Here is a 137,739-nt window from a genome sequence, read left to right as displayed (position 1 = left end):
AAGTCACGCACTCCCGCCACACATCGTATTTCTCACGCTGAAAAAAACTCGGCTATTTAATGTTTTAATGTGCCGCAGCGCGCAAACATGAGCTGGCCGCGCTGCCCTCACCGTGGAGGAATCAAGCGCTCCCCTGGAGTTCTGCTGTGAGGAGCCACTTATAAGCCAATCAAAAAAAAGAAATGGGCTACACAATAGCCAATCAGAAAAAAAACCCGTATCTGGGTAAGATTTAATCCAGCAACCAATGAAGATAAAGCATCCTGGAATTGCGCGCGACTGACGAAAATATCCGAAAATTTCGTTCTGGGGGGGGCTGATGGAAATGTCACTCTTGCCTGTCTTCAAAACGTGAGAGCCCTGCGAGTTGCAGCATTCTGAAACAACTGGAGGGACTTAGGAGACTTATTAAAGCAGCCTGATAATAAGGAGTTGCAGTAATCTAGTCTAGAAGTAACAAGTCAAGTCAAGTCAAGTCAAGTCTTTTATTGTCAGATACACAGAATGACACAGGGTCAGACTGGGCACTGAAATTCTTAGGACAAGGCACCACACAACAACTACCATAGCCTAACATAATATAACATAACATAACATGACATACACACTGTACAAGAACTCTGAACATAGTACTAACATATATACATATAATACACATAATAACTAGACTACAGACAAATGGGAGTAGCAGGAAGTGAAAGCAGGTAGTGCAATAGAAAGTGTAAGTGTAAGTACAAGGCTGAAAGTGACAGTGTATGTAAAGAGCCGAGTGTAAAGTGTCGAGTGCAAAAGTGTCGATCGTGTGTCAGTGTCCATTGAGCAGCCTGATGGCTCTCGGGAAGAAACTGTTCTCCAGTCTCTGTGTGCGAGACCGGATACTACGGTACCGCCTTCCAGAAGGCAGCGGGGTGAACAGGCTGAAGGCTGGATGATGGCAGTCCTTTAGGATCCTGCCAGTCTTCCTGAGGCATCGTGTGCGGTATGTGTCCTGCAGGGCTGGGAGCTCCCTACCGATGATGAACTCCGCAGTCCTGACCACACTACGTAGGGCCTTGCGGTCCTTGGCTGTGCAGCTCCCATACCACACTGTGATGCACCCAGTCAGGATGCTTTCTATTGTGCATCTGTAGAAATTGGTGAGGATGACTGAATCCATGCCAAACTTCTTCAGTCTCCTCAGGAAGAAGAGGCGCTTCCGGGCGCTTTGACCACCTTGTCTGTGTGAGCAGACCAGGTGAGGTCGTTGCTGATGTTGACCCCGAGGAACCTGAAGCAGCTGACCATTTCCACTGCAGAACCGTTGATATGCAGTTGTGCGTGCTCCTCCACCTGCCGTCTCCTAAAGTCCACAATCATCTCCTTTGTCTTGCTGATGTTGAGAGAGGCTATTATCCTGACACCATGTAGTCAGGGTAGCAACCTCCTCTCTGTAGGCTGACTCATCATTGCCAGTGATGAGGCCCACAATGGTTGTGTCATCAGCAAACTTGACAATGAGGTTGGAGCTGTGCGTAGCTACACAGTCATGTGTGAACAAGGAGAACAGGAGGGGGCTGAGCACACAGTCCTGGGGGGTGCCTGTGTTGGTGATGACTGTAGATGAGGTGCGGTCACCGATTCTCACCACCTGTGGCCTCCCCGTCAGGAAGTCGAAGACCCATTTGCATAGGGAGGTGCTGAGTCCCAGGTCCACGAGCCGAGACGAGTCTGGAGGATGATGGTATTGAATGCTGAACTGTAGTCAATGAACAGCATTCTCACATATGTATTCCCTTTGTCCAGGTGGGTGAGGGCGGTGTGCGTGGTCAGGGCTATGGCATCGTCTGTAGACCGGTTGGACCGGTATGCAAACTGCATCGGGTCCAGGGTGGGAGGCAGCAAGGAGCAGATGAATGATTTGACCAGCCGCTCAAAGCACTTCATGATCACAGAGGTCAGTGCTACCGGGCGGTAGTCATTCAAGCAGGTGACCTTGGTGATCTTGGGCACAGGGACGATGGTGGTCCGTTTGAAGCATGTGGGGAGTACAGACAGGCTGAGGGAGAGGTTGAAGATGTCGCTGAAGACCCCCGCTAGCTGGTCAGCGCAACCCCTGAGGGCCCTACCTGATATGCCATCCGGGCCAGGTGCCTTGCGAGGGTTGATCTTATTGAAGCAGCGCCTCACCTCTGCTACAGTTATAGTAGGCACACCACTGGTTGGGCCTTCAGGTAGCTCCGCTGCAGGGGGGTCACTGTCACAAACGTGTGAATCAGTTTTTCTGCACATTTTTGAGATGTGCATGATTTTTTTAATGTTACGTAGATGAAAAAATGCAGTCCTTGAGATTTGCTTCAAGTGGGAATTAAAGGACATCATGGAGTATAAAGGCAATAAGATCATAATTACAGAAAAATAAACATAATAAACCAGAAAAATGATAGTCCTGCACATTAAATATCCAACATATAAAAAAGAACTGGTGATTCACCTAAATAAAATGCAGAAGTCATATGAAAAAATCAAATGAAAGTTTCCACATATGTGTCTGAAAGTGATGCTGTTTGTATGTGACAAAACATAAATGCATGTGGATTTGCTTTAATTTCACTCTTGACTTTATTTATATATTTTACTTCATTTTTTCTGAATTTAGATGTTTATTTGAATTTAGATTTAAACATGTATTATACAGCAAATGTCCATCACATAAGAGAATATGGCCTAAATGCTAATGTGTGAAGAGATGAGCAGAGCTGTCAACTGATCACCACCTGGTGGTGAGTTGGATCAGATGGCGGGGGAGTCGGCTGGAAAGACCTAAGCAAGCCCAAACGTGTAGTGCGGGTGAACTGGGAACGCCTGGTGGAGGACCCTGTCCGGGAGGTCTTCAACTCCCACCTCCGGATGAACTTTTCACACATCCTGAGGGAGGTTGGGGACATGGAATCCGAGTGGACCATGTAAAAAGCCTCTATTGTGGAAGTGGCCGATAGGAGCTGTGGTCGGAGGGATATCGGTGGCTGGCGTGGCGGCAACCCGAGAACCCAGTGGTGGACACCGGGGGTGAGGGAAGCTGTCAAGCTGAAGAATGATATGTAATGTAATGAAGAAGGAGGACTTTCGAGCCTGGTTGGCCCAGAGGTCTCTTGAAGCAGCTGACAGGTACCGGCAGGCCAGAAGGGCTGCAGCTGCGGTGGTTGCGGATGCGAAAACTCGGGCATGGGAGGAGTTCGGGGAGGTCATGGAGAAGGACTTTCAGTTGGCCTCAAGGAGGTCCTGGCAAACCATCCGACGACTTGGAAAGGGAAAGCAGGGCCAATAGCCCTGGCAGAGGCCGCTAAGGTTGTCAAAAAGCTCCTTGGTGGCAAGGCGCCGGGGGTGGATGAGATCCGCCCTGAGATGCTGAAGGCACTGGACATTGTTGGGCTGTCTTGGCTGACACGCTTCTTCAATGTCGCCTGGGGGTCAGGAACAGTGCCCATGGACTGGCAGATCGGGGTAGTGGTTCCCATTTTTTTTAAAGGGGACCGGAGAGTGTGCTCGAACTATCGTGGTATCAGCTTATGCCAGGGTGCTAGAAAAGAGGCTCCGACCGTTGATCAAACCTCAGATTCAAGACAAGCAGTGCGGATTCTGTCCCGGTCGTGGAACTGTGGACCAGCTTTTTTACCCTCGCAAGACTACTGTAGAGGTCCTGGGAGTTTGCCCAACCAATTTAAATGTGCTTTGTGGACTTGCAAAAGGCCTTCCATTTGGGAATGTTGTGGAGGGTGCTGTGGGAGTATGGGGTTCCGGAGTGCAGCTGCAGCAGTAAAACAGACGCTGCGTCGGACCGTCTTGGTTAAGAGAGAGCTGAGCAGGAAGGCAAAGCTCTCAATTTACTAGTCGGTCTACATTCCAACCCTCACCTATACGACCCAGAGTTCGTGACCGAAAGAACGAGGTCGCGGATACAAGCGGCCGAAAATGAGTTTCCTCCGTAGGGTCAGCCTTAGAGATAGGTTAAGGAGCTCGGACATCAGGAGGGAACTTGGAGTCGAGCAGCTACTCCTTCGTGTCGAAAGGGGTCAGCTGAGGTCAGGCGGGTGGGTAATCGGGAGAGTTCCCGGTAGGCAGTTTCACTTCTGAGCCGGTCAAGAATTATTTATTTTTACATTCGTCACGTTATTCCATCTTCTTATAAAGTAGACTACACATGTTCCTCATTCTGACACTGCAGCCTCTGCATGGTCTGTACCATGCAAGGAAGTTCTCCCCTCCCAAAAAGAGTTGATTGGGTCCGTAGGCTGTCTTTTCTGATAAGTTTTCTCAGATAGGCTACCGATAGCTGGGCCGGCCCTACCGCAATGATACGCGCCAGGGAGGATGGATGGGAGGAAGAGGCAAGGAGGGGCTGAAAAAGCCAGGTTGAAAAAAAGAAAGGCATTGGAGGAGGATGCTGCCAAATGTTTCCTACGCCTGCGTGCTATTGTTCACTTAACAGCTGCAGTGGTGATCTGTCTCGGTCACCAGAGTCCGCACACATTCACAAACATATTGCTGGAGCTCTTCAAGCAACAGGTCATATCCATTGCGGCGATAACGATTTTTATCAGTGAGCACTGCATCACAGCCACGTATGAAGCTCAGGAACCGGGAGCAGAGTTGTAGTTTAACACCCTTCTCTGCTCTTCCATTCGAGCAGTTACCCACCCACAACTCTAGAGTAGAGACTGTGTCTGTCCCACGGCCACTTAAATTAAATAAATAAAAAATAAGCAGAAGAGGAGTCGTACAAAATAACCTTATACAAGTTAACACCATTATTTCAGCAGTGCAACAAAACAGGACTATTAAATGTGGTCTCCTAAATAGTAGATCTCTATCATCTAAAGCTGTTCTTAGTCTTTCACATCCAACCTGGAAAACACTAGACAATTCTATTTGTGATTCTGTACCGGCCACCAGGTCCATATTCAGAGTTTATATCTGAATTTTCTGAATTTATATCAAGTTTGGTTCTTAAAACTGATAAAGTTATTATTGTAGGAGATTTTAATATTCATGTGGATGTTGATAATGATTGCCTAGGTGCTGCATTCATCTCATTGTTGGACTCGATTGGCTTCTGTCAGAGAGTACAGAAACCCACTCACAGCTTTGGCCACACGCTTGATCTTGTTCTTACATATGACATTGAGCATTTGAAGGTCTTCCCACAGAATCCTCTTTTGTCAGACCACAACCTTATAACTTTTGAATTGATACTACCGGAGTGTACACCTAAATTTAAAGAAGCGATTTCTTCTGCTTTTGATTCAATACCACGTCTCAATATAACAGAGGACTCCTGGTCTAACTTTAGTCCGTCCCAGATTTATCATCTTGTTGATAGTGCCACAGGCTCACTGAGAATGACACTGGACTCGATAGCCCCTCTGAAGAAGAAGACAGTGAGGCAGAGGAGGTTTGCTCCCTGATATAACCCTCAGACCCGCAAACTGAAGCAAACGTCACGAAAGCTTGAAAGCATATGGCGTTCAACTAATTTGGAAGAATCCCGCTTAGTTTGCCGAGATAGTCTTAAAACTTATAAGAAGGCCCTCCGTAATGCCAGAGCAGCCTATTACTCATCAGTAATAGAGAAAAATAAGAACAACCCCAGGTTTCTCTTTAGCACTGTAGACAGGCTGACAGAGAGTCACAGCTCTGTGGAGCCGAGTATTCCTATAGACCTCAGTAGTAATGACTTTATGAACTTCTTTAATGAAAAGATTTTAACTATTAGGGACAAGATTAATAATCTCTTGCCCTTAACCAGTGCCAATCTGTCCTCAAGTGGAATGGCCTTGGAAAATGCTGTATGCCCTGGTGTATATTTGGATGGCTTTTCTCCCATCAACCGTGACCAATTATCTTCAACGGTTTCTACTTCTAACATGTCTACCTGTCTCTTGGACCCCATCCCAACGAGGCTGCTTAAAGACGTTTTGCCTTTAATTGGCAGCTCTCTATTAGATATTATCAATGTGTCTTTGTTAACAGGCCACGTACCACATTCCTTCAAAGTAGCTGTAATTAAACCTCTCCTGAAGAAGCCCACTCTGGATCCAGAGGTGTTGGCTAACTACAGACCGATCTCTAACCTCCCCTTCCTCTCTAAGATCCTTGAGAAAGTGGTCGCAAATCAGTTGTGTGAATTTCTACATCATAATATTTTATTTGAGGAGTTTCAGTCAGGATTTAGAAAACACCACAGCACCGAGACAGCACTGGTGAAAATTACAAATGATCTCTTAATGGCAGCAGATAAAGGACTCATCTCTGTACTGGTCTTGTTAGACCTTAGTGCTGCATTCGACACCATTGACCATGACATCCTATTACAGAGACTGGAGCAGTTGATTGGCATTTCAGGCACCGCACTAAGTTGGTTTAAATCCTATTTATCAGATCGATCTCAGTTTGTATTTGTAAACGATGAAGCCTCGATAACCACCAACGTTAGTCACGGAGTTCCACAAGGTTCTGTGCTTGGACCAATTTTATTTACCTTATACATGCTTCCTTTGGGCAAAATTATCAGGAAACACTCCATAAACTTTCATTGTTATGCAGATGATACTCAACTATATCTATCGATAAAACCAGGAGACCAACCAACTCGGTAAAATTCAAGCATGTCTTAAAGACATAAAAACATGGATGACCTGTAACTTCTTGATGTTAAACTCAGACAAAACCGAAGTAATTTTACTCGGCCCTGAGCGCCTCAGAGATCAATTATCTGGTGATGTGGTTTCTGTAGATGGCATTGCTCTAGCATCCAACACCACTGTAAAGAATCTCGGCGTTATCTTTGATCGGGACTTGTCCTTTAACTCCCACGTAAAGCAAATCTCAAGGACTGCATTCTTTCATCTGCGTAATATTTCACAAATCAGGCACATCTTGTCTCAAAAAGATGCAGAAAAATTGGTTCACGCGTTCGTTACTTCGAGACTGGATTACTTCAACTCCTTATTATCAGGCTGCTCTAATAAGTCTCTTAGGTCCCTCCAGTTGATCCAGAATGCTGCAGCTCGTATTCTCACTAAAACTAAGAAAAGAGATCACATCACTCCTGCACTAGCTGCTCTGCACTGGCTCCCCGTAAAATCAAGAATCACTTTTAAAATTCTTCTCTTTACGTACAAAGCCTTGATTGGTGATGCACCATCATATCTTAAGAAGCTTGTAGTACCATATTGCCCCACTAGAGAGCTGCACTCACTAAATGCGGGACTACTTGTAGTTCCTAGAGTCTTAAAAAGTAGAATGGGAGCCAGAGCCTTTTGTTATCAAGCTCCTCTTTTATGGAACCAGCTTCCAATTTCAGTCCAGGAGGCAGACACAGTCACCTCATTTAAGAGTAGACTGAAGACATTCCTCTTTGACAGAGCTTATAGTTAGGGCTGAATCAGGTTTGCCCTGGTCCAGCCCCTGGATATGCTGCTATAGGCTTATAGCTGCTGGGGGAAGTTGTAGGATGCACTGAGCACCAATCTCCTCTTTTTTTCTCTCCTTAGGGATGAATTTTCATCTCTCCATCACACATTACTAACTCTGCTTTCTCCCCGGAGTCCTTTTGACTTCACGTCTCATAGGGTCATCGGACTCTATGAGACGGCATATATCCTATCTGCCTGATGGATCATCGAGGTCTGGGTCATGGAATTCCTGTTACCAACTACGCCACTGCCCTGTTGAGACTCCGCCCACTGTTGAGACTCCGCCCACTCCTCCTCTCTAACTCCATCTGCTTGATGGATCGTGGAGGTCTCCATCGTGGAATATGCCTACTACCAGTGGCGGGCCGTCAGGGCCAGCAAGGCCTTCTCTGCTGGCCTAAACATCATCAGAATATATATTTTTTTCTAAATATATTTCCCCACAAATATGTATTCAATTATTTCCCAGAGTAAGAGTTATTCTCTTAATTTCATAGCGTTCCTCTTGGTTGCGCTGCTGCCAGCGCCAGGTTGAGATTTGGAGGGCTGGTCTTTATGTTAGATCTTTTATCCAATCATATTCAGCCATCGTGTGTTGCCAGGGGGCTAACATCTGCCCTTAGGCCTTCAGAATCAACATTGAAGGCGCTGGTAGCTTCAAGTGAATGGGAATGACAATGTTGTGTCAACCAATCAGCTTTAGAGTTGGCTCCTCTAGGCCTTCTCGAAGGCCCCGGAAGCGGCACAGGAGCCAGCTAGCAGGCGGAGTGCTGCAGGTCTTTTGATTGGGCAGCACGGTGGCGCAGTGGTTAGCACTGTCGCCTCACAGCAAGAAGGTCCTGGGTTCGAATCCCGGTCGTCCCGTTCCAGGTCCTTTCTGTGTGGAGTTTGCATGTTCTCCTCGTGTCTGAGTGGGTTTCCTCCGGGTACTCCGGTTTCCCCCACCATCATAAAGACATGCACCGCAGCCTCACCCCGGTTCGTATGGATGTGAATGAGTGTTGGTGGTGGTCGTAGGCGCTGATTGGCTGCCACGCTTCCGTCAGTCTGCCCCAGGGCAGCTGTGGCTACTGATGCAGCTTACCACCACCGGGATGACTGTGTGTGTGTGACTACTGGACTCTGTAAAGCGACTTCGGGATGTCGGCATGCCTTGAGAAGCGCTATATAAAATAAATGATTATTATTATTATTATTATTACCAATATTGAGAGGCGGGTCCTATGGGCAGGTAGATGCAAAACCTCAGAACTAAGAAACTGAATTTGATAAAGGAATTAATTCGCGGACTACAAAGCTGTTTTTTCAACCCACAATGGCGGAAGGAGGAGAAGATGTCGATTTGGTCGAGCATATACTTGAAATCTGCTTTGGGTGCGACAATGCCCTGTTTAGTGAACAAACGAGTGCAAGTGACTTTTTTTCTTCTTTTTCTCCGTCCCGATGCGCGCATTCTGCAGCGGGCGAGACGGAGAGCCGAGAGAAATGACATGCTGTTGTGAAGATACGATCAACATCAGACGGCTGTTTAGTTTAATAAATGAACAAAGACGTGCTATAGAGAAAATGACGGGGGCGGGCCAATTTTGTTTTATGTCATGCGATCTACCAATACTACGCCGCGATCGACGTATTGAGCCCTGGTCAAGAGCCATGGCATCATAATGATAGTAATAAGAGGTGGATTAATTCGGGTGGGACTGTGTAGGACCTCACTGAAGGCCCAGGCCCCAGGCCCACGGCCCGCCACTGCCTACTACCAACTATTCATACACTCTGTCATATTCATTGAATATATTTTAACTCTAAATCTGTCCTTCTGTACACATTACATCTATTGCACCTGTCCATCCTGGAGAGGGATCCTCCTCTGTTGCTCTCCTGAAGGTTTCTTCCCTTTTTTCCCCCTGAAGGGTTATTTGGGAGTTTTTCCTGATCCGATGTGAGGTTTTGGGGCAGGGATGTCTATGTGTACAGATTGTAAAGCACTCTGAGACAAATTTGTAATTTGTGAAATTGGGCTATACAAATAAACTGAATTGAATTGAATTGAATGAAGAAATGCATTTTAGAAAAAATATATGTAAAATGATTGCACCGACCTGGTTTCGATCTCTTTCGCGCAAAATGAAACTTCACTCATAGACAAACAGTTTGGTCGAGGGGATCTGAAACAACTGGTTACCTTGAGCGGATATTAACACTTCCAAACATATTCAGTGATGCTTTTATAAATAATATTCAGACTCTCATAATACAAAAATAGTATTGATAAACTTTATTTACATATTACACGAGTTTAGCAAATGCTTCACAGATGAAAAATTACAAAATAAGTATTTATTTATTTCTGCTTTTGTTAATTTATCAACCTATCCTTGTGGAATAGTGGAATATTTTGTATTAACTTCTCATCTTTAGTGGATTTTTATTAAACCGTTACATTATTTGTTGAACCATGGCATTAATATTTTTTTAAAGGATAGTAAGAATAGCTGTACTGTTGCTTCATTTATCCAATTTCCACTACCATGGAAAAAGTGGTCCGGTCTTGGGCCTGAAATTCCCGGGCTGAAAAGTGACCCCACTCCGGCCCTGGATGAGGTAGTTCGGGCATCTAATTCGGATGCCTCCTGGACACCTCTCTTTAGAGGTTTTCCAGGCACGTCCACCTGGGAGGAGACACAGGGGAAGACCCAGGACACGCTGGAGGGAAAATATTTCCCAGCTGGCCTGGAAATGCCTCGGGATCCCCCAGAATGAGTTGGAAAATGTTGCAGGTGAGAGGGAAGTATGGGTCAGCCTGCTGGGTCTGCTGCCCCCGCGACCCGACCCCGGATTAAGCGGATGAGAATGGATGGATGGATGGAATCTGTCAGATAAACATCATCTGTGAATTAGGATAGTAATAATGTAATAACATTATGTCTGTATAAATGACTAAAAGAACAGTAGGTGAGAGAGAACTGTAGTGTTAATATGTTTTACACTTTCCGATGTGAGGTTTTGGGACAGGGATGTCTATATGTATAGATTGTAAAGCACTCTGAGACAAATTTGTAATTTGTGAAAATGGGCTATACAAATAAACAGAATTGAATTGAATTGAATTAATTAAAACACTTTTTAGCATTCATGATCAGATGTTTTGGGATGATTTTAGCCTTTTCTGTATTTTCAGATTGTAATGTCGATCATTCATTGCAACATTTATCCTGAATATCATGTAGGAATGCTGGAAAGATCATTTCTAATAATACCCACTGACATGTTTTTATAACATTTCTGCTATTTTTTTTTTCTTTCAGCCAGATTTGAATGAAATTAGTCTATAACAGCTTTAGTCAACCGATAACACTTACATAAGACACCAGCTGAGGTTGAGAACAGTGTAAACACACAGCTAATCTCTCCTCAGGTCCAGTAAGGAGGGTTCGGTTTCCATCCAGAGGCCCCTTCATCAGCACAGTCCCACCTCTTCTGTTACCTCTGTGGGCTCCTTGTCCCGCACCCAATCCTCCACCCTAAATAGCATGCTCAGTGCCACCCACTCCTCCCATTCCTCCTTCCCTCACTAGCACCCCCAGAGCCAGGGAGAGCCCTTCCCTGGCATGGGACTTCATAGTTCGCAGAGTCCAAGCTCCCACCAAGGAGGCGAGCCCTTCACCCTGGGGCCCATTCACTCGACACATCCAAGAACTATCGGTTTACCTCATGACACTTATGGCTCCACCCCGAGGATGCACCATCAGTATCAACAACATCAACAACAACAGCAGCAGCAGCAGCAGTTCCAAGGACCTCCCCAGTCCCAGATACCAGTCCAGGCCGGACATTTCTCTCACCCTTACTCCTTCTACCACCTGCAAAGGGAGCCTGTCAGCATGATGGTGCGCGCCCACCAGATGATAGATGTGCTAAAGGAAGAGAACAGGATGCTGAGGCAGGAGATGGAGGCCTGCCGCGAGAAAGTCACTAAGTTGCACAAGGTAAGCTTTAAATGATTGCTTAATATAGGTTTAAGTCTATCATAAAACAATACTGACATGCTCAAATGTACACTGTACGAATATTGAATTGCTGTAATTGTTACACCTGTCCATCCTGACCACAAAGAGTAAAAAGCTCAAAACAATTTCAATATACAGGACTGTCTCAGAAAATTAGAATATTGTGATAAAGTTCTTTATTTTCTGTAATGCAATTAAAAAAACAAAAATGTCATGCATTCTGGATTCATTACAAATCAACTGAAATATTGCAAGCCTTTTATTCTTTTAATATTGCTGATTATGGCTTACAGCTTAAGAAAACTCTAAAATCCTATCTCATAAAATTTTAATATTTCCTCAGACCAAGTAAAAAAAAAGATTTATAACAGCTGAGTGTTTGTCAAGGCTCAGGAAACCCTTGCAGGTGTTTCGAGTTAATTAGACAATTCAAGTGATTTGTTTAATACCCTACTAGTATACTTTTTCATGATATTCTAATATTTAGAGATAGGATATTTGAGTTTTCTTAAACTGTAAGCCATAATCAGCAATATTAAAAGAATAAAAGGCTTGCAATATTTCAGTTGATTTGTAATGAATCCAGAATGCATGACATTTTTGTTTTTTGAATTGCATTACAGAAAATAAAGAACTTCATCACAATATTCTAATTTTCTGAGACAGTCCTGTATATGATGGGGAGCTAAATTCTTTTTTATTCAGCCACTTTGCAAGAGTTCTTGATGGTTACTGAGTAGCTCTCCTCAAGATGTCTCTTTAACCTTTTCACATAGTCTGAATGCGAGTGAGGCTCATAAGGAAATATCTATGGGCAGTCTGGGATGCCTTCCAAACATTAAGTCATATGATGAGAAGACTAACATAATATATTGTAGTTATACGCATTTGCGAGGGGCTTCACATAACCATGCCAAAGGGCTTTCTCTTTTCCTTTTAACGTAGGCTACCCAAAATGCTGAGTAGGGTTGTAGCTTTCTACCGGATTCCCTCTCGAGTGACATGGACTGGTTCTAACTTTACCTATACGCAGTTCTCAGATGGTATGTTGCTCAAAATCTCTACCCTGGTGACTGTGAAGTCGCTCCGTAAAGACATAATGGATGAGGAAGTGTTCTCACAGACTTACCCACAGTAGCCTACGAGACTTTTGGTCTCTTGTGGAAATGGCTACGGCATACTTTGTGAAGTGATCAGTTATTACGAGAATATCTTTTGTGTTTTTGCTATCAGGTGAGAAAGAATCCATGCAAACTAGTTCCATGGGCCTGGTGGTCTGAATGCAGAAGAGCTGATGTGATCCTGATGTTATGATTCAGAGAATCAATGAGCACGGTTACCATCATTGTAATTACACTATTGCTTAAAATACAGCATAAATATTAAAGCAAGCAAATTCTTTACAACAGGTTGTCATGACATTGTTTTGTGCAAAAAGTGTCAGCAGGATCTCAGTATACAAAACGTATGAATTCCACATAGTGTGTGTTTATGATGGCTGTGAACACACCCAGCTCCTTGTCACAGGAGGCCTCTGGAACTGTTCGTCAGCCAACCGAAAGGCCGATTTCATCTCTGGCTTTGCCATCGAGCAGTCGCTTGACTTCCTGGTTCGAGACCTGGATCACACCAGACAACACGTCTACCCTGGCTGCTCTCTCCTCTGCCTTCTCCTTCAGCCAAACATCCAGACCCTCTGGTCGGGGTGGAGGTACAGGTTGACTCATCCCACCCAAATGGTGTTTCTCTCTCTACCCGCTTCCACTTTTTAACCCATTGACTTTTGAGTTTCATGCTGTGACAGTTACTCATCTGGTTCAACTAAACATTGTTGTTCTTTACCGCCCCCCTGGTTCTTTGGAAGATTTCTTGGAAGAGCTAGACGTCCTCCTGTTGAACTTCTCGGAAAACGGCCCCCCGCTCATCCTTCTGGGTGACTTGAACATCCAGACAGAGAAGTCATGTGATCAATTACTCTTACTGTCTTCCTTTGACCTCTCACTCAGTCCCTCCCCTCCTACTCACAAAGCCGGCAACCACCTTGACTACATTTTCACTAGAAACTGCTCTACCTCTAACCTCACTGTAACTCCTCTTCATGTCTCTGACCACTTCTTCATCTTTTACTCTCTCTCACTCTCTGGAACTGACAACCCGCCCATATCTACAGACTCTGCACCTGTATGCCGCAACATTCGCACCCTCTGTCCCTCCTCTCTGGCCTCCTCTGTTCTATCTGCTCTCCCCTCAACTGACTCCTTCGCACTCATGCATCCTAACTCTGCCACAGACGCTCTCCTCTCTACCCTGTCTTCATCTCTTGATTCTCTTTGTCCTTTTAAGACACCACCGGTTCGCAAATCCTCTCCGGCTCCGTGGTTGTCTGACTCGGTGTGCGCCGAGAGAGCCACCTTGTTAGCGATGGAAAGGAAATGGCGAAAATCGAATCAAGCGGATGAGCTGCTCTTCTATCAATCTCTTCTCTCCTCATTCTCTGCATCTATCTCTGCAGCCAAAAGCTCTTTCTACCCAACCAAAATTCAATCTTTCTTCTCTAACCTCCAACAACTCTTCTCTATCTTTTCCAACCTCCTTGATCCCCCCTGTCCACCCTTCTGCCGAGCCACTTTGTCGACTACTTTACAAACAAGATAGACGACATACGCTTCTCCTTTACCAATCCATCTTCTATCACTCCACCACCACCAACTACTTCTTCATCCCCCTCTCTTTCCTCTTTCACCCTCTTGTCTCCTAATCAAGTTCTTAGCTTGGTGACCTCCGCTCGACCGACCACCTGCCCCTTTGACCCCGTCCCGTCTCACATTCTCCAGGCTATTGCTCCTGACCTTCTTACCTTTCTCACCCATCTTATTAACAGCTCCCTCTCAACTGGCTGTTTCCCTAACTCTCTGAAGGAGGCGAGAGTCAACCCTCTCCTGAAGAAACCCACCCTCGACCCGTCTGAAGTCAACAACTACAGACCGGTCTCTCCTTCCTTTTCTTTCCAAAACTCTGGAGCGAGCTATCTTTAACCAAGTGTCCTCCTATCTCCACAGCAACAACCTTCTTGACCCTCACCAGTCTGGATTCAAGGCCGGCCACTCAACAGAGACTGTCCTCCTTGCTGTCTCTGAGCAGCTTCACACTGATAGAGCAGCCTCTCTCTCCTTTGTCCTTATCCTTCTAGAGCTTTCTGCAGCATTTGACAAAGTGAACCACCAGATCTTATTTCTTCCCTTTAGGACCTGGGTATCTCAGGTACTGCACTCTCCCTTTTCTCGTACTACCTCAACGACCGCACTTACCGGGTAACTTGGAGAGGATCTGTGTCTGATCCTTGTCCTCTCACTACTGGGGTTCCTCAAGGCTCCATCCTGGGTCCCCTCCTCTTCTCTCTGTATACGAATTATCTCAGCTCTGTCATTCGTTGGCATGGCTTCTACCATAGCTATGCTGATGACACCCAACTGATCGTCTCGTTTCCATCGTCCGAAACACAGGTAGCGGCGCGAATCTCTGCTTGTCTGACTGACATCTCTCAGTGGATGTCTGCGCACCACCTGAAAATCAACCCTGACAAGACCTAGGTACTATTCCTTCCAGGTAAAGGCTCTCCCACCCATGACCTTACTACCACCTTCAACAACTCTGTGTTGGCCCCAACCCTGACTGCCAGGAACCTCGGGGTGACACTCGACAGTCAACTCTCCCTGACGGCCAACATCACTGGAACAACGCGTTCCTGTAGGTACATGCTGCACAACATCAGGAGAATACGTCCTCTTCTTACTCAGAAGGCAGCACAGGTTCTGGTCCAGGCTCTGGTCCAGGCTCTGGTTATTTCACGCCTAGACTACTGCAACTCCCTCCTGGCAGGTCTACCTGCTAAAGCCATCCGACCTCTGCAGCTCATCCAGAATGCAGCTGCTCGACTGGTCTTCAGCCTCCCGAAAATTCACCCACACCACTCCGCTCCTCCGCTCTCTTCACTGGTTACCGGTGGCTGCCCGCATCCGCTTCAAAACATTGGTCCTTGCGTACCGTGCTACTAATGGATCGGGCCCCGTCTACATCCGGGATATGGTCAAATCGTACACCCCAGCACGTTCGCTCCGCTCGGCAACAGCCAATCGACTTGTACTTCGAGCTAATCACTCGAAATCCATACTGTTTGCTGTCCTTGCTCCTCAGTGGTGGAATGAGCTCCCCACTGACATCAGGACAGCAGAAAATCTCTTCATCTTTCGCCGAAAAATAAAAACACATCTTTTCCGACTACAGAGATTAACACTTCAGTGGCTCTTACTTATGGTACTTTTGTAGTTCAACTTGCTTGAAGAAATGTTACTTTCTGGATTCTTGTTGTTCTGAGTTTGTACTCTTGGTTGAATGCACTTATTGTAAGTCGCTTTGGATAAAAGTGTCTGCTAAATGACATGTAATGTAATGTAACATTGGTCGGATACCTTTCCAATGGTCCAGGACACCAAAACAGTCAAATTTATGTCACACAGACCGTTGCCATCCATCGAGTCATGTAGATGCTGAAAGAATATTTTTTCCTTACGCCCTGCTTATAAGGTTGGATTTATATACATTTAGTGTAGTCTTCATATCAAACTCATAGTTTCTTAAAAACTAAATGTATAGAAATATGGTAGGCAATATATTTACAGGATAATTCTCCTTTTTATATTTCAAAAGCCTGATTGAAATGCACTATAAAAAGCCCAATTTAAATTGTTATCCTGACACTATTTTCAAAGTTGAGTCAACAAATATCTTGGAAAAAAGTTGGACAAACCAAGTAGCGCAATCCCCTGAGAATTTTAAGTCAGGAAAAATGTGGATAGTGGTTTGGGCATCTACTGAGGTAACGGAAAACTGTAGAACTGACTGATTGCTGTGATGCAACTATTTTCCATGTTCTCCATACACCCTTGTTAGTTTCCATAAGACATTTAAGGCCGAGAATAGTCGAAAAGTATTTTGTGAAAGAAAACAGTTTACATGATTTTCTTCTAGAGAATTCCTCATAACAGTAGATTTACTACGAAAGTGGATTTAATTTACCAAAAGACGGCATAAAATACCTTGGCATATACATCCCCTCATCCCTACAGAATTTATATGAGGCCAATTATAGTCGAATAATTCAGTGTATTGACAGTGACCTGAAACGATGGTTTGTCCCTGCTCGGTCATGTTGAAAGTATTCGCATGAATGTCCTGCCCAGACTGCTCTACTTATTTCAGATGCTACCTATAGTAATTCCAAAATATAGCTTTGATTACCTGGATAAAATAATTTACAAATTTATCTGGCAAAAAAAGCATCCTAGAATTAGACTTAAAACATTACAACTATCTAAAGTAAATGGAGGCCTTAAACTCCCAAATTTAAAATATTGCTTCTGGGCTGCACAAATGAAACCTCTAATAGTGTGGATACGGAATGGCACATACACTCGATGGCTTACTGTTGAGAAAAACCTATGCCCAGAGCCCTTACAAATCTTGCCTTTTATAGATGCGCCCATAACAGAAGTGGCAGAGTGGGATCAGATTACACTCAAAATCTAGAACAAAATACAGACAGCTTTTGGGCTTCCAAAGTGAATCTAATTATGAACAAGCATTGGATCTATGAAGACCTTCACACCTAACAGTCTAGATACAGGCTTTAGAAAGTGGTCTGACATGGGGCTGGTTCACCTGCACCAGGTATTTAATGAGGATAACCTCAAGACATTCGAACACCTGAAAAAAGATTTTGATCTTCCCAAAACAGATTTCTACAGATACCTACAATTGAGAACTTTTCTAACAACACACAAAGACTGTGGAAAGCGTGTGAAACGTACACCTCTAGAAAGGTTTTTAACACTCAAAAGTGGACAATTAATATTTTAATTAATTACTTTATTTGTATTTAATTATCTTTTATACAATCTATTCATTAGAGATGCACCGATCAGGTTTTTGGTGCCGATCACTGATCACTGATATCAGTATCTGCCGATCACCGATAATACCGATCACCGATCACTGAAATCAGTACCTGCCGATCCGATACCGATCACCGATCACGGTGTCGATTGAAGCATTCTATTTATTGTGTAGCATTATTGCCTAGGACTATGAGGAAATACATATATAAAGCACCTCAAACATTAAAGAAATTACCGATTTCTTGAAACATTTAGGACTTTTACTTTGAAAAATGTCCTAATTGATACATTAAAATTGTTTGATTGATATTGTAGGGGATTTCAGATATGTATGGAACACATCTGCATTATTCATTTCCTGGAACTCTTGGGGAAATCTATATACAGGACTTTTCTTAACATACAAAAGTCTGACTTATTTTTATAAACTCTTCCTTGGTACAGTAAAAATGTTTTAATGTTAGCATAATTTAAGCTAAATCTCAGAAACGATCTATAAAGATACAAAATCAGTTCATTGTTTACTTTTATCTGTTCGTGTATGATTTGTCGACATCTTATTTTGATAAACGGATGTTGTTTCACGTGGCTCTTTCCGCTAACGTTGCAAAACCGGATGTTGTCACTTAGAGGACAGTCCATCAATGGAGTGACGAGGGTGTGGCGACTCTCCAGGACTGTTTTGACAACACTGACTGGCTGATGTTTCGGGAAGCAGCAGATGGGGACATTAATGAGTATACAGACACTGTTTCCAGTTACATCCAATATTGCATTGAGGACATCGTCCCGAAGAAGACTGTCCGGTCTTTCCCTAATCAGAAGCCCTGGGTTGACGCCGCGGTCCGGACCCACCTTAGAGCCCGGTCTGCTGCCTTTAACTCCGGGGATCCTGATCAGTACAGGAAGTCCAGATACGACCTTTTGAGGGCCATCAAAGCTGCAAAGAGGACATACAGGAGCAAGGTGGAGTCTAGCTACCATGGCTCTGACCCCAGGCGCATGTGGAGTGGATTAAGAGCCATTACAGACTACAAGGGGAGGGGCTGCAGTGAGACCCAGTCCTCTGTCCTTCTTCCAGACGAGCTGAATGCTTTTTTCGCTCGTTTTGAGAGGGACAGTGACCCCCCTGCAGCGGAGCTAGCTGAGGGCCCAACCAGCGGTGTGCCTACTATAACTGTAGCAGAGGTGAGGCGCTGCTTCAATAAGATCAACCCTCGCAAGGCACCTGGCCCGGATGGCATATCAGGTAGGGCCCTCAGGGGTTGCGCTGACCAGCTAGCGGGGGTCTTCAGCGACATCTTCAACCTCTCCCTCAGCCTGTCTGTACTCCCACATGCTTCAAACGGACCACCATCGTCCCTGTGCCCAAGATCACCAAGGTCACCTGCTTGAATGACTACCGCCCGGTAGCACTGACCTCTGTGATCATGAAGTGCTTTGAGCGGCTGGTCAAATCATTCATCTGCTCCTTGCTGCCTCCCACCCTGGACCCGATGCAGTTTGCATACCGGTCCAACCGGTCTGAGCGATGCCATAGCCCTGACCACGCACACCGCCCTCACCCACCTGGACAAAGGGAATACATATGTGAGAATGCTGTTCATTGACTACAGTTCAGCATTCAATACCATCATCTCCTGCACTCCAGACTCGAAGCTCGTGGACCTGGGACTAAGCACCTCCCTATGCAAATGGGTCTTCGACTTCCTGACGGGGAGGCCACAGGTGGTGAGAATCGGTGACCGCACCTCATCTACAGTCATCACCAACACAGGCACCCCCCAGGGCTGTGTGCTCAGCCCCCTCCTGTTCTCCTTGTTCACACATGACTGTGTAGCTACGCACAGCTCCAACCTCATTGTCAAGTTTGCTGATGACACAACCATTGTGGGCCTCATCACTGGCAATGATGAGTCAGCCTACAGAGAGGAGGTTGCTACCCTGACTACATGGTGTCAGGATAATAGCCTCTCTCAACATCAGCAAGACAAAGGAGATGATTGTGGACTTTAGGAGACGGCAGGTGGAGGAGCACGCACCCCTGCATATCAACGGTTCTGCAGTGGAAATGGTCAGCTGCTTCAGGTTCCTCGAGGTCAACATCAGCAACGACCTCACCTGGTCTGCTCACACAGACAAGGTGGTCAAAGCGCCCGGAAGCGCCTCTTCTTCCTGAGGAGACTGAAGAAGTTTGGCATGGATTCAGTCATCCTCACCAATTTCTACAGATGCACAATAGAAAGCATCCTGACTGGGTGCATCACAGTGTGGTATGGGAGCTGCACAGCCAAGGACCGCAAGGCCCTACGTCGTGTGGTCAGGACTGCGGAGTTCATCATCGGTAGGGAGCTCCCAGCCCTGCAGGACACATACCGTACACGATGCCTCAGGAAGACTGGCAGGATCCTAAAGGACTGCCATCATCCAGCCTTCAGACTGTTCACCCCGCTGCCTTCTGGAAGGCGGTACCGTAGCATCCGGTCTCGCACACAGAGACTGGAGAACAGTTTCTTCCCGAGAGCCATCAGGCTGCTCAATGGACACTGACACACGATCGACACTTTTGCACTCGACACTTTACACTCGTCACTTTACATACACTGTCACTTTCAGCCTTGTACTTACACTTACACTTTCTATTGCACTACCTGCTTTCACTACCTGCTACTCCCATTTGTCTGTAGTTTAGTTATTATCTGTATTATATGTTAGTATTATGTTCAGAGTTCTTGTACAGTGTGTATGTCATGTTATATTATGTTCGGCTATGATAGTTGTTGTGTGGTGCCTTGTCCTAAGAATTTCAGTGCCCAGTCTGACCCTGTGTCATTCTGTGTATCTGACAATAAAAGACTTGACTTGACTTGAAATCCTTCCGCTAACTTTATCAAAACCCTCGCTCGCTCCCGATCGAATGCGTTTACCGTGAACATCAGTCTATAGGGGCACAGACATGTGAGTGTCGGCTGAGTTGACCCAGTGATTCAACTCGGGGACGGACGCCGCTCGGTGCGTGACGATCCCCTCGTGGTCCTCTCACTCTGCGGCCCTCGCCGGGCGCATCGTCTCCGTTGCGGTGCGCGGAGATTGAAACGTCTGATAGTTCTCGCAGATGTTACGTCATCTGATCGGCCGTTTTGATCGGCCGTTTTGAGAACGCCGATCAAAACCGATAATGGGAATATCGGCCGATATGGATCGGCGCCGATCAGATCGGTGCATCCCTACCAGGGCACTGCGGTCAACTCAGCCGACACTCGGATCTCCGTGGTCAACTCAGCCGACACTTACATTTCTGTGCACCTATAGACTGATTTTGACGGTAAACGCATTCGATCGGGAGCGCGAGGGTTTTGATAAAGTTAGCGGAAGGATTCACGTGACACAACATCCGGTTTTGCAAAGTTAGCGGAAAGAACTACGTGAAACAACATCCGTTTTTCAAAATAAGATGTCAACAAATCATACACTAGCATATACAAGTAAACAATTAACTGATTTTGAATCTTTATAGATCGTTTCTGAGATTTAGCTTAAATTATGCTAACATTAAAACGTTTTACTGTACCAAGGAAGAGTTTATAAAAATAAAACTCAGACTGTATGATAACAAATTCCTGTTTAAAAAAATCGGTCATTTCTTTCATGTTTGAAGTGCTTTATATATGTTTTTCCTCATAATGCCCGGCATTGACTGATGCAGCTGTGTTTAGGACAATCCAGATTTCCATTATCCTGGGAATCAGACATATTTACTGTCCCAATTTGGGGATATTTCAAATTAAATGTCCTAAATGTTTAAAGAAATCGGTCATTTCTTTCATGTTTGAAGTGCTTTATATATGTTTTTCCCCATAATGCCCGGCATTGACTGATGCAGCTGTATTCAGGGCAATCCAGACATCCATTATCCTGGGAATCAGATATATTTACTGTCCCAATTTGGAGATATTTCAAATTAAATGTCCAAAATGTTTAGAGGAATCGGTCATTTCTTTTATGTTTAAAGAAATCGGTCATTTCCTTCATGTTTGAAGTGCTTTATCTATGTTTTTCCCCATAATGCCCGGCATTGACTGATGCAGCTGTGTTCAGGACAATCCAGACATCCATTATCCTGGGAATCAGACATATTTACTGTCCCAATTTGGAGATATTTCAAATTAAAAGTCCAAAATGTTTAGAGAAATCGGTCATTTCTTTCATGTTTGAAGTGCTTTATCTATGTTTTTCCCCATAATGCCCGGCATTGACTGATGCAGCTGTGTTCAGGACAATCCAGACTTCCATTATCCTGGGAATCAGACATATTTACGATCCCAATTTGGGGATATTTCAAATTAAAAGTCCTAAATGTTTAAAGAAATCGGTAATTTATTTCATGTTTGAAGTGCTTTATATATGTTTTTCCCCATAATGCCCGGCATTGACTGATGCAGCTGTATTCAGGACAATCCAGACATCCATTATCCTGGGAATCAGACATATTTACTGTCCCAATTTGGAGATATTTCAAATTAAAAGTCCAAAATGTTTAGAGGAATCGGTCATTTCTTTTATGTTTAAAGAAATCGGTCATTTCTTTCATGTTTGAAGTGCTTTATCTATGTTTTTCCCCATAATGCCCGGCATTGACTAATGCAGCTGTGTTTATGACAATCCAGACTTCCATTATCCTGGGAATCAGACATATTTACTGTTCCAATTTGGAGATATTTCAAATTAAAAGTCCAAAATGTTTAGAGAAATCGGTCATTTCTTTCATGTTTGAAGTGCTTTATCTATGTTTTTCCTCATAACCCCAGGAAATGACTGAGGCAGATGTGTTCAGGACGTTGTTTTTTATTCCACTAATCGTGCAAAAATTAGGGACACAGACAGCAGTTCCAGTTGGAATTTGTTGCTTCCTGAAGTGTTTGTGTGTTCATTCCGACGCACTGGCTGTGGAACCAGCGGGACATTTAATTTGAAATGTCTCCAAATTGGGACAGTAAATATGTCTGATTCCCAGGATAATGGATGTCTGGATTGTCCTGAACACAGCTGCATCAGTCAATGCCTGGCATTATGGGGAAAAACATAAATAAAGCACTTCAAACATGAAAGAAATGACTGATTTCTCTAAACATTTTGGACTTTTAATTTGAAATATCTCCAAATTGGGACAGTAAATGTCTGATTCCCAGGATAATGGAAGTCCGGATTATCCTGAACACAGCTGCATCAGTCAATGCCGGGCATTATGGGGAAAAACATAGATAAAGCACTTCAAACATGAAAGAAATGACCGATTTCTTTAAACATAAAAGAAATGACCGATTTCTCTAAACATTTTGGACATTTAATTTGAGATATCTCCCAATTGCGACAGTAAATATATCTGATTCCCAGGATAATGGAAGTCTGGATTGTCCTGAATACAGCTGCATCAGTCAATGCCGGGCATTATGGGCAGGGCTCCAGACTAACTTTTTTTACTAGGAGCACAGTGGCCCCTAACTTAAAATTTTAGGGGCGCAAGCAGAAAATTTAGGGGCGCACACAGGGTTTTTCCTGGGTCAAAATGGGTCTTCGGTGCTACCCAAAAAAAATGTTTGCGCGCTATGCGCGCACCGTCTATTCGTGCAGGTCGAGCTGTTGAGTGAGTGATCAGCAGCTGGCCGCTCGGTCCATTCACGCACCTCACAGTTGTGTATTGATCAGACAAGAAGACACGCTTATCAACTCCAGTGTTTCCCCTACCATTAGAACAGGGTGAAATCTCCACCCGCCACTCTGTAATTTTCATCCTTTTTTTGCCTTAGGCGCTCGGAAAGCGGCTTAGGCGCGCGCCCAAATTTTCTCTGCAGGAAAAACCCTGACACACTATAAATCGACTTGCAAAGTTTTCCCATCATTTTTACTGTATTACTGATAAATAATTTGACAATATACAATCTTATGCCTGTTTGCCTTCACGAACTGCAAAACATTCACAACAGAGAACTCTTCAGAAGTTACTGTATTGAGTTCAAACATATTTTAAGGGAAAACATACCGTGAGCATGTGCATGTTGCACTTCGATGTGGCCAATCAAAACATTTGTTGGTTTCTAGAGATGCACCGATCAGGTTTTTGGTGCCGATCACCGATCACTGAAATCAGTATCTGCCGATCACCGATAATACCGATCACCGATCACTGAAATCAGTATCTGCCGATCCGATAATACCGATCACCGATCACGGTGTTGATTGAAGCATTCTATTTATTGTGTAGCATTATTGCTATGAGGACTATGAGGAAATACATATATAAAGCAACTCAAACATTAAAGAAATTACCGATTTCTTTAAACATTTCGGACTTTTACTTTGAAAAATATCCTAATTGATACATTAAAATTGTTTGATTGCTATTGTAGGGGATTTCAGATATGTATGGAACACATCTGCATCATTCATTTCCTGGAACTCTTGGGGAAATCTATATACAGGACTTTTCTTAACATACAAAAGACTGACTAATTTTTATAAACTCTTCCTTGGTCCAGTAAAAATGTTTGAATGTTAGCATAATTTAAGCTAAATCTCAGAAACGATTTATAAAGATACATCAGTTCATTGTTTACTTTTATATGTTCGTATATGATTTGTCGACATCTTATTTTGATAAACGGATGTTGTTTCACGTGGTTCTTTCCGCTAACTTTGCAAAACCGGATGTTGTCACTTAAATCCTTCCGCTAACTTTATCAAAATCCTCGCGCGCTCCCGATGGAATGTGTTTAGCGTGAGCATCAGTCTCTAGGGGCTCAGACATGTGAGAGTCGGCTGAGTTGACCCAGTGATTCAACTCGGGGGACGGGGACGCCGCTCGGTGGTGAGGATCCCCTCGTGGACCTCTCACTCTGCGGCCCTCGCCCTCGTTGCGTCTCCGCTGCGGTGCGCCTCTTTTCACACATTAGCCCCCCCCCCCCCCCGCTCTCACACACAGGCCAGCCTTCTGCTTCGGTTTTCGTCTCCTTTCTTCTTCTTCTGGAGTTAATGTCGGTTAGCAAACCAGTCATTCAGGCATTACCGCTAACTATAGTGGGCTGAAGTGTAGAACAAGTTTGTCAGCAACAAAAATATTTAATCACAAAAAAAAGAAATCTGCTAATTTACTGGTCGCGCATGCGCGAGTTGATGAAAAATGTACTCGCACTGTGTCTAATTTTAGGCGCAAAATGCGATGTTGTTTCTTTCCGCTAACTTTGTAAAACCGGATGTTGTGTCACGTGAATCCTGCCGCTAACTTTATCAAAACCCTTGCGCGCTCCCGATCGAAGAGAGAGGGCGAGTGCAATCACTGGCACCGACAACTCAATGGCAACTCACTGGCAACTCACTGGCACCTCACTGGCACCTCAGTGGCAAGTCTGTGGCAAGTGCCGCTCGGTGCCAGTACTCAGCGACAACTCACTGGCACCTCACTGGCACCTCAGTGGCACCTCAGTGGCAAGTCTGTGGCAAGTGCCACAGACTTGCATAGATAATGTATTTTTTTAGACTTACTTACAATATGCAATACGATATTGCTGTACAATACTGCTGTACTATATTGAATATTGTTTTGCTACTACTACGTTTCACTTCGTAATATATAACACTTATATACCATGATATGTATAATGTACCTGCCTTTCTTTAATAATAAAAAATATATAATTAATTTTTTTACCATGTCATACTGTTATACCTCCATGAAATTCTCCTTTGAGGAGATGCCACTGTTAGTCTAAAGTTTAAGCACTGGCACTCAGTGACACTTGCCGGCACTTGCCAGCACTTGCCAGCAGTTGCCAGCAGATGCCACTACTAGTCAAAAAGTGCCACTACTAGTTAAAAAGTGCCACTACTAGTCAAAAAGTGCCAGCGGACGGAGGGTCGGCCAGGCGCGTCTGAGGCATGTCTGCGCATTGACGAGTCTGCGACGACTCAGTGACAAGCTTCACTGAAGTGCCCAGACAGCGGAATAAATCACTTTCATGATCACAGAATGGAGGAGCTGCGGTTTAGCTAGATAGATAGATAGCTAAAATAGCTAGATACACAGATGGATATATATATATATATTGTCTTTTTGTAGACACTTACTTACAATATGCAATAAGATAGTGCTATACATTACTGCTGTACTGTATTTAATATTGTTTTGCTACTACTACGTTTCACTTCGTAACCTATTACACTTATATACCATGATATTGTAACGTCTCGGACGTTATGGCACTGATGACACGGAGACGGGACGACGTTATTAATCCTCCCTTTATTAGGCATCCACCAACATAGACAGCGTGCTCCTCTCAGTTTAGCAGCTCGAATGTCAACAACAACGGTTCCCGTCAACCACCCTTAACTTCCGTTTTCCGACAGGTTAACCCCGCCTCCCCTCTACTCCGCCAATCACAGGCACGCCCCCTCGACCAGCACGCACGGTGCCACACTGTGATTGACAGCCACTTCACAGGGTCGCTACAAAATGTATAATGTACCCGCCTTTCTTTAATAATAATTGTAAAAAAAGAGATATATATATATAATTTATTGTTTTACCATGTCATACTGTTATACCGCCATGAAATTCTACTTTGAGGAGATGCCACTGTTAGTCTAAAGTGTAAGCACTGGCACTCAGTGACACTTGCCGGCACTTGCCAGCAGTTGCCAGCAGTTGCCAGCAGATGCCACTACTAGTCAAAAAGTGCCACTACTAGTTAAAAAGTGCCACTACTAGTTAAAAAGTGCCACTACTAGTCAAAAAGTGCCAGCAGACGGAGGGTCGGCCGCAGTGACGAGTCTGCGACGATTTAGTGACAAGCTTCACTGAAGTGCCCGGACAGCGGAAGAAATCACTTTCATGATCACAGAATGGAGGAGCTGCGGTTTAGCTAGATTGATAGATAGATAGATAGCTAAAATAGCTAGATACACAGATGGATATATATATATATATATATATATATAATTAGTGTCTTTTTGTAGACACTTACTTACAATATGCGATAGTGCTGTACATTACTGCTGTACTATATTTAATATTGTTTTGCTTCTACTACGTTTCACTTCGTAATATATTGTAGCGACCCTGTGAAGTGGCTGTCAATCAGTGTGGTACCGTGCGTGCTGGTCGAGGGGGCGTGCCTGTGATTGGCGGAGTAGAGGGGAGGCGGGGTTAACCTGTCGGAAAACGGGAGTTAAGGGTGGTTGACGGGAACCGTTGTTGTTGACGTTCGACCTGCAAAGGTAAGAGGAACACGCTGTATGTGTTGGTGGATGCCCAATAAAGGGAGGATTAATAACGTCGTCCCATCTCCGTGTCATCAGTGCCATAACGTCCGAGACGTTACAATATCATGGTAGCCTATATAAGTGTAATAGATTACGAAGTGAAACGTAGTAGTAGCAAAACAATATTAAATATAGTACAGCAGTAATGTACAGCACTATCTTATTGCATATTGTAAGTAAGTGTCTACAAAAAGACACTAATTAATATATATATATATATATTAATTAGTGTCTTTTTTATATATATATATACAGGACTGTCTCAGAAAATTAGAATATTGTGATGAAGTTCTTTATTTTCTGTAATGCAATTAAAAAACAAAAATGTCATGCATTCTGGATTCATTACAAATCAACTGAAATATTGCAAGCCTTTTATTCTGATTTATTGCTGATTATGGCTTACAGCTTAAGAAAACTCAAATATCCTATCTCTAAATATTAGAATATCATGAAAAAGTATACTAGTAGGGTATTAAACAAATCACTTGAATTGTCTAATTAACTCAAACACCTGCAAGGGTTTCCTGAGCCTTGACAAACACTCAGCTGTTATAAATCTTTTTTTTACTTGGTCTGAGGAAATATTAAAATGTTATGAGATAGGATTTTAGAGTTTTCTTAAGCTGTAAGCCATAATCAGCAATATTAAAAGAATAAAAGGCTTGCAATATTTCAGTTGATTTGTAATGAATCCAGAATGCATGACATTTTTGTTTTTTTAATTGCATTACAGAAAATAAAGAACTTTATCACAATATTCAAATTTTCTGAGACAGTCCTGTATATACACACACATCCATCTGTGTATCTAGCTATTTTAGCTATCTATCTATCGAGCTAGCTAAACCGCAGCTCCTCCATTTTGTGATCATGAAAGTGATTTATTCCGCTGTCCGGGCACTTCAGTGAAGCTTGTCACTGAGTCGTCGCAGACTCGTCAATGCGCAGACATGCCTCAGACGCGCCTGGCCGACCCTCCGTCCGCTGGCACTTTTTGACTAGTAGTGGCACTTTTTAACTAGTAGTGGCACTTTTTAACTAGTAGTGGCATCTGCTGGCAACTGCTGGCAAGTGCCGGCAAGTGCCACTGAGTAGCTGTGGCAACTACTGGCAAGTGCCACTGAGTGCCAGCGTCGCTAGGGGGATCTCGCCCCTACTGCGATCGAATGCGTTTACCGTGAACATCAGTCTATAGGTGCACAGAAATTTAAGTGTCGGCTGAGTTGACCAAGGAGATCCGAGTGTCGGCTGAGTTGACCGCAGTACCAGGGCCGGAGTGGGGCCACTTTTCAGCCCGGGAATCTCAGGCTCAAGACCAGCCCACTTTTTTCATGGTAGGCTATAGTGGAAATTGGATAAATGAAGCAACAGTTCAGCTCTTACTATCCTGTAGTTCTTTTATTAATACCATGGTCCAACAAATAATGTAACGGTTAAATACAACAATAATAATCCACTTAAGATGAGAAGTTAACAAAAAATATGCACAACATTAAAAAAGGCAGAAGGGCGTAGCAGGGGTGTCAGACTCAGATTAGGCAGTAGGCCAGATTTGTTGGAGTGAGACCTCATGGGGGCCGTCATTGTCATGGTCATTATCATTTTTCTGCATGAGTATTATATAGTGGTGATTTACTCCTTTACTACACCCACTTCTGAGCAAACAATGCATATTGGTTCATCAAGTACTGTCCTGCTCTTTCTTAGAATATATAACTTTTGTCTTATCTGCTGCTCCGAAGCTACAAAGAAAAATTAAGAGTGATATTACTGCATACTTCAATATCAATATCAATAGTATATATCAATATTTGCATAATATTTGCAAAGTCTATGGATCGCCATATTTTGGGTGATATAAAAAGGCTAATATTTTAATTCAATTTAATATTTTGCTTGGGAATAGGTTGACAACGCTCCAATGATATTAATCAAGGCTACGTTAGCCGAATAGTTATGTTGCTAATCATTAGGCCTTTGTCTCTCTTTACCAGTTGCCACTTGTGTTTGTCCTCTTGAAAATAAATCTGTAAGCTTGGCACATTTGGCAGCATCCTCCCCCAATGCCTTTCTTTTTTTCAACCTGGCTTCTTCAGCCCCTCCTGACCTCTTCCTCCCGTCCATCCTCCCTGACGCGTATCGTTGCGGTCGGGCCGGCCCAGCTATCCGTAGCTAAGAAAACTTTTTGGAAAAGACGGCTAAGGACCGAACCAACTCTATTTTGGAGGGGTGAAGTTCTCCTCTCCCAAATTGAGTTGGTTGGGTTCCATAATGGACTGAACCAACTCTATTATTTGGGAGGGGTGAACTTCCTCGCATGGTACAACCCATGCAGAGGCTGCGGTGTCAGAATGCTGAACGTGTGTAGCCCACTTTAAGAGAAGATGGACTAACGTGACAAATGTCAACAGATAAAATTCTCGACCGGCCCAGAAGTGAAGCGGCCCACCGGGAACTCTCCCGATTCTCCCGATTACCCACCCCGGGCCTGATCCCTACTATTCATTATTACCCTCTTTTCATTTCATGGAGTGAGCACCATTTGATGTTTGTTGTTCTCACTGTGTTGTACACTGTACCTGAATACCATGTGTACCAAGACATACAACTGAAAATGACTGTATGAAAAGATATATTGTTATGTTGTTGAAAACTAAATAAAAAATGAGTAAATAAAAAAAAAAGAAGAGTAGATTTCAGTTTTATGTTTTCATTCAAACTGAACGCTTAGGGCTGCATTTTCACCGTTTAGGCTCCCAACAGACATCTCCAGCCAAGAATAACTAAAACGTGGATTTTCTGAAAGAATACATTGCTTCCATGATTTGATTAACCCATTTTTCAGTTTCATGTAATTTTAATGAAAACCTGACACATTCACAACTTCTATATATGAATCTTACTTCCCTTGATGAAACTTCTACATTTAACTCATGGCTAATACTTTAACAAAGGATCATTGGGAGGCTAGATATAAATTAAAATCAATGAAAACAGGCATATAAATTGAATTGAATGGGAACATTTCTTTCTTAACATAAGGGGGAAAAAACACTGAATGTTCCATAGCCTCTTTCAAAAGTCGCGGTTTTCCACAATCTTGGGCTTCTTCTCCTCTGAGGCTTTAAAGACGTTGGCTCTGTAGTACTGCAGCTCTTTAATGCTCTCCTGGATGTCATTCAAGGCTCTGAGGAAGAAACCACAGTTTGACATTTATTATTGAATTATTTATATTCCTTTGAATCTTAGAAGTAAGCTGAAAGGATAATTCTGATACATTGGAACTTAATTTTACAAGTTTTGATACCAGATATGTTCTTTATCCTTACCAGCTTAATTGCTGAAATCTTATCGCATGACAATATCACTAAAAACAAGTCAGCTGTGGCGAAAAACATAACAAGACACGTTTTAAACGAAGCCACAGTATATTACAACTGATATTAAAGAGGTAAAATAAGTTCAACGAGAAAATTGTATCACATTTTTACCGGCCTACTTCCTGCTTCAGCTTTTAACTGTACTTTCTCAAATTGACTTTCATTATGACCTTCAAAGAAAATGGTTGAGATTATCTGGATAAAATGATAGTTTGCTTCCAACCTCTCCAGTTGTCCTGACTGATTGTGTTTGCCCTGTCTGACTTGGTTGTAGTGAAGTGCTCAAAGATCTCAGCAGTCACTTTGGTGAGTAGTTTATCATAATTGACAGCAACAAAGGCCAAAGCTGTAAAAGTAAAACAGCAGTAGAAAAAACCCCACAATGGTCCTTGATATGATGATATTGTGTTATTTTATTGTTTACCTGTGGGCTGCTTTCTTGTGAGGCACCATTTTGTATTCCTCAGGAAACCACCGTCTGAAAACATTATTAGAACAAAAAATAGTCACATTTACCTTGAATGAGAGTACTATCATTAATTTCTTCTAATGTACTGAGAGACACAAACACTGAGTTACAAAAGCTACTCAGCATTGAAATATTAAAACTGGGCCTTTGACTTGCAAACTAATGAATGGAAGATTATTAGGGGGGGTTGCGTCAATAACAAGGATTTAATGAGAGGTGCTGTCCCCTGTACTTGAGAAAATGGTGAAAGACTAATGTGAAAAATATACAAACTTTTGGAAATAGCCACACAAATACTGACCTGCAAAGCTCCTTAATGGTGCTAACATCAACGATTCTGTAGTGAAGGTGATGCATAAACTGTGGCATGTGCTTGTCCAGGAACCTCTTGTCCGCATGCACAGAGTTACCTGTAGGAAGGGGCATAATAGGACATCACTGTAGGACCCAACATAGTTGAGTAAAATCACAATTCTGCAGCTAATGTTAAAAAGTAACTCACCGGCGAGGGGACACGGTCCAGGTGGGGTGTGCTGTCTGACAAAGGACAGGAACTCATACTCAGCTTGTTCCAGGGTGATTTTACTGTCCTTTACAGCCTGCGTAAGTCCTGACTGAGACAAGAGTAACACACATTACACGCATACATCACTGAATACTTTAACAGATACAATCTGTAAAACACTTGCTAGCACTTTCTTGTCTGCCTTTGCTGGCACACTGAAGGAAGGAAAAAGAAATGTACACTATTATTGATCCCAAAGTGGGGAAATTCCTCTTCATTTGACCCATCTTTAGTTATTAAGGAGCTGCAGTGAAACATTCAGTATCTTGCTCTAGGACACTTCAACATACAACTATGGGGAGAGCGGGGAATTGAACCGGGTACGTTGAGCTACAATCGACCCCTATGGTAGCAGGGCTCCAGACTAACTTTTTTTACTAGGAGCACAGTGGCCCCTAACTTAAAATGTTAGGGGCGCAAGCAGAAAATTTAGGGGCGCACACAGGGTTTTTCCTGGGTCAAAATGGGTCTTCGGTACTCCCCAAAAAAATTGTTTAAGGCTGTGCGCACCGTCTATTCGTGCAGGTCGAGCTATTGAGTGAGTGATCAGCAGCTGGCCGCTCTGTCCATTCACGCACCTCACTGTTGTGTATTGATCAGACAAGAAGACACGCTTATCAACTCCAGTGTTTCTACCATTATAACAGGGTGAAATCTCCACCCGCCACTCTGTAATTTTCGTCTACCCCCGTCAACAATTCTCGGCTCGCGTGACAGAGCGTTGCGCGCACCGACATCGAAGTTCTGCCGTGATGCGCGCACACAGGTGAGCACACACTCACCACCCCCACCCATTGATTGAATGCATTCATAGAAAGCAGTTTCTTTTAGGAAACGGAATCAAAATAAATATTACTATGCAGCACGTTCTCTTTTCAATACCATCTAGGGTTTGATGATGTTATGATTAGAGATGCACCGATCAGGTTTTGGTGCCGATCACCGATCACTGAAATCAGTATCTGCCGATCACCGATAATACCGATCACCGAGTCGATTGAAGCATTCTATTTATTGTGTAGCATTATTGCCTAGGACTATGAGGAAATACATATATAAAGCAACTCAAACATTAAAGAAATTACAGATTTCTTTAAACATTTAGGACTTTACTTTGAAAATGTCCTAATTGATACATTAAAATTGTTTGATTGCTATTGTAGGATTTCAGATATGTATGGAACACATCTGCATTATTCATTTCCTGGAACTCTTGGGTAATCTATATACAGGACTTTTCTTAACATACAAAAGTCTGACTAATTTTATAAACTCTTCCTTGGTCCAGTAAAAATGTTTTAATGTTAGCATAATTTAAGCTAAATCTCAGAAATGATCTATAAAGATACATCAGTTCATTGTTTACTTTTATATGTTCGTGTATGATTTGTCGACATCTTATTTTGATAAACGGATGTTGTTTCACGTGGTTCTTTCCGCTAACTTTGCAAAACCGGATGTTGTCACTTAGATCCTTCCGCTAACTTTATCAAAATCCTCGCGCGCTCCCGATCGAATGCGTTTACCGTGAGCGACAGTGTATAGGGGCTCAGACATGTGAGAGTCGGCTGAGTTGACCCAAAGATTCAACTCGGGGGACGGGGACGCCGCTCGGTGGTGAGGATCCCCTCGTGGACCTCTCACTCTGCGGCCCTCGCCCTCGTTGTGTCTCTGCGGCCCCCCCCCCCCCGCTCTCACACACAGGCCAGCCTTCTGCTTCGGTTTTCGTCTCCTTTCTTCTTCTTCTGGAGTTAATGTCGGTTAGCAAACCAGTCATTCAGGCATTACCGCTAACTATAGTGGGCTGAAGTGTAGAACAAGTTTGTCAGCAACAAAAATATTTCATAACAAAAAAAAGAAATCTGCTAATTTACTGGTCGCGCATGCGCGAGTTGATGAACAATTTACTCGCACTGTGTCTAATTTTAGGCGCAAAATGCGACCATTTGGTCGCAGTCTGGAGCCCTGGGTAGCATAGCTTGTTGCATTACTGTCACTTGTGAATCATTAGAATAGTTTGAACACATTTCCACGAGGGGAGATTGATGTGTACAAATATTGACAGTACATTATGAAACAGACGGTCTAGATCAGGAGTGTCAAACTCATTTTCTCTATGGGCCACATCAGCATCATGGCTGCCCTCAAAGGGCCGGTTGTAACTAACACGGTATAATTCTAACTACTCCAAAATATATTGTTAAATAACTGTCATTGCATTTTTTTATTGTGTATTTAAGTGTACTGATATAAATGTATATGCAAATGTATTTAATTATTTGTTTTAACCCACATTACTTTATCAAAGATCAAACAACATTATTACATTAACTTTGTTCAAATCTTTTTTGTCACAGTTGAGACAGGTCTGGGGTAGTGGTTCTCTATTGGTCTGGGGCAGTGGTTCTCCACTGGTCTGGGGTAGTGGTTCTCCACTGGTCTGGGACAGTGGTTCTTCACTGGTCTGCAGCAGTGGTTTTCGGTCTGACTCGTGGTTCTCCACTGGTCTGGCTGTGGGACACATCTATCACCCCTGAATAACAAGCTGAGACCAAAATCGAGAAACATTTTCAACTTCTCAAATATATTTAAAGAAAAGATGGTGCAGTTTGAACCTGAGAGTTCAGAGTATCACAGTATGCACAACAAAACTAGTTAGTAAAATTCCCTTTTAAGTGAATCTTAACGACACAAGGTAATACAACATACATTACTATTCAGTAACGTCAAACCTTAAAAAAATACTAAACGTTATCTGCCACGAGAAGCCACGCCCTCTCTTTTCTTAAAAAAGGCATCATAATTATTTCATGCTGTCGCGGGCCACATAAAATGGCGTGGCGGGCCGGATGTGGCCCGCGGGCTGCGAGTTTGACACATGTGGTCTAGATAGTTAATAGGAAACACTGAAGGCTATAAGGTGGCAATGACAAATTATTAGATTCAAGCGAGATGAACTATAGGAGTTGCGTGGAATGAGTGAGTTCGAGACAGGATCTAAAAAAAATACACCTTCCAACACAGCGTACCTTGTTTTAAAAAATCCACACAAACAAAATGAACTGCGTCTTGAATTTAGTTACTTGCTGCATTAAACTGCCAACCTGAATATGGTGTTTCTTCGCCATCTACTCATTGCATCAGTGACGTGCTGTGAGGTTCATGGTTGGTGAGGCACTGACTCCTTTAGTGTCAGATTTACAAATATATAAACCCAAAAGGGTAGCTTATTCAATTGGCTACTGGTTATTTCTATCTCATCAGCATTCTTCACACAACACACACGCGCATGGTACATATTACAGAAACGTAAATTCGGGTGTACCACTCCGTTTGAAAAGAGCGAGTTAGCTTCTGTCCCGTAGTTTGAAGCAAACATTTTAGCTCCGGCGTTGGTCTAGCTGTGTTAATCACGTCCACTTTTGACTGAAAGTCCAGTTTTGAGAAATTTGTAAGCTTAGATATATAATTATAATAATAATAATAACTTTATTTTTATAAAATCCTCTTTCATTTTGGCAGTCTGACGTAGCAAAATACAAAAACATACGGCTCGCAGCAGTGCACTTGACTCGCCTGGCACCTCTGCGTAGAAGAACAGCAGCAACAAGCATACCTGCAAACTCATGAGGGGTGAAAAAGGTGACAACGGGGGGGGGGGGGGGGTGCAGGTGACTTTCTTTTTTTTGGTCACCACACCACATCCACATTGTTTGAAGTCTCAAAGCTTTTAGAACCACAACTACAGTCATTTTATTGTTCTGACCACAAATCTAAATAATGATAATAAACAGTTTAAGAACAAAAGTTCCTCCGCTCTGACTCAGCCCTATTATATAGTGATAGTAATAACAAATATACATTGTCATTATATATAATATGGTTAAAGTCACTCATGAACCAACTTCCTTTTTTTTTTGCCTGAACAGTCCTCATGGACTTTTCCCTGAATCTGTTCTGTCTCTACCTGTTTGTCACGATACTCATATTATAACTTATATACATATTACATACCTGCCATAAATATCATGATACCCGATACCAGAATTCAATACAATACCATAAAAACAATATGGTAGCATAAATACGAGACTGGTATATTTATCTATAATAGTAATAAATAAAACATCTGTATGGTTCACTTTTTACCAACTTTTTCAACACTTAACAAATGACTAATATTAGTATTAATACAGCCAGATATGAATGAAACTACATGGTTCCATCATAGCATTGATTATACACTATGAGGCCGTTAGTCTCTGACCAGATGATACAGAGTTCATCAGGATGAGCAGCTGTAGAGTTACACAACTTTACAGACTGAAACATTTCACTTCTGGCATCTTTTTATCTTCAGTGCGGCAGAGTATTATCTGCCTCACACTGTGCCTTTTCACTGCTGTTTTATTTTCCATCAGCAAAACTAAATATGTCACTTATGGTGTGTTCACACCGGACACGTCGAAATTTCGACGCGCGTCGAGATTACATGCAAAGTCAATGCACAGCTGCGTAGAAGCTGCATATTTTCCAGCGAGCAGCGCGTCAGACGCGTTTGAAGCAGCACGAACAGAGCGTTTGCCGCGGGGCGAACAGACGCAGCTCGTCGACGCGCGAGTTGGAATTTCCCAACTCCAGCAGCAAAAACGCGTGAGTCATAGTTGCAGCTCAGTCCCCTAAAAAGTGGAAGTACTCTGCGGTCGCGACGCGTCTGGTCTGAACACACTTTTTTTCGATGCGCGTTGAGACTGCCTCACCTGCCTCCCCTGACCGCACGTCCCTGCATTGCATGGTCAAATGATTTCCAGACATATGTTACACTGTCAAGCAACTGCGAAATGGGTACAATTCTGTGCAAAAATAATGATTTTTCATTGTTATTCTTCCAAGCCTATGACCAAAAATAAAGCTTACCTTTCCATGATGCTCTTTACACCACTCAGACATTCCTTCAAGAAGCTTATTTGGCTGGTTGATGATCAAGTTGGGACCCTGCCGACAGATAACAGATGAGTTTCATTAACATGAGAGGCAGAAGAGAAGCCGCAGTCTAATTGTGTTTATGTTTATATTACCTCAGCTAAAATGTTAAGGTCAGAGTCTGTGATAATGCAGGCCATCTCAATGATCTGGTCCTTCTCAATGTCCAGCCCTGTCATCTAAAATACACACACAAAGACTTAGTTCTCAAAGACAGATCTGTAACATGCATCCGATCCTCAACAGCAGCATTGCTTTATGTCACATCCACATCAACTACCAGAGACCTTTAAAACATTGTAACATGAATAGTATTTTGCAGCAGTATGCCTGCATCTACCATTTGTTACATGCAAGTAACATACTCATGTAATCATAAACTTAACTATTCAGAGATTTTCAGGAGTAAGCATGAAAAACAATTAAACAATCAAAAGCGTTATCATATTCCTTGTGGATGCATTTTCTAACCACCACGACTTGAACTCTGAGCCTGCTATCACATAACAGACACCTAATGTGACATGTTGATGAGGATTGACGTCTGCAAGTAAAAAGGTCAACTAGACTTGCTGTCGTTATCTTAAAAGGGGTTTCAATCATCCACGAGGGGGTACATTCTGAGTGGTTATTCACATAACTATAGCCGTACAATTCTACAAACAAGTGTACGCGTCAGTATTTATAAGCAGATGTTTTGATTTTAAAGAGACCTGTTGCAGCAACCACTGTTTCCAGCAGGTATTTTGTGTTCGCCATGCATCATTAACGGCGTGTTGCGACAAACTGCAGTGAACAAAAGCATTTACGTTTTGGAAAAGCATTCTGTAGCCGTACTGAAATCAGGCAGCAAGCTTTGGCCCGCTCGTGAACGTGTAGAAGTGCTTCCAATATAGGGGTTACATTGCCATTTAAGTAACGTTAGCATGAGCGGGAAAGACAGGACGCTAATTCAAAACTAATTTGCGTAAACGCGTCTTACCGGCGGTAGTAGTGAAGTTCCATAATTAAGAGTTTACACGTGAGGGCTATCCCTCACGGTATCCATTAGCTAGTCCCCAGATGACGTGACTTAGCACATTGCAACGTTACACTGATACTCACCAGAAGCATCGGTCTGCGGCTGGTTAGCTTACGTTAGCAAACTTACCAACACAACTTTTAACGTTAAGTTATCTACACAGATACTATCCGTTTAGCCCTAGAACTTGCCTCGAGGTCCACCCAAACCATCCTCTGAGACATGGCGATGGACGACATGTGTATTTGTCTAGACATCTGAATGTCAGCTCTTGAACCGAGTCTGGAAGTGAATGGGTTTATTTCACGGCTAAACGGTACACATTTGGAAAAAACTCCACTGCAGTATGAATGAAAGGCCGCCTTGCTGTGCGGAAGGGAACGCAGTCTCCGTCTCCAGAGAACATCCAAAATAATAAGACCACATGCCGAAGTTTGCGAGCACGATGGCATCCTAGGCCGGCTTCCGATCTCAACTGTCGTAAATAACGCCCATTAGAAAGTGTATGGACAGAGCCAGGCTGCGGTCGAACAGTAAAATAAATTATGTCTAATTCGAACCAATTTTTATTGACTACAATGGAAAACTTCATGAGGTTAAGGGAAGATGTGAATATAATTAAAAAGTAAAAATTTTAACTTAAATAGAAAAAGTAAAATGTTATAACATAAGATAAAAAACTTAAATAAATATTAAGTGTACAATAAGTAATAATAACCTCATATTAATGAAGTAATATTGTGCTCGATATTGTGCGTAATATTGGCAACGATATTAAAAGTAATATATTTAAACGATGATACAAAAATAAGAAGCTAGACCATGCTTTCAATTACCCACAGCCTTAAAATAGTGACCACACCACCAGTGTTTCATGCTCTGAAGTTTGTATTATTAGGGTCCTCGTCGACTTCGTCGTAGAGGAACCTATTGTTTTTCAAAGGATTATTATCCTTTGTCGTGTTCAAACGTGGTCTGGCCGCACACCGTATGCCCCAGCAGACTGAAATTCCACATGCACAAGCAGACTGGCGAACATTTTTAGATTATTGAGTTTTCTTATTAGTGTATAAAAAATTTCTCTCTAGCGCCCCCTAGAGCGTTTGTACCCACGGTTTTTTTCGCCAATGACGGATTGACTTGAAATTTTGCATACAGGTCCGCTTGGACCTGCTCTACAAAAAATACTGTTATGACCTATAAGCTCCGCCTACTTAGATTTTCCGCCATTTTTAATTTAGTAAAAAACTGTTTTTGTGCACTTTTTTTCAAAACGCTTTTTCCGATTCATACCAAAATTTCTGAGGTCCATTATTGGTTCAATTTAAAGGAATGATATTCAGGAATTGTTGATATCTTATTGCGTTCAGAGGATATGGACCAATGAACATGCAAGGGGTGTGGCCTAATATATAAAGACACCTAACTTCCAAATCACTTTGACTATCTTCACCAAATTGGTGGCCTATGTCCACAAGGACGCCCTTAACCTACCTTAATTTTTTCATAACATTTGAACATTAGGGGGCGCTACAATCAATCCCTCAAAATATGCCTTTTTGGCCTTTTTTCATGTTTTTAGGGATTGTAAAACAGTTAACTCCTCCTAGAGCTTAAACCCGATTGATTCCAAACTTGGGCAGTATGGTCTTGAGACCTTTATCTTGAAAAATCTTTGAAGGATTTCAAAAATATTATACTATGTGCGTTTGCCGGACCGGCAAATAAACGCCATTCGCCATGAAAATGTACGTTGTTATAACTCGGCCATACATTGTCTAATCTGCTCCATATATCTCATACGTCATGACATAATGACCCTGAACAGATCCATATGCTAATTTTGTATTATGGTATTAGCACCAACTAGTGGCAACAGGAAGTTACAGTTTTTCTACTTTTATACCCTTCTCCTCAAACATTATTCAGATCCCTCTCAAAATATAGCAGAATAGACGTAAGACCTTGATAATGCTTCCCTGTGAAGGTCGTAATGACACGTTGAAGTTTGGCGAGTCGTAGCATCAGCAAACTTTGATCCTTCGCCGTGAAGAAATAAACAATGTAACATACTTGAAACGTGACTAAACTTGGCACACACATTTAAAGTAAAATATGTAGTTACCTGATAATTTGAATGCTTCGGAATGACAATATGGCTCAATAGCGCCCCCTAGACTGTATTTTATGTTTAAAAGGCTACGTTATTTGCCCCCGATGACCGATTACCTTGAAATTCATCATACATGTCCGCTTAGATCTGTTCTAAAGAAAATTACATTATAACCATTAGCTCCGCCCACTTAGATTTTCCACCATTTTGAATTAAAAAAACTAGGGCTGTCAATCGATTTAAAAAAATTAACTAATTAATCGCACATTTTGAAATTCATTAATTGCGATTAATCACGATTAAAAGTTTTTTTCTTCTTCTAAAGACTAAATCTTCTAAATGAACGAGTAGTCACTTCAGACAGCGTGTATTTTAGACACTTGTTTAATTGTATTCTTTTTTAAAGACAAAACTTCACACAGAGCTGTGTTTTCAAAGAGGCTCCTACATATAAAGTTTCAGCGAGGTATTTAATATCGTGGATGATAAATTGTTTCTTCAGTGAAACATACAGATTAGTAAAAAAAGGATATTAGAGACCGCATTGGTCCTGTCATCTTTAACATTGAACAGCAGCAGAACCAGTGGCCTTGGTAAACTGACAAATATGTCATGTTAACCCTCTGGAGGCTGGGCTCATTTTCTCGATTTTACAAAACAATGTAAATTCACCTTTTAAAGTCTTTTGCATGTGACACATCCCAGTGTTTCCCCACCATTCTATCAGGGTGAGGCCCCGCCCCCCTGTCATGTTCTCTATCGCGCCAGATTACAGCAGAAGTAATCTACGGTTCTTTCCTTAAAGACGTCTTTGTTCTTTTATTAAACTAAACGTCTGTTGTTGGTCGTCTCTACAGCAGCATGTCATTCTGTCTCGACGTGTCGGTCACTCTTCTCGGCTCTCCGTCTCGCGCGCCGCAGAGCGCCATGCCGGCGTGTCTGCGCGCGCATCGAGCGGAGCAACAACAAAAAGTCCCCTGCACCTTCCGCCCCGCGTCACCGACACGTCGCCCTCTGCTTCTCTGTGAATATCGAGGAGCAGACGGGAGGAAGGAGGCGGACTGCCGCGGCTTGACACTCAGAGGAGTGCAACAACTTCAACGACACCGGAAGTAAACAAAGTTGCGTTAATTGCGTTAAAATATTTTAGTGCGTTAATCGCGGCCAAATTAATCGCATAGATTAACGGGTTAACGCTGACAGCCCTATAAAAAACACATTATTTTCAACTCCTCCAAAACGATAGTGGCGATTCATACATGACTTGTTGTGGTTCATTATTGTTTCAATCCAATCAAAAATCTTTAAAAGATTGTTGATATCTCAAAGTGTCTCAGAGAATATGAACCAATGAACATCTAAGGGGTGTGGCCTGATATTTAAAGACACCTAACTTCCAAATCCCTTGGCCAATCCTCACCAAATTAATCGACTATGTTCAAATGACATCTCTTAACCCTTGTGTTGCCTTAGGGTCATTTTGACCCGAATCAATATTACACCCTCCCCCCGCCTTTGGGTCATTTTGACCCGATTCAATGTTTCACCCTCCTGTTACCTTTATATTTACTAACATATTTTACCCTTTGGGTTCAATTTGACACCAGCAATTAAAACCTCCAGAAAATTATTAGAATTAATATTGTTTTCCAAGTTTAAGTGTGAGGCACTTTATGTTTGTTTGTTGACTACCGAAAGAACACCGACATTAAACATTGAATGGGGTCAAATTAATCCTAAAGCGGGGGGAGGGTGTAATATTGATTCGGGTCAAAATGACCCTAAGGCAACACAAGGGTTAAAGTACTCTAATTTGTTCATAATATTTGAACATTAGGGGCGCTACAATTAATCCCTCAATATATGCCTTTTTTTGCATTATTTTCTCACGTTTTGGGGGGTTGTTAAACAGTTAACTCCTCCTAGAGCTTAAACCCGATTCATTCCAAACTAGGCCAGTTTAGTCTTGAGACCTTTGTCTTGAGAAATCTTTGAAAGATTTAAAAAATATTAAAGTTTGTGCGTTCTCCAGACCGGCAAAGAAACACCATTCGGCCATACAATCTGCTTCATATTCCTTGTATGTCATAACATACTGACCCTGAAGACATCCATATGCTAATTTTAAATTCTAGTCATCATGCCACTGAGCGGCCAAAGCAAATCAGCCTGAAAAGCATCACATTCACATGTAATTTACATGACAAGGTCTAGACTTCACGTAGATACACATGACACATGTTCAAATTGTCACAGCGCCCCCTACTGGCTACACTGGACTCATTCGAATCTACTCCAAACTTCTCATGCTTCATAGAATTCACGGCCTGAGGATATCAACAAGCCTTTTTTCACTGGGACAAACGGTAAAACGCCCGAACGTCGGGCCTGCGTTCTCGGCCAAGGGGGTCGGCGTCCGGCCAGCCCCCCCGACGTGCGAAGCAGGAACGAGGACCCGTTCATCGCTGCTTGCAGCTTTAATTAATTATGTATTTTTTAAATAACAAATGGTTATTTCCCAACAAGTGGCACACATGGAGTTTAGTTGAATTTAATCGTGTTTGTTTATATTTAATCAATTTGATGTGTTTGCAAATTGGTTTTAACAAGTTACTAATTAATGTGTGCTTTTGGAGTTTTAATGAAGGCTTTTACATCTTCCAAAACATTTTTTATGTACAACAAATCAACATCAAAAGATTCAGGTCCTAATAAACAATGTTTAAAGAGGAACTTCACTTTCGGATGTTATCTCCTAGATGGAACCATCTTTCAATGTAATTGTTGTATTATTAATGGCTTGTGGTCCAAGGCTGTTTGAATAGTCAAAAAATTACCTCCTAATAATGTCTATTCCTAACCACTTTTCCTTGACCTTTGTGGAAAACGTCACAGGGTTAAGTAAATATGGAGAATTCATGAGGAGTTAGGAAAAGACAGCGACGGTGTTAAGAAAATCCGGGCGTTTATCAAGCATGCGTTCTTGTCAGTGCTTAGCCGTTTATCCATATGCGTTCTTGGTACTTATCTGTACTTAATAGCCGTTTCTCAATTCCAAGTACACTGAATACAGACTTGTCTTCTTTTGGAGTCTGGACTTGGGAGTTTGGTCTTGGGAGTCCAGACTCCGAAGGACGGGAGGACGGGAGGACAGTCTTTCTGCGATTGGAACAGCAGCTTTCTTGATGACGTCACCACATCAGCTGTTCTTGCTCATGAGTTTACTCCAATTATTCACTGTACATTATTTTTTACAGTCAAACAAAATATGACATCCCTGCTTTTTTGATTATCCTTTAAATATAATTGTATATATATATATATATTTATATACACACAATTCAAAATAAAATAATCATACACATATAATAGTCTACAGTATATATTGTGTAAAAAATAAAAACATATATATTGTTTGTAATATTTAGATTATATATAAATATGTATATATTTAATAAATAGGTTATATACATATATATTAGTGCTGTGAAAAATAACGCGTTAACTCAGTTAATCCAATTACAGGTTTAACTAGTTTTTTTTTAAAAACGCATTTAACGCATGCGCAGAATGAGCTTCCAATCCGTCTGTTGTTGGTCGTCGGGACGAAAAAAAAGTCACTTGCAAAATGAGCTTCCAATACACCACTTCAATCTGAACTCTGTCCGCTCTTATGCAGACGGTCTGTTCATCGGTAATGATCCTTCCGCAGGTTCACCTACGGAAACCTTGTTACGACTTTTACTTCCTGTAGATCAGGGGTCTCAACACGTCGATCGCGACCTGCCAGTCGATCACGGCGTAGTGTTGGTAGATCGCATGACATTAAAGAGATTGGCCCGCCCCCTGACATGTTCTCTAGAGCAGGGGTCCCCAAACCCCGGGCCGCGGCCCGGTACCGGTCCGCGGCTTGGTTGGAACCGGGCCGCGGAAAAAAAGTGAATAAATAAAGTTGTAATTTTTTTTTTTTTTAATCAGTCGGAAAAATATTTTATTTTGAAAAAGGACCGGATCCACCCATGTGTAGGTCTGAGCCGCGTTCAGGAGTCTTAAAGTTCGGGTTTATCGGTGCAGGCGAGTCTCACGCGCCGAACCCTCTGCTGGCGGCACAGTGCCAAAGAATCTTCAAACAGATTCAACCTGCTCAATGAATTCTGTCACTTCAGGGAAATGACAACTGTTTTCAAGTTGGCCGATAAAGTCGCTGCTGCAGGGCGAGTGAACAGCGGAACATTCTACATGTTTCAGACGTTGACCGGGTGGAAGAGGCTTTTAAAAGAGTTTGAGCGGTACTCCAACCACAAAAGACCCGACTGCAAAAGAATAGACCTGCAACCCATTTGTAAACAAACCCACCCGGTGAATCGAGCCCGTCCGAGCAAGAACAAAATGTGCTGGAGATGCAAATGACGGTGGCCTGAAGGGACATTTCACACAACAACTCTGCCGGTGTTCTAATGACAGCGACCAGAACTCGGTGAGGAGCAGCGGACCAAACACAGGTCTGTGTCGCCGTCTCCATTAGCGGCTCGTTGCAGGTAAACAAGCGCACGGCTCACACTAATTCGGCGTAATGATGAGTTGTAGTTTTGGCACTTTATGCCCTTCGTATAATTGTATGACGTCATATGTATTACGTCATTTATATTGCCGGTCCGTGGAAATTATTTCTGACACGGAACCGGTCCGTGGCTCAAAAAAGGTTGGGGACCACTGCTCTAGAGCACGTCTTTGTTCTTTTATTAAACTGAACGTCTGTTGTTGATCGTATCTCCACAGCAGCATGTCATTTCTGTCTCTTCGCGTTGCGTTAACACTTATCGATCTCCGTCTCGCGCGCCACAGAGCTCCGTGCGCGCGCATCGGGACCGAGCAAAAAAAAAGTCACTTGTCAATCTGTCCCCGTGTCCGGGCCGGTGAGGTTTCAGCTTTGCAGCGGTGTCCCCGCCGTCCCTTTCATCACGCCCAGTTCATGAAGAAAACCCACACAGTCAGTTTGCCTCAGCAACTGCTAGAGGAAGACTAGAGGCCTTTAGATTGTATCATGGTGGAGTTAATGGTTGACAAACAAGAGAAACATGTTCTGTTTAACCCTCCTGTTACCTTTACATTTACTAACATATTTTACCCTCGGGGTCAATTTGACCCCAGCAATTAAAACCTCCAGAAAATTATTAGAATTAATATTGCTTCCCAAGTTTAAGTGTGAGGTACTTTATGTTTGTTTGTTGACGACCTAAATAGCCCTTTAAATAAATAAAAAAGTTGATATTTCTTATATGTTTGACACAGTGAAAAACAGCCTGGGGTCAAATTGACCCCAAAGAACACCGACATTAAACATTGAATGGGGTCAAATTGACCCGAAAGGTAACAGGAGGGTTAAACATTCTGTTTAGGATGAAGATGTATTAATGTTCCATATGGAAGAAAACTGCTAAATAACTGCTGAGTTGCAGCACCATTGTATAGAAGAATGTATAAATGTATATATCCGTCTTTTGTCATAAATCTCTATGTTCTCACAAAATATACCGAGAATATCGGTAATATGTGATTAATCATGATTAATCCACAAAAACCTGTGATTAACCCGATTAAAATTTTTAATCGTTTCACAGCCCTAATATATATATATATTTGTATATATATATTAAATGTATATATAGTTATATTACACATGTAATTGCAAACAATTCGGTCAAAAGGAAAAAGTCACCACTATAGTTCAACGTGTAATTAAAATATTAAGTTATGAATCTTAACCCTCAGTCAAACTGATTTAATCTGTGAATAAATGATAAACTCTTTGTGCTCGTTAGATCCTCCAAACCGAATTATAACTCATGTTTAACTACTACGGAGACATCAGAGCCAGCGGAGCATTGAAAAAAATGTCCTGCCAAGATCAGGCGGCTCTACGGTGCAGATCTTTATTAGCCTGAATCATAACAAATACTGAGGTTTAAGATTTATAACTTAATATTGTATTTAATCTTTAACGTTGAACTATAGTGGTGTCTTTTTACTTTTGACCGAATTGTTTGCAAATACATGTGTAATATAACTATATATATTTATATATCTATACAAATGCTGCAGCTCGTATTCTCACTAAAACTAAGAAAAGAGATCACATCACTCCTGCACTAGCTGCTCTGCACTGGCTCCCAGTAAAATCAAGAATCACTTTTAAAATTCTTCTCTCATTGTTGGCAGACACTCAAACCAAACTAGAAATACAATCCGGTCTATCTGAGTACTTCTCCATAAATGATGATGGTAATGTTTCTCCCTCAATATTATGGGATGCAGGAAAGGCCACAATAAGAGGTAACATTATTGCTATAGGATCCAGGATCAAGAAACAAAGACTAGCGAAACAACAAGATCTGGAGCGTGAATTAAAAAGATTAGAGAGAGAACACAAGATGCATAGAAAAGAGGATACATTAAAAATGCTCAAGGAAGTTAGGTTACAATTGGACGAGGCACTATCATATAAGGCAGAAGGAGCTCTCAGGTATATCAACAGAAACTACTACGAAATGGGAAATAAAGCTAGCAGGTTGCTGGCTTTCCAACTCCAAAAAACACAATCTAACCGTGCAATACCTAAAGTTAAAAACCCTGAATCCAACTGTCTGGAAACTGACCCTAAGGAAATATCAGATGCCTTTGCAAAATATTACAAACAATTATATAAGAGTCAAGAACAAGAATCAAAGAAAGAAAAAATAGAAGAGTTTTTGAAACTCCTCAAAATGACCAAAATGTCAAATGAGGAAGCAACTAAATTAGTAGATCCTATCACACAAGATGAAATTAAAGAAACCATTGCTAAACTAAAAAACAACAAATCACCGGGAACAGATGGATTCACTGGAGAATATTACAAAGCCTTTGTGAACGACCTCACTCCTATATTATGCAAAATATATAATTATGTACTAAAAATGAGAGATCCACCGAAATCATGGTCTGAAGCCATCATTACGGTCCTACATAAAGAAGGAAAAGATCCCTTGCAGTGCACCAGTTACCGCCCAATAAGCCTCTTATGTGTAGACTATAAAATCCTGACGTCCATCCTGGCAGCCAGAACCCAAAAATATATAAAAAAATTAATAAAACCAGACCAAACTGGATTCATCCTAGGCCGTCAAGAAACAAACAACATAAGAAAAGCCCTAAATTTACAATCAATAGCGTCAAGAGACGGACAACATGCAATGCTTCTCGGCTTAGATGCAGAAAAGGCATTTGATAGAGTTGACTGGTTATTCCTGGAACAAACATTGATAGAGATGGGATTCGGCGAAGAATTTGTTAGCTGGATCAACTTGTTGTATAGAGACCCAAGATCAAGAGTCAGAGTGAATGGTCACTGCTCAGAATTTTTTAAGGTGGAGAGGGGTGTGAGACAGGGGGATTCACTGTCACCCATCCTCTTTGTACTTAGTATTGAACCTCTTGCAGAAGCTATACGCCAAAATTTACAAATTCAAGGAATAGTGGATGAAAGCGGAACAGACCATAAAATAGCTCTGTTTGCAGATGACATTTTGCTTTTTATAAAAAACCCTCTTCTCTCCATTCCTGCACTTATGCAGTGTCTGCACAAATACGGCTCAGTATCAGGGTATAAAATTAATGAAAACAAATCAGAGGCGATGATGATATCGGGAATCTGGCCCACACAGTTGAATGAGGACGTTTCCTTTCACTGGTCTAAACAAGGATTTAGATATTTGGGAATTAATATTACACCTAGCTTCACACAGCTGTTTGATGCCAATTACAATAAATTAATCAAACAAATAAAAAATGACCTGACACGTTGGCAAATTCTCCCTCTTTCATTGTTTGGTCGAGCGGAGACGGTGAAAATGAATGTGTTACCCAGACTCCTGTTTTTGTTTCAGTCTCTACCAGTGGCAGTACCAGTTTCCATCTTCAATATGTTAAATAAACCAATCTCAAAATTCATCTGGCAGAATAAGAAACCCAGAATAAGACTGAAAACACTGCTTCTACCCAAAGAAAAAGGAGGTCTCGGCCTACCAAACCTGAAACTATATTATTGGGCAGCACAACTAACGGCTATAGTGGCATGGATTGGAAATGACCAGGAGACCGGATGGACCCAGATAGAACAGAGCACAGCTAAGGGTATATCTATATCAACATTGCCTTTTATTGATATCAAATCATTTAACAAAATAAAAAATAAAAACGAATGGATAAAACACACACTGAAGATTTGGACAATAATTAAAAAGAAGCTTGAAGGACCCAGCTCACTCTCAAGGGCTATGCCACTTGTAGGCAACATAGAATTCCCTCCCTCGATGTGGGATGGTGGTTTTAGACAGTGGGCTGTAAAAGGTCTTAAAACCATCAACCAATTATTTGATGGAACAGAACTCAAATCATTTTCTCAGCTGCAAGAACAGTATACACTTCCATCAAAGGACCTGTATAGATACCTTCAAATGAGACACTACATTACAAACCATAAAGACAGACAGTTAGTACAAAAAAAACCTAATGTAATGGAAGATTATTTTATTAGCATAGCAGAAAATGGCTTTCCAACTAAAAACCACATCTCCCACATACAGGACTGTCTCAGAAAATTAGAATATTGTGATAAAGTTCTTTATTTTCTGTAATGCAATTAAAAAAACAAATGTCATGCATTCTGGATTCATTCCAAATCAACTGAAATATTGCAAGCCTTTTATTCTTTTAATATTGCTGATTATGGCTTACAGCTTAAGAAAACTCTAAAATCCTATCTCATAAAATTTTAATATTTCCTCAGACCAAGTTAAAAAAAAGATTTATAACAGCTGAGTGTTTGTCAAGGCTCAGGAAACCCTTGCAGGTGTTTCGAGTTAATTAGACAATTCAAGTGATTTGTTTAATACCCTACTAGTATACTTTTTCATGATATTCTAATATTTAGAGATAGGATATTTGAGTTTTCTTAAGCTGTAAGCCATAATCAGCAATATTAAAAGAATAAAAGGCTTGCAATATTTCAGTTGATTTGTAATGAATCCAGAATGCATGACATTCCTGTTATTTAAATTGCATTACAGAAAATAAAGAACTTTATCACAATATTCTAATTTTCTGAGACAGTCCTGTATATAGAAGGCTTACAGCTGACAAAACACAAAATACATTGAACATCAAGGAAAAGTGGGAATTGGAATTAAATGTTAGAATTGAAGATGCAACATGGGAAGATCTGTGCAACAAATGTCATAAAGGAATCAATAGCCAATTATGGAAAGAATTTGACTGGAAACTAAAAGTCAGATATTTTAATACACCTCTTGTAATCTCTAAATATGTGAAGGATCCTTCAGCTCCATTATGCTGGAGAAAATGTGGAAAAATAGGAGATCACACGCATATCTTTTGGGACTGCCCAGTAGTCAAAGGTTTTTGGAAAAATATTAAAAAAGAAATCAATAGAATTATTGAAGTGGAGGTACCCTCAGACCCATTAATATATGTGCTGGGGTCTATACCAAGAGATTTAGGGGACACCAATCTGAGGTATATTCTCCGTATACTTTTAATGATTGCCAGAAAAATAATAACTGAACTGGAAAGATGCTAAACCACCAACCATAACTCAGTGGAGACAGAGATTAAACCAGGTCCATACAATGGAAAAAATGACTGCAAAACTACAAATGACATTAGATATCTTCATAAGAAGATGGGAGTGCGTGACGTTATATCTAGAGTCGATATTTGATGGAGATGTTATAACTGAGAGGGGTTGAGGTTGTACACATACAGTGCAACTGCAAAACAAAGAGGTCTATGAAAAATCTGGGTATGAAATGAATGTCTGTTGATTTGTTATTTATTTACTTATTTTTTACTTTTCACATTAATGCCTTTTACCTTTCTTTAGTTATTTTACTTTGTACTCCATGCTTATCATTTGGTTATATGTAGTTTGATTGTTTGGTCCTTCCCTCCCTCCTCATTGGGTCCTACTCTTGGAGGGTATAAACATGTGGGAGGGGATGGGTGGGAATCTTTGGCGGGTGTTTATGTGGATATGGATGGATTTGGATGTGTGCTGATTTTATTTTGTTGTAGATATATATATTTTTTTCTTTTTTCTAGATATCAAGGAATAATCTGTTTGTGGAAAATGCCAAATAAAAAGTTATTAAAAAAAATAAAAATAAAAAATTATCTTAACATACAAAGCCTTGATTGGTGATGCACCATCATATCTTAAGGAGCTTGTAGTACCATATTGCCCCACTAGAGAGCTGCGCTCACTAAATGCGGGACTACTTGTAGTTCCTAGAGTCTTAAAAAGTAGAATGGGAGCCAGAGCCTTTAGTTATCAAGCTCCTCTTTTATGGAACCAGCTTCCAATTTCAGTCCGGGAGGCAGACACAGTCACCTCATTTAAGAGTAGACTTAAGACTTTCCTCTTTGACAGAGCTTATAGTTAGGGCTGAATCAGGTTCACCTGGTCCAGCCCCTTGATATGCTGCTATAGGCTTATAGCTGCGGGGGACGTTTTAGGATGCACTGAGCACCAATCTCCTCTTTTTTTTTCTCCTTAGGGATGAATTTTCATCTCTCCATCACACGTTACTAACTCTGCTTTCTCCCCGGAGTCCTTTTGACTTCACGTCTCATGGGGTCATCGGACCCTATGAGACGACATAGATCCTATCTGCTGATGGATCATCGAGGTCTGGGTCGTGGAATTCCTGCTCCTGACTACGCCACTGTCCTGTTGAGACTCCGCCCACTGTTGAGACTCCGCCCACTCCTCCTCCCCACCGCCATCTGCCTGATGGATCGTGGAGGTCTCCATCGTGGAATATGCCTACTATGAACTATTCATACACTCTGTCACATTCATTGAATGTATTTAAACTCTAAATCTGTCCTTCTGTACACATTACATCTATTGCATCTGTCCATCCTGGAGAGGGATCCTCCTCTGTTGCTCTCCTGAAGGTTTCTTCCCTATTTTTCCCCCTGAAGGGTTATTTGGGAGTTGTTCCTGGTCCGATGCGAGATTTTGGGGCAGGGATGTCTATGTGTACAGATTGTAAAGCACTCCGAGACAAATTTGTAATTTGTGAAATTGGGCTATACAAATAAACTGAATTGAATTGAATTGCACCTGTCCATCCTGGAGAGAGATCCTCCTCTGTTGCTCTCCTGAAGGTTTCTTCCCTTTTTTCCCCCTGAAGGGTTATTTGGGAGTTTTTCCTGATCCGATGCAAGGTTTTGGGGCAGGGATGTCTATGTGTACAGATTGTAAAGCACTCCGAGACAAATTTGTAATTTGTGAAATTGGGCTATACAAATAAACTGAATTGAATTGAAATATGTATATATACATGCACTAATATAACTATATATATTTATGTATATATATTACATATATATTTATAAACACAATATATATATATATTAGGGCTGTCAATCGATTAAAAAAAATTAACTAATTAATCGCACATTTTGAAATTCATTAATCGCGATTAAAAGTTGTTTTTCTTATTTTTAAAGACTAAACTTCACACAGAGCTGTGTTTTCAAAGAGGCTCCTACCTATAAAGTGCCAGTGAGGTATTTAATATTGTGGATGATAAATTGTTTCTTCAGTGAAACACCCAGATTAGTAAAAAAAAGAAGTATATTGAGACCCCATTGGTCCTGTCATCTTTAACATTGAACAGCAGCAGAACCAGTGGCCTTGGTAACTGACTGACATTCAAATATGTCACGTTAACCCTCTGGAGGCTGGGGGCATTTTCTCCATTTTACAAAAATGGCTTCTGACTGACAGGTTGCTAATGAGCCTCACCTGTGTGGTGGGAGGTCCTTGTGATTTACTGAGTGTTCATTGGTTGTTTTTTTCGCAAAATGTTGACAGACAAACGGATTGACAAATCACAGTGAAGGTTTCGTGTGACGAGTTCTTTCCGCGCCGCGTCACCCGACACGTCGCCCCTCCGTTCCTCTGTGTATCAGAGGGGGAGACGGGAGGAAAGCGGAGGAGGAAACCCGACTGATTCATCCTCCTTATTTTCGCGGATAAATAATTGTTTTAAAAACGGAAACAGTGTCAAACCGCACTGCCGCGGTTTGAAATTCAGGGGAGTGAAAAAACTTCAACGAACACCGGACGTAAACAAATTTGCGTTAATTGCGTTAAAATATTTTAGTGCGTTAACGCGGCCAAATTAATCGCATAGATTAACGCGTTAACGCTGACAGCCCTAATATATATATAATTATATCTGTTTATATAGATGTTTTTTAAATTTTGTACACAATATTATATATACACATCCACACAATTCAAAATAAAACAAAATTTTTTAAAGGATAATGACAAAATCGGGTTGTCATCTTTGTATATGTATATTTGAATAATTATTATTATTACTCATAACCAAGAACAGCTGATGTTGTGTCATCATCAAGTCAGCTGCTGTTACAATTGCAGAAAGACGTCCTGTGTCCTCCCGTCCTTTGGAGTCTGGACTTCCAAGTCCAAACTCCAAAAGTACACAAGTCTGTACTCGGTGTACTTGGTATTGATAAATGGCCTGTGACAAATAAGGGAAAGGACACATTGGATGATGGTAAATCAAAGGTGTTTATTATAATCAAGTAAAGAAAAGACGGCAATTGTGAAGCGTGTCAGTCAGTAACATCAGTAATGTAAATGTGAATACGTGAGCACAATGAAGTGTGGGGTGTTGTGAGCAAAAACAAAGGACGACCAAACCAAGATCTAACCAGGCATGAGCCAGAGAGAGGACCGAGAAATCCTTGAGTAGGGCTTTCATTCTGCAGGTGCTCCAGAATAAAGTGCTCTGCATCCAGTAATTAGCTACACCAACGTTCTTGTGACACATTTAGGGACACAGGGACGAATAGCTGGCAACACCACACTTACAGGACTGTCTCAGAAAATTAGAATATTGTGATAAAGTTCTTTATTTTCTGTAATGCAATTAAAAAAACAAAAATGTCATGCATTCTGGATTCATTACAAATCAGCTGAAATATTGCAAGCCTTTTATTCTTTTAATATTGCTGATTATGGCTTACAGCTTAAGAAAACTCAAATATCCTATCTCTAAATATTAGAATATCATGAAAAAGTATACTAGTAGGGTATTAAACAAATCACTTGAATCGTCTAATTAACTCGAAACACCTGCAAGGGTTTCCTGAGCCTTGCAAACACTCAGCTTGGTTCAGTAAACTAAATCACAAGTATGGGGAAGACTGCTGATCTGACTGCTGTCCAGAGGACCATCATTGACACCCTCCATCAGGAGGGTAAGACACAAAAAGAGAGGCGCAAAATCCAAGTTGCTTGAAATCCAGTGTGAAGTTCCCACAGTCAGTGATGGTTTGGGAGCCATGTCAGCTGCTGGTGTTGGTCCACTGTGTTTCATCAAGTCCAGAGTAAATGCAGCTGTGTACCAAGAGATTTTAGAGCACTACATGCTTCCGTCTGCTGAAAAGCTCTATGGAGATGAGGATTTCATTTTCCAGCATGATCTGGCACCTGCCCACAGTGCCAAAACCACCAGTAACTGGTGTACTGACCATGGCATTACTGTCCTCGATTGGCCTGCCAATTCCCCTGACCTGAACCCCATAGAGAATTTGTGGGGTATTATGAAGAAGAAGCTGAAAGACACCAGACCCAACAATGCAAATGAGCTAAAGGCCGCTATTGAAGCATCCTGGGCATCCATAAACCCTCAGCAATGCCACAGGCTGATTGCCTCCATGCCACGCCGCATTGATGCAGTAATTCGTGCAAAAGGATTCCCAACCAAGTACTGAGTGCATTAATGGACATTTTCAAATGTTTGATTTTGTTTTGCTGTTATAAATCTTTTTTTAAAACTTGGTCTGAGGAAATATTCTAATTTTATGAGATAGGATTTTAGAGTTTTCTTAAGCTGTAAGCCATAATCAGCAATATTAAAAGAATAAAAGGCTTGCAATATTTCAGTTGATTTGTAATGAATCCAGAATGCATGACATTTTTGTTTTTTAAATTGCATTACAGAAAATAAAGAACTTTATCACAATATTCTAATTTTCTGAGACAGTCCTGTATATGGTGTTATAGGCAGGGGCCGTCACAATTGCACTGCTTTCTTTTTTTGCCGCCACGGACACAGTTCGATAACCTTTTTATCTTTCGATAACTTTTCACTGCAAAGGTCTCAAGATCCTACTGACCGAATTGAAAGTCAATCGGTTTTAATCTCTCAAAGTAGTTTGTTCAAGTATGGTGCCTTGAAATGTTCAATAAACATCATAAAATGAAAAATTGCTGACTTCCTATTGGGTTTAGAGCATACCTCCTTCATACGTCTCACCGTGTTACAAATACCTATGACAAATTCATACAGCTAGGTTGTAGTCTACCATCAAAATCCTTCAGCAAGCCCATTTGACCCACTGCATTAACATCTAATAGCTGACCATTCTTGGTCCAATATTTTGGGTAAATGACTACTTCAATCTAGCTGTATTAAACCTTGCTGGAAATTATATATTTGACCACGTTAATAAAAATAAAAAAAACATTTGCACTGGCTCAGTTATTCTGGGCTTGTGAGTTTTGTTGAATTGTTGCTGTAGCCTGCAACAGGTTCAACCAGCACCATATGTCGTCACTTAAAATTATCTTCTCCAAACTTGAAATTATTGGTGAGACTTATTTGACATTTTTGGAACTGGGGGGGGGGGGGGAAGAACCACGACCATAACCCAAGAAAGGATTATTTCCAGGGGTGCACATAACAGGTACGCAGGTACGCATGCACGAGAATAATCAACAATGCGTAATGCCACTTGTGTTACTTCGCGCCTTTGCGTACTTGACCGATATGATATTGATCGTCTCTAACCAACAGCATGTCATTTCTGTCTCTACGTGTCGCGGTAACTCTTCTCGGCTCCCCGTCTCGCGCACCGCATAGCTCCGATGCCGGCGTGTGCGCGCACATCGGGACGGAAAAAAGTCACTTGCACCCCCCCCCCCCCCCACTGAAAAAGTTATGTGCACCCCTGATTATTTCACTTCCTTTAAAGCCTGAACATGTGATTCCTATTTTAAGATGGAGCTTTTCTTGAGTTCCCAGAAGGTTGTTTCCAGGGATGAGGACCGATTCATTATATTGCATTTTGTCGAAAGTAAGAGATCTGATGAAATGGTGCATGTAAAATGCATTTTAAGTTTTGTTTCGATCTATTTAAAAATCAGATGGATGTGCAGTTTGTTGGAAAACAAAAAACGAAAAGCTCATCAGTGGCCTGTACTCCGAAGCAGGATTTGGGGTTAGCAAGGTCATTTTGGGATTAACCCTGTGTTTTCAGTCCTATGACAGAGGTTCCCTTCTTACCATGGGTAGATTACCTTTGTAATCTTTATTTTGTAGATTACCTTTGTAATCTGTATTTTGTAGATTACCTTTGTAATCTACACAGCTACGGAGAATATTTCAGGTTTAAATGTCTTGCTCAAGGACACATCGATTAGGATTGAACCGCAAACCTCCAGATTGGAAGATGCAGATGCTCACCACTGACCCACAGTTGCCCCGAATATTCACTCATGTGTCTTAAGCCATGTGTTGCAGCCATTATGTAAGGATATCCTCTTATCGTTTTGAATGCATGAGTTACGCCAATTCTGTTTCACACCGCCGGGTTGCCACTGAAAGAATAAGGCTAAAATATTGTTATACATATAAGAATATATTTACGCAATACATTCTTTTAACAGAATACACATAGTCAACCTACTGATGCCCTAAATGGGGCAGCGATGAGATATTATAAAGTTGTTCATGTACAATATCTTACAGTAGGCAATTTATTGCAAGCTGTCCTTACTGCTTTTGGCAGTTGATACTGTTAGTTTCAGCTTGCATTATGTATTTAACTTCTTCGTAGGACCTGTGGGATAGTGGTTGTTAGAGTCAGTTAAGGCAGGTAACCAAAACATACTCTTGGTATGTTGAACCTGCTTTGTAGTACAGAGCCGAAGTATCACATTTGAACTCGGGGAGCTTTTTCAGCCTGAAGTCAACATGTCACATGGGTCGCAAACACGCGTTGTTGAAAATTCAGGTACTAGTAGCCATGTGATGATTGTGCCAGTGGAATGCAGAGATAATGAATCCAACCATTGAGCAAAACAAGTCCGCTATCAGAAAGGCAACTCATTAATTCAATCGCTCATGAAATGTTACAGCTCAAAGGCTCAGCTCTCAGATCCCTCCACGGCACACAGGCTATTACAGTCCATACCGAATGTGCAGTGAAGAATGTTTTACAGTTTACATAATTTCTCATTACACGAGTGCCATGTCTAAGAACAATTAAACAAAAAATTGCACATTAGCTTGTGTCAGACAACTTTAAGTAATATAGAAAAAAAATAAGTAGTGCAATATATGCAACAAAATGCTAGTCAATATCTTTGGTCCAACCAGCGTCCACCAACACTATTGGAGCGTTTACATATCTCTAGCATGTGTCCAAGCTACATGCAGCTTTCTCTTACAGCTGGACTCTTGTAGCAAGGCCAGTTTCTGTCCTATCATTAATCATTTGATTGCATATAGTATGCAAATTGCATATGCCCAAATGTGCTGAAACGCAATTGACGTTGCTGTGGCGAAAGCCCCCCTTCCCAGGTCAAACGGTAGATTAGATGCATTTGATTAAATGCACATAAGGGTATAAAAATATCTCCTCATGTGAATCAGTCAAACTGTGACTCTTTAACCCACCAAACCTTTCTGTTCCAGGTTTGGATAAGTCATTAGATTGAAATGTCTGTTTGTTGAATGAGCTGCCCTCCAGTCACAAAAATGTATGGTTTTTTTCAGAGGTCATGGGGTCAGATGAGGATCTCCAACATGTCTTTTTCTACTTCATGTTGGGTGGGCGGGGCTGGAGGAGGGGCCTGTTGATGTGGATGGGACAGGATGGGAAGCCTTCGTTCCAGGGTGCTGCTTTGAAACACTGGCACATCTGCAAAAAAGGGACGAAAGAACATGTAAACATGTCAGAAGTTCAAAGCATTATCAGTCCAGCATCTCGGATGATCCAGTTGATTCATTTAGGCTGACATATTCTTCATGACTCAGCAAGGTTTCAATAAGACAAAATAAATCAATGTGATTGATTGATATTAAATACTTTACTAATACAGCTTTAGATGACAGAGATATAATATTTAGGAGTCCACATTTAATTCTCCTGTTTTGTTGCACTGCTGAAATAGTGGCCTTAACCTTTGAAGTTATCCCACGGAATGCATTTTTTCAAAAAATAAATAAAGATTCGCACATCTTCTCTCAAAAAGATGCAGAAAAACTGATTCATGCGTTTGTTACTTCTAGACTAGATTACTGCAACTCCTTATTATCAGGCTGCTCTAATAAGTCTCTTAGGTCCCTCCAGTTGATCCAGAATGCTGCAGCTCGTGTACTAAGAAAAGAGATTACATTACTTTTGTATTAGCTGCTCTGCACTGGCTCCCTGTAAAATCAAGAATCACTTTTAAAACTATTATCTTAACCTACAAAGCCTTGATTGGTGATCCTCCATCATATCTTAAGGAGCTTGTAGTACCATATTGCCCCACAAGAGAGCTGCGCTCAATAAATGCGGGACTACTTGTAGTTCTAGTCTTAAAAAGTAGAATGGGAGCCAGAGCCTTCAGTTATCAAGCTCCTCTTTTATGGAACCAGCTTCCACCTTCAGTCCGGGAGGCAGACACAGTCACCTCATTTAAGAGTAGACTAAAGACCTTCCTCTTTCCTCTGGTCCAGCCCCTAGATATGCTGCTATAGGCTTATAGCTGCTGGGGGACGTTTTAGGATACACTGAGCACATATCTCCTCTTCTCTCTCTACTTATGGATGAATTGTCATCTCTCCATTGCACATTATTAACTCTGCTTCCTCCCTGGAGTTCTTTTGACTTCACGTCTCATTTTGACTTCACGTCTCATAGGGTCCATCGGACCTGGCTGGGTCTGATGCCAAGGCTCTGCTGATGCCCCACCCGCTCCTCCTCTCTGCCTCCACTGCCTGATGGATTGTGGAGGTCTGGATCGTGGAATATGCCTACTACCAACTATTCGTACACTCTGTCATATTCATTAAATGTGTTTTAACTCTGTAATGTTTCCTTCTGTACACATGGCATCTATTGTACCTGTCCATCCGGGGAGATGGATCCTCCTCTGTCGCTCTCCTTAAGGTTTCTTCCCTGTGAAAGGTTTTTTTCAATTTTTTGGGGAGTTTTTCCTGATCCGATGTGAGGTCCTGGGACAGGGATGTCATATGTGTACGGATTGTGAAACCCTCTAAGGCAAATTTGTAATTTGTGATAATGGGCTACACAAAATAAACTGAATTGAACGAGTAATCACCAAAAACCAGAGAGTGCCTGTACTCCACTTTCACCAGACATACTCAGTGCGTTTACATGATGGTATAATTCGAATCTTGCTTTAGTCGGACTATGCTATCTTTTGGGGGATCTGCTATTATCCCAATATACATGGCAGTGAGTAATTCAAATCATTGGCCGAAAGCATGTCATATCCGATACGATAGGTGGCGCTGTTTTCATTACAACTCGTGGTGATACAGCCATTTCCACTTGACCTCTTCACCACTACCAATTCCAGAAAGAACCATGAACTTTAGTATGTTCAACTCCTTCAATACATTAAGCATAAATTCTGTCTGCTCTTCGGTCCAGAAATGTGTGGTGGCTGTTGTGTTCTCCATAGCGTTGTTTGATTGTTTTCTGCCGGCCAGGCTCCCGGCAGTGACAACTTATCGTCTCTTTCGACTTCCGGGTCACGACCAGTGGCGGCTGGTGAATTTTTTGGGGGTGGGCGCAGTTTAAATATCACTCAACAATGAGAAGAAAAGAGGTTTTGAGTAGAATATTGTAAAAAACAAAGCTTTATTTCAAGAACACAGCGTGCTCATCAACACTGTCCAATAACAACTATCAACACACTGTAACTTTGGGCATGGGAGGTTCAGAGCGGCTTTAAGGAACATTGGGTTGGGTTTCAGAGGTTTGCAAAATAAAAGAGGTTCAGAGCAGAATAGAGTCAGAAAGAGATCACATGTTACATTGGGTGACAGAGCAGACCCACTACTGTAAAGAAAAGTAGCCTCCTCTCTTTAAAGTGGTCACTTTACTCTCTGGTTAAAGTCAATCATGTCTGTAACCAGCCTGTTTCCATTATTCTTGAGGGAATGTGTCTGTTTTTCAGAACTTCGTTGTGTTTCGATGCCAGTTCGGTCTCCTTCTTCTGACTGTAAACAGGGTTAGCTACCATGCTCTTAGCTAGATAACTGCGGCAAGATTCGTGCTTTACACTTGTCTGCAGCTCTTTAGATCCCTCACCCCGTTGTAGTCCAGAGAGTTTCAGTCCCTTTGGAACAACAGACAGGGGAAATTAAACAGCGCATTACTCACTGAGCACCAGCTGACAGCTCCGTTAGCAACCTGCTCGCGTAGCTCCGTGGAGCTCTCTGGGCTGAGGGAACGATAAGTCTCTGATCTGCCGAATAGTCCAGTCACGTGAAATAATAAAACGATGTCATTGGCCAACGAGCGCACATTTTTGCGACCCAAGGAATCACGTTTCATCCGCCAATGAGAAGCCGGTCCTTGCCGAAACGACTGAAATATTTTCTCGATGCCGTACACACACGTTAGATCGCCTCGGAAAAGGGGAGGGGCTTCTCTCCGTGATAATGGCGATATATTATATTTTTTCACATTAACTTAAGTGGTTGTTGACAGGCTGACGGTCTCCCACACACATTTAGCACGTCAACACGGTATATTTACTATTTAAATGATTTGGCATATAATGTTTTTTGACAGGATGTTTTTTTTTCTTCTTCTTTTTTTTTTCATCTACAAATTTTAAGAGGGGCGGCGCCCTAGCGCCCCCTATGGACGAACCGCCACTGGTCACGACATGGGAGGGAGGGAGGGGGGAGGGCGGCGGGATCTCAAGCATGCGCAAAGTCCAGTTCCTAATCCAATTCACCGTTACATGCCGCGATAGTCGAATTATCAACCGGATCGGATCGAGTTATCCAGGGGTGTTAATCGGATCGTAGTCGGACCGCACATAGTCGAACAAAGGTGTTTACATGAAACGGATAATTAGATTTCAGTCCGACTAAGCCAGTTATTCGAATGCATGTAAACACATTGACTTTTTCTGACCCGTTACAACAGTATCAGAGTGCTCCCACTCAAGCTTACTGGTAGGATACCAATAATGACCTCTCGGAGAGCCCTTGCATGAACTGTGGCATCATTAGGGCTGCACCTAACGATTATTTTGATAATCGATTAATCTGTTGATTATTTTTTAGATTAATCGGATAATTTTTTAAACATTTTCAACCCTTTATTCAAAACGGGGTTCGTACGGTCATGGAAAACCTGGAAAAGTCATGGAGTTTTTAAATGGCTATTTCTAGGCCTAGAAAAGTAATTAATTAGTAATTTTTGGAAAAGTAATGCAAATTTGTTATATTCAAATATTAATTTAAACGGAATATATACGGTATGCTTTGGAATCCTCATTGTTAGTTTAAATACTACATCTTCTCACTTGTTCATGTATACACCGAGTTTTCACAAAATGTTTAAGCATGGAAATTTGGTTTAAATTCCTGGAAAGGTCCTGGAGATCCACTGGTCAGCATGTGGATGAACCTTGTTCATTGGTCATGTGTATGAACCCTGTCATAAACAAACTGACAGCAGTTTACTCTCCTGACTTGGCTATTTATGGGTTAAACGCCTCATACGGTGAGGGGGCGGGGCTTATCTCTGTTGCCTTTCTCCGTGGAAAAATATTGTCAATAAAATCGATTTTTAGCGATTTTATTGATTAGTTGTTGCAGCCCTAGGCATCATGTCATCATGTCACATGGGTAACTGCACTCAGATGCAAAAACTTTAGGGATGGGTATAATTGTTTTCCTTTTTCGATAACGGTGCTAAACCGGTACTTTTAAAACAATACCGGTGCCATAACAAACAAAACAACAAAAAAGACAATTGACAATGACAATATTAAAAACCTCTTCGGCCAGATTACCTTTAAAAGTCAGTCTCATGGCCGCACTGACAAAAAACGGATATCAGACTGTCACTCTCGTAACTCAGGCTAGCATGTAGCTAGCGCGAGCTACGAGCTGGCTTAAACATGGTGATAATGCTTGATTTATTATTTGTTGGCCTACTTTTATGAATGCAATACTAGCAATCAACATTACAATACTAATCTGAGTTAAGGCTGCTCTTATCATGGGTCTCCACGTTTTCAGGGGGACCGGTCTCCCTTTCGCCTCCAGCCTGACCGCTGATGTGCTCGGTACGAGCTCACACAGACAAACACGGTGCATGCCTCCGCTTTCAAAGTTATTTAACTTATTAAATACTAGGTATAGGATAGGCTATCATAACCTGCTGAGAGGGCGGAGACACCAGAGAAGTTCAAAATAATTGTATTTTTTTATTTCAATTGGCTCAAGCACCGAAAGCAAGCACCGAAATGTGCGTTGCCATATTGGCACCGGTTTTCGGTACCCAACCCTATTTATGGTCTTGTATTTTACAGCATTGGTTCTCTGTCTTTTGTGAATGGCATCTTATGAAGGGGCACATAGCAGTTGCAAGTGATGTACAACGTGGTGCGATCAATTCTTTGTGCCCTTGAATCTTTTTCCTGATTACCACAAGATATAACTCTCCAACTGAAACATATTGTGAGTGTGATCAGAGCCTTAGACATCCAACAGCTCCTACTGATGTCTGACAGTGTGAGCTGACCTGCTATGCGGTCCGGGATGTAGACTGGGCTGGGGCTGAACAAGCGAGCAGGCAGCATCATGCTTTGCAGGCCTGGAGTGCTGGGCTTGCTGGTGTCCTGACTCTGTCCCTTCTCAGTCTGCGTGCAGCTGTCCCTGCTGCCTGTCTTTGAGTGACCTGCGGTCATGGGGGTGGAAGGAAGCACTGGTGAGGAGGATGATGAGATTGACCCCGTCCTGAGAGATTCAGTACGAAACTCGTAACCTAGCAGACCACCTGGAGGAATAGAAGAGCAATCTTTACTCACAAGCACCGTAGCTACAAGTAGCCATGTTGCCAACCTCCTGTCCATTCTACTCAGGTTCAAACACTGGACATGGGGTGACAGAGCTTTCTCCATAGCTGCCCCCTCCCTCTGGAACTCTCTCTCCAAAATCATCAGAGACAATGCTGACCTTCCCATATTCAAATCAAAACCCACCTTTTCAGAAATGATTTTAAAGTGTGACTAACGCATGTTCACTTTTATGATGATTTTAACATTTGTAAAGTGTCTTTGAAAAAGGCTATAAAAAATAACATTTATTATTAATAAGTCTTTTCCCAATCCTCACGCACAGTAACATTCAGCTGCTGTTCTTAAAGGTATTACATGGGGTAAATACTTTGTAATGTATGCTGATTCTGGTTCTTACCTAGGCTGCCCTTCCAGCTTGTGTCCTTGCGTTCTTCGGTGATGGGTGAGCTACTGAGGCCCAAGCTGTGAGAGAGCACTCCTGAACCACCAGAGCCAGTGTTGGAAATGGACATCAGGGACTTGGTGGGCCTCATGGCAGATTGCGCATCTGACTTGATGGGCTCCTTCCTGGAGCGCTGGTGAAGCACCTTGATCATAGCGTCTTTCTCTATGATCTGGGCATGGAGATTCTTTATCCTGCATTTGGCAGAACAAGAGGGAGAACCATAATGAAACCAAAGTCACTACAAGTTTCAGATACAAGGGAACCCTGAGAGCCGATTGACTTGAAATGTCTAGTTCCGTCTGCTCATCAAAAGTCAATCAGAGCATTAAGCTCCGCTTACTTTCATTTTTCATTTTGGGAAAAAGACATTAATGCAAACTCGTCCTAAACGCTGGAGCCGATTCATACCAAACTACCTGTTATACATTGTTGGATCATATATCATAAATATATATATTAGTGCTGTGAAAAATAACGCGTTAACTCAGTTAATTCAATTACAGGTTTAACTAGTTTTAAAAAAAAACGCATTTAACGCATGCGCAGAATGAGCTTCCAATCCGTCTGTTGTTGGTTGTCGGGAAAAAAAAGTCACTTGCAAAATGAGCTTCCAAATACACCACTTCAATCTGAACTCTGTCCGCTCTCATGCAGACGGTCGTGCTGTTCATCGGTAATGATCCTTCCGCAGGTTCACCTCCGGAAACCTTGTTACGACTTTTACTTCCTGTAGATCAGGGTCTCAACACGTCGATCGCGGCGTAGTGTTGGTAGATCGCATGACATTAAAAAGATTGGCCCGCCCCCTGACATGTTCTCTATAGCACGTCTTTGTTCTTTTATTAAACTAAACGTCTGTTGTTGATCGTATCTCCACAGCAGCATGTCATTTCTGTCTCTTCGCGTTGCGCTAACACTTATCGATCTCCGTCTCGCGCGCCGCAGAGCTCCGTGCGCGCGCATCGGGACCGAGCAAAAAAAAAGTCACTTGTCAATCTGTCCCGTGTCCGGGCCGGTGAGGTTTCAGCTTTGCAGCGGTGTCCCCGCCGTTCCTTTCATCACGGCCCAGTTCATGAAGAAAACCCACACAGTCAGTTTGCCTCAGCAGCTGCTAGAGGAAGACTAGAGGCCTTTAGATTGTATCATGGTGGAGTTAATGGTTGACAAACAAGAGAAAAATGTTCTGTTTAACCCTCCTGTTACCTTTACATTTACTAACATATTTTACCCTCGGGGTCAATTTGACCCCAGCAATTAAAACCTCCAGAAAATTATTAGAATTAATATTGCTTCCCAAGTTTAAGTGTGAGGTACTTTATGTTTGTTTGTTGACTACCTAAATAGCCCTTTAAATAAATACAAAAGTTGATATTTCTTATATGTTTGACACAGTGAAAAACAGCCTGGGGTCAAATTGACCCCAAAGAACACCGACATTAAACATTGAATGGGGTCAAATTGACCCGAAAGGTAACAGGAGGGTTAAACATTCTGTTTAGGATGAAGATGTATTAAGGTTCCATATGGAAGAAAACTGCTAAATAACTGCTGAGTTGCAGCACCATTGTATAGAAGAATGTATAAATGTATATATCCGTCTTTTGTCATAAATCTCTATGTTCTCACAAAATATACCGAGAATATCGGTAATATGTGATTAATCATGATTAATCCACAAAAACCTGTGATTAACCCGATTAAAAATGTTAATCGTTTCACAGCCCTAATATATATATTATGGCTGTCAATCGATTAAAAAAAATCACCTAATTAATCGCACATTTTGAAATTCATTAATCGCGATTAAAAGTTATTTTTTCTTTTTAAAGACAAAACTTCCCACAGAGCTGTGTTTTCAAAGAGGCTCCTACCTATAAAGTGCCAGCGAGGTATTTAATATCGTGGATGATAAATTGTTTCTTCAGTGAAACATCCAGATTAGTTAAAAAGAAGTATATTGAGACCCCATTGGTCCTGTCATCTTTAACATTAAACAACAGCAGAACCAGTGGCCTTGGTAACTGACTGACATTCAAATGTGTCACGTTAACCCTCTGGAGGCTGGGCTCATTTTTTCGATTTTACAAAAAAATGTAAATTCACCTTTTAAAGGCTTTTTCATATGACACATACCCACGTGTTATACATCAAACATTCCAGAACAATCTCAGCTCTCTATATAATGAGGCACATTGTCCTCGCGCCGTGTTCTCTGGTTCTCTGACTGACAGGTTGCTAATGAGCCTCACCTGTGAGGTGGGAGGTCCTTTGTGATTTACTGAGTGTTCATTGGTTGTTTTTTTCGCAAAATGTTGACAGACAAACGGATTGACAAATCACGGTGAAGGTTTCGTGTGACGAGTTATTTCCGCGCCGCGTCACCCGACACATCGCACCCCCCCCCCCCCCCCCGTCTCTGTGTATCGGAGCAGCAGAGCGGAGGAGGAAACCCGACTGATTCATCCACGGGTTTAAACTGATTTCTGCTGCGTATTTTCGCGGAGAAGTAATTGTTTTAAAAACGGAAACAGTGTTAAACCGTACTGCCGCGGTTTGACACTCAGAGGAGTGAAAAAACTTCAACGTACACCGGAAGTAAACAAAGTTGCGTTAATTGCGTTAAAATATTTTAGTGCGTTAATCGCGGCCAAATTAATCGCATAGATTAACGCTGACAGCCCTAATATATATATATAAATAATCATGTATCATCAAGTTTACAACTTCCTGATATTTCATTGTGTTTAGAAGATATGGACCAATGAACATTTTAGGGGTGTGGCTTGCATATATACGCTCATAACTTCAAAGCTATTTAGCGTAGTCCGACCAGATTAGCAGCATAGGTGCATATTGCATTCTGTAACATACCCAAACATTGATATGCCATTTACATACTAGAGGGTGCTACAGTAATGCAACTAATTTGTTTTTTTGGGTAATTTTTCGCCCTTTTGTGCAATTACCAACTCTTCAAATTTACTCAGGATGGTCTTTACACCTTTTTGATGAAAAGTTATCAATAAAGTGAGTTTTCGTTGAACAACCTTGACATGGCGTGGACCCCCACACTAATTTTGTGCAGTTCGCAAAGTTAGAGAAAGTTGTTGTTACCCCAAGGTACACCATCCAATCCGCCCAAAATGTTTCATGCATGATGCTGGTCCAGGCGTGTGCACATTTACATAGATAAATGTTCACATTGCCTACTGGCAAAAGTAAATTAGAAACAATAGTCTTTTATGAGGGAACAGCATAAACAGTGTTCAGTAGTAAGGGTCCCATTTAGGTTAAGTGGTTGAGCAAAAACAAAAGTACACAGCTAGAATTTACTGTGCAGGGGACTTTTAAGTCTGTAGTGAATTTCCTTTGGTGAATCTGTGTCCAAAAAAAACAACACTTTGAGTGTGGCCAGGGTTTTTCCTGGGTCAAAATGGGTCTTCGGTGCTCCCCATTTTTTTTTGCCGCGCACGGTCTGTATTGCCATGTCACCGTAATTAGCAGACATCTATGTATCTTTTTTTCTTCTTTTTTCCCCCCATAAATAATGGAGGCAATGCTTGAGGAAATCATTTTGCTAAAATAGATCGGCTAATAGATTGACAACTAGAGATGCACCGATCAGGTTTTTGGGTGCTGATCACCGATCACTGAAATCAGTATCTGCCGATCCGATAAAACCGATCACGGTGTCGATTGAAGCATTCTATTTATTGTGTAGCATTATTGCCTAGGACTATGAGGAAATACATATATAAAGCACCTCAAACATTAAAGAAATTACAGATTTCTTTAAACATTTAGGACTTTTACTTTGAAAAATGTCCTAATTGATACATTAAAATAGTTTGATTTCAGATATGTATGGAACACATCTGCATCATTCATTTCCTGGAACTCTTGGGGAAATCTATTTACAGGACTTTTTAACATACAAAAGTCTGACTTATTTTTATAAACTCTTCCTTGGTCCAGTAAAAATGTTTTAATGTTAGCATAATTTAAGCTAAATCTCAGAAACGATCTCTAAAGATACAAAATCAGTTCATTGTTTACTTTTATATGTTCGTGTATGATTTGTCGACATCTTATTTTGAAAAACGGATGTTGTTTCACGTGGTTCTTTCCGCTAACTTTGCAAAACCGGATGTTGTCACTTAAATCCTTCCGCTAACGTTATCAAAACACTCGCGCGTTGCGGTGCGCCGCGATTGAAACGTCTGATAGTTCTCGTACATGTTACGTCATCTGATCGGCCAAGTTTAATCGGCCGTTTTGAGAACGCCGATCAAAACCGATAATGGGAATATTGGCCGATATGGATCGGCGCCGATCAGATCGGTGCATCTCTATTGACAATAGTCCAGGTGTATTCGTGCACGTCGGGCTGTTGAGTGACCAGCAGCTGGCCGCTCTGTCCATTCACCTCACAGCATTGATCAGACAAGAAGACACGCTTATTAACTCGATTACTATTGATCAAAACAGAACGAGGGTTCGGCTGTAGCCTACTTGAAACATACTATTGAGAACATATACGCTGACATGCACGCGATGAACACAGTTTTTATTTTGTTTCCATCGCGGACTTTTTTTTGCCTTAGGCGCTCGGGATTTGTCATAGGCGCTCGGGAAAACGGCGTAGGCGCGCGCCCACATGTTCTCTATGCAGGAAAAACCCTGGTGGCCCACAACCTTTTTGCATTTGGCCAGGACATTTTCAAACGCACTGTTCTGCAGAAATGCTGTGCCAGAGCGCTAGATTATGCTCGATGCAGGACATGCGTTCGAAAAGCAGAAGTTTCGCAGCAGCATCATATTTCATGTGACAAGTTTTTTGCACATGGTCAAGTGGAGAGAGACTCAGTCAGACATGACAATCATGTCAAGTGAAGAATCTTTCATGGTAGGGAATTCATTTCTTAACATTTCGACCTACATCAAACTAAGAATCATAACAAAGAAAGCAGAAGAACAAAGAAAACTAAATCTATAGATTTAGGTTTCTTTGTGCGGTAGATGTGTGCGGTAGATTTAGGTTTCTTTGTGCGGTGGTGTTTAAAGATTCTTGGAACAATTTATGGTAATCTTAGGATAGAGCTCCTACCTATAAAGTGCCAGCGAGGTATTTAATATCGTGGATGATAAATTGTTTCTTCAGTGAAACATCCAGATTAGTTAAAAGAAGTATATTGAGACCCCATTGGTCCTGTCATCTTTAACATTAAACAACAGCAGAACCAGTGGCCTTGGTAACTGACTGACATTCAAATGTGTCACGTTAACCCTCTGGAGGCTGGGCTCATTTTTTCGATTTTACAAAAATGTAAATTCACCTTTAAAGGCGTTTGCATGTAACACATACCCATGTGTTATACAGCAAACATTCCAGAACAATCTCATCTCTCTATATTGAGGCACATTGTCCTCGCGCCGTATTCTCTGGTTCTCTGACTGACAGGTTGCTAATGAGCCTCACCTGTGAGGTGGGAGGTCCTTTGTGATTTACTGAGTGTTCATTGGTTGTTTTTTTCGCAAAATGTTGACAGACAAACGGATTGACAAATCACGGTGAAGGTTTCGTGTGACGAGTTATTTCCGCGCCGCGTCACCCGACACATCGCACCCCCCCCCCCCCCCGTCTCTGTGTATCGGAGCAGCAGAGCGGAGGAGGAAACCCGACTGATTCATCCACGGGTTTAAACTGATTTCTGCTGCGTATTTTCGCGGAATTGTTTTAAAACACAGTGTTAAACCGTACTGCGGTTTGACACTCAGAGGAGTGAAAAACTTCAACGTACGAGAGTAAACAAAGTTGCGTTAATTGCGTTAAAATATTTTAGTGCGTTAATCGGCATTAATCGCATAGATTAACGCTGACAGCCCTAATATATATATATATAAATAATCATGTATCAAGTTTACAACCTGATATTTCATTGTGTTTAGAAGATATGGACCAATGAACATTTTAGGGTGTGGCTTGCATATATCGCTCATAACTTCAAAGCTATTTAGCGTAGTCCGACCAGATTAGCAGCATAGGTGCATATTGCATTCTGTAACATACCCAAACATTGATATGCCATTTACATACTAGAGGGTGCTACAGTAATGCAACTAATTTGTTTTTGGGTAATTTTCGCCCTTTTGTGCAATTACCAACTCTTCAAATTTACTCAGGATGGTCTTTACACCTTTTTGATGAAAAGTTATCAATAAAGTGAGTTTTCGTTGAACAACCTTGACATGGCGTGGACCCCCACACTAATTTTGTGCAGTTCGCAAAGTTAGAGAAAGTTGTTGTTACCCCAAGGTACACCATCCAATCCGCCCAAAATGTTTCATGCATGATGCTGGTCCCGGCGTGCACATTTACAGATAAATGTTCACATTGCCTACTGGCAAAAGTAAATTAGAAACAATAGTCTTTTATGAGGGAACAGCATAAACAGTGTTCAGTAGTAAGGGTCCCATTTAGGTTAAGTGGTTGAGCAAAAACAAAAGTACACAGCTAGAATTTACTGTGCAGGGGACTTTTAAGTCTGTAGTGAATTTCCTTTGGTGAATCTGTGTCCAAAAAAAACAACACTTTGAGTGTGGCCAGGGTTTTTCCTGGGTCAAAATGGGTCTTCGGTGCTCCCCAAAAACCTTTTTGCCGCGCACGGTCTGTGTTACCATATCACCGTAATTAGCAGACATCTATGTATCTTTTTGTTTTGTTTTTTCCCCCATAAATAATGGAGGCAATGCTTGAGGAAATCATTTTGCTAAAATAGATCGGCTAATAGATTGACAACTAGAGATGCACCGATCAGGTTTTTGGGTGCTGATCACCGATCACTGAAATCAGTATCTGCCGATCCGATAAAACCGATCACGGTGTCGATTGAAGCATTCTATTTATTGTGTAGCATTATTGCCTAGGACTATGAGGAAATACATATATAAAGCACCTCAAACATTAAAGAAATTACAGATTTCTTTAAACATTTAGGACTTTTACTTTGAAAAATGTCCTAATTGATACATTAAAATAGTTTGATTGCTATTGTAGGGGATTTCAGATATGTATGGAACACATCTGCATCATTCATTTCCTGGAACTCTTGGGGAAATCTATATACAGGACTTTTTTTAACATACAAAAGTCTGACTTATTTTTATAAACTCTTCCTTGGTCCAGTAAAAATGTTTTAATGTTAGCATAATTTAAGCTAAATCTCAGAAACGATCTCTAAAGATACAAAATCAGTTCATTGTTTACTTTTATATGTTCGTGTATGATTTGTCGACATCTTATTTTGAAAAACGGATGTTGTTTCACGTGGTTCTTTCCTTTAACTTTGCGAAACCGGATGTTGTCACTTAAATCCTTCCGCTAACTTTATCAAAACAAACGCTGTTGCGGTCGCGCATGATTGAAACGTCTGATAGTTCTCGTACATGTTACGTCATCTGATCGGCCAAGTTTAATCGGCCGTTTTGAGAACGCCGATCAAAACCGATAATGGGAATATTGGCCGATATGGATCGGCACCGATCAGATCGGTGCATCTCTATTGACAATAGTCCAGGTGTATTCGTGCACGTCGGGCTGTTGAGTGACCAGCAGCTGGCCGCTCTGTCCATTCACCTCACAGCATTGATCAGACAAGAAGACACGCTTATTAACTCGATTACTATTGATCAAAACAGAGCGAGGGTTCGCTGTAGCCTACTTGAAACATACTATTGAGAACATATACGCTGACATGCGCGATGAACACAGTTTTTATTTTGTTTCCATCGCGGACTTTTTTTGCCTTAGGCGCTGGATTTGTCTCGGGAAAGCGGCGAGGCGGCGCCCATGTTCTCTATGCAGGAAAAACCCTGGTGGCCCACAACCTTTTGCATTTGGCCAGGACATTTTCAAGCACTGTTCTGCAAATGCTGTGCCAGAAGCTAGATTATGCTCTCGATGCAGGACATGCGTTAAGCAGAAGTTTCGCAGCAGCATCATATTTCATGTGACAAGTTTTTTGCACATGGTCAAGTGGAGAGAGACTCAGTCAGACATGACAATCATGTCAAGTGAAGAATCTTTCATGGTAGGGAATTCATTTCTTAACATTTCGACCTACATCAAACTAAGAATCATAACAAAGAAAGCAGAAGAACAAAGAAAACTAAATCTATAGATTTAGGTTTCTTTGTGCGGTAGATGTGTGCGGTAGATTTAGGTTTCTTTGTGCGGTGGTGTTTAAAGATTCTTGGAACAATTTATGGTAATCTTAGGATAAGGCTAGTTTTAAGACATGTTTAGCTTGAGGGAGCTATAATGTAAGGTGCATTAACTGGTCGGAACAACCTCTAATGGAAACGTAGCTCCTCAGGGATTGAAACTGTTATTTTTCTAATCTAAACGATAATGGAATTTTTTTTAGGAAAAGCGATTATTATTATTATGCAACTTCCTAAAAGCTTTGTGGATGTATTGTGCCGTTCAATATGCGCTTCCGGGATTGCTACTTTAGCTTGCAGCTTTAACTCAGGGAGGCTCTATGTACTGTATGTGGAAAGTGCTTTACCTGCTTTCCATGTCCAGACAGCGCCGATTGGCCATGAGAATCTCCTCGTCTTCCTTCTGGATTCGAGTCTCCACCGACGTGTCATAGCTGCTGCTTGGAGAATGGCTCATCACAGGAATAGATGTATCCCTGAAATAGAGAGTTCAAAACTAACTCATCCATGGGACTACAGACTAAATTACTGACCTGTTCTGAATACTGAGATAGTTCACACACAGTGCATAGAGAATATATATATATATATAAATAAAATAAACATAATTAAAAATAAAAAGATGATGATGCTCGTATATTAAATTCATTGCTACTGAATCCTGAAATCAAAACTAAAGAGATAATTTGGATTTGGTCTGAGGGTAGCCCCCAACCAAACTCTGCAGACACTGTATAATTTACTTTGGGAAAACTATACACTATAATACAGTGTAAAATACTCTGTTACAAGTAAAAGTCCTAAATACAAAATGTAAAAAAATAAAAATACACACACACACAGAATATCCTGACTGGCATGAACATATGGGATGCAACAGTGTCTGAAACAATGGCTCAGATAATGAAATGTCAATAACCGTCATGTACATGCACCTCTCAGTGGCGACAGAGGCGGCGGAGTCCAAGGCAAATTGCCTCATCACGCTCTCCTCCAAGTACTTCTGCTCCCATTTGGTCATGTCAGCCTCCAGAGCCAGGATCTGCTCCTCCTTCTCCCTCAAGTGCTCCATCAGCACAGTGGCATTGTACTCAGATGGCACTGCACCACTGCTTAGAGTGCCTCCCTGACGCTGGGAGGGAGAAGAGGGGAAGCATGAGGGAGAAAGAACATGTCACTTGTGGGTTCAACATGAAATCTGTTGCTAGCTGTATTACCTTCCAGAACTACTAGTGATTTTCTGTTAAGGTAAAAATTCAATTGTAAAAGATCTTTAATTAATATGCATTTTATTGGGAAAAAAAAGTATTGCAACTTCAATTTATGTATGGAAAAAAGTGAACACCAAAATTACCAACTTATAACTTCTCATCAGTCAAATGTTTAAAACGTACTAAGACAGATATACACATATGAGGGTCTTGTATAATATGTTATTAGCTATTATTATAGTATTACTCATTGAATGTGTTGTAACTCTGTAATGTTTCCTTCTGTACACATGATATCTATTGCATCTGTCCATCCGGGGAGAGTTATCCTCCTCTCTTGCTCTCCTGTCCTTTTTTCCCTGTGAAAGTTTTTTCTTCTATTTTTTGGGAGTTTTTCCTGATCCAATGTTAGGTCTTGGGAAAGGGATGTCGTATTTGTACAGATTGTAAAGCCCTCTGAGGCAAATTTGTAATTTATGATTTTGGGCTATACAAAATAAAGTGAATTGAATTGAATGAGGATTTGTATACAAATACTGTATTTGTAAAATATATCCCACAGCCTAATAAATAAATAATATTAAAATGGGGACCATAAGCACAGCCTGATAGTCTCCTTATTCATTGATGGTCTATGTAAATGTCAACCAGCGTCTTACCTGCTGCATGCGTAGTGACTCAAGCTCTCTTTCCAGTCTAATACGGAGGCGATGCTCAAGTTGTTCTCTCTTCTGACATGCTGCCTGGAGCTGAGCCAGAGCTTGCTGCATCCTCTCCACCTTTTCCACATAGACCTGCTTTTTCTTGAGCTGCAGAAATAGAATATATAAATAAATAAGTTACTGGCCTGCTTTGACCTTTTTTATGAACAGATCTGTATGACCTCACAGTATCTACAGACTAAAACCTGTACATATAATTACGATAAACCCTGATTTGCAGGACAGCTTCATCAGGCCTGACATATGTGGACATTTACTCATTCAAGAGACTAGTGTTGATCCACCAGATCAACATTACCAGGACCCCTGCTTAACCAGCTGCAGTTTGCCTTCCTGACAGACCAGAGGCAGGAGGTGAGGCTGGGATAACATTACATCCGGCACACTTAAAACTGTGGCGATGACAGTGGACTTCACTGAGCCAAAATTATTGTATGTGCAAACGTACACAGTATAGGAAATCAGAAAATGCACGGTGATGCTAGCACTGTCAGCTGACAGCAAGAGGGATTCGATCACGAGCAGTCATTCCGTGTTGAGTTGGCACATTCAACCTGTGGCCGTGTGGTTTCCTCCAGGTTCTTCAGCTTTCTCCGACAGTCCAAAAACATGCAACTCAGCTTAATTGGAGACTCTAATAGCCCGTAAATGTGAATGTGAGCCTGAATGGTTGTCTTTCTCTACATTAGCTCTGCAATAAACTGGCAACCTGTCCAGATGAACCCAATGTTAGCTATGAATGGGTCCAACGACCCTAAAATTATGGAGGACTTAAAATGACTTAAGTATAAATAAATAAATGAATGCATGAATAAATACAAGAATAAATAAATAAATGCTTAAATAAATGTATAAATGAATAAATAAATGCTTAAATAAATGTATAAATAAATGTATAAATAAATAAATAAATACAGGAATGAATAAATATAAGTTATAAATCAACAAGACATCATTAAATAAATATATTTCTGCATTTCTGTATTTCTTCATTTATTTATTTATCTATTTATGTGTCCACACGTATTTCTTCATTTATTTATGTGTGACATTTACGTGTCCGTATATTCAAATGAGCTGGGGCGGTCCGAACCTCTGTCTAAAGCATGATTGGTCACAGGAGTGTGATGCACCTGGTGTGTTGTGCTCTACTATTTCTGCCTGGCACATGACGCTGAAGTTGACTCGCTCAGCTCACCGTTAGCAGAAGTTAGCCTCGACAGCTTTTTGACTTCAGCCGTTTATCAATTCCAAGAACACCGAGTACAGACTCGTGTTCTTTTGGAGTCTGGTCTTTGGAGTCTGGTTTTGGGAGTCCAGACTCTCGAGGACGCAGGACGGTCTTTCTGGTCTTGTGACGTCACCACATCAACTGTTCTTGCGCATGAATTTACTCAAATTATTCACTGTAAAATAATTTACAGTGGAGTAGAATGTGTTGCGGTGTTCACTGTTGTTTGGCGTAGGCTACGAATAAACGATAATAAATATACAACGTCTCGTAGCTTTCCTGACCCAGGGTCGCTACAATATGAAGTTATGAATCTTAACCCTCAGTCAAATTGACGTAACGTTATCTTTTAGTAAATAATAAACTCGTTGTGCTCTTTAGATCCTCAATACCCGTCATATATCTCATGTTTAGCCGCTACGGAGACGTCAGAGCCAGCGGAGCATTTCAAAAAGTCCTGCCGAGATCAGGCTTCTCGGCGGCCACACAGCGCGCTGACCGCCCGGAGCTCACTGGTCCCGCGAGCAGGACCTCAAATCTCCGTCGCATATCCTTATTAGACTGAATCTCGATAAACCGACCACAGATTTGATGCTTAAACAACTAACTTCTCGGCTGAAAACATCCTTAAATTACATTCCGTGACTCAACAGTAGTATTTAGAATGTACAGACAATAATGCATAATAAACACTGTTCGTCTACAGATCCAAGTGCTAGGGATCGATTGCTTCTGTCTTGCTCCCTGACTTGACCAATCCTGTTCAACAATGAGGTTCGGACCGCCCAGCTCATTTGAATATACGGACACGTAAATGTCACACATAAATAAATGAAGAAATACATGTGGACACATAAATAGAGATATAAATAAATGAAGAAATACAGAAATGTAGAAATACATTTATTTAATGATGTCCTGTTGAGTTATAACTGATATATATTAATTGCTGTATTTATACATTTATTCTTGTATTTATTTATTTATACATTTATTTAAGCATTTATTTATTTATTTATACATTTATTTAAGCATTTATTCATTTATTTATACATTTATTTAAGCATTTATTCATTTATTCTTGTATTTATTCATGCATTTATTTATTTATTTATTTATACTTAAGTCATTTTGAGTCCTCCATATAAAATAGGATAAGCGGTTTGGATAATGGAATGTGGCAGATTTTTTAAATTGTCAAATTTCACTAATTTGGGGTCTGGCTAGTTTACAAATTCCACCGTGCAACAGTTCCAGAACATACAATGCAACAAATGAACTGTTTGGCTTGGTCTACATTACTTTAAAATGCAGCAGAACTTTACTGTTTGTTAACTTTCCGTTCATGAGAGGTTTTAGCCTTAATTTGGCTGAGGCCAATTGCTAGCACCAATCACAAATACTATCATGCTGGCTGTTCATAGGCTAATTAAAAACTTTACTACTTCTCTCTCCACAGTCTCTAGAATCAGGAGCAATGTTGGTTTTAAAGGACAGGATTTGGAGGGGGGAGGGGGGGTTGGTGATAAAACCTGGCTCCATATCTATATATATTTTCCTCTGTTTGTATTCATGCACATTACTAACTTTGCTCCTTTTACAGAGGCTTTCTCTACTTACAGGTTAACAAAAATCATGGATTTATCTGGACCATGTTCCTGGCCGACACCTCCTGCTATTAACAGAGCGGTAGTAATATATCATGACTGCTTTTTTTAATAATAATAATTCAAACTTATATAGCGGTTTTCTAAAAACACAAAGACGATATAGGGTCCATCCGGGAGGACCTATTGTCTTTCTGGGAATTATTACAGTTTTTCTCAAATGCTAAAACACTAAAACCCATTGGCTGAACAAAGTTCTCAGTTGCCTGAACTCATTTAGCTAATTGTGCAGTCTGTTGTCAATACCTGAAACTATTTCACATGGTAAAACACAATTTGCAGATCTCACTTAGACTTTTCAGCAAAACTATAAACACATTCTCAGTCTCAAAACACATTCTGCCCTCTAATGCACATGTTATCCATACTGGTAAACACAAGGGACAACAATGAAATACAAATAGAGAGCACATGTCATTGATTAAACACAATCACTCAAAATTGATTTAACTTGTATCAAATGATGTGACACAACCAATATAAGCCAGTTGAGAGCAAATGGGTGGTTGAAGGTGGGAAGGAGAAAGTCTGAGAATGGATCGAAGAAACAATGTCAGAGGACGAGAACAAGTGTGTATGCGAGGTGGGGGACGAGGAGGAAGAGGAGGAGGGCAAGAAAGAGGAAGAGGACGATGAATAGGAAGACAAAGAGTGGAAATATCTGATGAAATTGGAGCAACAATCATAGACCATGTTATAGTCCACGGACTGACAATGAGGGACGCAGGACTTCGAGTAACACCCCAATTTGAGCCGATTTTCTGTGTCCACCATAGTAAGGACATTCAGAGAAGAAAACAGGTACAGTATGCTACTGTATTTTTGTAATTGCAAATGTACTGTACTACGCTATATGCAGCTGTTTCAATAGACACACAAGAGGCTTCTCCCCCCATTGCCTCAGGAGAGAACATATTGCTTGTGATGTCGACGAAGTGCTCTGGCCTGACCCGAAGACAAGAAGAAGCACATTGATGACATGTTGACTCCTTTGATTTTTGTCCCTTTACTGTAGTAGGCCTACAGTACATTGTAGGCTATATAATGTACAATAAACAAATTGTATGGCCTTGAACATCATGCTTTCTATTTGTTACAGTAACAGTACTGACTGCTCAAAAGATTTTAACTGGTTTCAGGTTCATATCAACAAAGAACAAGAATTACAGTATCACAGAGACAAAGGACACGCTGTGAGATGCAGGGTACAGTACTGTAACAATAGGGGTACAAGGAGGAAGAACAAAAAGAATTGCAAAAAGCAAAGCACAGTAGTAATTTCTGATAAATTTTTTGATACTTTAATAGAACATGTTTTCGTTCATATGAAATTTGTTTTGAGATTAAAAATCTACTTCTCCCTGAAAACTATATGTTTTAAACAATGTGTTTTCTATTTATTGGTGTATTGTTTACTGACTGTTTGATAGTGTATATTATTTTGATCACTTTGTTTATGATTTGAGAGCAGCGTTTGATTTTGAGCACAGGTAAATCTGTTTTGAAGCGAAAGTTTCATTTTGCAAGCGGATTCAGAGGTTTTGTAAATAGTGCATGAAAATGAGGCTCTGTGTTGACAGTTTTGAGAAAATGGGTGAACGTTTCAAGAAATTTGTCTTAGCAATCGAGAAAAACTGTATTAGGGTCCGAGCACCGACAACGTCGTTCTGGGAGGACCCTATTGTAATTGTACTTTTCCCTTTTTTTATTAGGCCAATTCAACTGCCTTTTTAGGGGCTTTATCAAATCGCAAAACTTGCTATATTTGACATGCATATCAGTACTGGTGAAAACATTTATATTTTAGGCGTCTCGCAGTTGGGAATAAATAAATCTTTCTTTAGCTCCCCCTAAAGTATTTTTTGGCTTCACCCATTGCCCCCAATGGGTGATTGACAAGGGTATGGTTGTGTCTGCTCTACATAAAAGTTACTTGGAGCATTAAGCTCTGCCTACTTAAGATTATCCGCCATGAAGAATCTTGTGAAAAACCCATTATTGCAAACTCATCCAACACAACATTGTTTGATTGATACCAAATTGGCTGTGGGTCATTATTGGATCAATATCATCAAAAGCTTGTTGATATAATAATTAGGGCTGTGAAACGCTAACAAATTTTAATCAGGTTAATCACAGGTTTCTGTGGATTAATCATGATTAATCACATATTACCGATATTCTCGGTATATTTTTGTGAGAACATAAAGATTTATGACAAAAGACGGATATATACATTTATACACAGGGGTGCACATAACCTGCTCACCAGTGTGCGCGCATCGCGGCTGAGCTCTGCCGCGCGCGAGCCGAGAAGAGTTGTCGATGGGGGGGGGGGGGGGGGGGTGCAACGCAACGCGACACGACACGTAGAGACAGAATGACATGCTGCTGTAGAGACGACCAACAACAGACGTATTGGAAGCTCATTCTGCGCATGCGTTAAATGCGTTAAAAAAATTAACTAATTAATCCTGTAATTTAATCATAACGCGTTAACGAGTTATTTTTCACAGCACTAATAATAATAATAATAATGCATTTTATTTGTAAAGCATTTTTCATTCAAAAAGAATCTCAGAGCGATATCTTACTGTGTTTGGAAGATATGGACCAATGAACCTCTAAAGGCTGCAGCTTAGTACATCAATTCACATAACTTCCAAAACACTTGGCCTATCCTGACTAAATTTGTAGCATATGTTCACATCACATGCAGGGGGCGATGCAGTGAACTGGACCATTTTCCATCGTTTTCTGGCATTATAAATAAACAAACTCCTCTAACAAAATATATGCGATCAACTTCAATTTTAGTCAAGGATTATCTGACACCTTTATAATGAAAAGTTATTAAAATGGTGAGTTGTCCTTGAACGGCCTTGACGTGGCGTGGCGGACATTACGCGCCTATTTCTCGAAGTTGTTGTAACTCCAAGTTACATTATCTAATCTGTCCCAAATTTCTCATACATGATGCTAAAATTCCTTTGACTTCTCCAGTGCTTTCAATACCATCCAACCACTGCTGCTGAGTGAGAAGCTGCGGGTGGTGGGAGTCAACATCTCCTGGATCACTGACTACCTCACTGGCAGGCCACAGTTTATTCGAATGGGCCGTGTGCTGTCTGGGACGGTGGTCAGTGTTGTTGGAGCCCCACAGGGAACGGTTCTGTCTCTCTTACTGTTCACCCTGTACACCCTGTACACCCTGTACACCACTGACTTCCAGTACAACTCGGGGTCATGCCAGCTGCAGAAGTTCTCTGATGACTCTGCAGTAGTCAGGTGTATAAAGGATGGACCGGAAGTGGAGTACAGGGCAGTTGCGGATGACTTTGTGGAGTGGGCCGGTAGAAATGATCTGCTTCTAAACGTGGCCAAGACCAGAGAGATGGTGGTGGACTTCAGGAAGAAGACGATGGCTCCACAACCGCTGAGAGTTCTGGGAGAGGATGTGGACATGGTGGAGAAGTACAAGTTCCTGGGTGTCTCCACAACAACAGACTGAACTGGAAGGCCAACATCAACGCTGTGTACAAGAAGGGGATGAGTCGACTCTTTTTCTTAAGGAAACTTGGCTCCTTCGCTGTGTGCAGCAAGATGTTGGAGATTTTCTACCAGTCTGACTTCTCCGTAGTCTGCTAAGGGAACAGCATTGGAGCCGGTGACATCAACAGACTCACTAAACTGGTGAGGAAGGCCGGCTCCATCATTGGCTGCAATCAGGTGGTGGAGAGGAGGACACTGAAGAAATTATTGTCCATATTGGATAACCCGGACCGGCCTCTCCAACACTTACTGCAGGGACAGCGGAGCATGTTCTTCAACAGACTGATTCAGCGCCGCTTCACAAGGACAGATACAGGAGAACATTCCTGATGCAGGAGAACATTCCTGATCACTGTAGATTTTTTAATGAATCACCTCTGGCCAGATCCTCCTCAAATTGAATTACATTAATAAATCTTGGACAGCTTTCACTGGAAATACTTTATATACACATTGCATTTTTTCATTTTATTCATCATTACATTTAATATATTAAATTAAATGTATCTATTTTAATGTATATATTGTGCATTTCGTTTGATTTTATTGTAACCACGCTTGCTGCTGCTACAACCACATGTGAATAAAGTATATATCTTTATAATGTAGAGTTAAAAATGAAATTATCATGTATTCTTTACCATTTCCAGGTGATGAACTTTAACGTACTTCTCCTCGGATCCTCCTATTCGGATCCACTTCAAATTTACATGATTTTCCACTAAAAAACAAGCTTATGTAACTCCACTGGACTTGCTCAAATCTGTACCAAATGTGCTGTGCTTAATGACAGTCTTGGCCTTAAAATATCAGGAAGCCAATTTTAACACAGTCATATCACCATCTAATGGCAACAGAAAGTCTGCCTTATTTGACAAACAGAAACCACTGCACATTTACATGTATTACATTATACTTTCTCTAGGGCCACATAGTGGATGCAGGAAGTGGTGGAATGTTTGCAATATATCATTATTGCAGCACACATTTAACACAAGAAAAAAATGTTGAACTCATACACGAGGAGTCCGGTGGTCACAGTCAGGCCGCGTCGACCAGTGCCTCGCAAGTACTGTCCTACAGATTCACAGTTGTGGCTCTCTGCCATACGGGAAATGTAAAAAATTGTCATACTAATTTCAGATATAATTAACAAGACATAACTGGCCTGAGATAGTTCAGCTTCACCTAGCCTTCTTTCTCTCAATCAGGATTTTCAAATTTGGATTAAAATGCCAACAAGAAGTCAAACCCAAATCCATTGACCATGATTATATCCAGTAAGAGGGATGTTGTTACCTCCTCCTCAAGCTTGACCACTTTGGCCTGGGCGTTGTTGAGTGCCTGGTCTCTGATCTTGATGTGTCTTCTCTGGTCCTCTGTGGTAGAACGCAGCGCATTCAACTCCATCTCCAGCTTCTCCCTTTCACGGATCGTCTCTTTGTCTTGAAAACATGTACAAACACAATGACTTTCCTTCTTATTTTTTTTACGGTTATTAGTTATGCACAGCATAAAATCCCATTACGTTAAAATTGTAATCCATGCAAGATATTAGAACTCGATTTTGTGTGTTTCAGACACATCAAGTCAGATACATGTGTTGTAACCGACATCATGCCTGAAAAACGCCTGGGGCATGTTGGATTTGACGGCAGCTGGGAGATGGCGTGTGTGGCACTCACTCTGTACAAGCAGCTCGGAGATAGTTTTGCGGTTGTCCTCTGAGCAGTCACACTCTTTAGCAGTGAGCTGCTTATTGGCTGTCTCCATGCGCTCTTTTAAACAAAAGACAAGAGTTGAGAAAAACACAGTAAAATGAGCAGAAAATATAGGCACAAGCCGCCATTATAGATTTTTTTGCTCAAAAAGAGGAGGCAGCTCAAATGATATTATATAAATTGCAGGCAACTAGAAGCTGGTTTGGGGGCTTCAATAAACTGAGGAACATCCCCTTATTTGGTTTAGTTCTCTATGAAAAATGAGTGAGGCCAATCACACACTTCTTTTATCATGACATACATAGCCTGTACATTTTAAGTCCCACCAGACAAGTCTTGGCATAATGGGGACATGTTTTTCACATGCATAGGATTGGAACGGTTGGCGCCACCAAATGAGTGATTTGCCGAATAGTTTTACTGAAATATTCTTTGATCCAAATATGTGCAGAGTAAGATGTTTGGAGATCATAAATTGTATAACATTATTTTTCAAATCGTTAATTTATTAATAGTAAAGTGAGTTGATTTTGGTAGTTTGAGCCACGTTGTAATGTAAAGTAATTTAATGCAATGTAAAGTTTTTTAAATTAAATTAAAACTGCTCCCAGCAAAATTCTAATTGTTGGCTCCCTTCTTAGCTTACATTTATTTCTCGACAACATTTTATTTATTTTTTTCACCGGGAGCTGTACATTATACCATTACTCCTCAACACTTGGAGCATTTACTTTGATAGTCTGTTATGTTAAAAATATAACTAGTAAATGGAAGGACTGTGCTTTCTTAGTCCTTTGGCCATTCAAAGCTCTTTAACACTACATTACATCATTCATACACATTCATATACTGATTGCAGGGGCTACTATGCAAGCTAGCCTGCCCATCAGGACTAACTAACATTCACACACCATAGGTACAGCTATGGGAGGGACTTGGGGTAAGTGTCTTGCCCAAGGACACATCGACATGGACTAGCTTGAACCGCCGCTTCTCAGATTGAAGGACAATCCTGCTCCCTCACTTATCCACAGTTGCCCCTTGTGTAGTGATTCAAACAATATAGCGCATTCACACACATTGTGTTTTGTTTATCCTTAAAGGCTAAAGTGTATAATTCTAATTGGATCTACACTCAAACCATTCAAGGCCCTGGCAAAATGACCTGGCAATGCTGCTGGTCCACAAAGAAAATGCAGAGTCTTATGGTCACGGAAGTGCATGGCAATCAACCATTGTTTTTCAAATCTAATCAACTTTTATTGTACATAGCACAGCTCATACAGATATCTGCATTAAACCCTTCCAAGTAGCAGAGCATTGGGCAGCTTTTTATACAGTGCCTGGGGGTCAGTTTGGGGGTCCGTAGCCTTGCTTGAATGTGCCCAGGAGGCAACTGGTCAACTCCACACGGACTGCGCGACTGCTGCCCCTTTTCTGTTTATGTGTGTAGGGACATGTCCTTCATTATACCCTAACTGTGATTACTTTTGTACTTCTATCAGTGTATTTCACCAGAAATAATTACCGGACTACTGTTAACATTTTGTATCTTCCAGCGCCACAATGAAAGTAGCTTTACAATGAAAAATATTCAATATAATGGAGAAAAATAATCACTTCTTAGACAAACTGATGGACATGGCTAATTATAAAAATAGACAGCTGTTAGAACTAATCTACCAATCATTGTTTTCTTGTTAGAACTGGGGGAAGACAGTGTGAAACAGACTCATCATCTGTGTGCAGACAAACAATCTAATTGCAGGAAGTATGTTTATTCAGAGCACATTTGCATTCATATATACATTAACTAATTATGGTTATCTTGACCATAGATAAGAAATAATCTTGTACATAAGACATAATAACTTGAACGCCTGAGACAATATATCTTCCAGAGGAGCTAAACATAGTTTGTTTTGACATCATTGTCCACAGAAAGTCAAATGAAAATTAATCTTGCCTCTTTCATGGCTCCAGTAAGAATGGATTCTTGACTGTTGTGAATGTTAATATTATGATGTTACGATAAGATGTTTGTGATATAATAAAGAAATAAACCAGTTTTTCCAAAATAGCCTTAATAAAACTGGACTATAATAAACGCAATTGTTTTTTCTAAAAATAAAAAAAAACATTTAAAAATTATTATTTGTCATTACAATGGACCAACAAACCTTCCAATTAGCTTCTTAGTGGTGACTCCAGTGGACATGTTGGGCACATTTAACCTGTCAACCCCCTTTCCCAATACATCTTGTTTTTTGTTTTTGTTTTCAATTTATGCTTCAAACTAAGTATAATGTTTGCCAGTTCCACCTGAAGAGTAATAGGTTGAATTTGCAAAAAGACTGATTTCGACAGTTATTGCAATAATTAATGCACCTCCTTGGTCTCTCACCTCGGAGGTCCCTGTTGAAGTCGTGCAGCCGGCGCATCTCCAACTCCAGTTTATTCCTCATGGTTTTCTCCAGGGCTTCCCTCTTGGAGGAAGACTTGGCAAGGTTTTCATATGCCTCCGATACCAGCTGGATCTCCGTTTCCAACTGCCAACAGACACATGAGAAATTAAAGAAAAAGAGCGAAGACAGGGAGATGTATAAAACATTTATCCAAAATGTATAGTTTATTTCTATAGTGTATATACATATTCACACCCAACTATTGACATGGGTCAAGACTGGCCTCATCTAAACTAAGAATCTAAAGTCCAACAGATTTCTATTGAAGCACAAAGAAATGATCATGCGTTTGTCCAAAAAAAAAGGGGGTTGAATTAATTATTTAAAATGAATAATAACTCAGGTCACCTGAACTTCAACTATTAGCCCTTTGCACTGTCATCAAATTTACATGATAAACACCAGCACAGCAAACACTATAACAATTGAATTAGCATGATAGTTGCAGTGCTGAAATATTGTATCTTTGAAGGACACTGCATATGACTCTTATGCAGCTATTTTTTTTATTTTTCTCTACTATGCAAGATCCAAAATGTGTCCAGTTTCCCCTCATAAAGTAGACAGAAAATGTCAGCGTTTCAACGCCTTTGATATCCAGTAGCTGCTAGCATACATGTGTTTACTTAATATCACCTTAATTTAGCAGTACATCTATTTTAAAGCAACTTCAGCACTTCTGCTGAATTCTCATATGTTTAACCAGAGAATACATTTTTACACAGATCGAGGAATGTGGATTTTGCTCCCCATCATATATATTGAAATTGTTTTTAGCTTTTTACTCTTTGTGGTCAGGATGGACAGGTGTAACAATTACAGCAATTAAATATTCGTACAGTGTACATTTGAGCATGTCAGTATTGTTTTATGATAGACTTAAACCTATATTAAGCAATCATTTAAAGCTTACCTTGTGCAACTTAGTGACTTTCTCGCGGCAGGCCTCCATCTCCTGCCTTAGCATCCTGTTCTCTTCCTTTAGCACATCTATCATCTGGTGGGCGCGCACCATCATGCTGACAGGCTCCCTTTGCAGGTGGTAGAAGGAGTAAGGGTGAGAGAAATGTCCGGCCTGGACTGGTGTCTGGGACTGGGGAGGTCCTTGGAACTGCTGCTGCTGCTGCTGTTGTTGTTGTTGTTGATACTGATGGTGCATCCTCGGGGTGGAGCCATAAGGGTCATGAGGTAAACCGATAGTTCTTGGATGTGTCGAGTGAATGGGCCCCAGGGTGAAGGGCTCGCCTCCTTGGTGGGAGCTTGGACTCTGCGAACTATGAAGTCCCATGCCAGGGAAGGGCTCTCCCTGGCTCTGGGGGTGCTGGTGAGGGAAGGAGGAATGGGAGGAGTGGGTGGCACTGAGCATGCTGTTTAGGGTGGAGGATTGGGTGCGGGACAAGGAGCCCACAGAGGTAACAGAGGAGGTGGGACTGTGCTGATGAAGGGGCCTCTGGATGGAAACCGAACCCTCCTTACTGGACCTGAGGAGAGATTAGCTGTGTGTTTACACTGTTCTCAACCTCAGCTGGTGTCTTAACCTTATGTTGATGCAAGTGTTATTGGTTGACTATAGCTGTTATAGATTAATTTCACTGAAATCTGGCTCAAAGAAAACAACAGCTAGCAGAAATGTTATCAAAACATGTCAGTAGGTATTATTAGAAATGGTCTTTCCAGCATTACTACATGAGTTAAATGTTGCAATGAATGATTGACATTACAATCTGAAAATACAGCAAAGGCTAAAATGATATCAAAACATCTGATCATGAATGCTAAAAGTGTTTTAATTAAGTGTAAAACATATTCACACTATAGTTTTCTCACCTACTGTTCTTTCAATCATTTATCCAAACATAATGTTATTACATTATTAGTATCCTAATTCACAGATGAATTATCTGACAGATTATGATGTCTTATTATAGCTCTCAAACTGTGTGGCGCAGTGGTATTACAGGGGGGGCGTGGGGAGAAATGCATTATTGTTATTTCAAGACCTTTGAGAACTTCACATATTACAGAAGTACAAAGTACACAGACATTAAACTAAGTCATTAATAAATACATGGCAAAATGCATGTACCTTTGTGTAAATGTTTAGATCTATCAACATGAGCATGAATTGAGAGTGGGGCTTTTTCTCAAAATAAAAGCTGAGCATTAATTTAGAGTAGCCTGCAACCTTGTTTAAAAAAGATTTGTAATGAAAAGCAGGCTCACTTGCAGCCACCAACACTGAACAAATGTGATGACTCACACCTATCTGCACTAATTTTGTTTTGCACAGGTTACATGTATAAAGATATTCAGTAAAACTATTTGCCAAATATTTGAACTTGTTTAGTTTAGTTTTTTACAGGTTGCACATTATTGTTAATATCTTGAAAATATATTCAGTGCAAAACTACCAAACATTTTTTTTGCAGAGATATATATGTATTTAAATTGTTCTAATCAAGTAATTGCAAAGATAATTTTTTTGTCTGATGGAGCAATCTGGTTATTATTTCAATAGAAATTCAGCATGGACCATTTTGTTACAAACTGTATTTTAGAGTAAACAACCAGGCAGTACATGAACAACATAAGATTCATTAGACCTTTACCAGCTGCAACATTAGAGTTAACATGCATCAATGCATATGTATCCCGAACATAATATATAGTGTTTTGGAAGACTACTTTACTTTTGTTTCATTACTTTTTCTTTAGTAACCTTTTTAAACAGGACGTTTACTTGAGCAGGGTCGTCCTTCAATCAAAGGATTGGCCGTTCGATCCCTGGCTGTGCTAGCCCATGTTGATTCATAATTTTAGATTATCCAAATGGGCTCACTTCTTTGCATAAACTTATTCCTCAACAAAAACATGTTATCCACATGGCACTATATGTTTTGAGAACTGATTGTCACAGCCCCCTGCACAAACAGGCTACTTTTCTAATTTAATTCACAGCTACACTCAAAACATTCTAAGCTTAAGACCTGGCAAAATGACATTGTCAAAAGCAGGAAATACAGTCTAACTGTCGGGTCACCAAGATACACGGCGCCGTCAACCAGATTCCTCCCAGTACCTTCGACGAGCGCAAAAGGTGAGAGCCCGTGGCTCAGGAGATCGAACACGACGACCACCATAGTTGGGGAGTTGGTGGTATGATATTGTGTGCTTATGTGTTTAAATGGGTGTATGGAGGGTAAATTTTGAAGCAGTCTAATTTAAAAAATGTCAATGCTACAGATGGAAAGGGATAGACTGACTTTAGTAAGTTGTTATTAACATTGCGAAGATCAACTAATGGGCACACAGGCTTATATCAGGCAAGATGAAAAAAAAAGCCTTTAAGTGATCCACAGGTAAATTGTAATTTGTTGAATGCACATTTACTGTAACTGGTTCATAATAATAATCAAATATATTTATTGAATATGTGGTAACTGTAACGCTGTTCATTCTGTACACATGACATCTATTGCTTCTGCCCATTCGGGGAGAAGGATCCTCCTCTGTTGCTCTCCTCAAGGTTTCTTCCCTTTTTCCCCGTGAAAGTTTTTTTTCTGTTTTTCCTGATCTGTTGTGAGGTCCTGGGACAGTACTGTCGTATGCATACAGATTGTAATGCCTTCTGAGGACAATTTGTGATTTGGGGCTATACAAAATAAGTTGAATTGAATTGTAACTTGGCTTAACTGCTATATTACTTTGATTGAACCGAGTATGATGTAAAAGCAATGTCCTGGTTGTGCGTTTTCCACATCCATGGGTGACTGACAGGTTAAAGTTACCATCATTTCAATCAGTGAAACAGTCCTTCAGCTTCTAAGATCATGTATTATTTAGCTGTGGGTGCACAAATTCCTCAAGCAGAGCTGTGTCATTATTTTCAGTTTAAAATTTGACGCCTTTCACATTACATGCAGATAATTGATACGGTTGTTCAATGTTTCAGTTTTATTTAGTATATTACCAATATTTACTATCAAGCATCTTTAAGTGCATATATTTGTATGTAGGTGGAGGGCTGGCTGGCTGTCTGTATGGACGATCCTTACCTAAAAGAGCCATACTCAGGCGGGGGCTGGTATCTGACGTGAGGGACTTCCCTCAAGTGCACCCTCCCTTGCTGCTCCTGGTAAAAATGTCTTCCAGACTCCTGCTGCTGGGTGGGACAGCCCATTTCTTTGATGGGGTAGTCTGGAGGTGGACCACGGTGCTGCGGCTTGTAGTAGTCGCCTGGCGGCCCTGGCCGGGTCAGCTGTGGAGAGAGCGGGGCGCTGTTGACAGGAGGGTGGGCCTTAACACCGCTAGTGGCCAGAGACAGCTGCATAAGTCTTTCGCTGAGAGACCGAACATGTCCTTGCTTCAGATCCTTCAGCCCATCATCCTGGAGCACCCTCCCTATTCCACTCACTCGCTGCACCATGGGGCGACCTTCAGTGCGCACCTTCGCACTGGCCTGCCCGGTGACGTAGAAGGCGGTGCCTACTGAAGCGGGGAGAGGAGGCTGCTGTGACTGATTGTTATGCTGCTGAGCCTGAAGAGGAAGACCATGCCCACGGAAGTATTGTGACTGCACTTTGGCTTCTTCATACGTAGGGAGGTCTTCAAGGTTTGGGCACTGACCTTGTGCACTCCCACCCCCTCCACTGCTGCCACCTCCTGCTCCTCTACTTCCAGTCACTAAACATCCTCCCCCTCCATTGCTCCCGCCCTCTCCTACTTGGGTTGAGGCCAGTTTCTCTAGGCAGTTATCCATCTGCAGCTCCTGCCCCTGGGGCTCTTGACGAGCAATGTGTGGGGTCATGGAGTGCTCATCAGAGGGGCCTATCTGTCCCTGCCCTGAGTAACCTCCTCCTCCAACCCCAGCACCTGCTCCTCCGTGTTGTTGTTGTTGTTTCTGCTGTTGCAGCACGTAATTCCGGTTCATCTGCTCCTGCAGGAGGCGCTGCAGAACGGTGCTGCCACAACCTCCTACACTGTTGTTGGACGATTCCTCGGCTGCGGCCCTCATCTCTGCCTGACGCTGACCACGCACCTCATGGAAGGACAAGCTACGCCCACGATCAATACTCTCTGAGAAAAGGAGAAAATGGAAAGAGAGAGAGAAAGAGGACAGGGAAGCAGTGTGACAAAGGGATGATAATTAGAGTTTTACAAGGGTCAAGAATGTGAACAAATGTAAAGGAAAGTAAAGAGAAACTATCCATGAGTGGGAGAGAAAAGAGAGGACAAGAAACTAAAGGGACGGTAGGCATTAAGGTTGAAGATGCATGTGGACCAGCCACCACCATCCCTGTCCCCCTTGCAGAAGGAGACTGGAGGAAGAAAAACATTGTGAAAACCATAGGAACCAAACCCAAAAGCTTAAGCCCATACTACTAAAGAAAAAAAAACACAAATATCAAAGCTTACATTTTAACCAAAGAATAAAGACTGTGTTAGAGTTGTATTATGTCAGTTAACAAGATTAACATTAATACAGAACATACAGTACCTTAGCATTAATTGCACTAAAACTAACTGTGATTTGATGACTAAACATTGATGCTTACAGTGTAAGGAAACTCAGATACCTCTGAGTCTCACACGATATTGAAGGAAATGTTTGAGCATTCTGGAAAGTTATTCGACAATGTGACATTTTCTTTAAATTTATCAGATTATTATTTAATCTATTAGATGGGAAGAATGAGAAAAAAATGCCAATAAATAAGCACAGGGTTAAATCAAATGTGACATTATCACATCCAAAATCCAAAGTTTACAATTGGACCTAATCAAAAGTAGAAAACTTTGTCATTGGAAAAATTGGTTTAAATTAAATGAAACACCACGTCAGTCACAAAACAAGCAATCTATTCCCAGTTGCATATACAATGTTGTCAAAGTTGAAACCACCTGGGATGTTTTTGCTGTAAAAGGGTGCAAATATAGATAATAATTTCCTCTTTTAAAAGAGCCTGCGTATAATATCTTCTTTTTAATCTTGAGAAGCATGTGAAAAAAAGTGATTTACTTATTCACATACACTTTAATTGTTTTCACATTTGTCTTTTTATGTTTATTACAATTTAGTTTTTGGGGGCGCTGCATTGACATTCATGTGGTTTTTTCTGACAACACTGAATATAAACAACTAATTCATTTTACACTTTTTTCTTCAGATTAAAGAAATAAATAATTATATCTAGCACCTTTCTCATCTAGCATTCTTCTCATTCTCAAGGAGGAAGATGCTTTTTTCCGAAACATCTGTAAATAAAAAATAAAAAAGTGAGACAAAAGAAAACATGTTAGCTTTGAAGAGATGTCAGCAACTGGTTAATTATCTTCAAGCTAAGACAAAAAACTATTTACAGAGAAAACTCTGCATCTAGTGGAAGTTTAGATACCCAAAAGGCATATATTAAACTCAAGGATTTCCACAAAATTAAAAATGTTTTCTAAACCAACAATCCAAGGTTACAAACCTTTCCATTACACATGGATACACTTTTACATTCTCAAAGATAGAAGAAGAAACTTTCCTTTTTGAGATTTTCACAAGCTTTCATCTACACCACATCTGTTCAGTTGGCCGGACTGTTGTGGTATGTTTTGCTTGAATAGTGGGATGGTTCTAAACATGTTAGGCTTGCCAATTGTATGATGTACGGGCCCTCGCATCTTTGCAGGGTGGGGGGCTTACCCGGCCGCCAGAAAACACAGCCCAAGTTGTTTTTTTCCTACATGGAGTGAAGCTGGAAATTATGCTTTGCAAACAGTTCACCACTTCTTGTATCCACTGGGCGACTGTGGATCATTGGAGAACAGGGTCATCCTTCAATCAGAAGATAAACGGTTCGATCCCCGGCACCGCTAGCCCATGTCAATGTCTCCGTGGGCAAGACATTGCTCCTGTAGCTGTGCCTAAAGGTGTATGAAAGTTAGTTACTGCTGATGCAAGTAATTTTGCAGGGCTTGATTAAACCTTGAATTTTTTGAGTGCATCTCTGACAACTATTTTATATGAAAGCCGGTAGAAAAAAGTGTGAATGTGCTCTAGTGTTTTTGTGCTGGAGGGTCTGACAGTAATATGGTAATACACATTGTTGAAGACAAGTGAGGAATACAAGAGAAAAGGACGTGCAGTGAGTACAGAGGTTGAAAGAGAAAAGTGGGGTGAATTTACTGTTACTCAAACATTTAAATTACACACTGAGTTTTCATTTGCCGATGTTTTGTAAACAGTTTTAGCTTCTTCTGCATTTTCAGAATGTAGTGTAGATTATTCATTTCAACATCCAACCTGTGTTCTCATTGTTTACTGCTTTTCAGGTAAGTTACAGTGATGCCTACTGACATGGCTGTAAAACTATTGTCAGCTATTTTCTTGATCTCCAAACATGTTTAAATAGATATGTTTGCTGCAGAAGGTCTCACCCAGAACGCCCCTAGGGCCCTCAAGAGGGGTACTTAGTGCCAAGAAAGACACAGATTAACGGAAAAATCACACATAACTGAAAATGGCCGACTTCTGCTACGGTTTAGACTTTAGAGTATGGTCCCAAGAGACTTATTTTGAATGTAGAAATTGTATGGATCAAACATCAACATTTTAAAACTTTAATTAGTAAGGTGTTTCGATTGTACTGACCAAATTGAAGGAGTTCATAAACGTATAGCACCTAGAATAGGTAAAGATTAACGGAAAAATCAGTACAGAACAGTTTAGAACATGGTCCCAGGAGACTTTATTTTAAGTCTACATGTGAGACATGGACCTCCCAAATATTGTAAATCCATGTCAAACGTAGTCCAAGGACTGCTTTCTTGTAACTTTGTAGGGGGCGCTATCAAGTTGTCTTTCCACTCTGAAGCATTAAAATCATATCAGTTAACTATATTTAGAACTTTAAATGTGTGCCAAGATTAGTTACAAAAGCATCTTCGTTAAAGAATGGGTCACCACTGCAAAGGTGTTACACGAAACATCAAAAGCCTTGTGGGCTGGTATTATGCAGGGTTTTTCCTGCATAGAGAACATGTGGGCGCGCGCCTACGCCGTTTTCCCGAGCGCCTATGACAAATCCCGAGCGCCTAAGGCAAAAAAAGTCTGCGATGGAAAAAAAATAAAAACTGTGTTCATCACGTGCATGTCAGCGAATATCAGAATCAGAATCAGAAACAGTTTTATTGCCAGGAATGTTTACACAAACAAGGAATTTTTTTTCTTGGTAGGTGCAACATTTGGACATGACAAACAACAATCATCACGACAGAAAGACAACAAATAATGTGAAAGTGTTTGAAAATGTTCTCAATAGTATGTTTCAAGTAGGCTACAGCCGAACCCTCGTTCTGTTTTGATCAATAGTAATCGAGTTAATAAGCGTGTCTTCTTGTCTGATCAATGCTGTGAGGTGAATGGACAGAGCGGCCAGCTGCTGGTCACTCAACAGCCCGACGTGCACGAATACACCTGGACTATTGTCAATAGAGATGCACCGATCTGATCGGCGCCGATCCATATCAGCCGATATTCCCATTATCGGTTTTGATCGGCGTTCTCAAAACGGCCGATTAAACTTGGCCGATCAGATGACGTAACATGTACGAGAACTATCAGACGTTTCAATCGCGGCGCACCGCAACGCGCGAGTGTTTTGATAACGTTAGCGGAAGGATTTAAGTGACAACATCCGGTTTTGCAAAGTTAGCGGAAAGAACCACGTGAAACAACATCCGTTTTTCAAAATAAGATGTCGACAAATCATACACGAACATATAAAAGTAAACAATGAACTGATTTTGTATCTTTAGAGATCGTTTCTGAGATTTAGCTTAAATTATGCTAACATTAAAACATTTTACTGCACCAAGGAAGAGTTTATAAAAATAAGTCAGACTTTTGTATGTTAAAAAAAGTCCTGTATATAGATTTCCCCAAGAGTTCCAGGAAATGAATGATGCAGATGTGTTCCATACATATCTGAAATCCCTTACAATAGCAATCAAACAATTTTAATGTATCAATTAGGACATTTTCAAAGTAAAGTCCTAAATGTTTAAAGAAATCTGTAATTTCTTTAATGTTTGAGGTGCTTTATATATGTATTTCCTCATAGTCCTAGGCAATAATGCTACACAATAAATAGAATGCTTCAATCGACACCGTGATCGGTTTTATCGGATCGGCAGATACTGATTTCAGTGATCGGTGATCAGCACCCAAAAACCTGATCGGTGCATCTCTAGTTGTCAATCTATTAGCCGATCTATTTTAGCAAAATGATTTCCTCAAGCATTGCCTCCATTATTTATGGGGGGAAAAAAGAAGAAAAAAAGATACATAGATGTCTGCTAATTACGGTGACATGGCAATACAGACCGTGCGCGGCAAAAAAAAATGGGGAGCACCGAAGACCCATTTTGACCCAGGAAAAACCCTGTTATGGACATCTTAGATTTGTGTGGAAGTGTTTTGATTTACATACCAAGAGAAGCAAGCCAAAGTATAGAGATTTTAACTTCCTGTTAGCAGGAGGTGGCGCTATGACTGATTCAAAGTTGGACTGGACAGGTCTTCAGGCCTGGAGTCTAATCAAACATGTGAAATGTGGAAAGCATCTGATCATGTAGAGTCGATTTAGGGCATAGGGTCGCTGTCGATAAGGACAGAGGTCAATACAACCAGGAGTAGCACTAAGGCCAGGGGTTACTAGATTGGCAGGAGTACACAGTTTTGGACCGTGTGGGAAAGGATGACAATGTGTGGTAGAGTTGTCACAATACCAAAATTAGAACTTCGATACGATACCTGCCATAAATATCATGATACGATACCAGAATTTGATATAATACCACAAATACGACATGATGCCACAAATACGATACTGGTATATTTATCTATAATAGTAATTAAGGCTGCAACAACGTTGTGTCGCGCGATTATTACGGCAGTCGCGGAGTACAAACAAAGTTGAGTTGAGCGCAGAGTGGCGCAACAGAAAAAAGAGCATAGCGGATGGAGAGGACAGACATAATGCTGCGTTGTGAAAGCCATCAGCGTTGAGCTGCTCCGCAGCTGGTGAATCTAACTGGCTCTCGTGGCGCTGGAAGCGGAAGTTATCCAGACGTAGTCGGTGTGAAATTCACCGAGCTGTGTGCGCCTACGGGTGATGTTATGAACCCAGACACCAGGGCGTTAGATGTTGCGACGTGTGTGGGATTTCCACAAGAAGTATAACGTAGAAAAAGTGGTTAATTATTCCGTGGCGGAACATATTTTAGTTGTTTTTTTTCATCAGATTAATCGAAAAAATAGTCAACAGATTAATCGATTATCAAAATAATCGTTAGTTGCAGCCCTAGTAGGTGCTAAAGAGCCCTGTACGCCAAAACCACCAGACACAAGAACAGCTTCTTTCCACTGACAGTCACTTATATGAACACTTAATCAGAGATATCCATCTGCACTACTTGCACTATCACCACTTTCTTTCTGCACTAACGTCCCCAATGCATTGTCACTGTTGTTGTTGTTTATATATTGTACATGTTGCTATTTTGAGTCTTCAATTTCTTTTATTTAGTTATCCTGCTATTTGTAAATTACATGTATATACGACGAGAGCGTACATGTAACCAGAGTCAAATGACATGTATGTGCACATATACATGGCCAATAAAGCAGATTCTGAATCTGTTACAGATGTGTGTTTGAGGTGAAAAACCTTGGTTTGTGTGGCTTTGAAACAAGTTTTATAGACAGGTCTCTGTATGTCAGTGAGCTTTCTTTCGCTGTCTGCAATGTAGCTAAAGTACTTCCAGATTTCACTTCTGGCATATTTTTTCCCAAAAAAACGAGAACCGTCGATCGATAAAGCTCCTGCACTTAATGCCATGTCTCTCCAGTGATCACTCGCTGTGAGTAAGTGCTAGGCAGCCCCACCCCCTTGCAGTCAATGTGTGCAGGCAGCTTGACTGGGAGCGGAATAGTGAGTTTGCTCTGATCGCGTGCTATTTGAATGAAGTATCGATACTAAAAATATGCTAAATCGTATCATTGTTAACGTACGGGTACCGCAGTACCTTTTTAGTATCGATACACCGTGTAACATTAATGTGTGGTGTATATAGGATAAGGAGTGTCTTGAATTGATTTATTTGATGGTTATGACAGAGATCGTGGTTTATTTTCTTTTTGTGTACAATTCTTAATAAATTACCTTTGTTTAAAACTTGAACATTGCATCATTAATCACACGCGTCCTAAACTAGTCATCAAGCAACCATAGTGACCTTTTTTTGATAGGCAATGGGGTCCCTACACCAGTTTATAAGGCCCTCGGGCAGAAATTAAAGCTGCCGGCAGCGATGACTGGACCCTCACACCTTTGCGTACATTGCGTGTAATTGATGCTGCTTAGCATTTCTCTAACCCAAGCACACAGCACGAACAAATTAGATGTTATTTCCTGCATAGAATGCATTGCTCTGGATTTGGCACTACTTCCTTAGTTTACCATGTGACTAGATGACGCAGGAAAAAAATTGCTTTATTTGGTTGTATATCAATAGAAGGCCACCTAATATACATTCTGTATAATATGATATGATATGATATATACCTTTATTCGTCCCACAGTGGGGAAATTTCTAAAATCACAGCAGCGGTGCACATCAGAGCATTAATAAAAATAATTATAAAACACAAAACTAAATACTAAAAAACTAAAAACTAATACTAAATATACAAGGGGAAAACAAAGTAAAGTGCTGAGTAAAGTAAAGTGCTGAGTAAAGTGATGAGTTTGCCAGGATCTCCAGCAATCTACTGCAGTTTGTTGTGCAGCCTGACAGCAGCAGGAAGGAAGGACTTGTGGTACCTCTCCCTCAGACACCGAATCAGAGGAAGTCTGTCACATAACGCAGATGTCTGTCTGCCAGCAGTTGGCGCGATGACTACGAGTCAATCTTTGTATTTAGATTTATTAACATAATAATTGGCCCAGATTAAAAAAGGTAGTAGAGTGACTACAGTCTGTTTAATCAGCAACTCTATGCAACCTAAAGCTTTTAATTATGTTTTAGCACCAAGGTCTTCAGATAGTATTAACCAAATTTGAAGTTGAACCGATTAAATCTGTAAGAGAAGTTTGTTAAAGGGGACATATTATGAAAATTCCACTTTTTTAGTGCTTCTATACATTAATTTGGGTATCTGGCATGTCTCCCAACACAAAAACGCCGGAAAAAAACAACTCACGCGGCTTGTTGTGGTTCCTCTATGTCAGAAACGATATGCTTGAGTTCGTCAAATGGGATCACCACCAACGTCTACGTAGATTTTGAAGCACGCCCATGTAGGGAGTCTGGCTACATGGCCTTGGACCGCCCCCCACCACAACTTTGCAGGTAAAGTTTATTTGAAAGTTGTGTTCATATTACAGACATGAGTCATAAGTCATCAAATACAACGATTTAATAAGTAAACAAGGTTTAAGCGCTAATTAATGGAGGTAAAAACGTTACCCCCGCCCCTGCTTGGTCACTTACTGTTGTCAGATAACACTTTAGTTTACAGATGGAACTTTACTCATGTAGCATTTATATCTTTATGGCGTTCCCGTTACTTGCATTTACACACACACTTTCACAAACAGTAACTTACATAAACACACTGTATTTGCTACATACTCATACATGTACAAACTATTCACGTACTCGAATCTCTAGCACCACTATGCTCTCAAAACCACTCACAAGAGTGTGAGACCTTAGCCAATGTACAAACAAAAAAGAAAAATGTAGAAGTGACATTCAGAAACGTCCTGTTGAGCCCTAACTTCTCGAACTTGTTCGGGAGCCTCTTCTTGTTCAGGGTCTGAGTCTGGTTCAAAACGATATGGTTGCACAACGCTATCTTCATCTGCAGTAGGCAGGTAGCAGCTAGGCGAGCGCATCTCGTGGAGGAGGGGGGAGGTGGTAGGGGGGAGCGGGCTCATTAGCATTTAAAGGAACAGGCACTCAAAACAGGTAAATCTGTGGGTAGGTGTTTTTGACAGGGTAAAAAGGTTGCTGTTTGAAATTATTCTTGTGGTATTTTGACCAAAATATGTTCCAAACATTTCATTAAGACCCCAAGGAACCATATCAACTTGTGGAAAAATGGGCATACAATGGGTCCTTTAAAGTGCAGCATTTGGAAATGAACAAAATGACATGATATCCACAATCTCCCAGGATGGTATAGTCAGAGTCAGGTTATAGCAGGAACACATCATTGCATGTCCACATACCCTTCACACAACCTGTTCCAACTTCTCCCTTAAAATAGGGAACAAAAGAGCACTGAACTACACAAAAGAACAATTTCTTCCTGCAGGTCATCACTATAATCCATCATAGTGTCAGAAACAATCCACATGCGATATCCCTGGAACACTTAAACATCCACTTACTTCCAATTATAGATTATAGTTTTACAGTTGAGTGCTTTTAACATGGAGATATCATTGTGCACCTTCATATGCTGCATATATCCATCCAGTCAATACATACGTTTAGAACTTAAAGAAACACTTCACTTTGACAAACACTGTGACCTGTCATGCTTATCAAGAATCTAAAACGAAAAACCAAAGTACGTCCTAAATTACAAGTATGCACATGCTTTTCCACACTGCCACATTCTTTGGTCATAACTCATTTAATCTTAGGCGTATTGTTCAGTTGTTCTCATTTCTGTTCAAAACTTTTTAGATGTTAATGTTACCAGACATTCTATTGCCAACTGCTATGGAAAGATTACATTTAAAAATAATAAAATAGAGAAAGTAGGTATGTAAGAATGACTATCCCAGTGACAACAGATAAAACAAGATAAAGTCAAACTTATTAGCGACCGATACGGTCCCGTTTGTGCTATTAAACAAACATCTTTTATTTGCATGTCTTTGAAAAGCCATTTTTAATCTCCTATTCACATAACAACTTAATTGCTGGCCTTTTCATTGTATTTGAACACCTTATAGCCCAAACTAAATTACATATTGACCCATTTTAACCTCCACCGCATAAACTTGTAGTCAGCTCTCATGCCATTTATCTTAGAATCACTGGTGAAAACGAGCTCAGAAGTTTCAAAAACAGTCCTACCGTGGCGTCTTAAATCCCTTATATTCTTCTAAAATAAACCAGAGTGAAAAATAAAGTCTTAATCCAATGTTTGTCTGTTTCACCAAGTGTCTCATTAATATCTACCTTGTGCAGGTTTGAGGCAGCACACCTATCTTTCCATTTCCAACCCCCCTCTTCCCTCATTCCAACAGGTGGGGCTGGGAGGTAGAGACAGGTGGATCTGGCAACCATTCAGCACTGAGCCACTCCTTCATACCTGTGCACCAGTGTAACTGCTTTATTAGCGTTTACTCTGCCAACCGTCAACGACATATAAAACTTCCCCTTTTCACCGTTTGTGGCCTAAACAACAAGCACATGGACTGCTGGGTAATGGTTCCTTCTTATTTGCTGCGATTATAAAAAGATATGTCTAATACAGAGTTTGACATTCCCTCAGCTATTGTACTACGCAGATACTCTTTTGTTTGTTTTCATTTCAGAAGGAAGACAGTGCAGTTCAAGAAAATAAAGTGTCAGGTCCCATCTTGGTCTGATGCAGCAAACAGTGTCGAGACATGTGCTTAGCATGTGGGCGTCTGTGGCTCAGTGGTAAGCAGGGTCGGCTTTCAATCAGAGGATCGGCGGTTTGATCCTCAGCTTGTCCATATCAAAGTGTCCTTGGGCTTAACCCCTCTACCATCAGTGTGTGAATGATGGCATTTAGTTTTAAAGTGCTTTGAGTGGTTGGAAGACTAGTAAAGCACGATAAAAGTACAGTCCATTTACCAAATATATGTCATTTAATTAAATAAGATAGACAGCCGATTCAGACATGACAGGAAAATATGGGATGTAGTCACATTGTCTTAATGTGTTTTGATGTTTGAAATGATTTGTGTAATTATTGTTGATTATTGAGTTGTTTGATGTCCATACTGATTTAAATCTTTATTGCTTCTTGGCCTGAGGGCAGACACACCATCATGGCCGTCTGGTCTTGTTCAGGTAACTGGCACAGTTCTTCTGTGTGTCAAAAGGACAGTAACATAAAACAGTACACCTGTCTCAGCTATAATATGTTGAAGGTTTGCCCAAATTGTAAAAGGCTTTCTGCAGCCCTTTGTTGAAACACTCCGCCTCTTCACCTTTTCTTCTTTATGTTCACAAACCAAAGCCAAATTGCAGACCTCTGCATGGTGCCCTATTTACATTTTGACAGCTGTGTAAAGTTTTTTTTATTTTATTGTACTGGCCTTATGACTTCAGTATTGTTGAGGCTATAATGGAAATAATTTTAAAATCTATTTATGATCGACTTTATGAAAAAACTTTGGGAGATTTAGCTCTTATCCTTGGCATTGTAAACATCGTCATATACAGCCAGTGTTTGTTCAAGTTTGTATCAGTAAAATGCCTGGTTAGACACAATAAAAAACAGACCAGAGCAAGTGAAAGCTAAAGAAAAATGGAGACAGTCACTGTCAAAAACAAGAACTTTTAGTAGATGTACATTGACCATGTGTAATTGCACCGAAGGACGATATTGCAGCCTGTTTTGAGGCTGGAGCACACTTGCTCAATACTGGACCAATTTTACCGATTGTTGTCTCCACTGCGAAATTAGCCTTGAAGAAGGAACGTTTTCAGGATGTAAGATAAAACTTGACATCAAGAAGAGTGCCGAGTCTGCGTTATTGACATTTAAAGTGACAGAAGCCAGTAGAAACAAAGACATGAGTCAAGCTGGGTGGTGTAATTACAAAATGACATAGATGGGAACCCAACCTCAGGTATTTGAACTGACGGGTAGACGAAACCGATACAGGTTCAACAAGAAAGCTCCCAAGATTTCCCACACTGGGAAGGATGAAAATCTTGTCTTTACATATTCTATTAATGATGCTGCTCGGATAACAAAAATATCTTTATCTGCAATAAGTTCAGTTGCTTCCCCTTTCAGGAAACTCCCTCGGGGTGCTGCCCATTGCTACCACAGTTTCTACTTCTTCACTGCGCAGTGTTGGCTGAGCTGCTGAAAGGCCATACTGGTGGTCACTGCAAAGAAAATTCAAGTTATATTCAAACCAGCAAACCTTGAACTATGCAATCAGTGACATTTATGTCTGAAAAGTGCAGAGTGCGCATGCAGCGATCACATGCAGCGATCACATAGTTAAACAACCAAACGCTGCAACAGCTTTCGGAGCCTTCATGCAAGACCGGAAATCCAATAGGACGTTATAAGATCTTGTACCGGCTTCATTACGCCGAATATAAACCAAGTGTAACAGCCCCACAAAACAGTTGTTTTTTTCCAATCCTTAATGCTGTGTGAACTCTTTACTCGACATCAAGAATCACTTTTAAAATTCTTCTCTTAACGTACAAAGCCTTGATTGGTGATGCACCATCATATCTTAAGGAGGTTGTAGTACCATATTGCCCCACTAGAGAGCTGCGCTCACTAAATGCGGGACTACTTGTAGTTCCTAGAGTCTTAAAAAGTAGAATGGGAGCCAGAGCCTTTAGTTATCAAGCTCCTCTTTTATGGAACCAGCTTCCAATTTCAGTCCGGGAGGCAGACACAGTCACCTCATTTAAGAGTAGACTTAAGACCTTTCCACCTTGACAGAGCTTATAGTTAGGGCTGAATCCGGTTCACCAGGTCTCTGCCCTTGATATGCTGCTATAGGCTTATAGCTGCCGGGGGACGTTTAGGATGCACTGAGCACCTATCTCCTCTTTTTCTCTCCTTAGGGATGAATTTTCATCTCTCAATCACATTACTAACTCTGCTTTCTCCCCGGAGTCCTTTTGACTTCACGTCTCATGGGGTCATCGGACCCTATGAGACGGCATAGATCTTATCTGCCTGATGGATCATCGAGGTCTGGGTCGTGGAATTCCTGCTACCGACTACGCCACTGTCCTGTTGAGACTCCGCCCACTGTTGAGACTCCGCCCACTCCTCCTCTCTACCGCCATCTGCCTGATGGATCGTGGAGGTCTCCATCGTGGAATATGCCTACTATGAACTATTCATACACTCTGTCATATTCCTTGAATGTATTTTAACTCTAAATATGTCCTTCTGTACACATTACATCTATTGCACCTGTCCATCCTGGAGAGGGATCCTCCTCTGTTGCTCTCCTGAAGGTTTCTTCCCTTTTTTCCCCCCTGAAGGGTTATTTGGGAGTTTTTCCTGATCCGATGCGAGGTTTTGGGGCAGGGATGTCTATGTGTACAGATTGTAAAGCACTCAGAGACAAATTTGTAATTCGTGAAATTGGGCTATACAAATAAACTGAATTGAATTGATTTCAGTGATCGGCACCAAAAAACCTGATCGGAGCATCTCTAGATGGCAGGAAGCTGATGTTTTTCTTGATATGTATTGCTGCTTGGGAAACGTTTTCTGAATACCCAGTGAGTTATTAGATGCCACTTTTACTGAGTGCAAGCTAATTATTTCAGGGTTATGTCACGGGGTGAGGCTCAGGCGCAGAGAACCAGGCTGGACTCGATATGAACAACAAAAAACTCTTTAATGAGGCAAAAAGTCCAAAAGGGGGCAGGCAGAGAATCGGGGGCCAGGGCAGGCAGGTCGGGAATATACAGGGCACACGGAAGACTAGGGTTGGGTACCAAAAACCGGTGCCTGAACCGATTGAAATTGAAAAAAACTATTATTTTGAACTTCACTGGCAACTCTGCCCTGTCAGCAGGTTAGCCTATCATATTTAACTTTGAGAGCAGAGGCATGCACCATGTTTGACTGCGTGAGGCCCGTGCCGAGCACATCAGTGGTCAGGCTGGGTGCGATGGGGAGACCGTCACCGGTCCCCCTGAACACGTGGAGACTAGGGCTGCAACTAACGATTATTTTGATAATCGATTAATCGCTTGATTATTCTATCGATTAATCGATTAATCGGATAAAAAAACTTTAATTTTCAACCCTTTATTCAAAACAGGGTCCGTACGGTCATGGAAAACCTGGAAAAGTCATGGAATTTTTAAATGGCTATTAGCAGGCCGAGAAAAGTAATTTTAAAAAATAAAATCCCAAAATATTTGGAAAAGTAATGCAAATTTGTTTTAATCAAATGTTAATTTACACGGTATATATACGGTATGCTTTGGAATTCTCATTGTTAGTTTAAATACTACATCTTCTCACTTTGTCACGTATAGACAGAGTTTTCACAAAATGTTTAATCATGGAAATTTGGTTTAAAGTCATGGAAAGGTCCTGGAGATCCACTGGTCATGTGGATGAACCGTCACAAACAGACTGACAGCTTTACTCTCCTGAGCAGTGGTCCCCATGTGGACCGCCCCCCTGAACAATATCAGAGACGCGTTCCGATTTATTATTTTTTTCACCTGGCCCGCTGCCGCTGAGATTGCAGTGAGACGCGGAAAAAATGTGAAGTGGTGCTCTTCGTAATAAAACATCTTTGATGGACGTGTCGCGTCTCGGCCAATCAGCGTTCAGATGTCGACAGCGTTTGGGAAGTTAGGTTAGCTTGAATGTTAGTCCGCTACATATGCTGCTGTCACGCTGCACGGTGTAGCGATACTAACAAAGTAACGTACGTTAAAAACGATGTGATTTAGCATATTTTTAGTATCGATACTTCATTAAAAGAGCGATCAGAGCGCACGCGCTGCTCCGCTCCGTTAAATGTTGTCTGCACGCGCAGCGCTCACAGCGAGTCATGGCTTATCTCCGTTGCCTTTCTCCATGGAAAAATATTTTCCGCTATCCGCCACGGAATAAATAACCACGTTTTCTACGTTATACTCTTGTGGAAATGCCACACACGTCGTGACATGTAGCGCCCTGGTGTCTGGGTTCATAACGTCACCCGTAGGCGCACTTAGCTCCGTGAATGTCTCCGACGACGTGAATGACTTCCGCATCCAGCGCCACGTGAGCAGCAGCAGCCAATTAGATTCATCAACAGAGGAGCAGCTCAGCGCTGATTGGCTCTCACAACGTGGCGTTCTGTCCTCTCCCTCCGCTCTGGTTTCCCCTGCGCCGCTCTGCGCTCAACTCAACTTTGTTTATACTCCGTGACTTATTGAGCGCCGTAATAATCGCGCGACACAACGAATCGATAATGAAATTCGTTGCCAACTATTTTAATTATCGATTTTTATCGATTCGTTGTTGCAGCCCTAGTGGAGACCGATGAATAAAAGAGCAGCCTTAACTCAGATTAGTAACGTAACGTTGATTGCAAGTCTTGCATTCATAAAAGTAGGCAAACAAATAATAAATTAGCCATTATAACCATGTTTAAGCTAGCTCTTAGCTAGCGCTAGCTACGAGTGTGACAGTCTTAGCAGATGTGTAGGACGTACAGCGATCCTGGCTGTATACCTGGTGTTATCGGGAATATAATTACGGAGGAATAAAGAATGTGGGGCATCACTTTGTTTTAGTGGAACTCTCGCTCTCAGAAGCAAAACTTTATTTGTCACGTCATCTTCAGTACCTCTAATTGGTTGTTCTCTTTTTCCATCAAAACAGTGACAGGATTAAGCCTATAAGATATGCACATGACAATACATATATATATATATATATATACACACACATCATATAATGGAGAACATATATTGTGTATGTTAGAATGTTAACAGTCTGATATCCGTTGTTTGTCAGTGCTCTATGATAACGGCTTCTACAGGGAATATGGCCAAAGAGGTTTTTAATGTCCTCATTGTGCGTTTTTTTTATTTTTAAGTATCGATTCAGGCACCGTTTAGGCACCGGTATCGTTTTAAAAGTACCGGTTTAGCACCGGTATCGGAAAAAATCCAAACGATACCCATCCTTACGGAAGACAGCCCGAAAGACACAGAACTATAAACAACAATCCAACAGGAGACAAGGGAAAGACTGACACAATATATAGGGGGCGAAACAGGTGTACGGCATCAGACATTAACGAGACAAGGGTGGCTGAGGGCAGGTGCAGGGAATGAAACAGTCAAGACAGAGGAGACACAGAGGAGACACAGAACACACAGGAGAAACAGAACAGGGTGTTACAAATTAACATTACTTGTTTGTCGGATATGTCCACAGCCCCAAATGCCAGGTGCTGAAGCCGAAATGTAGTCGTGTTGCTTTCTTCTATCTTTGGAGGGAAACACCGGGTGAATTGGGACATGCAGTTCCTACATTTGAACACAGGGTGGCACATTAAAAGGCATATAGGTAAGTGCCTGCTTAGGAGAACAGGTGTGGATGGGAAGCAAACAGTTTTGGACCTGTGGTCGTGTCAACGTGATCCAGTCAACGTGATCCTGTGGTGTGCTGTAACCAACATGTAATGTATTTAGGGCTGCAACAACGAATCGATAAAATCGATAAAAATCGATTATTAAAATAGTTGGCAACGAATTTCATTATCGATTCGTTGTGTCGCGCGATTATTACGGCGCTCAATAAGTCGCGGAGTATAAACAAAGTTGAGTTGAGCGCAGAGCGGTGCAGGGGAAACCAGAGCGGAGGGAGAGGACAGAACGCTGCGTTGTGAGAGCCAATCAGCGCTGAGCTGCTCCTCTGTTGATGAATCTAATTGGCTGCTGCTGCTCACGTGGCGCTGGATGCGGAAGTCATTCACTTAGTCGGAGACATTCACGGAGCTAAGTGCGCCTACGGGTGACGTTATGAACCCAGACACCAGGACGCTACATGTCACGACGTGTGTGGCACTTCCACAAGAGTATAACGTAGAAAACGTGGTTATTTATTCCGTGGCGGATAGCGGAAAATATGTTTCCACGGAGAAAGGCAACAGAGATAAGCCACGACGCCACTCGCTGTGAGTGCTGCGCGTACAGACAACATTTAACGGAGCGGAGCAGCGCGTGAGCTCTGATCGTGCGCTCTTTTAATGAAGTATCGATACTAAAAATATGCTAAATCACATCGTTTTTAACGTACGGGTACTTTGTTAGCATCGCTACACCGTGCAGCGTGACAGCAGCAGATGTAGCGGACTAACATTCAAGCTAACCTAACTTCCCAAACGCTGTCGACATCTGAACGCTGATTGGCCGAGACGCGGCACGTCCCATCAAAGATGTTTTATTGCGAAGAGCACCACTTCACATTTTTTCCGCGTCTCACTGCAATCTCAACGGCAGCGGGCCAGGTGAAAAAAATAATAAATCGGAACGCGTCTCTGATATTGTTCAGGGTGCCGGTCCAAATGGGGACCACTGCTCAGGAGAGTAAACCGCTGTCACTCTGTGACGGGTTCATCACATGCTGACCAGTGGATCTCCAGGACCTTGCCATGACTTTAAACCAAATGTCCATGATTAAACATTTTGTGAAAACTCTGTCTATACGTGACAAAGTGAGAAGATGTAGTATTAAACTAACAATGAGAATTCCAAAGCATACCGTATATATACCGTGTAAATTAAAATTTGAATAAAACAAATTTGCATTACTTTTCCAAATATTTTGGGATTTTATTTTGTTCAATTACTTTTCTAGGCCTGCTAATAGCCATTTAAAAATTCCATGACTTTTCCAGGTTTTCCATGACCGTACGGACCCTGTTTTGAATAAAGGGTTGACAATTAAAGTATTTTAGTTTTTTTATCCGATTAATCGATAAAATAATCAACCGATTAATCGATTATCAAAATAATCATTAGTTGCAGCCCTAAATGTATTACAATAGTATTGGACATTGCTAATGTTATGTTTAATGGGAAATTCATATATTCTGAGTTATATTATCTTTGACACTATGTAAAGGGTTTATGTAAATTATCTTCTCTCCTGTAAAGGTTAGTAAGTATATTGCATCACATCCCACTTACCTTTTGTCAAAAACAATCACTTGTGGCGACAAATTATAACAAAGGACAGGATGAAGACTGATTGATAGGTGTTAGAATTCCCAGGATATTTCAATGTTTACTCATCAAGGAACCTGATCATTTTGATTACTCATCAAAGGACCTGAAGACAAATATCTCCTTCTGGCTCCTCCTTCTTGTTTCCCTTAAATACATGTTGTTTCATTGACTCTGCAGTTCACCCTTGGCAGACTCCTGTGGGACTCTGTAACAGTGACTCTTCTTGCAAGAATAAATGATTTCATAGGCAAGTTTGGTTTTTTCGATATTTGTCATTTTAGTTATATTTGTCATTTTAGTTTAAAAAGACTCCACATTGGGTGGCAACACAATGTGCCATCACATATGCTACGGTGTCACAGAGCAAGGATTAAAAGCAATGAAAGAGTCAAGGCACTGGACAGTGAATTTGTTTGTGGCAGAACACGTCTCCGAACATGTTCGCCCCCTAGTGGCTTTAAGACTTGCATTGGAAAAGTATTAGGGCCTTACACCAGGGTTTGGATAAAGTTCTTTTGATGTTCACAAAGTTTGGTGGGATCATTATTGCAATCATTTTTAAGAACATGAGAACAAAAAAAAAGATTCTTCATTTAACAGGAATTGAGCAATGTTGGATTTTGTTAGTTGATGATAAGGTGTTTAAGGACTTTAGGATGCAAAAGAACCCAGGAACCTTTGCACCCATGTGCACACTAGCAATGTTAGGGTCTGACACCAACACATTCGAAGTGGAGGACCAATTGTTCATCAAAGGTTTTTATTAGGGCCTGAGCACAGACCTTGGTCAGCAAGTACCTATTAAAATTGAAGGGATTATTAATTGGGCGTGAGCAGCGACCAACAGTTGGGTTTTCTAGGCCTTATTGAAATTGCAAGAATTATTATTACTATTTTTAGAGGCTGAGCACTAGAGATGGCCCCATAGAAATCGCTAAAATTATTATTTAACGCATGTAATCATAAAAAATACCACATTTTGTAAGGAAAGCCTTAAGAAATTGATGATGTGCGAAAACTGTGAGTTTAAGTTGAAAGCTGTTGGAATACATGGCAACGCATCATTCGCCATGACAAGCCAGCTCGTTTATTTGTGGCTTGTGATTTTCAAAAACTCCTGGAACTTTACACATGTCTAGTAAAAATTAATATTTGATTTTATACACATAATGACCAAAGCAGCCCTTGCAGTACATTTCAACTAAATGTATGAATTTGGGAGGCTATCGCGTGGATTAAAAACATGTCTCTTGGGGCCTTGCTCTAAACTCAACCGTAACAGTTTACAACAGCCAAAACAAGGCATTAAAACAGAAAGCTCAACAGAAAGGCCCCAAAAAGCAGACAAAACAGTACAATGGAGAGATTAAATTAATTAATTTAGTTAAATACCCAAATGAAGCAGTACAGCATAATAAACATAAAAGCCAGTCTGTAAAAAATATTAAATAATGTTTTAATGAAATTTAAAAGAGATTACCGATTCTACAAGCCGTATCTCCTCAGGTATTCCAAAGCTGAGGGGTCCCGAGGGATAAAGCCCTGTGACCTTTGGTGTAAGCCTCAACTTTGGAGCAGCCGAAACAGCCCCAACTGAGGATCTAAGCTGCAAGATGGCTTAAGAGTCAGCATTTTTCTATATATTTGAGAGCCACAGCCCGACGATGTGTCCCAATATTTGCCTCATTAAATCATTGTTGTTAAGACGATGTCTGCGAAATGTGGACCTTGGAAAGTGTGCAAGAAAAGAAATATCTGTGAGGGAGCCCTCAAGCACCCTACAATTTGACAGTGGGCATCCCTAAACCCTCACAAACTTTGCAGGAATGCTGCTCAAAGTCTGGTCTGTGTTGGAATAAAAATTGGGCTATTGACGAGATTTATTGACAAAATTGTCAAATTCAGGATTAAAGGTCACGTATTCATGGATTTTAAGTTTAAGAAAAGAACACACTTTCTCTTTTTAACCTGCACGATCTATTTGAAAACCTGTGTAAAAAAAGAGCTGATCAAACGTGAACACCCAGTGGATTAACTTTATTTCTAGGTGTTTTGAGATTTTATTAACTGAAATATCTCAAAACAACTGGAAAATGAAAGCGAGGGTCAGTAGCATCTTCAAAACAGAAGCTCTGAAGGCTGGAGTAATGAAGTTATATTAGGTAATACAGAGAGTGCGAGTAGAACTTGAGTCTCAAATGAAGCCAGTTAAATATCAATGGTAGTAGGTTGGATGTTTTTTTCCTTGTAGCCTTTTGTGAAACAGAGTAATGCGATGCAGCTAAGTTGCTTTGTTTAGCATGAAGACCTGTCTGCTCCGTGATCCACACCGTTGCTTGTGTGTGTGTGCGTGTAGATTTACATGACAGACTACCCTGAAGGCACAGACTAAAATTCAAGCATGTCTTAAAGACATAAAAACATGGATGACCTGCAACTTCTTGATGTTAAACTCAGACAAAACCGAAGTAATTTTAATCGGCCCTGAGCACCTCAGAGATCAATTATCTGGTGATGTGGATTCTGTAGACGGCATTGCCCTGGCATCCAACACCACTGTAAAGAATCTTGGCGTTATCTTTGATCAGGACTTGTCCTTTAACTCCCACGTAAAGCAAATCTCAAGGACTGCATTCTTTCATCTACGTAATATTTCAAAAATCAGGCACATCTTGTCTCATAAACATGCAGAAAAATTGGTTCACGCGTTCGTTACTTGAGACTGGATTACTGCAACTCCTTATTATCAGGCTGCTCTAATAAATCTCTTAGGTCCCTCCAGTTGATCCAGAATGCTGCAGCTCGTGTTCTCACTAAAACTAAGAAAAGAGATCACATCACTCCTGCACTAGCTGCTCTGCACTGGCTCCCAGTAAAATCAAGAATCACTTTTAAAATTCTTCTCTTAACCTACAAAGCCTTGATTGGTGATGCTCCATCATATCTTAAGGAGCTTGTAGTACCATATTGCCACACTAGAGCTATGCTCACTAAATGCGGGACTACTTGTAGTTCCTAGAGTCTTAAAAAGTAGAATGGGAGCCAGAGCCTTTAGTTATCAAGCTCCTCTTTTATGGAACCAGCTTCCAATTTCAGTCCGGGAGGCAGACACAGTCACCTCGTTTAAGAGTAGACTTAAGACCTTCCTCTTTGACAGAGCTTATAGTTAGGGCTGAATCAGGTTCACCTGGTCCAGCCCCTTGATATGCTGCTATAGGCTTATAGCTGCCGGGGGACGTTTTAGGATGCACTTAGCACCTATCTCCTCTTTTTTCTCTCCTTAAGGATGAATTTTCATCTCTCAATCACACGTTACTAACTCTGCTTTCTCCCCGGAGTCCTTTTGACTTCACGTCTCATGGGGTCATCGGACCCTATGAGACGGCATAGATCCTATCTGCCTGATGGATCATCGAGGTCTGGGTCGTGGAATTCCTGCTCCTGACTACGCCACTGTCCTGTTGAGACTCCGCCCACTGTTGAGACTCCGCCCCACTCCTCCTCCCCACCGCCATCTGCCTGATGGATCGTGGAGGTCTCCATCGTGGAATATGCCTACTATGAACTATTCATACACTCTGTCATATTCATTGAATGTATTTTAACTCTAAATATGTCCTTCTGTACACATTACATCTATTGCATCTGTCCATCCTGGAGAGGGATCCTCCTCTGTTGCTCTCCTGCAGGTTTCTTCCCTTTTTTTCCCCCTGAAGGGTTATTTGGGAGTTTTTCCTGGTCCGATGTGAGGTTTTGGGGCAGGGATGTCTATGTGTACAGATTGTAAAGCACTCCGAGACAAATTTGTAATTTGTGAAATTGGGCTATACAAATGAACTGAATTGAATTGAATGTGAACCAGAAAATGGTTAAACTTTATGGAATATAAAAAAACTGTTATTCCTTTGTTTGGTTGTGTAAAGTTAGCTTTTATTGACTAGCATCAGCCACAACTTGCACAGGCTGCAGGTAAAGGGAAGCTCTGCTCACTTGAAAGAGACAAGCCACAATAACCATTACTGTAGCGAGGGGGAGCCATAAGGAAGAGAGCGAACCGTGGGTGAGCTCAGAGGAGACAGCTTTTGATCAGAGAGCAGGATAAATTATTTGTGAAGTCTGTATGTCGTCTCCCGACTATGGCAAGTTGATTAAAGAGGAAGACATTGAACTTTTCAACAACTGAACAGGCGTATGCAGGCAGACAGTACGAATAGAATAAAGTGTTCCAGCGTGCCAACTTGTTCTAGTCAAAATCGAAATTCAAGTATGAACCTGAAACTTTGTACAATAGGTCCCCCTTTAAGAAAATAATCCCATCTGCCTGACTGGATTCCTCAAGGTAAACAATGCCAGCTATTGGAAACAAGTTGTACAGTGTATAAGTGTAGTGCATTAATGAAACTGGCAGTCTAGCTAAGTAATTTTATCTACTGTACTATACTAGAAGATATTATTTATTTCTGTTAAGCAAACCTCAATGGATCAGACTAGTTATGATAAACGTGTCAACAGACAGACCCCCATCTTAGCAATCAAAGTCCACTTCCCAAACAAGAAATCTATCAACAGCGATAAGAAGTCACTGAAGCAAGTATTTGCTCTCCAGCCTCTCCAAGTTCTCTTTTGTTGTATATATTGCCATATTATCAAACCTGTGCTTGTACTTTTTAAACAAGGGCACTAGAATGATTACATTATTACACCTCAACAATATATTTACATTGATATTGCAGCATAAAAGAATACAAAATGTGTATAAAATATATACCACACAGAATGAATACTTATTTGATCCGTTTAGATTAGATTAGATGTTCCTTTATTAGTCCCATAGTGAGGAAATGTCAGGATCACAGCAGCGGGTGCACATTAGAGCATTAATAGAAAATACAAATAAAACACCATAGCAATACTAAAATATTAAATATACAGAGGAAACTAAATATAATATACAAAAGGCAGTGACGAAAGTGAATTTCCAGCAGTTAAAGTGTCGAGGAAAATAAAGTGCCAACTGTGCCAGTTTAGTATTTCCCACAGGATTTAGTGAGACTATGCGAGATGGACCTCAGGTACGGATGTGGCTCAGAGGTAGAGCAGGGTCATCCTTCTATCGGGCAGGATCGGCAGTTTGACACCCGGTTCCACTAGTTACTAGTTAGTGAGTCCTGATGGGCAGGTGGCACCTTGCCATCAGTGTGTGAATGGGTGATTGATGACAAGTAATGTTAAACATTGCTCCCGTAGCTGTGTCTACAGTGTGTGTGTGAATGTTAGTTACTGCTGATGGACAGGTGGCACATTAGCTCGTCAATGTATGATGATCTGTAGGGTGAATAATGTCATGTAGTGTTATAGTGCTTTGAGTGGTCAGAAGACTAAATAAAACTTTATACAAGTACAGGTCAATTTATAATTTAAATGGTCTATTAAACATAAAACATATACTCTAAATTGCTACTTTTAAGTATATTCTGCTGCTAAGACTTTTGTAAATTTTTGCACGCAACATTGAATACAGGGTTCGAGAAAAGCTAACGGGGCCGGAAAAGTGAGCCACTGTCACTATTACTCTCCAGGCCAAACTACAGCTGGACGGCGCACAGAGGAGAGAGGTCCCCTATGGACTGGCCAGCAAAGTATACAGGACTGTCTCAGAAAATTAGAATATTGTGATAAAGTTATTTATTTTCTGTAATGCAATTAAAAAAACAAAAATGTCATGCATTCTGGATTCATTACAAATCAACTGAAATATTGCAAGCCTTTTTTTTTTTTTTATATTGCTGATTATGGCTTACAGCTTAAGAAAACTCTAAAATCCTATCTCATAACATTTTAATATTTCCTCAGACCAAGTTAAAAAAAAGATTTATAACAGCTGAGTGTTTGTCAAGGCTCAGGAAACCCTTGCAGGTGTTTCGAGTTAATTAGACAATTCAAGTGATTTGTTTAATACCCTACTAGTATACTTTTTCATGATATTCTAATATTTAGAGATAGGATATTTGAGTTTTCTTAAGCTGTAAGCCATAATCAGCAATAAATCAGAATAAAAGGCTTGCAATATTTCAGTTGATTTGTAATGAATCCAGAATGCATGACATTTTTGTTTTTTTAATTGCATTACAGAAAATAAAGAACTTCATCACAATATTCTAATTTTCTGAGACAGTCCTGTATATCCTACAGTTAGAAGATGGGGAGGCAGTGTCTCTTATTTAGAAGAGCACCTCACTCTGTTGTTTATACTAAAGTTATTTTTAGTAGGTGTTGCTTAGATTTAGCAATCATGTTACTTGTACTGTAACTTCGGTTTAATTTTGGTTTTGATTTTTTTTGGTTGAGCAAAGTAAGAAGAGCAGCCGACTCAAGAAAGGGCATGGCTCGCCACTACTCAGAAGATGATTGTTTCATGGATTGTGGATGGATGGATCGTGGTCCATGCCTACTACTCATTATTCATACATTTGTCATATTCATTAAATGTGTTGTAACTCTGTAACGCTGTTTATTCTGTATACATGACATCTATTGCTTCTTTCCATCTGGGGAGAGGGATCCTACTCGGTTGCTCTACTTTTGACTTTTTTTTCTGGCTTTTTGAGGAGTTTTTATGAGGTCCTAGGACAACAATGCCATATGTGTACAGATTGTAAAGCCCTGAGGCAAATTTGTGATTTTGGGCTATTAATTATAATTGAATAATAACTAGACTTCTGTGAAAAACGTTTTTAAGTGTGTTCCTTTAATAGAGTTTTCTCCATTAAATATTAAATGTATTCATATTAAATATTACAAAACTTAGTTGTCTTCCATTTTAATGGGCACATTGTAAAGAGAGATTAACTCTTCTTTATTTATTATTATGCCATTCCTGTCAAATTAGCCTAAAACGCAATCCAAGGCACACCAATATATCTGCAATGTTTACCTGCAAACTGGGAGTTACGACGGAAAATGCAAAAACAATTATAGGCATATCTGCTGGCTAATTTGAAATGTTGCAAATTAGCAACATCCTGTAGTCTGTGGGTATTTATTTATGCAAGTATGTGTTTTGGACTAAATATTTGACTGGATTAGATTGTCTGGACCTTTTCCAATGCAACACAACTGTTTTTGTTGGAATGTTATAGATAGGTGGATTATTATGAGGCTGTGGTGAGTGCCTTCATTTTGTTATTGTTTGTTAATTAGTTGTCTGATGTGAGGCGTTGATTATGCCTGCTGTTTTGAAATAGTTTGCATAAATCAAATCACAATAATCTTAGCTTTCCAAATATATGTTGCATCAGTACCCACCTATACATAACAGACTGACAGCATGTGAAATTGTTGTCATGAATTTATTAGCAATTTTTTTCTCCAATTTGACACTAAATGGTCTTTATTTAGGAAATGTAAGGTTTTGAATACATTTAAATAAATAATTTGTTCGACATAATAGGCTTTAAAAAATAAAAATAGGTGTGTTCAGGGATGCATGAAGCCATGAAGGTTGGGGTAAAAACTTCAATCGACTTTCACCCCTATACTACCTCTATCTACTGTATAATTTTTTTTAAACAGTGAAACCTTGTAAAACAACTTTTTTTTCCGTCTCCCCTGGAACCACTTCACTTATGTGGCAAAATCAAAACTCGACGCAAAAATAAGCCCTTCTTTTAGCAAAGCCATGGATGCAGTGAAGGATACACTCGCATACACTTCACACATTCTTAGCTTTAGTTACCGCTATTTTCAGAAAATACTCAAGTCATTTCGGAGCACCCACCAACCACCTTTTGGGACTGACATGAAGATTAGATAGGCCTATGGTTAAAACAAGTCGAAAAAGCACAAGCATTCTCTGAAACAACGTGTTGGTACCGATAGCATTGATGATACTAAAGAAGCATTTCAAGAACATCATTGCTACTAGAACACAAGATTACATAGCTTATACGCATGGGGGAAAACTTTTTTAAATTCCGAACAATATGCCAGTGCCCGCATTACCTTTCAGTTGAGTTCTTCTGTTTACTTTCGCGGTCCTTCATCTCAGCGAAACATCACTTTGTAAATGTTCTCCTTTCCTGAAGGTCTGGAGCAACTCCTCCGGCTGCGGAAAAACTCCTCTACAACAATACAACTCTCTGCTGCCGTTCAATGGTGGGTGTCGCCGCACATTTAAATCTTTGCTTTCGGTAAAAGGACCGTGTTCGCGGCCACAAAGTGTTCGTCTTTCCCTGTATATCTCATGTTTTACCGTAAAAAGAAAATGAGAACAGGAAGCGCCCCCCCCCACCCCCCCCGCTGGTCTGCAGTATGAGAAGAATGTCCAGCCCCGCCTCCCTGTGCACTTCTCCTAATGGAATCTGGGGGTAAAGGTTTTTTTTTTTTTTCCAAGTACGGAAATCCCTACTCCTCCGATCTTCTCTAGTCTTTTTTAATCAAATTCATTTAATTATGATAAGTCATATGTTTATTTGAACAAGTTTATCGATAGTTCAATTGCTGAGTGGGGTTAAAGCCGAAAAATGCAGCCTAAATATTCAAGAAAATAGTTTTTTTCCCTATATGGTCAAATATTTTAGTATGCAAACCTTTTTTTAAGTGATCTTGTTAAGAATGAAAATATCTGACAAATATAGCGTGAGTCGGTTAAATATAGTTAATTTAACTATTATGTCTGTTTTGAGGCTCATCTTGAACTAGAAAAAATATGAAAGGGAATATGCAATTCAATTTATTTAGTCTAGCTCAAAATCACTCATTTGACTCAGAGGGCTTTTAAAATCTTTATGCATACGACATCACATCAGTCGAAAATGATGTAATTTAATATAATATTGTTTGTTTTATCATGTTAAAAGTGCATTGGGTACCTTGTAAAACATTACATATAACAAATATATTTTATTATTACTATTATTTATATAGACAGCCAGCCACACACCATCAGATTTTAATATTCATGTGGATGTTGATAATGATTACCTTAGTGCTGCATTCATCTTATTGTTGGACTCAATTGGCTTCTGTCAGAGTACAGAAACCCACTCACAGCTTGCCACACCCTTGATCTTGTTCTTACATATGGCATTGACATTGAGCATTTGAAGGTCTTCCCACAGAACCCTCTTCTGTCAGACCAAAACCTTATAACTTTTGAGTTTATACTACCGGAGTGTACACCATTAGTCAAAAGTTTATACACCAGATGTCTAACTGATAGTGCTGTAGCTAAATTTAAAGAAGCGATTCCTTCTGCTTTTGATTCAATACCATGTCTCAATATAACAGAGGACTCCGGGTCTAATTTTAGTCCGTCCCAGATTGATCATCTTGTTGATAGTGCCACAGGCTCACTGGGAATGACAAGTGACTAGTGACTATTTTTTTGTTCCGTCCCGATGCGCGCAGACCGGCGTGGGAGCTCTGCAGCGACTGCGATCGACCTATCGATCAGCGTGTTGAGCACCTCTGCATTCATGCATTAAATAGCCGAGAGTTTTTTTCAGCGTGAGAAATACGATGTGTGGCGGGAGTGCGTGAGTTAAGACCGAAATGCGTGAGTCTCACGCTCAATGCGTGAGACTTGAGAGCCCTGTGATCTGAATACTGGGTTGTCATGGATTAAGTCCGGTGATCAACTTGGTCATGTTCACAGAAATGAGACGCGCTCCGTCCAAAGTGGGATGGATGCCGTCTCTCCTCATCAGATCAGGTTTTCCCCAGAAAGTCTTCCAGTTATCTAGCCCACATTATTCGCTGGGCACCACCTCGACAGCCAGCGGTTGAATGACGACATTCGGCTAAACAATTCGTCAGACAGCAAATTTGGGAGAGGACCAGAGAAAACTACGGTGTCCGACAATGTCTTGGCATAAGCACACACCGATTCCACATTAATTTTAGTGACCTCCGACTGGCGTAGTCAGGAGTCATTACCACCGGCGTGTATTACAATCTTACTGTATCTACGCTTATCCTTAGCCAGCAGTTTCAAACAAGACTCAACGTCACCCGCTCTGGCTTCGCTATTTTCACGTTCCTGCAGTGGCGGGCCGTGGGCCTGGGGCCTTCAGTGTGGTCCTACACAGTCCCACCCGAATTAATCCACCTCTTATTACTATCATTATGATGCCATGGCTCTAGACCAGGGCTGCTCAATACGTCGATCGCGACCTACCGGTCGATCGCGGCGTAGTATTGGTAGATCGCATGACATTAAAAGAAATTGGCCCGACCCCGTCATTTTCTCTATAGCACGTCTTTGTTCATTTATTAAACTAAACAGCCGTCTGATGTTGATCGTATCTACACAACAGCATGTCATTTCTCTCGGCTCTCCGTCTCGCACGCGCTGCAGAATGCGCGCATCGGACGGAGAAAAAGAAGAAAAAAAGTCCTCCTTACGATGTCTAACTTTTCTTGAAAAGTTCGTCTTGAGAAAGGCGTTAAAAGTATATGCTCGAACAAATCGACATCTTCTCCTCCTTCCGCCATTGTGGGTTGAAAAAACAGCTTTGTAGTCTGCGAATTAATTCCTTTATCAAATTCAGTTTCCTAGTTCTGAGGTTTTGCATCTACCTGCCCATAGGACCCGCCTCTCAATATTGGTAATCCAATCAAAAGACGTGCACGCCCTCCGCCTGCTAGCTGGCTCCTGTGCCGGTTCCGGGGCCTTCTAGAAGGCCTACAGGAGCCAACTCTAAAGCTGATTGGTTGACACAACATTGTCATTCCCATTCACTTGAAGCTACCAGCGCCCGCAATGTTGATTCTGAAGGCCTAAGGGCAGATTTTAGCCCCCTGGCAACACACGATGGCTGAATATGATTGGATAAAAGATCTAACATAAAGACCAGCCCTCCAAATCTCAACCTGGGGCTGGCAGCAGCGCAACCAAGAGGAACGCTATGAAATTAAGAGAATAACTCTTACTCTGGGAAATAATTGAATACATATTTGTGGGAAAATATATTTAGAAAAAAATATATATTCTGATGATGTTTAGGCCAGCAGAGAAGGCCTTGCTGGCCCTGACGGCCCGCCACTGCGTTCCTGACTATAGAGCTCCCGATAACCAGAGTGTGTTCCTCAGTGGGTGTGTCGCTGAGCAAGAAAAAGCGGTTCGAAACGTGAAGTGGTTGGTGCACAGCGAGCTTCTGTATAGACTTACTATTCCTGCGAACAGTTACCCAGCCTCCCGGCTGCACGGGCACCACCGGGGAATAGCTAGCAGCTAACTGTAGCTCCGCACCGACTACGGGAGAGGGCGGGCTAACTAGCATAGCTGTCTGAGCTTCGATGGCGCGGAGCCGTGCATCTAACCCACTTAGACCTGCCTCCAACCTAGCAAATGAACTACACTTGTTGCATGTATCGTTATCATTAAGGGAGGCAGAGGGATAACTATACATGAGACACACTGAGCAAGAGGGAGCGGGAGGGAGAGAAGAAGAAGTCATGCTTGCTGCTCAGCTGGCAACCGGAAGAGGTGCAATAGCTTACCGGAAGATTGAGATGTTGCGTGGTTGTGTAGTTTCTTTGCTAACAGAAAAATAGTACCCATGAATCCTTCTAGTTTTACATGTCACACATGGAGTTTTTATTATTATTTTATTGTCACAAATTAGATTAGATATTCCTTTATTAGTCCCACAGTGGGGAGATTTCAAAATCTCAGCAGCGGTGCTCATCAGATATTAATAGAACATAAATATAAAACACAATAACAATACTAAATACTAATACTAAAATACTAAATATACAGAGGAACAATAAAGTGCTGAGTTTGGCCAGGATCTCCAGCGATCTACTGCAGTTTGTTGTGCAGCCTGACAGGAGCGGGAAGGAAGGACTTGTGGTACCTCTCCCTCAGACACCAGGGATGAATCAGCCGGTGGTTGAAGGAGCTGAAGGAGCTGTGCAGAGCTGCAAGAGTGTCACGCATGGGATGGGAGGTGTGGTTCATCAGGGACAAGAGCTTTGCCATCATCCTCCCGTCCCCCACCACCTCCACAGTATCCAGAGGGTACCCCAGCACGCTGCTGGCCTTCTTTAGCAGCTTGTTCAGCCTCTTCCTGTCAGCCGCTGCCATGCTGCTGCTCCAGCAGACCACACAGAGTCAAAGAAGGTCTTCAGGAGTGCTCCCTGTCTCCTCAGCAGAAAGAGTCTGCTCTGTCCCTTTTCATAAAGTGCATGTGCATGGTCAGCCCAGTCCAGTTTGTTGTTCAAGTGAACACCCAGGTACTTATAAGATTTTACAATCTCTTTTGTGATCAAATCTTTTATTGTTTTTTTGAGATATGCAAATGCAAAGGAAAAGATGTATACATTGATACTCAGACAAAAACATAAAAATAACAAATTTAAAATGTAAAAAAAAGAATATATATATAAATACAGGTATACATGCAAAAACCTGCATACATATTGACATATATATGCACATACTTGCATACCCTAGTACAGGGGTCCCCAACCCCCGGGCCGCGGAAAAAAAGTGAATAAATACCTTTATTTTTTATTTTTTAAATCAGTCGGAAAAATATCTTATTTTGAAAAAGGACCGGATACACCCGTGTGTACGTCTGAGCCGCGTTCAGGAGTCTTAAAGTTCGGGTTTATCGCTGCAGGCGAGTCTCACGCGCCGAACCCTCTGCTGGCGGCACATTTCAGTGACAAAGAATCTTAAAACATATTCAACCTGCTCAATGAATTCTGTCACTTCAGGGAAATGACAACTGTTTTCAAGTTGGCCGATAAAGTCGCTGCTGTGTGGGCGAGTGAACAGCGGAATATTCTACATGTTTCAGACGTTGACCGGGTGGAAGAGGCTTTTAAAAGAGTTTGAGCGGTACTCCAACCACAAAAGACGCGACTGCAATAGAATAGACCTGCAACCCATTTGTAAACAAACCCACCCGGTGAATCGAGTCCATCCGAGCTAGAAAAAAATGTGTTCGAGATGCAAATGACGGTGGCCTTAAGGGACATTTCACACAACAACTCTGCCGGTGTTCTAATGACAGCGACCAGAACTCGGTTAGGAGCAGCGGACCAAACACACGTCTGTGTCGCCGTCTCCATTAGCGGCTCGTTGTAGGTAAACAAGCGCACGGCTCACACTAATTCGGCGTAATGAGTTGTTGTTTTGGCACTTTATGCCCTTCGTATAATTGTATGACGTCATATTTATTACGTCATTTATATTGCCAGTCCGTGAAAATAATTTCTGACACGGAACCGGTCCGTGGCTCAAAAAAGGTTGGGGACCACTGCCCTAGTACATACACACAAACATACATAATGTAAATGTACCCCCCTCCCACTGTTGGCAACGACCACCCCGCACCCCCCTAACACATCCCCAGATATTATATACGGAAATGTATGAATGTTGCTTAAAGCCGTGGACCAAGATAAGATGGTTCTTTCTTTAGCACCATGTATTCTGGCTATTGATAGTTCCATATTCACCATATCAAGGTAGCTAGCTAACCACTGGGGTTTCGTAAGAGTGTGCGGGGGACTCCATCGCATTGCTAGCATTTTTTTTGCAGCTGTCATGCCGGTTAATAAGGTGCGTCTTTGTGCTTGTGATAAGTCCAGGGTGGAGAAATCATTTAGAAGCAGTAAAGCAGGAGCACATGGAATTACATAATCCAGGATCTTTGTCAAAAAAAGAGAAACCATTTTCCAAAACAGGGTTACTTCTTTACATAACCAAAACATGTGCATGAAAGAGCCCACATGACCTCCTGTACAAAGGGTACATATTGGTGATGGGATTATTTTCATTAAGAAACTTTTCCTCGGTGTATACTAGGTTCAATGTAAAAAAATGTCGGTGAATCTGTTGATGGCTGGGGTTTTAAGAAGTTTCAGTTATCTCTTTCCAAATATAATCCGTCCAGTGGGGTGTTCACTGTCATGTGTTCGAGGTCTTTGGCCCAAACCTGTTCAATAGGAAGAGGTTTGTAAGATGATGCACAGAAATATGAGTATAGTTTCCCCTGGTTTGGCCTTTTGTATTCATTATGGAATGCAGATGATGTGATCCCAGAGGATCATTCCATGGTACCCCATATGATTTCATTGATGCTCTTAGTTGTAAGTATAGGAAAAAGGATGAGCCCGGTATGTCATATGTAGTACGTATATCATCAAAAGCCCTCAAACCATTCTCATTAAAAATATCTGCTAGTTTGTGTATCTTTCTGCTCGCTCATGTTGATGAAGTGAATGTGACCCCACCAGTCAGTAATAGACAGTTATTAAAAATTGGAGTGTCGAGGTGCCATTTAAGATTTGTTTTGGTCCCTTTTTCCGCCATACGCCATGTTAATAGTGCGAAAGATATAATTGGGCCAAGTGAGAGTTTAATTTGTTTTGGCGGCATATTAGAATAAACCAAGTCCTCTAACCTTTGTGGTGAGACAAGATTTTCCTCAATTGGTTTCCAAGAGACCGATGCCTCTGGGTTCAACCAAATTGAGATTGGTCTCAAAACAAAAGACCAAAAATAATATTTAAAGTTCGGTACTGAGAGGCTACCTTTATTTGTATGCCTTTGTAGTGTGGACATCTTAAGACGTGGTTGTTTTCCTCCCCATATGAATTTGGAGATTAAGGAGTGAAGTTTATTCGTAATTAGGTGGTGGAGATAAGGGTAACATAGATGCAAAGAAATGTTCTCTAGGTAATCTATCCATCTTCACAATTGAAATCCGAGTTTGTAGCGATTTTGAACACTGAGTCCATCTGTTAAGGTCCAATTCAATACATTTATAAATGTCCATGTAATTTTTTGAGATGATTGTATTTAGGGATTTGGATATTTCAATTGAGATATTTGAAATGTTTAACTATGGGAATATTAGAAGGTAGGGAATTTAGTATTATATATTAATTTAACGGTAAAAGAGCTGATTTGGTCCAATTAATTTGATAACCTAACAAGGAACTATAATCTCCAAAGGTATCTAGGATATGAGGAATGGACATAGGGGCTTTGTCAATATATAATTAAATGTCATCAGCATATAAGGAAAGTTTATGACTGGTGTTATTGTCAGGTTCTTGTGACGGGGTGAGGCTCAGGCACAGAGAGACAGGCTGGACGCAATATGAATAACAAAAAAAGCACTCTTTAATGAGGCAAACAGTTTACAAAAAACAAGGTCCAAAAGGGGCAGGCAGATAATCCAGGTTCAGGGCAGGCAGGGTCAGCAGGCAGGGTCAACAGGCAGAACCAGGAACACGGACAGGACGACGGGAAAAGGACACGGAACCATATATGACAATCCGACAGGAGACAAGGGAAAGACTGACACAATATATAGGGGGGGAAACAGGTGTACGACATCAGACAGTAACGAGACAAGAGTGGCTGAGGGCAGGTGCAGGGAATTAAACAATTAAGACAGAGAAGACACAGAGGAGACAGAGACACGGAACACAGGAGAAACAGAACAGGGTGTTACAGTTATTGAAAGTTATTGGATACATAGATGGATGTTCTCTTATAGTTTGAGCAAGTGGTTCAAGTGACAGAGCAAATAAAAAGGGGCAGCCTAGACGACAAGAACATGCAATATGAAAACGAGGAGAGGTAATCCCATTGGTGATTATAGTAGCCGTGGGATTTTTATAAAGTAATTGGATTAATTTAATAAAGTTTGTCCCCAATCCTATTCTTCCCAATACTCCCCATAGATAATCCCATTCAACCCAATCAAATATTTTACAATCTCAATGTGCAGTCCCTGGATGCTCACTGGTACCGGAAGAGAGCGTTTACCACAGCGGAAGTCCGCCACCAGCTTCTTGGTCTTACTGGAGTTGATGTGGAGGCGGTTCCGCTGGCACCATTCCAAAAATACCTGGTTAAGTTCTCTGTATTCACTGTCATAGTCGGCAGAGATGAGGCCGACGATTGCAGAGTCATCAGATAACTTTTGCAGGTAGATGTTGTCAGAGTTGTGATTGAAGTCCAAGGTGTAGATGGTGAAGAGGAATGGAGCCAGAACAGTTCCTCGTGGAGCCCCCGTGCTGCAGGAGACCCGGTCTGACTCACATCCTCGTATCCTCATTTACTGTGGACGGTTGGTGAGGTAGTCCAGGATCCATGCAGTGAGATGGTGGTCCACCCCTGTCTGCACCAGCTTGTCCCTCAGAAGCAAAGGCTGGATGGTGTTCAAGGCACTGCAGACGTCGAAGAACATGACTCTCACAGTGCTTCCAGGCGAGAGAGGCATCGCTGCAGCAGGAAGATGACGGCGTCATCCACCCCGATGCCAGGTTGGTAGGCAAACTGAAGTGGTTTCAGGGATGAGTTCACCAGGGGGCGAAGATGGTCAAGGACCAACCTCTCCAGGGTCTTCATCAGGTGGGATGTTAATGAGGTCGTTGGGCCGTGGGGTCTTTGGTACTGGTACCACGCAGGAGGTCTTCCATAGCTGCGGTACTTTCCCCAGCCTCAAGCTCAAGTTGAAGACGTGCTCCACTATCCCACACAGCTGGTCTGCGCAGGAGGAGCCTTGAGCTGATGCCGTCTGGACCCGTGGCCTTTCTCACCTTGATCCCCCTCAGTTCCTTCCTCACCTGGATAAGGGACACTCTGGGGGGGGTGGAATGCTGTGAGATGTTGGAGTGGGGTTGTGTTGCTGGTCGTAGAGTGAATATGAGAGGTGTGGAGGGGGGAGAGGTGGATGTTGGGGAATAATCCACAAGGGGTGCAGATGATGGGGGTTGCAGCAGCAGGGACGGAGGGGGTGTCTGAGTGGACCGAGTGTGGGGGAGGGGGGGGTGGCTGGTCAAATCTGTTGAATAAGTTCAGCTCATTCACCCACTGTTGGTCCCCCACAGGCTGTTGGTTGGGTCCCTTGAATCCAGACATTGCCTTGAGGCCCTTCCAGACCCCGCTGATGTCATTCAGCAGAAAAATTGGTTCACGCGTTCGTTACTTCGAGACTAGATTACTGCAACTCCTTATTAGCAGGCTGCTCTAATAAGTCTCTTAGGTCCCTGGATCGTGGAATTCCTGCTACCAACTACGCCACTGCCCTGTTGAGACTCCGCCCACTCCTCTCTACCTCCATCTACCTGATGGATCATGGAGGTCTCCATCGTGGAATATGCCTACTACGAACTATTCATATACTCTGTCATATTCATTGAATGTATGTTAACTCTAAATCTGTCCTTCTGTACACATTACATCTATTGCACCTGTCCATCCTGGAGAGGGATCCTCCTCTGTTGCTCTCCTGAAGGTTTCTTCCCTTTTTTCCCCCTGAAGGGTTATTTGGGAGTTTTTCCTGATCCGATGTGAGGTTTTGGGGCAGGGATGTCTATGTGTACAGATTGTAAAGCACTCCGAGACAAATTTGTAATTTGTGAAATTGGGCTATACAAATAAACTGAATTGAATTGAATTCTGCTGCAGCTGGTCCTCCATCCTCTTCCTGTAGATATCTTTCCCCTCCCTGATCTTCATTCCCAGCTCCCTCTGAAGTCCTCAGATTCTCCTTGTTACCCGTCCTAAAGACCCTCTTCTTCTCATTGAGGAGGGCGTTTATCTCCGGAGAGACCCATGGTTTGCCATTTGAGAAGCACTGTACAGTCCTGGTGGGTACGGTGTTCTCAACACAAAAGTTGATATTGTCCGTGATGAGACCGTCAATGTCCTTCCCATGGGCGTCACTGAATACCTCCCACACAGTAGACTCAAAACAGTCCCTCGAGCCTCCTCGGCTCCCTCGGACCATCGTCTAACTGTGCGGGTCACAGCTGGCTGCTTCTGTGCATCGGTGGTGTACAGACAAGAGGTGCACCAGGTTGTGGTCAGATCTGCCCAGGGAAGGGAGAGGTGATGATGAATATGCCTCCTTGGTGTTGGCATACAGGAGTCTCTGTTGGCATCCAGTGTCTTATTGTCTCTGGTGGGGCATGTGACATACTGGGTGAAGGTGGGCAGAGTAGAGGACAGAGGGGCATGATTAAAAGAAGGAGGGCATTGGAGTGTTGTGTCAACAGCCTGCTTGTCGCCGAGTGGATGACGTCACAGGCCGCTTCAGCGTTAGCAGAGGGCGGAACATACACAGCTATCACAATAACGTGCGAGAATTTCCTTGGTAGATAGTTCGGCCCCATGCCAACCGCTAACAGCTCAATGTCCGTTGTGCAGGTCTGCTCCTTAACAGTGATGTGCCCAGAGTTACACCATCTATCATTCACAAACACTGCCAGGCCTCCTCCCTTCCTCTTAGGGGTAGGGGGGGCAATGGGATTGGGCCATTCGACCGCAGCCCACGACTCTGTCCCTCGTGCACGAAAAACAAAGGTTCCATGAAGTGGGAGAGATTGGGACAGTTGTGCTTGTGCCAAACAAATTAAATCAAGATAACACAACTAGGCCTGGCTATACCTCTATGAAAAGAAACAAACAAAATGGCTTCACATGCTTCTCTAACAAAGTTATTGTCAAAACAATATAGAGGCAGCACCAACCAATAGTCTAATCTTTCTAGACACAAAGTACCTACGTGAGTGCACAAATGTACAGGGTACCCCAAACTTATCTACTGTCCTCAACATCTTACCACAAAACTGCACACCATGCAGTGTCAGTGTAAACATTACACTAGCCAAAACCACACCCGAACTCTTTAGGCTTCCTCCTTTTAAAACAGGTCTCACTCAGCTTGGCCAGTTTACCTTCTGGAACGTAGGTGCTGTCAGATTGGCCTGTACAGGTAATTGATGGCACCTGAAGGGAAAACAAGGAGGGAGGGGAGAACACACAACACTGACATGTAACAACTTGGTTTTCACACCCATCTCACCTGTAGGCAGCCCATCTCTTCATTAGTCTGTCAGTATTTAGGTCCCCTCACTTTCACTTGTCCTCTGCCAGATTATCTTGTGTTTTCGTGCCAAGCGCTGCATTGTTACCTTAGTCTGTATCCCTGATCTGTCTGTTCTGACCCTGCCTTCCTGCCCTGAAGTTCGATTCTCTTCCTGACCCATTTTTTGACTTGTTTTCCTCACAGACTGATCTCCCGGTTTTGACCCTGTAAAAGCAATCATCATACCCCTGTCTTAGAGTTGTGCTTTTGGGTTCCAGTTTGTTACACCATTACATGTATAGATATTTTCTAGTATTCAGACCACTCAAAGTGCTTTGACACTACATGTCATCATTCACCCATTCCCACCCATTCATACACTGATGGGAGGAGCTAAGGTTCCACCTGCACATCAGCAGTAACTAAAATTCATAGAACTACAACACATCATAGGCACAGCTACAGACTCACATACTTTGAGGCATGCTCCAGAAAGGTCCGTGAGGGCTTAGGGCTGTCCCACTGTCAAATCGTTTGAGGGAGTGTTTGAGGGATCTCTGACAGACTTTATAAACCCTTTCCATAATTCATCATTAGATGCAGACTTTGCCCAATGGAATTACCCCCAACAAATAACATTTAGTCAGAAATATTAAAGATTTAAGTTGAAACACATGAAACTCAGTGTATATTTATCAATTAAATATTAAATTTAGTCTTAAAGTAATTTTGTCCAAAATAACTAAATAAATCGTCTCGTCTTGTGAGGGAAGAGCCTGGAAGACGTTAAAATCAGGGAGTATAAAGTGCAATATATATACCCACAATTGTACATTATATTTTTTTACATTATCATGGGAAACGCGATATTTTGCAACAAAGTACTGTCCCATTCATATTTTCACCATTCAATTTGAAATAATCTATATAATAGCTTCACTGTAATAAATTGTAGGCTGACAATTCATTACACATCTGCCCTGCACACATGCTCAAAGCTGTCACTCAATCAATTGGGAGAAGAAACGCAGAAAAAGGTCTCAAGTATTTTGCAACATTTGGATTTGCCAGGTTGCAAAACACTACCTCAATGAGCATAGCACTCAGAATCTCAGGGCCATGGCAGAGGGCAGGGCCACGGAGGTCGGAGGTCGTCCCACCAGGCGGAAGCCGGCCCACCAGACGGAGGCCGGCCAACCAGGCGGAGGCCTCACGAAGGAGGCCGGATCAATGAGGCCCAGCTTTTTAGGCAGGAGGCACAGAGAAGGAGAAATAGCCATTGGGAAGGAAGCCAAGTCCAGGCCAGGGGCTGAATGCAGGAAGCAGGGGACAGGAGTCAGGACCAATGGACCAGCTTCAGACACAGGAAAGTTGAATGGACCCCATGAGACGTGAAGTCACAAACACTCTGGGGAAGAAGTAGAGTTAGTAATGGGCAATAAAGAGATGTAAAGGAGAGAGCGAAGAGGAGAGAGGAGCTCAGTGTCCCCCAGCAGCCCATACGCCAATAGCAGCATATCTAGAGGCTGGACCAGGGCAAACACCTGAGCCAGCCCTAAATATAAGCGCTATTAAAGAGGAAAGTCTTACGTCTATTCCCATCCTACTTTTTTAGGACTCTAGGAAACACAAGTAGCTCCGCATTTAGTAAGAGCAGCTTCTAGCGGGGCAATATGGTACTACACGCTGCATCAACAATCAAGACTTTGTAGGTGAGGAGAAGAATTTTAAATGTGATTCTTAATTGTACAGGGAGCCAGTGAAGAGCAGCTAATACAGGAGAAATGTCATCTCTTTTCTTAGTTTCTGTGAGTACGCGAGCTGAAGCATTCTGGATTAACTGGAGGAATTTAAGAGACGAATTAGAGCAGCCTGATATTAAGGAATTGCAGTAAGATTACGGCAATTCCTAATATTACTACTAGACTTGATAGTTATAGAAGTAACAAACGCGTGAACCAGTTTTCGTTTTCTAGTGTCATTCTCAGTGAGCTTGTAGCACAATCGACAAGATGATTAATCATGTGGCTGTTTTTTGTTTATTGGGTGTTTGTTTTGAGGTTGTGTGTAGTTGACATTAAGATAGATAAGGTAAGGAGGAAGACTTGTGTGATTTAACATTCTAAATAAGAGAGGGATAACTTTCCAAAGCCAGCATCATACTGTATGTTCAAAAATCCTTTACAACACAATTCATATGCAGTTTCCTTGAGAATTTCATCAATTTTTATTGCATATTACTTGTTGTTGGCCATACATATCAAGTTAATACACCAAAGGAAATAAACTTACATAAAATAAGTGATGATTTTATCCAGTGTAATGCCCCCTAAAAAAGGATTTTTAATATCTTCTTAGTGGCAGGGTTGAGTCAGTTCAGTTTAAATGATATAACACATCTTGTCAGTTTATTCTGAAATTAATTGATCATGCAGTTAGTTCTGTTTAACCCTTGTGTTGCCTTAGGGTCATTTTGACCCGAATCAATATTACACCCTCCCCCCGCCTTTGGGTCATTTTGACCCGATTCAATGTTTCACCCTCCTGTTACCTTTATATTTACTAACATATTTTACCCTTTGGGTTCAATTTGACGACAGCAATTAAAACCTCCAGAAAATTATTAGAATTAATATTGTTTTCCAAGTTTAAGTGTGAGGCACTTTATGTTTGTTTGTTGACTACCGAAAGAACACCGACATTAAACATTGAATGGGGTCAAATTAATCCTAAGGCGGGGGGAGGGTGTAATATTGATTCGGGTCAAAATGACCCTAAGGCAACACAAGGGTTAAGAGGATTGGATTTGATGTCGCCCTGGCCAAACGCCCCTGCTCTGTTACATTGTTCATTCTGGTCCAATGACATCTATTGTACTTTTGTCCATCCAGATGGAGGGATCCACCTCTGTTGGTCTCCCAAAGGTTCTTCCCTTTTTCTCCCGTTAGAAGTTTTTAGAGGGAGATTTTCCTGAGTTTACTAAAGTTTGAACAATGCATCATATTCCATAAAAGTATAGAACTTCTAAAGACAATTTTGATCTACAAAGTATTTAGTAACTCAAGCTATCTAATAAATGTAGTATAATTTAAAATAAACAACTATTAACACAATCCTATTTGACTTTACTTTTTAGATCTAAAATTTACCCAGCAGAGGGGGCTAAAGTTACAACGTAGGTCAAAGAATGTGGTTGCAGTTTTCTTATAGTTTACATTCGCATGTTCTGTAGAAGTAGTCTTCTACTGACATTCTTATATATTATCCAAAAGATCATTTCATTATCTAAATGATTGAGCTGCTCGCTAAAGAGCTGATGGCTAAACTAGGCTGTACATTGGAAGTTGCAGTTGAGTTTTAAGCATAGGAATAAAACCTGACGATTAATTTTATTATTCAATTCTCATTGAGTAACTCTACAGGAGAGCTGAGGGAAACACGCCAAGCCAAAACATGTAGCCCCAACCTTATCAGCTGATGCCAGACTTGGAGCATGATCTTGCACCACCCGTCCATCAAATAATAAACAACTTTCTGGGTGTCACATCTATCTGACAACTCAAACTAGTGATCACTGAATGTCTGTAGAGAATAGATATACAATGTTTTAAAGATAATAGTACAAGCCTGCCCTATCCACACAGATATATAGGGTGTAACCCTCAAATGACTTGCTAAAATACGCCTTGGACTTTGAGCCTTATGTTGTTTACTTTGTGTTTTTGTACACAACTCAAGACAAAAGGCAGATGAGGTAAGAAAAACTGTTTTCTATAATGGAGAATAAGGAGACTAGTTGATGAAGCGTTACCCTCATTAAATGGGACCACCAGAAATACCAGGAGGTTAAACTTAATTATTTGTGTTAATGCACACATTTAAATTGCATAATGACATTGCTGTCTCAGTTATTGCTGTGAAGAGCTGCCGCTCATCTGCTTTGATCTAAACTCATCAGCTGCTCCTAACTCACTTCCATTCAATATTTCAAGACACAAAAAACATCTTGAGTGTAAGTTGAACTCAGTAGAGTTATTATAACATGCTGCTGCTGCTGAAATATCAACATTTGATATACAAAAGTGATTTAGAGAAACTTACTGCAGTCTTTCCAGAATTAAAACACGACATGACATAAACAAATCAATGGATTAAAGGACTGTTCCTAACTCAGAACACCTGCCTTATTTTTTTAAACGAGCATTAAACTAAATAATAAAAAGGAAAGAGTGAAGAGTGACCGTTGCAAACTTACTTCACTTAGGCTCAGCTACTCTTAAGCTACGTCTCTCAGTATGCAGTGCCAGACAGCCACGGTGCACATGGCCTTGTAGGACCAGAGGTGAGCTGACAGAGGCAGTGCAGATATGGGTAGAGATGAAATAAAAGTCTTGGTGGAGTAAGAGAGAGAACAAATCGAGGAGTGGAGAGATTAGGAGAAGAGAGGTTAGCAAGGCAAAAAGAATGGAGGTTGCAGTCAGTAGAGATAGTGTGGGTTAGGGTGGGACGCAGCCCTTCGCAGGGCTTTACTGTGGCAGGGTTTTGTCTGTCCGTGCATATCAAACATTTTCTAACTATGGGCAGAGAAAATTGAGAACTTTGAGGAGCTTTGATAATGTAGGTTTGCTGCAAGGATCTTAAAAGATCCAAATGTTGCCTCTTCATGGTTCCACCTCAGCTCATTTCAATACAATTGGTTTTGCGGAAAGTGTAACAGGTTTAATAGTGAGGTCTGCAGTAGAGCAGTGTCTGGTGAAGAGAAAGTGCAGCTGGTTCCCAGTCTGCTGATTGGAGGTAGAGGGGGGGTAGAGAGAGCTCAAACGAAGGGAGCAGAGAAAAAATGAATGTAACCTTTTCTTACTGTGCCAGTGAGTGAGGAGTATCTCTCACTGGCTGAGGGGGGCTATTGGACAACACATTTTGTTGCACTTGCTTTTCTTTGTATTTCCTTCCGGTGTTTTATTTTTCACTGAAGAGGATTAACATGTTAGACATTGTTTTTTTTCAGTTGGCTCGGTTTTCTGGCCTGGTTTAACAGTACTGGATGCAGTGTTGACTGGCAAGTGATATTCTGTTCCTTTTTCATGACCAACAGAGAAAAGAACAGCAGAATGACCCAAACCGAACATAAGTGGACAATGGAGAACAGCAAACAAATCGAAGACAAACAAACACAAGCCGTCATAAAAACCAAGAGGGAAACCATTAAAAGACAAAGACAATTGACATGTCAAGTACTGGGAGAGCTTGAAAAACTTTTGGAAGAAACACACAGTCAGAGAGATACAATTGTCTACCTGAGGACAAATACAGAGCAACAACAGAAGGACATTGACAGACTGACAGCTGAAAAAAATGACCAGCACTTATTAATAAAAAGACTGAGATTACAGATAGAAAATGTTATTGAGAAACAAGAGGAGAATAAAAATGAAACTTCTCAGGAAAAAATAAAACTTCTAAAAATGAGGACAGAAATATACCAAGAAAGGGAAACTCTGGAAAGACGACGTAATGAGCTCATTAATGAGCAACACAAGTTGGAAATCAAATATGATCAGACAAATTTAAAAGAAAGTAAGGGACCCATTGAGCAGATAAAGACACAGCAGGAGATAACAGAGAAGATGATGGCTGACAGTCTGCTCTCTCTAATTAAAGAAAATAAGAAAAGAATGCTTGAAGCAAAGCAGGTAACAGAACAAATGCATAAAAACATGGCAGACATAAAGCAAGAGATAAAGAGAAATACAAAGGTTATTTTAGAACATCAAGATCAAATGTACCACATCAAAAAGAATATGAATGTAGATATCAACAAGATAAAGCAAGGGTGGACCAACATTCAAAGTAGGGAAAGACAGAAAAAAGACAACTCTGAAACTGTCAAAATTGATCTCAGCATAATCCAGGAAGAGATGGAGAAACTTTGGGAGATGTTAGAAGAGGGTGAACTAGAACTGAAAGTGACTGTGGGAGAGGTACAGCAGCTAAAGACAGAGAGTGGTCGAATGGAAAATAGTAAATCTGATTCTCAAAAGCTAAGAGAGAGCATGAAGACAACACACTGGGAAACTGATATGCGGAAGCAAAATCAAAACCTAGAAAAAAAGTTGTCAGAGGTCAAATCTAAAGAAGATGACATACAACAAATCAAGACTGAAATACTGACTGAAAGTGAAAACATAAAAAGTGACAGACAGGTAGCTCAAGCTGAAATTAACACAAGGAAGTCTGTACAGTGGAGTTCTGAAATGCAAACACAGGGGCTAGACGACAAGTTACAGAGGACAAAGACAGAGATAAGAAAGATGGAAGTGAAAAAGGACATGGTAAAAATGATAACAATGAGCAAGAGAACAAATGAAGAGTACAGCAGGATGATGGAAGGGACTGAACCTGCTAAACAAGACCTGGAAGGAAGACAAGCTAAGACTAAGAAACAGAGGTCAGAACACATAGAAGATGGATTTGATTACCTGAAGGTAAGAATTCAACAGGTGGACAGAACCAGAGATATAATACAACATAAAGAAAATCTGTCTGAGGAAGACAACATAGACCCAACCAACAATAATGAAGTGAACAGTAACATGAAGAGAGGGATAGTTGAAGTAGAAGAGATCAGAAAGATGCTATGTAAGGTGAGAGAAGATGCAGAGCAAAGTAGGAGAGACTTTACAGAAGAAAAGACCCAAATCCACTGGATGAATTTTCAAGTAAAAAAAAAGAGACGAGAGCTTGACAAACGGCTGGATAGTACCACGAGAGAGAGAGATGAGGTAGAAATCATGAAGGTGACGATACAACAACACAGGAAGGAGGTGGAACAAAAGCTGGAAGACACAATAACTAACATTCTGACTATCAGTGAGATAAAAGCCAGCATAGAAAAAGCTGCTGCAGAAATGAACATCACCAGGGAGGATATGCTCAAAGTCCATAGAAAGATGGATCAGAACAAGGAAGAGGTCAAAAAGAACATGGTAAGTAAATGCTTTTTTTCTCCTTCTTTTTTAATCTTGGACCTGTAATTAGCCATTTCCATATGTTAAAACCTCAGTTATATTGAATGTAAATATTATTTATTTTATTTATTATTATTTTAAGAATCTCAACACTGTTCCATTTCATTAATGATTAAATATAAACCCCAGAAAGAATCAGAAAGAAAACAGAGATTATCATGCCATAGCCCCTGCAACTAAGGATATTATAGAAGCATTCATATTACAAATATATTGTTTAATAACTTCATGCAATAGTTTCCTTTTTGTACATGTACAGGTATAGTACAAAAACATTCAAATGTACTGTAATATTATTTTAAAATAATATATGTGAGTACCTAATCCAACATTGCTGCCTGCCACTGCAACATAGCAGTTTAATGATTTGTAGGATGCACAACTGTAATGCTATGAGAAAAACAATGACAATTATTTCTTTTTTTTGTGAAGGGTAAGATGACTTCCATGAAAGCTCAGATCAGCAAATGGATATTCACTGAATCTGCAATCAAAAATACTTTTTCAGGTTACGCATTGAAACATCAAGAACCACATAAAGAAAAAGACCCATTAAAAGATCAAACATTTGACATTCCAACATGTATAGAAGATGAAGTTACTAAAGACACCATGTCTTTGCAACAGTCCGTAACATTAGAAGACTGGTATGGAAGTGAAGAAGTAAAAGAACAGGAAGATATGAATTCAGAGCACGGACAGAGACATTTCTTTGCTGTGGACATGAAGGAAGAACATAATGTTTTCTTACAGATGCAGGCAATAGATCATGAAGAAACATTTATAAATGATGATCAGAGAAAATGTGGAATACATGTAAGAGAAATGGAGGGAATCAAAAAACAGATGTCCAAACTCAAAGAGAGAGAGGAAGATATAAGGGACCAAATAAAGCATGCCACAGAGAACATGGAGCAAAATAATCAAGAGATTAAAAGGCTCATTATGGATATAAATGTCCTGCAAAGTAAAAAACCAAACATTGAAAATGGTTTGGAAATTAGAGCCAGTGAAAGCACAAATGTTTTCAAACATGAAATAAAATATATACAGACCCATACTGAGGAGATAGATGGATTTGCTGGTAAAAAATACTCAAGAAGTACAGATATACAAAGACTTCGGGCAGAGATTTATAGAACACAAGAAATGATAAGACTCGTAAATCTAGAACTTGAAGACCCTACTGAAGTAAGTTATATCAACAACCATGATCAGGTAGAAGAGAGTGACATTGAAGGATTGCTACATGATTTGAAACTATTCCAAGAGCTTTTGAAACTTGTAAAAACTGCAAAAAGGCAAAGTGAAGTGTATCTGAAGGAAGAAATTAACAACATGAAATTAAATAAAACCGCAGCAAAAAAACTGAAAATAAAACTGGATCAGAGGTTAGAGAAAACTTTGAGAGAGAGAGATGAATTTTATATTTTGAAAATACAACTGCAAAGACAAACTGATGCGACTGAGCAGAAGTTGGAGAAAATGTCAAAAGTCATGAGCACCATAGAAAAAATTGCTGCCAAGACTAGACTGAAAAGTGAAGACATAAAGATTCTTATGAAGGAGACTGAAGTACAACTGAGACAGATGGAAGACCTGAACTATAAGATTGAGGCTATGAAACAAGAACCAGAAAAAAGACATCATTTAATATCCCAAATAAGAGCTGACCTAATAAAAGTCAACACTGAAAGCTGTAAGTATAAAGGTGGAGAACATGCCTTCGAAAGTACTGAAAGAGAGGAGGAATACATAAAGGAACAAGACAGAGTTAAAACTGATACAGAAAGGGACAACTTGACAAAAAACAGAATTGGAAAAGAAATGGAGGAAATGCAAGAGGAAATCAGCCAAATAAAATATCAGATTAAGATGGACTTCAAAAAACAGATAATACAAGCAAAAGCAGAGATGAATGAAATGACCCACATGCAAAATAATATCCCAAAACAAAAACAGGGGCTTGAAATCACACTAGAAGAGGTTCAAAGAGAAAGGAGAGAGATGGAAGTGTTGAAGTCTGAGTTGGAGATCGGAAAAAAAGAAACTCAACAGATGATCCGAAAAGGCATTCAAAAAGAGCAGGAAGGTAAAAAGATGTGGGCTAAGGTAAAAGTTGAAAAAGATGGACTCAAGAGGGAAACACAGAAGAGAAATAAGGAGCTCGACCAGCGACTGGAAAGGACCAACAGAGAGAGGGATGAACTGGAGATCATGAAACTGAAGATGCAGAGAGAAAAAGACCAGAGCAAAGAAGGAATGGGAGAGTGGTTCATTCAGTTCCAAAGTCTTGTTCAAAAGTTCTGGAAACTAATTCAGACATGTATGGAGAAATACAAAGTCATGAACAAACCGAGTGAAGATGTAAATGAATACTTTAAAGATAAAAAACAGCACATGGAGGCCCAGGCAACACAAATAAATCAGGGAAGAGTAGAGTTGAAGAAAATCAAGATGGACATTCAAAGACAGAAGGAAATTATGAAATGTGGTTTAAAAAACATGCAACAAATGCAAACACATTTGGAGGAAGAGAAGTTCAATATAATAAAAGTCAAGATCAGTCAATCAGTCAATCAATCAATCGAAAAAGAAAAAGACAGAATCAAAGTAAAATCTGAAGACTTACTCAGAGGAGAGAATGAGCTGTGCAATGAAAAGGAGTTACTCAAAAACAAGGTAAAAATGCTCAAATATGAACAACAGAAAGAAAAGAAAGAACACAAGGAATTGAAGAGACGGATTAATGATACGGCAAATGAGAAAGCAATAAATGTCCCGAGAACTAAAAGAAAACTTATGGAGAAGGGAGATGTAGAAAAACAAATAATGGGGGTAGTACAAAATGGAAATGGGCATAATAGAAAAGAGGGATTGATAAATGAAAAAATACCTTCAAATGATTCTAAGGACACTCTTCTTTTAACACAGAATGAACCATTTGAAAATGTAACTAAAGAAGAGGGAGATATTTTAAAAACAGAAATAAAACTACACGTGAAACCTGAAATTATACCAGGTAAACATGGAGAAAAAAGCAAAACCAGGCTAGAAATAGAAACTATTGGGCTGCCAAAAAGAGAAGAACTGGAACAAGAAAAAGCAGAAGAAAAGAGCATCAAGCTTTTAGAAAGAGAAAGTCAAGATATGAAAGGGGAAAGCTTCAAATTGGAAATCACAAAGGCTGAGTTACAAAGGACGAAAGAAGTAGGAGACAGTCAGCTTGATGAGGTAAACAGAGAGAAAGAAAACATTAAAGACTTAAACCTTCAACTTCAGTTAGAAAGAGACAAACTTCAGGACGACATGAACATGATTATCTTCAAACAAAAAGAGCAAGAACTGAAGGAAGAGGAGTTCAAAAGACAAGCAAAAGAGCTGGAAACCAGTAAGAACAGAGTCCTGGCTGAAAGAGATGAACTGGAACTTTGGAGGAAGGATCTCCATAACAAGAAAGAAGAGGTTGAAGCTGCCACGAACACCATCAGTGGAGAGAGAGGACAACTTACTCAGATGAAGAGTAGTATTGACATGGACAGACACAGGTTGGACACTGAAAAGGACAGAATGGAAGAAATAAGGTCTGAACTGAAAATGAGAGAAGATCAACTCGTGAATGAAATTAAATCAATTGAAACTCTGAGAGAAAAACTTCAAGAACTGAGTAAAAGGATGGTTGAAGACATGAAGAAGAAGATGGAAAGATTACAACAAAACAATGAAGATGTGGTAATGCTGTACTCTGTATTGGAAGAAAAGCTTGCAGCTCAATATACACAGAGAGAAAACATGGCTTGTTACACTGAGCTGATAACGAGAGAAAAGGAACATCTGATAAGTATACTATCAGACATGGACATCCAGAGAGAAGACATGGAAAACCAATGGAAGCAGAAGTTTGATTTGGACAAACAACATGTTAAAAAACTGAAGACAGAACTGAAGCAAGACAGAGATGATCTGGATAGAGAGAGTGAGATGATGAATACAGAGAAACTGGACTTGGAGCTGATGAGGTCTGACATCCTGAAACAAAGAGACATATTGGAACAAGTGATACAAGATATGAAAGGGGAAAGCTTCAAATTGGAAATCACAAAGGCTGAGTTACAAAAGAAGAAAGAAGTAGGAGACAGTCAGCTTGATGAGGTAAACAGAGAGAAAGGAAACATTAAAGACTTGAATCTTCAACTTCAGTCAGAAAGAGACAAACTTCAGGACGACATAAACATGATTATCTTCAAACAAAAAGAGCAAGAACTGAAGGAAGAGGAGTTCAAAAGACAAGCACAAGAGCTGGAAACCAGTAAGAACAGAGTCCTGGCTGAAAGAGATGAACTGGAACTTTGGAGGAAGCATCTCCAAAACAAGAAAGAAGAGGTTGAAGCTGCCACGAACACCATCAGTGGAGAGAGAACAGCTGAGTCAGATGAAGAGTAGTATTGACATGGACAGACACAGGTTGGACACTGAAAAGGACAGAATGGAAGAAATAAGGTCTGAACTGAAAATGAGAGAAGATCAACTCGTGAATGAAATTAAATCAATTGAAACTCTGAGAGAAAAACTTCAAGAACTGAGTAAAAGGATGGGTGAAGACATGAAGAAGAAGATGGAAAGATTACAACAAAACAATGAAGATGTTGTAACGCTGTACTCTGTATTGGAAGAAAAGCTTGCAGCTCAATATACACAGAGAGAAAACATGGCTTGTTACACTGAGCTGATAACGAGAGTAAAGGAACGTCTGATAAGTATACTATCAGACATGGACATCAGAGAGAAGACATGGAAAACCAATGGAAGCAGAAGTTTGATTTGGACAAACAACATGTTAAAAAACTGAAGACAGAACTGAAGCAAGACAGAGATGATCTGGATAGAGAGAGTGAGATGATGAATACAGAGAAACTGGACTTGGAGCTGATGAGGTCTGACATCCTGAAACAAAGAGACATATTGGAACAAGTGATACAAGATATGAAAGGGGAAAGCTTCAAATTGGAAATCACAAAGGCTGAGTTACAAAAGAAGAAAGAAGTAGGAGACAGTCAGCTTGATGAGGTAAACAGAGAGAAAGGAAACATTAAAGACTTGAATCTTCAACTTCAGTCAGAAAGAGACAAACTTCAGGACGACATAAACATGATTATCTTCAAACAAAAAGAGCAAGAACTGAAGGAAGAGGAGTTCAAAAGACAAGCACAAGAGCTGGAAACCAGTAAGAACAGAGTCCTGGCTGAAAGAGATGAACTGGAACTTTGGAGGAAGGATCTCCATAACAAGAAAGAAGAGGTTGAAGCTGCCACGAACACCATCAGTGGAGAGAGAGAACAACTGAGTCAGATGAAGAGTAGTATTGACATGGACAGACACAGGTTGGACACTGAAAAGGACAGAATGGAAGAAATAAGGTCTGAACTGAAAATGAGAGAAGATCAACTCGTGAATGAAATTAAATCAATTGAAACTCTGAGAGAAAAACTTCAAGAACTGAGTAAAAGGATGGGTGAAGACATGAAGAAGAAGATGGAAAGATTACAACAAAACAATGAAGATGTGGTAATGCTGTACTCTGTATTGGAAGAAAAGCTTGCAGCTCAATATACACAGAGAGAAAACATGGCTTGTTACACTGAGCTGATAACGAGAGAAAAGGAACGTCTGATAAGTATACTATCAGACATGGACATCCAGAGAGAAGACATGGAAAACCAATGGAAGCAGAAGTTTGATTTGGACAAACAACATGTTAAAAAACTGAAGACAGAACTGAAGCAAGACAGAGATGATCTGGATAGAGAGAGTGAGATGATGAATACAGAGAAACTGGACTTGGAGCTGATGAGGTCTGACATCCTGAAACAAAGAGACATATTGGAACAAGTGATACAAGATATGAAAGGGGAAAGCTTCAAATTGGAAATCACAAAGGCTGAGTTACAAAAGAAGAAAGAAGTAGGAGACAGTCAGCTTGATGAGGTAAACAGAGAGAAAGGAAACATTAAAGACTTGAACCTTCAACTTAAGTCAGAAAGAGACAAACTTCAGGAGGACATAAACATGATTATCTTCAAACAAAAAGAGCAAGAACTGAAGGAAGAGGAGTTCAAAAGACAAGCACAAGAGCTGGAAACCAGTAAGAACAGAGTCCTGGCTGAAAGAGATGAACTGGAACTTTGGAGGAAGGATCTCCATAACAAGAAAGAAGAGGTTGAAGCTGCCACGAACACCATCAGTGGAGAGAGAACAACTGAGTCAGATGAAGAGTAGTATTGACATGGACAGACACAGGTTGGACACTGAAAAGGACAGAATGGAAGAAATAAGGTCTGAACTGAAAATGAGAGAAGATCAACTCGTGAATGAAATTAAATCAATTGAAACTCTGAGAGAAAACTTCAAGAACTGAGTAAAAGGATGGGTGAAGACATGAAGAAGAAGATGGAAAGATTACAACAAAACAATGAAGATGTGGTAATGCTGTACTCTGTATTGGAAGAAAAGCTTGCAGCTCAATATACACAGAGAGAAAACATGGCTTGTTACACTGAGCTGATAACGAGAGAAAAGGAACGTCTGATAAGTATACTATCAGACATGGACATCCAGAGAGAAGACATGGAAAACCAATGGAAGCAGAAGTTTGATTTGGACAAACAACATGTTAAAAAACTGAAGACAGAACTGAAGCAAGACAGAGATGATCTGGATAGAGAGAGTGAGATGATGAATACAGAGAAACTGGACTTGGAGCTGATGAGGTCTGACATCCTGAAACAAAGAGACATATTGGAACAAGTGATACAAGATATGAAAGGGGAAAGCTTCAAATTGGAAATCACAAAGGCTGAGTTACAAAAGAAGAAAGAAGTAGGAGACAGTCAGCTTGATGAGGTAAACAGAGAGAAAGGAAACATTAAAGACTTGAACCTTCAACTTCAGTCAGAAAGAGACAAACTTCAGGACGACATAAACATGATTATCTTCAAACAAAAAGAGCAAGAACTGAAGGAAGAGGAGTTCAAAAGACAAGCACAAGAGCTGGAAACCAGTAAGAACAGAGTCCTGGCTGAAAGAGATGAACTGGAACTTTGGAGGAAGGATCTCCATAACAAGA

The 137,739-nt window shown here is 41.1% G+C and overlaps 3 protein-coding genes across 8 annotated transcripts; 1 reads left to right on the top strand and 2 right to left on the bottom strand.

The window, feature by feature from the left end:
• Positions 1-28,107: 28,107 nt before the first annotated feature.
• On the bottom strand, positions 28,108-37,629 carry smfn (small fragment nuclease). 3 transcript variants are annotated; one of them, XM_056441338.1, is made up of 8 exons: positions 37,238-37,324; positions 36,229-36,312; positions 36,068-36,145; positions 34,727-34,766; positions 31,088-31,195; positions 30,887-30,995; positions 30,541-30,594; positions 28,108-29,923 (listed from the first exon to the last, which is right to left on the bottom strand). In XM_056441338.1, the coding sequence occupies exons 1-8, from the start codon at positions 37,244-37,246 to the stop codon at positions 29,812-29,814; spliced, it is 594 nt and encodes a 197-aa protein (XP_056297313.1). In that variant the 5' UTR covers positions 37,247-37,324; the 3' UTR covers positions 28,108-29,811. The 3 variants fall into 3 exon arrangements, with proteins under 3 accessions (XP_056297313.1, XP_056297322.1, XP_056297306.1); XM_056441347.1 differs by lacking the exon at positions 37,238-37,324 and adding an exon at positions 37,116-37,204; XM_056441331.1 differs by lacking the exons at positions 34,727-34,766; positions 37,238-37,324 and adding an exon at positions 37,346-37,629 and having other exon boundaries at positions 31,088-31,199.
• Positions 37,630-51,918: 14,289 nt separating this feature from the next.
• On the bottom strand, positions 51,919-112,944 carry amot (angiomotin). 4 transcript variants are annotated; one of them, XM_056441279.1, is made up of 13 exons: positions 112,745-112,944; positions 88,933-88,990; positions 86,791-87,811; positions 83,649-84,216; positions 82,675-82,819; positions 80,235-80,327; positions 79,849-79,994; positions 72,037-72,186; positions 71,102-71,298; positions 70,514-70,642; positions 61,896-62,134; positions 61,222-61,476; positions 51,919-56,358 (listed from the first exon to the last, which is right to left on the bottom strand). In XM_056441279.1, exons 2-13 carry the CDS (start codon positions 88,988-88,990, stop codon positions 56,225-56,227), a joined length of 3,135 nt encoding a protein of 1,044 aa, XP_056297254.1. In that variant the 5' UTR covers positions 112,745-112,944; the 3' UTR covers positions 51,919-56,224. The 4 variants fall into 4 exon arrangements, with proteins under 4 accessions (XP_056297254.1, XP_056297274.1, XP_056297268.1 ...); XM_056441299.1 differs by lacking the exon at positions 88,933-88,990; XM_056441293.1 differs by lacking the exon at positions 112,745-112,944 and having other exon boundaries at positions 61,222-61,377; positions 88,933-90,514.
• Positions 112,945-130,591: 17,647 nt separating this feature from the next.
• Positions 130,592-135,059, top strand: LOC130191722 (trichohyalin-like). Its single transcript, XM_056411387.1, has one exon. The coding sequence runs from the start codon at positions 131,055-131,057 to the stop codon at positions 135,057-135,059; it is 4,005 nt and encodes a 1,334-aa protein (XP_056267362.1). The 5' UTR covers positions 130,592-131,054.
• Positions 135,060-137,739: the final 2,680 nt, after the last annotated feature.

This window comes from Pseudoliparis swirei, chromosome 3 (genome assembly GCF_029220125.1).
Source record: "Pseudoliparis swirei isolate HS2019 ecotype Mariana Trench chromosome 3, NWPU_hadal_v1, whole genome shotgun sequence".
NCBI classification, from domain to species: domain Eukaryota; kingdom Metazoa; phylum Chordata; class Actinopteri; order Perciformes; family Liparidae; genus Pseudoliparis; species Pseudoliparis swirei.
This window is presented reverse-complemented; position numbering and strand designations above follow the sequence as displayed.

What these genes read in the sequence shown, in the direction of transcription:
- smfn (XM_056441331.1), bottom strand. Translation starts at nt 37,606, where the DNA reads ATGCCATCGTGCTCGCAAACTTCGGCATGTGGTCTTATTATTTTGGAT. An exon ending in TGGACCGTGTCCCCTCGCCG is followed by an intron (nt 30,996 to 31,087) that starts GTGAGTTACTTT and finishes CCCTTCCTACAG; the next exon opens with GTAACTCTGTGCATGCGGAC. An exon ending in CACAAGAAAGCAGCCCACAG is followed by an intron (nt 29,924 to 30,540) that starts GTAAACAATAAA and finishes TTTCTTCCTCAG; the next exon opens with AGCCTTGAATGACATCCAGG.
- amot (XM_056441279.1), bottom strand. Translation starts at nt 88,990, where the DNA reads ATGTTTCGGAAAAAAGCATCTTCCTCCTTGAGAATGAGAAGAATGCTA. An exon ending in AAGAATGCTAGATGAGAAAG is followed by an intron (nt 87,812 to 88,932) that starts GTGCTAGATATA and finishes TCCTTTTCTCAG; the next exon opens with AGAGTATTGATCGTGGGCGT. An exon ending in CTCCGAGCTGCTTGTACAGA is followed by an intron (nt 79,995 to 80,234) that starts GTGAGTGCCACA and finishes CATGTTTTCAAG; the next exon opens with ACAAAGAGACGATCCGTGAA.
- LOC130191722 (XM_056411387.1), top strand. Translation starts at nt 131,055, where the DNA reads ATGACTTCCATGAAAGCTCAGATCAGCAAATGGATATTCACTGAATCT.